At 43.3% G+C, this 144,179-nt stretch overlaps 2 protein-coding genes across 2 annotated transcripts; one reads left to right on the plus strand and one right to left on the minus strand.

Annotated features, from left to right (window-relative positions):
- Positions 1–4,481: 4,481 nt before the first annotated feature.
- ST6GAL2 (ST6 beta-galactoside alpha-2,6-sialyltransferase 2) lies at positions 4,482–93,778 on the plus strand (the record flags this gene model as incomplete). Its single annotated transcript, XM_080655975.1, has 6 exons — positions 4,482–4,560; positions 55,592–56,544; positions 63,693–63,790; positions 67,405–67,506; positions 69,808–69,982; positions 93,522–93,778. Exons 2-6 carry the CDS (start codon positions 55,641–55,643, stop codon positions 93,776–93,778), a joined length of 1,536 nt encoding a protein of 511 aa, XP_080512101.1. The 5' UTR covers positions 4,482–4,560; positions 55,592–55,640.
- A 30,796-nt stretch (positions 93,779–124,574) lies between these two features.
- On the minus strand, positions 124,575–127,261 carry LOC308240918 (CWF19-like protein 2; the record flags this gene model as incomplete). The annotated part of the gene is given in 5 exon segments (XM_080654398.1): positions 124,575–125,738; positions 125,741–126,498; positions 126,500–126,861; positions 126,863–126,961; positions 126,965–127,261. Coding segments are annotated over 5 exon segments (2,670 nt in total). The 3' UTR covers positions 124,575–124,584.
- Positions 127,262–144,179: the final 16,918 nt, after the last annotated feature.

The raw sequence follows: 144,179 nt of genomic DNA on the forward strand, positions 1-144,179 counted from the left end.
ATGATCATTCTGTTCTGATTAAAGAAAACACATTCTAACCTCACTGAGAGTTGTACGCCATGGGGCATGGGAGCTAACATCAGACTGCAGTCCATCCTCCTGTCCTGAGAACTGCCTATCATTATGGAAAGATTTACAACCTCGTGGCTGAAACCATCTAGTCCCAAAGGCACCTGCTTTTTACAACCCCCAATCCCTATTACCAGTAATCTGGTCCAGGGGTGCCAGCCCTCTGAGATCCCCCTCCAGCGCGAGACTTATAACTTGCAATGATTATCCTGTGCCTACTTTCCCATACCTGCAATTCCTTCTTTCCCAGGTAATCTTTGTCCTTCTACCCAATATAAGCAGCTGGCTTATGGGGAGAGGCAGAGCAGATTTTAGTGGATGACTGCTGCTCTCCCATACTGCTGGCATTATTGGAATAAACACTCATATATAACTCAACCCCATCTCTGCTTAATTGACTGAAGTAGTGACAAGCAGCCTGGACCCCTGGGTTGTCTGGTTACATACATAACAGACAGAGCCGATCGCCTCTCAGTATTCTCTCTTCCGTATCTGATGCTGAAATGGCATCTTTCTTAAATCTGATGCTAAGCAGATTTTTTTTTCTCTCCATCTGAAAATATTGAAGGAAAAAAGGGAGGTGGGGAGGCCTCAATTAGGATTCTGGCCTCTACACACATCCAAATATCTAAGGTTGTTGCTTTTCTATAGTAGTCTGTTTCCTTATTAACATTTCTAAAAACGAAATCTATGGGCTGACTAGGAAACACACATTTTTTCCTGCTCTTAGCATTGAATAATGGGTTCCAAATAAGGGTGTATCAAAATTTACTTTTTACACTGACCTCATACAACTGTGTTTCACAGATTAATTAGGAAGAACACATCTATAAGTGATTTTCCTCCATGAGGTGCTAATTTCATTTACAGAATGACAGTGTCTTCTGGTTCAGGTAAACAGAACCAGAAGACATTATGCGTAGAGAAAATGGTACTAAGTATACCTGTTGGTCTCGGTTTTCCCACCTGTAAAATAAACTATGGATTTATTGTGAGAGTTGAAAGGTATAATAAAGAGGAGATAAATATTTTCTATGAACAGTAGTTAAGTGAAAACAAATACCTCAGGTTCAACATGGTGCAGTTAGAAAATGTTTCTCCTCATTCCCTCCCTACCCCAATACTTCTCAGCTAGAAGACTCACTGAGCTTCTGGAATTGACTGCATACCAACGATAAATTCCTGAAATTGGAAAAAATGTTCCCTGTGAGACAGCCTATTGCTCAATGGTGGACATGAGAAAGGACAGGGGAGGAACCCAGTTTTAAAAACAGAAAAGGAAATTCAGGTTAGTATGAACAAATGGATGACTGCAACCACATTTTGATGCTTTCTATTAGTGGGAATACATTTATTCTGCTTGTTTTGTTTAAGGAAAGTGCCATGAGGTTTTCACAAATCCATAGACTAATAAAAAAATTAAATAACATGCTGCTATTTGGAGTGCCTCAAGCAGTTCAACTAAAGATGTCAAATATTTTATTTAGCATTGCACTTTGCCAGAAACAATCATCAGATGATAGCTTTATGCATATCAACCAGTTCTCTGATTTCTTTAGGAAGCAATAGATTAAGTTAATTCAGCCCCACTTTATTTGCTACCCCAATCATAAATAATAAACTAAATTCACTTAAAATTTTACAGCAATAATTTGCATACTTGCCTTCAGGTGGTAATTTTTTTACAAGCATAAAGTTAATTGTTATTTTGCCACTCATTTAATTTCTCATTAAAATTTCTTTAAGGTTGCCAAAACCGGTTTGGCTCAGTGGATAGAGCGTCGGCCTGCGGACTGAAAGGTCCCAGGTTCGATTCCGGTCAAGGGCATGTAACTTGGTTGCGGGCACATCCCCAGTAGGAGGTGTGCAGGAGGCAGCTGATCGATGTTTCTCTCTCATCGATGTTTCTGACTATCTATCCCTCCTCCTTCCTCTCTGTAAAAAAATCAATAAAATATAACAAAACAAAAAAAATTTCTTTAAGGTTGTCAAGACATCAACTTGTGCAACATCTATGCAAAAGGAACAGAAAGTGTATAAAATACAAATGTACTATAAGAAATATGTAAAAATTATTTTTGTTTCACAATTAAAATGTTTTAATAATAGCTACTGTTATTTATTAATTACTACAGTGTATTAAGTATCACATTCCAGGCACTAGGGGAGAGGCTTTTAACAGGTGCCCTCTACTTCTTAAGACAAACCGTAGCTATAGGTACTATTATATGCTCAGAGCCCCTCAGCTAATAAGGGGATGAATTTTTCTGCATGACTTTGTGGATGAAAAGGGGGCCTCATAATCCTGAGAAGCTCAGGGGAGGCCTGCATGGCAAGCCTTACAAATTCAGAGACTAAAGTAACCAGAGGATGGTCTGAAATGAAAACTTCCTATCTAAAAGCCAGTCATGGTGGGTAGTCATGTCCTAGCCATACCTACTTTGACAAAGGTCAATCTTTGTCAGTAGACTGAACCTGTTTATTGTCTTTTTGCATCTATGATAACATACCTTTGGAATGTCAGAGAACTCCCCTTATTCCAGACCCCTCAGGTCACCATTTCCCACCAGAGCACAGACCACAGAACCCCTCACTGCTATCTTGTTCCCCACATACCATCTCTATGTGCTATAAATGTTAACTATCCTGTACTCACCAATGTAAAAGTATGTGTCTATCATTTTACTTTTTACCCAATCTCAGAGATTTCCTTCTTTGCTTTCTCCCGCCTCCCTAATCTACCACCAATGGATTTCTTGTAAACCCCTTACATCTTCTCCTTTGATTCTGATGTATAAAATAAGGTGCCCGATTGCCATTCTCTGAGTATTTTCTCAATCCCTTGAGATTTTGCTTTTAGGCAATTGTCAGTTTGGCTCAAATAAACTCATAAAATTATCTCCAGGTTTTGACATTTCTTTCTTCCTGGACAACTTCCTTTTCCCACCTCCACTATCCCTGGGACTCTTATCATGTCACTTTGTTAAAAACTTACTTTTAGCTACTGAACATATTTTACATTTCTGAAATACATCTGTTATTTTTTTAAATCCGTATGACACATTGTCCCTTCCTGCAGTTCTCTGGAATTCTAGGTATCAGAAGTGTTTAACAGAATTAGGGAAACATTGAGGAAGTGTTTCTGGCCCACATGTAATTAATTGAGTGTAGTGAATTTTACTGGGTCAGATTTAGTTGAACCCTTCTGATGTTGGTCTAGCAATTAAATCTACATGAGACAGATTAACAAGGGAAAGAATCCATTTAATTACATGCATAACATGGGAACCTCTCATATATAAGAGTCAGAGACCCCAGACAGAAAGGGAAAATGAGGTATATACAGCAGGCATTCTGAGCCAAGGATGCAGTAAAGCACTTGGGGGCTTCAGAGAGGAGGAAGGTTGTCTGCAGGGTGATAAGAAGAACAGATGCTCAGAAATCAGAAGTTTGCCCTCCCCTGTGGATAGGCCATAAAAAGGTTTTATGGTGATAACTCTTATCATGGGCAAGGCCCCTAATTTCAATTCTTTAAGGGAGAGGAAATTTTTTCTCATGATCCCAAAGGGTCTGCATTGCCTTCAGCTCAAAGTAAGTCACATACCAAAGTGGGCCGTCTTGGAGAGGTCTGTTCTGAATCCTTTCACATGAACCCAGGTTTCCAGCACATACTAGGCACCCAAATACCTAATGAATTTGGTACCCAGTTAATTGTTTTCTTCTAAAAAGCCTCGATTAGTTTAATGAACTTAAATACGAATTTTAAAATAGTAGATCTAGTGAAGGGTTTGCATCTCCAAAATGTTAGCCCCGGGGAGGGGTGAGGGAGGGTCAGAATGAAGGTAACTTCTTGTTCCTCTGAGATGGGCACTAATTAACTCAACCTTGCTCCTCCTGGGCGCTCCCCCATACCTGAATAGCTCTCTGTGTCCCTAAGAGGACTACTGGGTAAGGAACAAGGTCCCACCGCCACCTTAGCACACGTGGGGAATCGCATTAAACTTAAAAGGAGCGTGTTTACCAGCAAACAAAGGGCGGTGGGTCTCGGGTCCCAGGCCCAGCTGGGGCCGCCTGGGAAGAGCAAGAGCTGAGAGCCGCAGTGACAAATGGACATTCCACACTCTAGCAGATATACACCCTTCTGTGGCTCCTTGGGGCTGCATCCGCCAGATCCAGCTACCTGGCCCACAGCAGTTCTCCACCACCCCGAGAACTTTTCTGTCCCACTGGAGCCAGGGGTGGGCAAGTGGGGGCCTCTAAGGAATTTTTTTCCACTGAACTCAGCGGGAGGCCCTTCCCAAGTGGAAGGTGAAGGCTCTTAAGTCCCTCGGAGACGCTCACAGGGAGAGGGCCAGCGAGCAGTGCAAAGCCTGCGGAGCAAGAACAAAGGGAAGCAGCGGCCCTGGGAGGATGCTGTGCTCCGCTGTGCCCCACTCGGCCGGCTCCCGGACGCTGTCTCGTGCGCAGGTAGCCCGGCTTTGGGCGCTGCGGGTGAGTGTGTTGAGCAAGGTACACAAAGCCTCTCTTCCGCGGGGCCAGGCGCCCGGACTCGCCTCCACGCCACCCAAGGTCCGTCACATTCCTGCATCCCTGCCGCCTTCTGGGACCTGAGTGCACGCTGGATGCCAGGCGCGGTGCCAGGCGGAGCCCGTACAGGTAACCTTTGGGGAAACCAGGGCTGACGGAGGCGGCGGCTGGCTGGGGAGAGGCATGCCTTTTTAGGCAGCCGCGCAGCCCGCGCAGCCCCCCGCAGCCCAAGTCTGCCATCGCTCTCTGCCAGAGGAGAGCTCGGCGAGTCGCCAGGGAGTGCCCCGCCGTGCACTCCGCCAGCTCTGACCAGCTGCAGGCCAGCCTGGCAGGGGGCGCGGATAGCGGGGAGAGTGCAACTTCCCTGCGCCTGGCGCCCGCCTGCTAGGTGAGTCCAGGCCCGTGGGGGGGGGGGGGGCGGGGGGGAGGATGATGCAGGCGGTAGCAGAGCTAGAGGGGGCCGCGGTAGGCGGAGGCGGAGGCGGCGCGCTGACCTCAGGGGCGGGGCGCGGCGCTGATTGTGCGCGGGGGGTCCGGAGCTTCTGCCTAGCCCCGCCGTTGGGGCCGCCATCCTTTTCTCCGCCCGAGCTGCCGCACGCAGCCGGGAACAATGAGGCGAAAGGCGCGGAGCCGACCGCAGCCTCGCGCGGGCCCCGAGGCCGTGCCACCCGCCTCGCCGCAGCTGTCGCCCGGCGCCGAGCCGCTCTGGCCCCAGGGAGGTGATCCTGCAGGCCCCCTGAGACGCGAGCGCGGGTCGCTCTGGGCTCCGGAGGTAGCGCCAGGAGGCTGCTCGGCGCCGGAGGGAGCGGCCACTAGCAGGAGAATCTGAGCTGCGCGTTTGGGGTCTGCAGCCCCCAAGTTCCGTGGCGCGTGGCGGGCGTCTCCGGGCCGGGTCCCCGCTCCAGCAGGCGTCGGCGTGAGTGTGGGAGCGCGTGGCGCGCGCGCCCGAGCAGCTGCCGGAGAATAGAATGTGACACGCACGTCCCCGACTGCAGCACCGCGCGCCGGGGAGCGCGTAGCACCTCGGTGCCCGGAGAAGGTTGGTGAGGGAGAGCGTGGGGGTCGCTCTATGGGCCCACGTCTTCCTCGGTGTCGCCACAGCCAGTGCGCAGCTCAGTGCGGAGTTAGTCTGGGCGTCGAGGAACCTGACTTGTGTTTGGGGGGGAGGGAGGGCGCTGAGGGTAATTTTGGGGGAGAAACAGGGAATTCTTGAGAGGGTGAGCGAAATGGAGGGCTTGCGCTTTGGGAAGGGGCAGTTGTGCCCCTGTGGCTCAGTCATGGTGATCTTTTATTTTATTTCGGCTCTGGAAAGGAATCTAGGTTTTTAATTGTCTTACTAGACCCTACCCCCTTGAGAAACTGCCCTTCTTAAAGCTTAAAGCGCGTTCTACTGATTCTAGTTTTCTGTTAGCTGTAAGTGTTTAGGGACAGAAGGGACCTTGCAGATCCTAAATACCGGGTGCTCATTTTTTTGTATGCACGGAGAACTCCTGCTATTGAGTTGTCTTACTTTTGCTCCGTACTGTAGAGAGAGGGTGGTTGATGCTTTCTTTGGGTATGAAATGGACCTCCACCGCGTTCCGATTTGACAGTGCGTGGGAACCGAGTGAAGTTAGAGTCGCGGCTCCAGCAAGCTGTGCTTGGAGAAGCCGTGCTTTCCAGGAATCCGGGGACACTTGTGATCGCCTCCCAGGTGTCTCCACGAACCCTGCGTGTTTGGTCAACTGGAGTTCCAAAGCTGTTTTGCAATCCGAGAAGCACTGTGGGAGAGAAGCCCGTGCCTGGCTGGACTTTGTGAGTTTGTTTTCCTGGTCTTGCTGAAAATTGGGCGAGTGCAAACTGTATTTGGTCGAAATCTTTGTTTTCCGTGCGGTTGACGTTCTAACCTGGAAAGGAGCACGCGGGACCTCAGCTCGTGGACTCTGCTGGCCAGGGCAGCGTTGCTGGACTCACATGTTTGCTGTTTTAAGTACTTTCTGCAGGTTTAAAAAGCCTTGTGCGAGTTACTTGATACTTACAATTTTTTGAAAAATTGGCCAACTTATTTTGCCGTTTTGAAATAAAATTTGACTAATGAAGAATTTCAATAAATTAAAATGCTATGTGTCATCCTGTTGTGAACTTAGGGTTAACACATCTTTTAAAGGAAAAAGAATATGGAACCTGGAACCTCTTTTTAACCATCCTCCTTTCCCTATTTTCTACAACCCACAACAAAAATGTTTACACTTGAAGGTTTGCATTTCCTACTAATGCATTAGAAAAACTGTTGATTATAGTGTATGGATTTTGTAACCAAAATGGAGGAAAGCCTAAAATAATAGGTGCCTTGAATTTTACAGTTCAGTAAAAAAAAAAAAAAAAGAGGCACTTAAGCATGTTGAATTCTTGATTCAGCTTTTATTGTGATTGATAAGATTGTAGCATTTTACCTTTGCTTGGTGCAGGAGAAGCTTCCAGTCCTAGTGGAGCTCTGCGCCCAGGGAGGAGGTGGAGACAGGAGCAGAGTGCAGACCAGCAGTGGTGAGTTTATTATGTAGGCACATGGTCCAGGAAGACATGATAAAGAAGTGAGTATATTTAGAGTGGAGGATTCTAGGCCAACATAATTTAATATTTGAAAATATGTGAATAGACTTATTATGCAGAGAAGAGCAATAAACTCTGCTTGGTTTCTGATGAGGATGCAGGGGTCCTCAAACTTTTTAAACAGGGGGCCAGTTCACTGTCCCTCAGACCGTTGGAGGGCCAGACTATAGTTTAAAAAAAAAAACTATGTACAAATTCCTATGCGCACTGCGGGCCCGGGACCAGTCGGCTGATAAGCAGGACAGGCAGCGGCACCCTGCGGGCCGGATAAATGTCCTTGGCGGGGCCGCATGTGGCCCGAGGGCTGTAGTTTGAGGACCCCTGATTAAGAGTGAAAGGGTTTCCTCTGAGGTGAAGACTTAAACTGGGTCTAGGGAAGGATTTTTGGCCAGCCAGAGAGATTAGTTAAGTCAGGAAGTGGTTGCTGAGACATTCCTGTAGATACTTGCTTCTGGAGTTTTTGTGTTGTGTTTTCCGCCCCCCTCTCCCAGTTTCTCCTCTTTCTAAGATGATTTAAGTGTGTGCATCTCTGATCAACTGTATATAGTAACTGAAATTTTATACTCTTGGTCTAGAATTTATCCAAGCATTTCTCAAGTGCTAAGTCTTCTCTAAAACAACAAACTCATTCCTAGGTTTCTGCATCTTCTGCTTAGGTAAACAACTGATGGGTTTCTTTCCAAAACTTGCAGACATGTGTCCTTTGAGATGTTTTCAATTAATTTGTAAATTTGATGTCTCAGTCTTGATATTTTTCAATAAAAATATCTTACACATGATATAGTCTCTTTTGTTTAGAGTACTAGTATGCATCTTCTCTTTAAATATGTTTGTTTTCCCCTCCTGGATCTTCTGTTATATGATCTTAATTTTAGTTGTACTTTGATTTGTGTAACATCTAAGCAAAAGCTAATGTCCTCATGGTAGGTGTATGTTAAGTTTTGAGCGTTTAAGCCCTGAAAGCTGCTCCTTAAAAAAGAACTGTGGGATGAAATTCACAACTGACATTAAGGGAAATAATTACACAGACTCAGGTACTAATTTTGGAACCCGGAAAGTGCAGCTGCACATCCACACAGAAATTTTTAATGTTATTCAGTTGATGCCAAGGCCAAAGACAGTTTGTGGTGTAGATGACCAGCTCCTGTTAGCAAGTAAACATCAGACTTTCAATTTAATATACCTGCCATTTTCTGAAAGCCCTCCTTCCTATTTTTTACAGATTTTTTTGTAAACATTATTAAGTATGCCCCTTACTAAATCCCATCCTGATCTGAAATTCCAAATGCTCCCCCCAAAAAACATTGATGGGGAGTAGCTGCAATTCAAAAATGCTTGGAACCCACCTAGACTGTGCGTAAATGGCAGCCATACCTTTAAAGGGTGTGAGGTGGGAACTGGGCAGTCAGAAGGCTTTGGCTCTTGGTAAAAGCTGGGTCCCAGCAGTAGCCACCTGCAGGTTCTGGGCTGTTGCACTACACCAAGTGCCACCTGCTTGCTATGGGGAAGGAAGTGCTGTGCAGGTGGGAATGACATCAGAGGAATGCTGCTCATTTTGGGGAGTTTTGTTTGCACAGAACTTTTCTCTGTACCCCCCACCCCTGGTTTCTGCTGCCCTCTATGGTCTGTTCTAAAGGATAATTTGGAATTCAAGGCAGACATTGGCTCTAACAAGCTAGGAGGGTGTGAAGGTTGGGTTTGAAGTTTTGCACTGAACATTCTCACAGAGCAAAGCATCCAGGAAAGCTCCTGGGGCCCTCCAACCTAAGTCCCAGGGAGTGTGGCCCTGCAGGGACCCACTCGGAAGTCTGGTCCTCACCAGAGCTCAGCTTTAGGGCTGTAACATGAAGACTCAGATTAAATCCACTCCAAGGTGTCTTCTGGTGCTGGGATTCCACGAAATTGATAATTATATATTCTGGCATATGCAAAGCTAATTCTTATGCTCAAAAGAGAACATTTAGTAAGCATGTTGGACAGCCCTTCAAACACCGTGTAGTACAGGGGAGAATAGTAATTCAAAGAACAACACAGTCACTGATTGGAACTTCCTATGTGCCACACCCTACCCTTTCCTCAGCATACTTATCAAAGTACATCTTAGCCACAGTCCTAGGACATATTATCATCCCCATTTTACAGGAGAGGAGACAGCCTCAGTGAGGTGAAGTGCCTTCCTCCAAAGTCTCCTGGTGAGAAAGTGGCAGAGCTGGGAATTGGACCTGGGTTCTTGTGTCTCCAAAGTCCATGCTGTTAGACTGAGATTGACTCTACAGAGGGAAATGACTCCTCCTGTCCTTTTGTCAGGGCCAGAGAATAGTTGGGACTGTGAGCTTTCACTTGTCCAAACCATGGCTGGATTTTGAAGCTTGCACAGGATGGAAGGGGCTGGCACGGGGCCGTGCAGACAGAAAGCTGGAAGCTGAAAGAGGCTTGAGCAGCAGCTTACAAATGGGTCCTGAAGTTTGGACTACCCAGGCAGTCAGTATTAGATGAAATTCAGGCTCATAGGAAGGGTTGTCAGAGCAAGTAAAATTTCCAAGGAAAAATTTAAGCTAAGACTTGAGAAAATTGTCCTCATGTTTGAGGTATTAGGTTGACGAAGAGAGCAAGTTCAGAAAGTAGTCTCTTGGGACATTTAGAAATACAATGGCTAAATCATTAGGGACTATGCTGAGAAGAAAAGCCCTGAATACCTTGATTATGAGTCTCTGTTTTCACAAGTTTATAATTCACATGTTACGTTCTACTCTAGGCTGCTTCTAGTGTTTGAGCCTGAGAGGAAAATGCTTTATTAAATTTAAAACAATTGGTTTCCATGCTCAAATTATACAAATTTTTCAAGTAAAAATGCTTCCATGTTGGTGATTGTTGTGGTTTTCAAAATTATTTAGCTTTGAATTAAATTTGGGAAAGATTAAATGTGTTAGATATCCAGTAGCTTTCAGTATCCTATATAATAAAAATGTAATATGCAAATGGTCGTTACGCCTTGAAGCCTAATGACTGACCTGGTAACGACTGGATCACAGATCAGCAGGAGGGTGGGGCAGCGAGCTACAAGCAGGTGGTGGAGAGCTACAAGAGGGGGCAGGGCAGAAAGCTATGAGGGGAGGGGTTGGGAGAGGGAGCAGGAGGAGCTACACGAGGATGGGGCAGGGGGTGGAGAGCTACTCGTGGGTGGCAGCAAGCTACTGGCAAGCTACTGGTGCACAGATTCGTGTACAGGGCTACTAGTTCAGAAATAAATTTGAAAAGTAGTTTCCTTGAAAATATAGTGATGATTTTTCGGAAACATAAGTCTGTTATTATATGCTGAAAACTTATATTTGTACCTCTGACCACAAATGGGTAGGAAAAAAGTACAGTTAATAATAGGATTTGGTTTCTAAAGATACAGTTAACCCAATTACAATATGAAAGTATAGATGCATGATTAAATGAATTAATTTGGTTCTACGATTAGAAGAGGGATCTTGCTGAGTAAATTATATTTTAAAATCAGAAACACTATATCCCATGAGAAATCCCAATATGAAAAAGAGAACTGTCTTTAAAAAGAGCATGTGCATTCTCTCTCTTTGTCTCTCTCTCACTCTTTCTTTTACACACACACACACACACACACACACAAAAAAAAAAAAATACAGGAGGAATATGCACTAATATGTTTTTACTTAGGAGTAAGAACTTGAATTAGGATACTTAATTGTTGGGATTCCCTTGTAACAAAATCAGGACCTGAACCCTGGCCTCTGACTGAGAGAACCTTGTGTTTCCTATATCATCTCTGAGATCATTATATGCTCCATTTTCTAGGTGGCTTATGAGAAGATATCAAAGATGTTTCAAGTTTATACTTTACTCTTAATTTAATATAAGTGGGATAGATACGGGAAAACACATTTATGTATGTGTGTATGTATTTGTTAATATTCTTTAAAAATGTTTTTATTGATTTTAGAGAGAAAGGAAGGGAGAAGGACAGATAGAAACATCAGTGAGAGAGAAACATTGATTGGCTGCCTCTTGCATGCCCCCTAATAGGAATGGAGCCCGCCATCTGGGCATGTGCCCAGACCAGTAATCAAACCCCTGAACTCTTGGTTCATGGGTAGACACTCAACCACTGAGCCACATCAGCAGGGCTATTAATGTTCTTTATAACAGCAGCATCCTCAGGGTACCTTTGGTGGTTTGCAGAATGACTGAGTGCTATATATTAGTTAGCCATTCATTGGAATGGAAAGAGCTCAAGTCTTCCTAGGTGTTTCAGGTCAACCTAAAGTTGACCAAATAGTGTAGGTATCTCCAGTATCTCTGCTGGAGAACAGGTTACTATTTGAAGTTGCCCTGAATTATAGTCCTCAGATCACTTTAGTCTTTAGATAAAAGAATTAAGACAATAAGCTCCAGAGTTTTATTTTTAAAAAGCACTATACCCACTAATTCCCAAGGAATTTATTAATTTATGACTAAATGGGAAGCTGACAAACGCAACATGGTTTACTTTATTTATGTGTGTGTATTTGTACATAATGTGTGCATAGGTATATAATTTCTATTTTACAAAGTGTGGTTTCCCTCTTTGAGTCACAGTATAGTTAAAAACTATTCCTCGGGCCTATGTTCAAAATTAGTAGCCAGAAGACTTGAACTAGTTAAGTGATTGGACTGACTCAGTACTTGGTGCTTTATAATACTATTCAGAGATGCCATTAAATAGATTATATCATTACTTGAGGTAGGAGAGTTTCAGAAATTGTCTAGATAGGAGTAGAAAAATGTCTATAACGTGCCGCTTGCCAAGCAGAAAGTTGGCCAGGAAAGTTGACAGTCCTGTAGAAGGGGATCAGAACATGCTACCCCAATATATGCCACTCTGGCATGAGGATGATTTGGGCTGAAGGCAATTAAGAAGCAGAAAAAGCTCTCTGCCCATTCCCTGTCTGCCTAAAAGTGGAGCTTAAATCTCTGTTTGTGAAGGTGTTTTCCTTCCCCTCTTTTGTACCAGGAGGAGAATAATCACAGGAGATGTCAGCACCTCATTGTGGCTGCATAACCAACTTCACTAAAATAATGCTCATCTCCCATTAGTTTTCCCCATATATTCACCTTCCCACAGCTTACAACCCCTGAAAGTCCACGAGGGGCCTGGCAATGCCTGTCTGGAAGGATTTCATCCTTGCAGGGACCACTGCATGGGTCAAATTCTTACCTTCTTCAAATGAGACATTGTTGTGGTGGTGTCTTGTCCCTGCTTCAGTATTAGGAGTCCATGTGTGTGAGTGGCGGTGGGGGGGAGGGAATATTGCTTGCTTCACTCTACACCTTCCACCACTTAGTTAAAACATATCATACTGTATTGTAGTCATACCCCAGTAATACACCCCATATCACTGTTTGACATATATGCAGAAATAGCAGAATGAATCTTTTTGGTTTGTGTGGTTGGTTTTTTTTTTTTTTCAATATTTTCATGACTGGTAAGCATAGTATTAGCTGTAAAACTAGAAGTGGGCAAAAGAGAAGCTTTAGATTGTATTAAATAATGTGCCTCTTAAGGGATAGTCAGAAGAATCCTAGACCCAGGAGCCTTTGCTCTTCTTAAATGGCCTAGTTATAACCCAGTTATAAAACGGAATTCTGTGCATATGACCAAAGCGTGATGTGCATGTTTTACTGGCAAAACTAAACTCACCTTACCCTAGATCTCCTCCCCCAGGCCCCTGCCTCCCAGGTTCCCAAATTTAACCTATTTTAAACTTATCACACCATACTGAAGATGAGAGGTGAGTTTTGAGTGTAGAAATGTATAAACTGATCCTGCATAGTGGCCAGCAAATTTGGTTCTGGAATTACCAGTCTAAATAGGAGTAGATTGCACAGCAGTCCCCCTAAATGCCCTGTGCAATCCTTGTAGCAGGCAGCAGAGGGCGCTGTCCGCCAGGTGCCTACTCTACCCAGAACTATCAGCTTGGTCGGAGGGCCATTCTTTTTTTTTTTTTTTTTTACTGCTTAAGGTATTACATATGTGTTCTTATCCCTCCATTGCCCCCCCCACCCCGTTTTTGCCCTCACCTCCCCTAGTGTCTGTATCCATTGGTAATACTATACATGCATACAAGTCCTTTGGTTGATCTCTCTCCCTTCCCCCACCCTCCCTGCCTTCCCTCTGAGGTTTGATGGCCTGATAGATGCTTCTCTGTCTCTGAATTTGTTTTTGTTCATCAGCTTATGTTGTTCATTATATTCCACAAAGAGTGAGATCATGTGATATTTATCTTTTTCTGACTGACTTATTTCGCTTAGTATAATGCTCTCCAGGTCCATCCATGCTGTTGCAAATGGTAGGAGTTCCTTCCTTTTTAGAGCAGCATAGTATTTCATTGTGTAGATATACCACAGTTTTCTAATCCACTCATCTGCTGATGGGCGCTTAGGCTGTTTCCAAATCTTAGCTATTGTAAGGCAGCAAAATCTCAGACATACACTGAAGCAGTATTTTCACTGATACAGCTCCTAGGGCAATGGAAACTGATGAGAAACTAAACAAATGGGACTACATCAAAATAAAAAGCTTCTGCACAGCAAAAGAAACCCTCAACAAAACAATAAGAAAGCCCACTGCATGGGAGAACATATTTGCCAATGTTACCTCCGACAAGGGTTTAATCTCCAAAATTTACAGGAAACTCATACAACTTAACAAAAGAAAGATAAGCAATACAATAAAAAAAATGGGCAACAGATAAATACTTTTTTGAAAGAGGACATACAGAAGGCCAAGAGACATATGAAAACATGCTCAAAGTCACTAATCATCTGAGAGATGCAAATCAGAATGACAATGAGGTACCATCTCCCACCTGTCAGAATGGTACCATCAACAAATCAACAAACGACAAGTGCTGGTGAGGATGCGGAGAAAAAGGAACCCAAATGCACTGCTGGTGGGAATGCAGACTGGTGCAGCCACTGTGGAGAACAGTATAGAGTTTCCTCAAAAAACTAAAATTGGAGCTCCCATTTGACCCACTGATCCCACTTCCAGGAATATATCCCAAGAAACTAGAAACACCAGTCAAACACCTCTATGTTCATAGCAGCACAATTTACAATAGGAGGGCAATTCTTTACAATTCATTCCTGGCTGGACTGCAGTGTATACTTAGGTTGATTAATTTGCCTACCTGTTCTTTCCCTGGAAGTAAAAATTCAAGTCATGTGTGTGGAGGGAGTTGGGCATAGAACAGGATTACAGGAAAGAGGTCATGTGTGTGTTTTTTTCCTTTATTATTGTTCTTTATATTGTGAATTAAAAACAAGGACTGATGATGCAATTTTGTATTTAAACATTCCCCTGGTTTATCCTGTGTAGTTTGTAAGTTCATCTTTTTTCAGAGATGACATAAAAAGTCCCTTGGAAGTTGATTCACCTATGTATACCAAGATTGCATTTTCTTCACTCAGTGCCAATAGTTTGTAGGGTGGAGGAAAGCAGCAACTGAGTCCTGGGCTCCATTGCTTCTCTTGGAAGAATGATAGGAGATAGATGTTCAAGTTTACCAAAGAAACTCCCGCCTCAGCATTTGTTGAACTCCAAGTGCTTGGAGGAGGGACATCATTGAACTGAACAGGTCTGGAGCCTATTTTTGTTTTCTTTTTTTTTTAACATACAGTTTTTTAAACACACAGTTGACTTCAGAGAGGAAGGGAGAAGGAGAGAGAGATAGAAAAATCAATGACGAGAGAGAATGATTGATTGGCTGCCTTCCACATGCCCTTCCACTGGAGATCGAGCCCACAACCTGGCATGTGCCATGCCCAGGAATCGAACACAGGACCCCTCAGTCCGCAGACCGATGCTTTATCCACTGAGCCAAACCAGTTAGGTTTTTTAATTCACAGGACTATATTTATGTTATGTGACATTATTCCTTTTAGCTACATGGATGTTCACATATCAGATTTCATCAACCTCAAATACAAAAGATAGAGGTGGAACAATGCCCCCAACCCACCTTCTGAGATCTTAGGAGGATGGGGAGAAGCACACTGCGCTGTCCCCAGCCTGCAAATCAAGTAGGCCATAGGGCGATTTGCTAAATGAGCAGGGTTGGTACGGGAGTCAAGGAGAACTGCCTGTTTGTTGCCCTTTCCCTGCCAGTCCTCCAACCAGACGTGAGTGATGTCCAGGGGAGTTTGAGAGGAGAAAAGAGTTGCGCAGAAGCATTCCATTCTCACCCTCCCTCTTCAGCTGCCAGTGTGTTTTTCCACCAGTGAGTTCATGACTCTTATTTTCTTATTTGTTCTCTCTAAACATGTCTGTGTCAGCCTTGGGCTTGGTGTGTCCATGTATACAACGAGGAAGTAGTGTCACTCTCTCCAAGCTCAGTTTTACTCTGGTTTTTGGGCAACTACTTTAGGTATCTTGTTCTCTTCAGCTCTATTTCCAAACCAGAGGATTGCTATATAGGAAAGTTAATTGTTAGATCCTTCTTTAATGATAACTGTGCACGGATCATAAGTGTAACATATGATGAATTTTTATAAACTGAATATACCTGTATAACCAGCTAGATAAAGAAACAACTATTACCAGTATCTCAGAAGCCTTTTAGGTCGCTGTTCCTCCAGAGGTAACTGCTATCCTGATTTCTAACAGAATAGATCAGTTTTGTGTCATCTGCTTACATTCAAGTTTAAACAAAATAAGAGTTCAGGCAGAGTTAGCCAGGGATGAAATATAAATTCTGCTATTAAAGTATAAAAGTTTGACATTTATTCATCATTGGAACTTTCATGCAGTGTGAAGTATATGAAAACTAAACAGAAGAGCTTAGTTTTGCCAATTGTTGGATGCTATAGCTCTTCCTTTCAGTTCACTATAACCACAGGATCAAAAATAAATTTTAAAGCTGCTACGTTATGCTTTAAATCTTGAAGACATATTTTAATATATTCCAGTTTATTAAAAAAATAAACCTGAACATACAGCATTTATATGAAAAAATACACTTTAAAATGAAATTTTCTTTACTAATAGAATGTATTTTCATTTGGCAACTTCTAGTCTCTGCACTGTATATTTAGAATACTTTAATATTGCAAGTGGATACTATGAGATAGTGGAAAATAGTTCTGTGAGATAGTGGACAATAGTTCTATGAGATATTTTGCATAATATAGTTGGACTCTCTTAGGAGATATTTTTAAGGAACTAGCTGGTAGAAAATTCAGCAGGACACGGAAGATTAAGGTCATGTATATTCTTTAGAGTTTGCGTCCTCATGGAGAAATCCTACATTGCAATTTGTCAATAATCCTATAAATAAAAGGGTAATATGTAAATTGACCCTAAAGGCAGAATGATCAGAACGACCTCTGGACCAGTCACTATGAGGCGCATTGACCACCTCTCGGTTCCTTTCCCCAGCCAGCAGGCACCGATCGCCTGATGACGAACGGTGGGGGACAGAGGGTGAGCAGAGCCAGGCCAAGGCCCCCGCCCCGCCAGTCGCCCCACACACACAGGGCAACCCACGGCAGGGGCGGGGCTGGTGAGCGGGCAGTAACAGCCAACCTCTCAGTCCCTTCCCCCAGCCATCAGGCACTGATCACCCTATGGCTAAAGGGGAACCAGGAGTGGGTGGCGGCGGGTTTCGGGCCGGCTGTGGGCAGCCAGGGAGGATGGCCCTGATAGCAGGCCAGGCCTAGAGACCGTACCCACGCATGAAATTCGTTCACCGGGCCTCTAGTGAATAAATAAAAATCTAAAACCTCAGTCTAGGTTAATAGTATCCTGGTACTTGGAGTGCACTGACCAACTCTGAGAGAGATTTCCATTATACCAGAAACTAAAGTTCAAAGACATATAAAGAAAAGTTAGGATGATATTTAAAATTTACTAGAAAGGAAGAGAATACTAAATGAAAATGTAATTTAAAAAGTAAAAAGGATAACAAACAGATTGCTTTATAAAGATGCAATGTACTGCCCTGACTGGGTGGCTCAGTCGGTTAGACCAGTGGTCGGCAAACTCATTAGTCAACAGAGCCAAATATCAACAGTACAACAATTGAAATTTCTTTTGAGAGCCACATTTTTTAAACTTAATCTAACGTCACTTCTTCAAAATAGACTTGCCCAGGCCGTGGTATTTTGTGGAAGACCCACACTCAAGGGGCCAAAGAGCCGCATGTGGCTCGCGAGCCGCAGTTTGCCGACCACTGGGTTAGAGCATCAGCCCATGCACTGAAGGGTCTCTGGTTCTATTCCTGGTCAAGGCACATACCCAGGCTTTGGGTTTGATGCCCAGTCAGGGCATTTACAGAAGGCAACTGATTGATGTTTCTCTCTCACATCAATGTTTCTCTCTCTCTCTCTCTCTCTCTCTCTCTCTCTCTCTCTCTCTCTCTCTCTTTCTCTCTCTCTCTTCTCTCTCTCTCTCTCTCCTCTCTCTTTCTCTTCCTCCCTCTCCTTCTCCTTCTCCCTCTCCCTCTCCCTTTCTCTCTCGAATCAATTAAAAACATATCCTCGGGGAAGCTTAAAAAAACAATCTGATGTACTCAGATTATTTGTATAAATTCAGGATTTTACTAAAGCCAAAGAAATTGGCTGAAACCCAAAGCCAGATGGTGGTGGAACTGGTTGGTGTGGAGCTGCGTGCTTGCAGCCACAGTTCAAGTTCACTCACAGCATGATTCAGTTTTGTGATTCAGTTTCTGTGTCCTGACAAGGAAACTGTGTCTCTTACCTGCTCCTGAGACGTGGCTGTTCGCACATGCCCTTGCCAGTGTAAATGGCTTGAAAATATGTGTATGCTTCCTGTGCCCATCCGGAGTCTCTTCCCTGATGGAGATGATGAGATTCACAGGTCCTGCAGGACAATGAGTTTCCTGGGCTTCAGCTGCTAGTGTTGATCATATTCTTTACAGAAAAGATGGAGGGAAGCCCTGCATTGTTAGAAACCGGAGGGACATTTTACACCTAAAATTCATTTTATAGATGTCTCTACCTACTCTTATCTATCTCCTGCACCTCCACCCATCCTCCATATTGGCAGATAGTCATCTTCCCAAGCCCTAAGCTTGGTCATCTGACATCTTATCTCCTTGGATGCTCCAGTCTCTCTCCAGCAAACACGGGACACAGTCTGGAAGTCTTAGAGAAACATGGGCCTCTGCACTGGGCACCAGCTTATTGTCTCCACTTTCCTTTCTCTTTTCTACCATATTAGGCTGAATCTAAGGAAGAACCTGGTTCTTTTCCCCTCTGTCAGTCTTCAGCTGCCTAGCACACCTCCAGGTCCTGTGCCCCCTAGACACTTGATGAGAGTTGAATGAATGAAGCTAAGAGTACTATGAGACCAAATGGCTACCCCACTCCCCAACACTCTCTCTACAAATAAAGGGAGAGAACAGATTTTTTCCTGTCTTTTTTGTCAAGGTGAGTCTCCATGTATATAGCTCCCCAGTTCTAGCGATCATTTGTAAACAGGACTTTCTAAAGACCAGGTGGACCATTCTGTACCTACATCATCTTTAGAATTGTAGTGAATCACTTTGGAGGTCCTCGGGTATCCTCATGGGTTTTTTATAACGTTGATGGGATTCTGTAGGAACTTAGCTTTTCTCTATATCAATTCACCTGTGGTAAAATAGGTTGCACAGTTTAACTCTGACTCCCTAACGGCCAGGACAGTAAGTCCTCACTTGATGTTGTCCATACTTTCGGTGACTTTAAGTGCTTAAAGTCATAGAACCTATCAAGTCAAAGTTAAATGATTCAGCCTTATAATTCTTATGCCATTTGTGAATCTCACAGGAAAAACCTGTAATTCACATTTATTGTCATAATTATTACAAATGTGGTTGGGCATCTTTGTTTATGTCTGAAAACATTCAGAACTGAGGGACATGTGTAAAGTAGGTGCAGTCCAGGGAGAGTTTATAAAAGCACTTTGGGATTCATAAATGAATCAAATTCCAACAATTGGAGCTGCATCTGTGATCCACACCTGATATGATAATAAGGACCCTCTGCAGGGGATGGCTTAGTAGTGCTTTGCTGTGCTCCACTGCTTTCTGCCTGCCCACGAATCATCTATGAATAGATATTAAAATTTGGAAAGGTGCTTCTAGACCTGGGAGAGTATAAAATATCAGCTCTCCATGAAGAATGGTAAGTGCAGTGCCTCCACCCTGAGTTCAGTCCAACAGGTGCAGGTAGGGCAGCTCACACACACCTTAGTTGAAGGCCTAGGGGGGAGGCGCTGTGTCATGCCTTCAACGTGGGTGTCTGCTGTGTGGCCGTGACTTCCTGCCAGTGTCCCCAGCAGGAGACAGCTGCCAGGGCTGAGGTGCACCTCCCAAGGACAAATGGTCAGCTTGTATTTGGGATCATCAGAGTTATGTGGAACTTCGAGTATTTTCAAAGTATCTTCCCGGATTTACATCCTCTTGAGTGCTAAGTGCTGTGCTTCCCTCGCTGTGATAACAGAGTTTGCTTTTAAATTTTGTGGACTCAATTAAAGGTTGAGTTAGAGATGGGGGCATGCCTGAAATGAGTCCGTTAATTAAAGGGTCTGTTTTCATTGCTCTGAACCAATAGTAGAATAAAATTATAAAAATGTCACCAGTGGTTGAAGTTATGGACCTTTAGTGATGCTCAGTGGTAAATAGAACATTGCAGGAATTGAACGAAAGCACACGGAGTTCAAATATATAGAGCATTTGAAGAAACAATTTTATTGCTGTTTCCATAAGCATAAGATCCCAGGGACAGCCTGGTAGTAAAGAGACAACCTAAGTGTAAATTTCTTCTCCCCCATGGAAATAATTTTAAGTCACTTTCATGTTCAGGTTGAGTGGATTTTAATGACTTAGTGTGTGTTGGCTGTTCCCAGTTGTGCTGCCAACAGTGGCACTCCAGCAGTTCTCCTGTGTGTGGGTAATCTCTACATCAGCACCGACTCTCATCTGTCCCTGGGTTCACACACCAGGCAGAGCAAGCTCTCTAAGTCAGAAAACTCAGTCTACTGTGCCAAGTAAGGTCCCAGGGCATCAGGATTGTTGGTACTTAAGGTAATATATTGCATTTTGAAAATTATTTCCTTTTTCTTAATGACTTAAGATCTCTGCATGCCTCAAGCCCTTCAAATGTCCTTATGAGTCCTGCTATGCCAGCTTAATCAGTCATGCATTGCCAGTGGGTTTCTCTGTACTTTTTAGTTATGTTGTTGTCCTGGACAAGGTTTTTGGTAACTGGATGTGGTTAGAAAATTCGTTTACTGTGCTTTGGAATTCTGGTGCCAGCCAGGGAGGCATGACCTGCAATAAAACCAACCCACCAACTTATGCTGTACTTTTCAGGAAAACTTATAATTATTGGATATTGGAACTGATTTCAAATGGATGCCAAGCTTTTGAGAGGGGGCAAACTTGGCCTGGACCTGCAGGAATGGGGTTGGTGTTCTGCTTGCTTATTTGTTTGCTTTTATTTCCTTTGACTGCTTTAGACTCCTTGAAGGTTTACTCTCAGGCAGTGACCCTCTAAATAAACAATTCAGTGACTTACTAGAAACTGGTAATAAATAAGGATCTAACAAGAAATCTTGTGTTACCTTGTTTGCATATCATGAATGTCTGAAGTAATTGGACACTTTTGGTGAATTACTATTAAACATTCAGTTTACACACCCAAATAATTGTCTTTATTCTTCTTTTGTAGAGAAAAGTCTGTTCTTGATGCACTGGGAAGGGAAGACTAGCACCCCTCAGGGTGTATGCATAATACCTCCAACTCTCCCCTCCAAAGCAGGTGGGGAGGGTCCACTATGTGGTGAGCAGAAGAGTTCCTCATCCTAACAGTGGCCGAGTACAGTAGCCCCGGGTGACAACCTGTACAGAGCTGGCTCTCCCTTTGAACTCGGGGGGAACTGTCATTTTTACACCACCACCCTCTCACTGGCTATTTTGTCACCCCAGGTCCCTGTATTGGTTGGCCAGGTAACAATGGGACATGGCTCAACACAGGGATCTGCCTGAGTAAAATCTTCACAAATGAATAAATAAAGGAAAATCTGTCTCCCAGGCTCCAAGGTCAGGTGCCTTCTGGCTGTGCCCCTCGGATATCCGCATTGCTGAGTGTGGCATGCACCTCAGTGTCAGTCACGTTAATGAGAAGAGCTTAAAACCAAGCAAATTCACTTTTACACCACCACCCCCGGGTTCTGGAAGGGCCTGATGCACTACTTAGAGACCCCACTTTTGCCCAGAGAGCCGAGGACCAGGAGTGAGATCTTCCCATCTTCATTTGGAGGGAGAGTTGAAGGCATGATGCAGAGCCCTGGAGGGTGGGAGTCTGCCAGACGCTCCCTCCCTGTCCTAGGAAAGAGGATAGGGGCCCTCTTCCCCTGATCTCCCCAGGCTTCCTAGGACAGGTACAGTTCCCCTGAGTTCAAAGGGCAGTTGTTGTTTGGGGGCTTCTGGGGAGAAAGATAAAATGATGTTTTCTGTTTGCTGGAGGAAATTAATAGCGGAGTCCAAGTTTGGATTTTCCTGGACTATCTGAGTGCAGGAGTAAAGCTCTGTCCAGAGGGAAGCTGCCAAGGCCCAGATGCCAGTGCCCCTGCTCACTGGCTGCACCTGGGGAAAGGCGCCCTTCCAGGTGGCTTAAACTGGGACCTCCTCAGTGCTGCGTGTATCTCCTGGGGTACCTGTCTTGTACTGTGAATATTCTGGTTACCATCACTAAGTCCTCTCCAATCACTCTTCCCAAATTCTCAGCCATAATTTACATGGAAGCAGAAATTTATAGAAGAAAGGAACATTCTGATATGAGAAATTTTCTTCTTAAAAATGGAAGGAAGTTGGCTTATTATAATTGTCACTTAAGCCCCCAAACTCTACATTGATGCTAGATTGATGGCAATTTTTTCTAGTATTGGATTCTCTCCTCGCTTTGCTCCAGCTTCCACTCTCCCATCTCTTCCTGTGACACAGGTAGGTGTGTGACGCTTAACAGCAAGCGCTGTTGAAGCACTGCTCGAGGCTTTCGGGACAGTTATCTCTGCTTTGGGACTGTACACAGATAGTTCACTATGGCAGATTTTAAAAAGTTATGGCCTATGAGAAGTTTGTTCTCAGTGTAACTGAGGTCGGAATTGGGCATTTAATCTGAAATCCATGTGGTGTGGAGTTGCACAGTAGATGAACACTCTGTACACTGTAGAGACAGCCCGAGAAGAGACATGGGCCTGGAGCTTGCGGACAAGTCTTGGATTCCACGCCCTCCACTGTGGATTATTCTCCCCCCGACCACCACCTACTTTTTTTTTTTTAATTAAGACTTTTAAAGCAGTTTTAGGTCCACAGCAAAATTGAGCAAAATGTACAGAGGTTTCCCATATACCCTCTGCCCCCACACATGCACAGCCTCCCCCACTAACAACATCCCTACCTGTTTACCTTAGGGTTCACATGGTGTTGCATAGTCTCTGGGTGCAGACAAATGTATAATGACTGTGTCCATCATTGTAGTGTCAGACAGAGTATTTTCATTGCCCTAAACATCATCTGTGCTCACCTATTCATCCTTCCTCCAAACCTCCCACAACCGCTGATCTTTTACCGTCTGTCTCCATAGTTTTGCCTTTTCGGAATGTCATAGAGTTGGAATCACGCAGTGTGTAACATTTTTGGATTGGCTTATTTTACTTAGTGATATGCGTTTAAGGTTCCTCCATGTCTTTTCATGGCTTGATAGCTCATTTCTGTTAAGCACTGAATAATATTCCATTCTCTTGATTTAATCTCGTGATGTACCCAAGTTTATTTCTGCACCCATCTACTGAAGGACTTTTGACAGTAATGAATAAAGCTGCTATAAATATCTGTGTGAAGGCTTTCGTGTGGACATGAGTTTTCCTCTCCTTTGGATGAATATTAAGGAGTATAACTGCTGGATTATAGTATGTTTAGCTTTGTAAGAAACCGACATAACTGTTTTCCGAAGTGGCTGCAGGATTGCATTCCCACCAGCAGAGGCCGCCATTGGTGCTGTCCCTGTTCTGAATTTCCAGCCATTCTAATAGGTGTGTGGTGATGCCTCATTGGTTGTTTTCATTTGCAGTTTCCTAATGTGGAGCTCCCTTCTATGTGCTCATTTGCCACCAATATATCACCTTGATGAGGTGTCTATTAAGGTCTTTGGCCATTTTTCAATAAGGTTGTTTTCTTCTTGTTGAGTTTTAAGAGTTCTTTGTACATTTTTTATAACAGTCCTTTACCAGATGTTTCTTTTGAAGATATTTTCTTCCACTCTGTAGCTTGTCTTCTCATTCTCCTGACAGTGTCTTTCAGAGAGCAGAAGTTTTTGTTTTAATGAAGTCCAGCTCATCAGTTATTTCTTTCATGGCTCATGCCTTGGTGTTCTATCTAGAAGGCTTCAAATACCCAAATCCAGGTTTTTTCCTATGTTATCTTTGTTAAACATAAATTTTAACTTCCAGGGCTGAGAGTGTTTTTAAAAGAAAGGGTTTATTAGAACATTGCTAGCAAGAACATGCTGCCAGGGGCTGGCAGCATATTTAGATGGAAAGACGAGTGTGTTTCTATCCAGGGGTGCAAAGATGCGTGATACATCAAGTAGGGGAGAAAACGCTGTAAGTTGTTTAGAAAGAAGTTATATTACCTACAGGTGAAGGGGTAGGAGAAGGGGAAGCGGGGCTAGTCTGGGATAGGTGCAGTCTGCAAGGAAGAGCGTGTGCTCCTGTGGATTGGGGGTGGGCAACAGTCTGGACAGTCCTTGTGCAAGCAAGAAGCTGAGGCTCCTGCAGTGGTGCCTGGTCATGCTCTTTAGATAACCATGGAAATAGCACCTGGAAGTTAATACAAAGTTCCAAAAGAGCACAGGAATGTGAGGTCTCTGGTCAGCTGGCCCATAGCTATTAGCAGGTAGCTGCTCCGTCTCTTCCTCTCACTCTCCAGCAGGTGCCATTTAATTTAGAATATCTCAAAGGTTTTTCTCGTCATCTTCTAGGAGTTCTATAGTTTTGCATTTTACATTTAGGACTGTGATTCTTTTCTACTTTTTTTCCTAAAAAGTTAACCCTATTCTAAGGTTTCAGCTTCCTCCTCTGTAAAATTAGAGTAAGTGATTTGGTTGTTTTCTGACAGACAATATTTTACATGCTAACCAGCACATCTGCACTGGGCTTGAGGGTGGCCTTTGTAGCTGTTATTATTAGAACACAATACAACAGTCAAAGGAAATGGAGTTGCTGCATGTCTAGCAATTTTTTTTTTTTTTTTTTGGCCCTTCCTTGGAATAGTCTTCGTAATGTTTGTTTGTTTGCTATCACCAATCTTCTTCTGTAATACCTTATTATTTGAAGTGACTGATGGTTGATGTAACTTACCCAGACAGTGGTTCGGGGGTCCTGAGGATGCAGAGGGGTTATGGGATAAAATGTCCTGATTTTGAGTCCTCTTTCAGACTCAAGCACATACAATTTTGTTCTGCTTCTAGTCCACCTCTGGTGGTCAACAGAACAAGCCCTCTTTGAAAGGGAGTGCCTGCTTATCTTCCACGCCTCATGTTATCTATCCCTCCTCCTTCCTGCCAGCTCTTCCTTTCACAGGTCACATCTGCCTCTGGGTATAGAGGTAGTTAAGTATTGGAGAAAGAAGCTGAAAAACTTTCAATTCACATAAAACTCGCCATGGATTTGTTTTTATTAAGGATCTTAAAAATGGCTAAGCCGTGGTTGTCTCTAAAATTGTAGGCTTTGCTGAGATGCTGTAGGGTAACAGAGTTATATGTTCCTGACACAGTGAATACGTGCCCAGTGAATGGAGAAAATACAGCTTAAATGATTAAGAGAAAACAAAACAAAACAAAAAGCCAAAGGGAATAAACAATCAATTAATTGTCAGGTGCAGATTGATAACAACAGAACAATGACAAGGTTGTTCTGAAACTGCATGAACCCCCAGCAATGGCTCTTTGTGCTCGGCCTGGGCTCCAGGCTGACTCTGCCACAACAAGCTGTGTGACACCCAGCACTGGCTGGGGGACCCCGGGCAGAGTTACAGTGCAGGCCCCTTGTTCTGAAAGCAAGAATAAAAATACCCTTAATGGTACTAAACAAAACACGTTTCCTTCCCTCTCTTTTCTCTCTTGACTTGTGATGATGTTTTCAATGTTGTCCTAAGAAAAGAAAATATAAGATTTGAATAATCATAGCCATGGTTGTCTCTAAAATTGTAGGCTTTGTTGAGATACATTTCACCCCTCATCTTTATATTGTGCAATGCTGGTTTAAATGCAGAAATAAGAGCATTAAACTCCTGTGAGGACTCCCTGAAATCACTGGATATGGACTTTGTAACTGGCCACGCCTGTGTGTTCTGTCCCTCCAGAACAGTGGAGCCAGGCCTTGAGCTAACCCCTCTGAGGCTACCTCACTCCATGCACATGCGCATTCCACAAGCACTCAGTCGTCATCTTCTGATAAGGAAGGAGAAACTCTCCTTCAATGTCATCATTTCAGTACCTTTGGATGGCTAAACAGGGAAATAAAAAAGGACACCTTGAGAATTCTTGGTTAAGTGTGTTTCTGAGAACACTATTGCCTTTTTTTCCTTCAGAAGTAACTTCTGGTTCTAACATAAAGCACAGCCCCTGGGGGCTGTCCGATCTCCCCCCGAGCTGCAGAGGAACGTGTTCCTAGGGTTCTCACTGGGATGCCTGCTGACCCCCAGGCCTGTGAGCTCGCTGGGACTCTGCTCACAGAATGTCACCAATACTGTGGCTTAGTGAGGATGGGGCATCAAGGAGTGGTGGCCATCTTACTGCACATGTTACACGCATCTGCTCTGTTCACCCACATGCTTCATTGTTCCATCTTCCCATAGGACTTCACTTACAGCACAAAGTCAGAGTGACAAGAGAACATCAAACCATATGGCCCTTCTGATTCGGGCACTGTGAACCACTTAAGTCACATGCCCATGAAGCTGGTTCTAGTGATGTTTAATGGGTTCTTACCTTGAGGAGCCTTTGCTTCCTTGTCATTACATTGAGGCAACACTATCACCAGACTCACAGGTTGTTCTTACGTTTAAATGAATCCCTGTTTATAGTCCACATAGCACCACACAGTCCTTACTAAAACACCATTCCTACACTTCTACTATTGAGCAAGTCCTCAGACAGGATGCCTCCATTGTCTCAAAGACAACCTAATGCAGGTGCAAGCCAGAGCCATTAGATACCTATTCTAGAATTGAGCAGGGTGAAAAACAAGTTGTGTCACAATATATCTTATTATCTCTTTGAAATGATTCTGTGCCTGTACAAATGAGTAAGCAGATAAAATAGGATGTCTTAATGGCTTTGAAGAGCAAAGTGGTTTCATAAAAATGTAAGACATCCATTCACTTTCACAGCTCTCTCCTTACAGCCAGCTTACTGTCCTCTGTGCTTCCGTTTCCTCCTGTGAAAGCAGGAGTGTCAGATGTCTCACATGGGAACTGGAAATTGTCACATCATAGTACAGTGTCTTGTAGCTAGAATGTGCCTAAGATAAAAACAAAGACATAAAAATATATGTAATAAGGACAGGATGGAGAGAAGGGCTACAATAAATCAGTTTCATCATTGCCATTCATGTTGGCTAGGTGTTGGCAGTGTACTGAGCTCTACAGACCTTTCTCTCTGGGGTAGGCAGTTAGACAGACATGAGCAGAGCAATGACGATGGGCCAGGAACAGAAGGTCACCAGGGCGAACAGCCCTGGGTGCTCAGCAGAGGACAGTCAATTGTAGGGTGGGACATCGCCTAGCATATCACTGGTCATGCAGTTTAGACCCCCTGACCTTTCCTCCCTAGAGATAACATCTAGGCCTCAGTTGCGTTTCAGCTCCAGGCCCAGAAAAGCAGCAAAACTGGACAAGTGACCCCACAGCTGACCTCAGGACCAGCTGCATTGAATAATGACCCCTGCCCTGGCACCGACCAATCAATCAGTGGAGACCCTGACTCTGAAAGAGCACACCTGGAAAGTTGCTGAATATTCTATTGAGATCTTCCCCTGGAACCTCACCTAAAATCTCCACCCTTAAAACCCTTCGGATGGAGGACCCAGCATGATCTCCCTCCCAGGAGCACTCCCATACCTTTCCCCTGCCCCTCTCCCTCCCCTCAGGCACATCACCTTTACCTTCCTCACTTCTAAGATCCAAGGGCCCTTCTTTTGCCTCTATAACTTATTTCCTGAGCCCATTTCTTCTATAAATTACTTCTTCTACCTCTGTGATTTTCTAAATAAATGTTCTCTTATAGTTTGGGTCTTGGCTCTGAATTGATTCTTAGCCAGAAGTCAAGTACCGAGGTTGCTGAACCCAGGTCCGGTCTCACCCCTAGTACCCTTATGCCACCGCCATCTCCAAGGCCAAGGCTGCTGTCCAGCAGGACCAATCCACACGTGCACTATACAGACATGTGCTGTTTTGTTTTCATATTTTACCTTGTAGAAAGTCTCAGCATCTACTTTCTCATCTGTTCCAAGGGCCCTGGAAGTAAATCCCCTGCCCAGGCTGAGAAACCTTAGGCCCTGGGAGTATTCCCTCTTGTAGGCAACATTTTTTGCTGTGGGGTGAGGTGCAGTGTGTGCTGGAGCTGGCTTGTAAGTTTCCAGGACTTTTGTGAGAAAATTATTAAATTATATTAAAAATAAAGGTAGTAAATTCTCGAAACTCATCACTTTGTAATTATTTCATCACACTTTCCTGTGCCTGCTGCCCCAGGTTGCCTCCACATACTGTCAGTGTGGTGGTGGGCTTTTGTGCATCTCTTCCCATCTGTGTTCTGTGGTAGTTAGAATGGGCCAAGGTGGAACTGTTTACACTGTGGAAATGGGCAGAGGCTAAAAACCAGGACTCCTTCCCCACACCCCTTTCCCGGAAGCCAGTTGTAAAACATTTATCAGCACAGGACTGAGCAGGAATGAAATTTCATGCAGAAGATCTTTTTGGAAGATTTGTTACAAGCTGTGGCTATTGTAGACCATTAGAGAACCCATTAGAATGTATAAAAAAGGAAAACGAAGGGAATGAACATTTCTTAACATCTGTGGCTGGCAATACATTAATTGACTTTCATATAGCAGTCAATTAAAACCCTCTTAAAGGCTGGAAGAGCTGTGTGATATTACCTCCATCTTGCGTTTGAAACTGATCTGTGGTTTAATAACTTGCCCACTTTGCCACAGCTAATAAATGAAGAAACTTATGTTTCTTAAGTATTTGAAGGTAGTTGTTTGTGATTTGATTCCTTATTATTGTTTTCCCTATGAATACATTTTGCAAAGGAAATAGTGTTAAATGATATGGTAAGATTTTTTTAGGTATAAGTAATTCTATATTTTTTTTCATTCATTTTTTGTACATCAAGCACTTAAAGTCAAATACGTGCCAACCAATGGTCATTCAAAGTTTCTACCTGAGGAAGAAGTAGGTTTGTATGCAGTGCTGGGGCAGCCTGGGAAATGACCAGGAATGTCAGAGAAGGATATGTAAGCTGGCTTTTAAAAAGGAACATCTCCTTTCAGTTGTGGTGAGAAAGCAGAGGCTCATCGATGTGTGCCTGGTGCTGTGTGCTGTCTCGGAGCTTATGCTGTGGTGGAGGTGACAAGACTTCAGAGATTATGGTCAAACAGGTGTCTGCGGGTGGTTGGTGCTAGGGCTGACCAGCAGAGCCTGAGCGGCGGATAAATAGATTACTCTGGCACATGTTTCTGTGAAAGAAGGCTAGGGAACTGTTTGGCTTTAGAAACCAAAACAGCCTCGATTGCCTGCCTCGATAGGCTTTTATTGTAACAACAGCTTGAACTAAAATTAACCTCTAGATACAATCAGCAGGGTAAGTATCCTTGAGAAAGCACATGCTTCTACAAGGTCGGGTTTGAAGACTAAACATAGAGATTCCAGTAAAACACCAGGGGATCGGATTGTTTGGAAAAGTCAAGGCAGGGGCTGCCGCCTTCAGCAAGGTCACCCTAAGAGGTCCCAGACCTTTCAGAGAATCCTTCTTACCAAGACCTTCCAACCAAGTCCCGTGCTTCCCCACAGTCTGGGAATTCGTGCCACGCTCCCACCTGACACACATGGTCTCCCTGGCTTCCCCGGCTCAGCAGCAGCCTTCCAAGCCACGCAGTCGCAGGGAAGCTTCTGCCATCAGGCTCCTGGGCCTGCCCTCTGGTTCTGCTCAGAAAGCCTGGGATAGACCCAGGAAATTTCATTTCATTATGACATCTCTAAAGACTGGGAGGCAGCACTGGGGCCACACTGGAAATGTCCTTGTTCTGTAGTTTCTGTGCTATCTTCACCAACGAAAATAAAGGACACTGTATAATAATAGTAGCTATTCCTAGCTTTATTCCATTTTATACCCAGTCTCTATCCATCCCCTCAATCTCCCTGTGATATGTTCAGAGCAGTTGATTATATATTTTACACTTGAGAGAACTGAGGATGGCAGAGTTTAATTACCAGGACCCAGCACTAGTACATGATGGACCCAAACTTTTTGCCTGTGTATTTTCTGTGCGTGCACGGTGCCCATAGGGAGAACTGCCCCATGTCCAGGATGCCACCTCATGGTGATCTGTTCTGGGACCAACTCAGAAACATTGTGCCTTAAAAAGAGGACCACCAATGCCCCCCAAATTATTTTCACCTTCTTTGGAATGACTACACACTTTACAATATAGTAATTTTATTTTTAAGGCTTCCCACTCTCAATTTCTGCAGAGTTCTGTTCAGCTACAGAACTTTAAAATACTTTAGAAGTCAAACCCACGATCCGATCTATTTAGTATCATTAGCTTACAAGGAGGGCATTGCCAGGAGACTGGATTTCTATAGGCTTTCAGTATCCAGTCTCTTTCTGTCACTTAATGAAGAGAACAAGACAGAACAAGAGAGGGAGTCCAGACAGGAAACCTGTCTTCTCCTTCTGTGTCCGTCTCTGACTACTTCATAACCACAGGTAACACACGTTCTTTCCCCAGACTGTGGGCTCCTCATTAGTCTATTCCAGCTTTTGTTAGGGTTCCTGAGTCTCCAGGATGGAGGGAGGAAATATCACCACTGATTTCATGTTCTTTGGCTTTTCTGAGACAAATAAAATAGCACAATTCCATTGTGAGCATTGAAGGCATGGTTCCAGCACTGTATTCATTTGTTTGGGGTTGGGAAAAGAGAAATGTATTTTACCCATCAAGTTAGTTAGATAAAATAGTTCCATTTTTTTGTTTTGTTTTGTTTTGTTTTCTCTAGAGTTGATTCCCTTTTCCCAACTGCCAAGCATCTAGAAATGTGTTTTTCTTACATAACCTGCCTCTGGGTCAAAAAGTAACACACAATAAAATTACATTTGTCTCGGCACATGCTTCTCAGTTGTTTTCCCTTAGAACTGATATCTTAGTTCATTGTAGAATTGGGACTAAAAGTTTTACTAAAACGAGAAGGGCAACCGGTATCAGAAATGCTCTTTAGCCCACAATGCAGTGTAAACACGCAGCAGCCATTCATGGCTCAACTTGGACTCGGTTCTGAGAGCAGGACATCTTTCAGAATGTATTATTTTCTGTTGACTTCAAAGTAATAACTCTACGCTGCTCTGAAATGAATTCCAGATACGGATTTTTTAATCAAACTCCTCTGACATTTTAAATAATTTTAAACTGATGAATTTAGTGTTTCTAAGATAAAGATCATAAATATTTTCTTTTTCCAAAGTGCAGTCTGGAGAGCGTGTGTTTGCACTGTCGTTAATGTTGTGCTCAGTCAGTGTAGTATAGCTGCTGCAAACATTTATGGAGCAAAGGAAAGAAAATTTTTATTTAAATTTTCCAAGAGCAGAAATAAAATGAGCAAATGCATACTGGATTGAGAGGCAAAATAAAGATGAGTGCTGTTTTATTACTGTGGTGCAGTACTGTTAGAATCCTATATAATAAAAGGCTAATATGCAAATTGTCCCTACGGGCGGGAGTTCAACCGCCCAGGGGTTAGACATGCATTGACCACCAGGGGGGCAGCATGGGACATGGCAGGCATCAGCAACGCGGCACTGGCAGTAGGTGGCAGTGGACGCACTGCCAGCCCTGATGGGCCCCAATGAGAGCAGACCACGGCGGGATGGTGGAGCAGGTGAGTAGGCGGCACCAGGCCAAGGCAGGTGGAAAGAGAGTCCCTGGCCTGTGGCGGTGGCAGGTAGCCAGGGGAAGGGAGTCCCAGGCCAGCAACCAGCAGCCGCTAGGGACCTTACCCATGCACAAATTTCGTGCACTGGGCCTCTAGTCTCATTTAAACTGCATGTAATACATGGTGTAATCACTAATAATTTTATGTCAGAGTATGTACCTTATAAGAGATGTTTGTTGAGTGAATAAATGTTGGATCAGATCAGTGATTTTTTTTCTGCTACAGAACTTTCGTTTACTCAGCAGGGAAATTAGATACAGATACTCTAATTGTAATACTATTTACATGAGTAAGAAATACAAATAAATGAATATCAATTTCATTTAATAATAAAGTATTATTGGCTGACACAGGTACCATGAAGACAACTTTAGCAGGTATTTCCACTAAATGTTAGAATCATGGAAGAAGACTGTTGTATTGTCCCTTCAATTCCAACCATCTAGCACAGTGCTGTATCTTATTTGCATGTGTGCGTGTGTGTGTGTGTGTGTGTGTTTGTATATTTCCATCAAGGGTAGGTGAGTGTCAGAGCCAGCAGCAAGAGCACTACAGAGCTCTGCTGGTCTGACTGGCTCTGTGTCTGGGCAGAGCTTGGCAGAGAGTCTGGGGAGATGGAGAAGGAAATGAAGAAGTTGTAGGTGTATATAAGAATGAGTCTTTATTGCAGAAGCCAGTGGCCATATAGCCATCAGACAAGAACAGTCCTCACAGCAAAGTCCACACAGGCAGGACACCGGCTGGAGAACATATATCTTCCCCATAAAACAGCATCAGTCTCTGTACCCACAGCTATTATCTGAGCTGCCGCACACTGCCTCCTACTAGACTCATCGCCTCAAATCATAGTGGTATCTGAGCTCTCTGGCTCTGCAGCTTCTCCTGTCTCCTGCTCAGCTGCTCTCTCTAGCAGACTTCTTCACACATTCCATCCTGGCTGCTCTCTCTCCGTACTCCAGCAGACTTCTTCACACTCCCGCCTCAGCCTACTCCAGCTGACTAGCTGATCAGTAACCTACTTTTACACTATTTAGACAAAGAAGGCTTTGTGCCAACAGTGACATCGATCATATTTGCTACAGAAGGGCACAGTGTACCGTGTCCTTGCACCCGTTCATGGTATCTTGGCCTGGTTAGGATTTCCAGGCTCAGAGTCCTTGAACATTTCATTTAGGCACATGCCCAGAGCAGCCTTTGGTCATTCTGGTGTATTGATAACAAGACCTCTGTGCTCCCACCAGCCTTGACTATCTGGGGACCTGGCATGGTTCCCACAGTGAGCATCTTTTTTATTTTTACATATTTTTATTGATTTCAGAGAGGAGGGAGAGAGAGAGAGACAGAGACAGAGAGAGAGAGAGAGGAACATCAATGATAAGAGAGAATCATTGATCAGCTGCCTCCTGCACACCCCACACTGGGATCGAGCAGGCAACCCAGGCATGTGCCACGACCCAGAATCAAACTGTGACCTCCTGGTTCATAGGTCGACACCCAACCATGAGTCATGCCAGTTGGGCTTAGGTGAGCATCTTATATGTCATGACTTGTTTACAAATTATACAGAAGAGCTTTTGCAGGCCAGACAGAAATGAGAGCATAAGGAAAAGGGACTGGGGTCAGTTGCACTGGGGAGGTAACCAGAGTAGCTGTTTAGCAGATGTGAATCAGAACTCATCAGAATGATTCATGGTACCATCTCAGAAACACAATTTTCAGACTGCTCTTCCATCTCTTAGGATGTGCCATTTTCCTATGTCATCCTGGTTAGTTTCAAGCTCAACTTCTGAGGATTTACACATGACTATGGTCTCACCTTTAATTTCGGTCCCTGACTCTTCAAGAGTTGGGCCGGCCCTCTGAGGAGCCAGACCTGGTCTCCAGCATAGGCATCCTCAGTGTGTTAGCTGGAAACGTTTGGTTCTGTGGAAGCCCTGAAAAAGTTTGTGCAATCATATACCTAAAGTTGGGTGAATGTATACATATTATGTTATTTTTACTTTTACTTTTCTCTCTTCTTTCTCGTTCTAAAACTAAGCGTCTGGAAGTCATACTGTTACTGGACACTTCTGCGCCAGGGGCTGGCCCTGCCCACGACAGTCCAGCGTGTTTCACATGTCACATCGGGCAACCTCCAGGTTCTTGACTTGCCCAGGAAAGATGTCAAGGACCAGTCAGGATGAGAATAAAACAAGTTTTATTCAGGTGGAGAAAAGGAAAGAGGCCAGGGTGCAGGCACCACTGTGAAAGGAGCCAAAAGTGTGTCTGAGTGGACCTGGCCGACTCCAGAGTGAGTCTGCATCGGAGGTCAGTTAGTCCTTGGGATTTGATGTGTTTCCAAGGAGGAGAGGGTTGTTGTCTCCAAGCTTTAGGGAGTCAAATTCTGACTCCACCTTCTGGTTGGGAGGAGCTTTGTTCCTGACAGTCTGTCTGGAAGTGTCATGGTGTTTGTCCCCTCAGCTCCCCTTCCATTGCGGTGTCAGTTTTCATTGTGATGATGGTAGAATGAGTTTGGGGTCAGTCTCAGTCAGTTTTTCTCCATCTTGGAGTGATCTGGTTCTGGCCAGTCCTTGTTGGTGTTGACTTCTGAGACCACTGCCCTAAGTTGTTTTCTCTTTGATCCTGTCCGGAGGTGGTGGCTCTGGGGACTCTGGTTTGAGGATGGCAGCTCCTGCTTCCTTGTTCCATTGTTGGGATTTTCCCTAACTTCTTCCTGTCCTGCCTCAGTTCTAAGTTCCCACATATTAGTGGTATGTGGTTGAGTTTTAGCTGAAACAATTTGGTGGGGGTGGGAAGACGGGTCACTGCCCCTGATGGAGAGATTGAGACCTTGGTATGCTATTTATGTCACTAGATGAGTTGAGCACATCAAAGTTATTATGGTGCTTCTCACAAGTTCTCGTGAGTGTTTTTCAGAGACCAGCTTTTCCTACCACTGTGTGTTTGGAGAGTCAGCAGCAAGAAGTTAGATTCTTTATAAAGAACATCTGTTATGCACCCATTCACTTACGGAGTTCCAGCCCACCTCAGCTTCCTCTCTGCCTGACCTGATAGCTCTTGTTCCTCCCTTGAAAAGCTCCAGGCCCCACGTGCCTAACTCCTCACCATCCACTTGATCTCAGCTTCCACTGAACCTTTACTGCCTCCACTGAACCTTCCCAGGGTCCCCAATCTAAATTATGCCCTGAAGTATTTTGCTTACAGCCCACATTTCTTTCCTTCCTACTTCCTCCTGTGAGAGGCTGAGCACTTACAGGTTCCTGCACCAGCACTGAGGAAAGACAGGTCTCCCTCCAGAGTTCCACCCTTTGGAGAAGAAAGGCAGTAACAAATGAACTTATCTGGTGGTAATCGGTATCCAAGTGAGAACAGAGAGGGGTAGAGAAGAGAGAGTGAAAGCCTTTCTGAATAGAGTGGAGACTTCAATAAAGCATGAAGAAGCCAGGCCAGTTTCTAGAAGAGGGTTGCTCCAAACCCAGGCTGCTTCTGCAAACAGCCTGCCTGGCTGGGGTGGGAGCTGAGTGTGTTCCAGAAGCAGTGGGGGCTGGAAGGAGGGGGGCGAGGGAGGGGCATGGTGGGAAATGAGGCCAGAGACATAGGTGGAGACACTTCATGTATTGCCTTGGGGAGAGCAAGACCAAATGTCTTATATGAGGGAACCGGCCACATTAAATCCCTATTTAAAAGTTACCCACTGCTTCCTGGAGCATTCCAGGCAGGAGGGAAGCAGGGAAAAACCCTGCTGAGGTTACCACACTGGCGCATGTGAGAGAGGCTAGGACTACTCCACTACTACGGGGCAGTGGATAAGGCAACCAGCTGTCAGAGTTTAGATATATTTTAGTGTCAGGACTGTCAAAGTCAAGGTCGGGCTGGTAGTTGGGATTGGATATGGGTTTAAGTGTAAAGAAGAATTAAGAACCGCAACACAGTTTCTGAGCTGAGCAGCTGGTGAATGGTCATGTTATTTACTGGATAGGGAAGACTAAAGAGGAAAAGAGAATAACAAGTGTTTTATGTGGATATGTGAAGTTAAAGATTCCTAGAAAACCTGGAAGTGGAGACATCTCACAGACGGGGGATGTATGGATCTGCAATTCAGGGCAGCAGCCAAGGCTGTGGATATACAGTAAATGTGGGAGGCATCAAAGGATGGAAACAGCACAGTTACAGCCAGACATTTATGTAGCAGGTATATATTTTCAGTCCCCATCCACAAGTGTTCAAGAAATGACACTTTATCTAAAACAACTTCAGCTATATTTTGAGACCCCATTCTGTTACCAGAGAATTGTGTGGATAGGCTTTCTCTGTTGCTAGTTAGAGTGGGGTTCTTGGGGCACCGCTGGAATAAGGATTTCTGGAAGTACCCACAGGTGATAAGAAAGCTTTATTTACGTGGAATTGCAGCCATGGGTTTCAAAAGTTCCATTTCCCTTAACAGTTCTGGAAAAGGCGTAGCTGGGGATACAGCAGAGCTAAAAGCAAAGCCAGTGTCCAGAGTTTCTGTCCATGGTGCAGTTGAGTCCAGCACAGCATCAGGCTAATAACAGCCCATTGGTTCATTGTGTGTGGGGTCCACCTGGCTCTGAGCCATGTGGGAGAGTGCAGAGCTGAGAGCCCCGTAAGCCAGGAGTCAGGTGCAGGTGCGAGCAGCAAGAGAGAAGGGACGGACCTCCCTTTGTTCAGGAGCTTATAAATCTCAGATTTCATGCCCTTGCAGTGGCCATGCCTATTCTGGCCAATGACCTGCTCCCAGGTGTGACTGACAAGTAACCACCTTTCCTATGTCATTCAGACCTTACTGGGTATGTATCCTTTCTTTGTCCAGTCCCTTCCCCGGATCTGCAGAGAACAGACCTGAAGAGTGTTAAACTGCAGCTTTCTGGAACAAATGGCATGCCTATATTATTTGGCTGTCCCTTTGCTTTTTTCTTGTTAATTAGTAACTCAGTTAATTACAATGGTATCAGTTCCACTAAGGGAAAATTTAACTGCCACATCAGCCAATATTTATAAGTTGATTAAATTAAATGAGTTGACAAACTTTTGGGTTCTTTGTTTCCCCTCTAACTCCTGGGGCTTAAATATCTTCATGGCATCAGGGAATTGTCAGCACCCACTTATACACGTATTGTACTGCTGCTGTCTGGGTGTTGGATTACCTGCCTGGTCTCTTCCCTTGTAGTACATTACATATGTGCTACCCCCAATGCCCATGCCTGCAAATTTTATTTTGGGGCTGAGGATTCTCACTCTTTTGGAGGCCACATTGGGGGTTTTTCTCTGGGCACAGAAAACTATCTTATGGTCATAGCTGTGCTACCATTTCCAGCTGGGTGGAGAATCCTGCAGCACTTTCAGGTCCTGAGGTTTGAAGTACAGTAGGGCAAGATCCCTTCTAAATGTAGCCCCTTGACTTACCTAGGGTTCTATTGTCCTCTTCCTCCTGGTGTTACCCAGTGGGTATGGGGTTTGCAGGATGCTACAGTCCTCTTCAAAGGTCCTTTCCATGATCTAATTCTTCTGTTTCAGTTTCCACTCTCTTTTCAAGAGCCAAAAGTTAGTTTTTATCTCCCCTTAGTCAAGATAAGACTGGTTTAGCAAGTATTATTCCCAATTTTTGTCCTCCCCTTCACCACCCCTTGAATACAGCTTTTGAACTTAAAAGCCAATAATTGACATCCTGTCTTCTGGTTCCTTGTGACAATTATCTTTAAGGCATGATAGGTCTTATGTTTATCCCTGTGAGTGACAGGATGTCATGGGGTAAATGAATGTGGTAAAAAACATCAACTAAGCACAATATGCTGCAAGATTTGAATACTAATTTCTTCTATCTTCCTCACATTACTGTAAGCTCAATAGGGGGAGAAGTTATATTGGATTTGCTCAGCACTATGAGCTGCTGAGAACTGTGAGCTTTTAAAAAAATAACCAATTAACTTCCCAAGCTTTTCGGGCTTGCACTGGGCCCACCTTCTAACCAGTCCATTCCATTTTTCTTCTTCTTTTTTTAATGGATTTAATTTATTTCCCAAGAAATGGAATTAAATGGAAATAGATTCAGTCTAAGGATGACAGCACCTAATGTCAATATTCTGCCTTTACAGGATAATCACTACTGAATGGGAAATTGTCATGTTTGAAATTACTGATGAAGAAAAAAAGGTTGGTAGAAGACCACACTTGAGACTCTTTAATTCTATATCCTTCTCAAAGCTTTTGGATGTGTTCATTTCAAAATAACAAATCAACTAGAAGCTGTGCTCATAAGATGTCTTTTATCTTTAGACCTGGGAGTGCTCTACAAACACTTATTAATCCTTCCAAAAGCTGCTGCCAGCCATGTAGTAGTATCTTCCTTCCCACTGAGAAGGAAGTGATGGTGTCAGGAAATGTTTCTTTTCCCCAGCGTCTCACCTTTGTGTGAGGTGCAGTCATCATTTCAAGTATACAGTTCCCAAACCAGAATAAAGGCGGTGGCCTGTACATTTAAACAAAATGAATACAGATGGGAGTCAGAATTCCTTAGCATAATTACAACTGAGTGAGAACCTTAAGGGTTTGTACTTTCAAATAGCACAAACCACTCTAGGTGAGAAATGCCATCTTTTCTAAGGCGTATACAATTTTTCATTGAATAAACTTAGTTCATAGCCTGTTTTCTTCTAATGATACATGCCCTGCCTCCATTGTATGCTCTTGCCTCCTTTATCAAATATTAATTGTGCATAATGGCTTGGGTTGATTTCTGGGTTCTCTGTTCTGTTCCATAGATCTATATACCTGTTCTTGTGCCAGTACCAGTGGCTTGGTAGTATAACTTGATATCTGGTATTGTGATCCCTCCAACTTTGTTCTTCTTTCTTAAGATTGCTACAGCTATTTGGGGTCTTTTTTGGTTCCATATAAATTTTTGGAGTGTTTGTTTTAGATCTGTGAAATATGCTGTTGATATTTTAATAGGGATTGCATTGAATCTGTAGGTTGCTTTGGGTATATAGACATTTTAATGATGATAATTCTACCAATCTATCAACACAGTATATTCCTATACTTGTTTATATCATCTTCTGTCTCTTTTTTCAACTTTCTATAGTTTTCTGAGTACAGGTTTTTTTTTTACCTTATTGGTTAAATTTATTCCAATGTTGCAATGGTAAATGGGGTTGTTTTTCAGTTTCTCTTTCTGAGAGTTCATTATTGGTGTATAAAAATGCAATTGATTTCTGGGTGTTAATTTTGCATCCTGGTTCATTGCCAAATTCATTTATTAAATCTAGTAGTGTTTTGGTGGAGTCTTTAGGGTTTTCTATGTACAATATCATGTCATCTGCAAATAATGTCAGTTTTACTTCCTCCTTTCCAATTTGGAAGCTTTCATTTTTTTCTTCTTGTCTGAACTCCATGGCTAGGACTTCCAATACTATCCTATAATAAAAACCTAATATGCTAAGTGTCTGGCTGTCTGGTCATCCATTCAACCAATCAAATCGTAATATGCTAATGATATGCTAAGGCCGCTCAGCTGCTAGCTATGACGTTCTGACCTGTAGGTTAGCTTGCTGCCGGGGACCGGCTGATTAGGACTGAGTGAGATGGGCCGGACATGCCCTGAAGCCCTCCCTCATCCCTCCCCGGCCCCAATTGTGCACCGGTGGGGTCCCTTGGCCTGGCCTGCACCCTCTTGAAATCCAGGACCCCTCAAGGGATGTCGGAGAGCCAGTTTCCACCCGATCCCACAGGCCAGGCCGAGGGACCCCACTGGTGCACGAATTCGTGCACCAGGCCTCTAGTGTTGAATAAGAGTGTGAAAGTGGGCATCCCTGTCTTGTTCCTGTTCTTAGGAGGAATGCTTTTAGTTTTTGCCCATTAAGTATGATGTTGGCTGTAGTTTGTCATATATGGCCTTTATTATGTTGAGGTATGATCCCTCTACTCCCACTTTGCTGAGAGTTTTTGTAAAAAATGGGTGTTGGAGTTTGTCGAATGCTTTTTCTGCATTAATTGGTATGATCATGTGATTTTTGCCTTTCAGTGTGTTTATGTGATGTATCACATGTATTGATTTGTGAATATTGTACTAGCATTGCATTCCTGGAATAAATCTCACTTAGTCATGGTGTATGATCTTTTTAATATGTTGCTGGATCCAATTTGCTAATATTTTGTTGAGGACTTTAACATCAATGTTCATCCAGGATATTGACTTGTAATTCTCTTTCTTTGTAGTGTTTTTATCTTATTTTGGAATTAGAATAATACTGGCCTTGTGGAAACATCTTGGAAGTGTTCCTTCCTCTTGAATTGTTTGGAATGGTTTGAGGAGGATAGGTGTTAGTTCTTTGAATATTCGGTAAAATTCCCCTGTGAAGCCATCCAGGCCAGGGCTTTTATTTGCTGGGGGTGAGGGGGTTGTTTGTTTTGTTTTGTGTGTGTGTGTTTTTTTTAATTACTGCTTCAATTTAATCAGTTATTATTGGCCTATTCAGGTTTTCTGATTCTTCCTGGTTCAGTTTTGGAAGGTTGTATTTTTCTAGGAATTTTCCATCTCATCCTGGGTGTCCAGCTTGTTGACATATAGTTGTTCATAGTATTTGCTTACAATCCTTTGTATTTCTGTGGTGTCTGTTGTTATTTTAGCTCTTTCATTTCTGATTTTATTTATTGGGGGTTCTCTCTCTTTGTTTCTTGATGAGTCTGAATAAGAGTGTGAAAATGGACATTCCATGTTTATCTCTTCAAAGAACCAGCTCTTGGTTTCATTTATTTTTTTTGGTATTGTTTTTTAGGCTCTGTGTCACTTATATCTACTCTGATTTTTATTTTTTCCTTCCTTCTAGTTACTCTTGGATTTCCTTTTGTTTCTAATTCTTTAAGTTGTAGGGTTACATAGTGTATTAGCAATTTTTCTTGTTTCTTAATTTAGGCCTGTAGAGCAATGCACTTCCCTCTCAGGACTGCTTTTACTGTGTCCCATAGATTTTGAGCTGTTGTGTGTTCATTTCCATTTGTTCCAAGGAAGTTTTTGATTTCTCACTTTGATCTCAGAGTAGCCCATTCATTGTTTAATAACATGCTTTTTAGCCTCATATGTTTGAATGTTTTGGGGTGTTTTTATTGTAGTTGATTTCTAGTTTAATGCCATTGTGATCCGAGAAGACACTTGATATGATTTCAGTTTTCTTGAATTTGTAGAGACTTAGTTTGTGTCCTAATGTGTGGTCTATCTTTGAGAATGTCCCATGTGCACTTGAGAAGAATGTATATCCTACAGCTTTGGGATGGAACGTTCTGTAAATGTCAGTTAAATACATCTGTACTATTTAAGTTCTCTGTTTCCTTATTTATTTTTGGTTTGGAGGATCTATCAGTGATGTCAGTGAAGTGTGAAAGTCCTCTACTAAGACTGTATTGCTATTAATCTCTCCTTTATAGTTCTCCAAGAGCTTCTTTTTGTATATTTAGTTGCTCCTATATTGGGTGCATATATGTTTACCATGGATATATCCTCTTGTATTGATCCCTTTAATATTATGTAGTAACCATCTTTGTCTCTTGTTATGGCCTTTGCTTTGAAGTCTATTTTGTCAGATATAAGTATTGCTGCCCCTACATTTTTTTCATTTCCATTTGCATGGAAAATATTTTTTATCCTTTCATTTTCAGTTTGTGTCAATATTTTGTTCTGATGTGGGTCTCTTGTAGACAGCATATGTATGGATCAAGTTTTCTTATGCATTCAGCTACCCTATGTCTTTTGATTGGAGCATTTAAGCCTTTTACATTTTGGGTTATTATTGATAGGTACTTATTTTTTGCCATTTTTATTCTTTATCCCTGTGCTCCTCTCTCTCTTTCTTCTTCTTATAGTAGTCACTTCAGCATTTTTTGCAGTGCTGCTTGGGTGTTAATAAATGCCTTTAGCCTTTTTTTGCCTGTGACACTCCTAATTTCACCTTCAATTTTAAAATGATATCCTTTCTCAATAAAGTATTCTTGGATTCAGTCCCTTGATTTTCATTACTTTGTATACTTCATGCCACTCCCTTCTGGCCTGAAGTGTTTTTATTGAGAAATCAGCTGACAGTCTAATGGGAGCTCCCTTGTAGGTACCTTTCTATCTCTCTTTTGCAGCCTTTAAGATTCTTTCTTTTTCTTTAATGTGTGCCATTTTAATTATGATTGCCTTGATGAAGATGTTTTTGTGTTCATCTTGATTGGGACTCTGTGTTTCCTGGATTTGTGTGACTTTTTTATTCACCAGGTCCGAGAACTTTCCTGTCATTTCTTCAAACAGGTTCTCTATTCCTTGCTCCATATCTTCTCCTTCTAGAACCCCTATTATGCAGATGTTGTTACATTTCATGTTGTCCCCAACCTCCCTTAAACTCTCTCCCTGCTTTTTAATTTTTTTTCCAAATGCTACACCAAATGGGTATTTTCTTTCTAGCTTGTCTTCTAATTTGCTGATTCTGTCCTCAGCTTCTAGTCTACTATTGAATCCTTCCAGGGTATATTTTTAAATATTCTTATTGATTCCAGTGAAGAACAGAGAGGGAGAGAGAGAGATAGAAGTATCAATAGGGATTGAGCCAGCAACCCAGGCACTCAACCACTGAAACACACAGGCCCAGCTCCTTTATTTCAGCTATGTCACTCTTCATTTCCACTTGATTCTTATTCATTGTTTAAACATCTTTTTTCATGTTGGAGTAATTCTCATTATCTTACCTAATAATAGAGAAACATGTAAATTGACCATACCTCTGCTACACCCACAGCCAATGAGAGTGAGTATGCAAATTAACCCAACAAAGATAGCGGTTAATTTGCATACATACCTGGGTCCTGGGAACCTCCTCGGCACCCAGGTCACTCCCAGCCAGCCATTGGAGGGGCGGGGGGCCCCTTCCCAAGCCTAAAGCCTGGGGCAGAGGCTTTAGGCTTGGTAAGGGGCTGAGCCCGCAATCAGAGGGGTGGGGGGACCCCCTGCCAAAGGGGCTGAGCCTGCGATCGGAGGGGCAGGGGCCGAGCCTGGGATCAGAGGGAAGGGGAAAATAATCAATGGAAACATATTCTCAGGTGAGGATAAAAAGAAAAATAAAGAAAGAAATGTCATATCCTATGAAAGACACATCTTGAAAATATCTAAAGGAAGTTGTCATTTTTTCACGGTGAAGGGATTGGAGTTCATGTTGATGAAAATACCTTGGCGGCTGTGGTGACTGGCAGTGGCTGCAGCAGCGGGGTGATGGGGCTGGCGCCTTCCCCTGATCAGCCTGGTCACCTCCCCCAAAGGGAGGCCAGACTGCAGCTTAGGTCCACTCCCCCATGGGGAGCAGGCCTAAGCCATCAGTAGGACATCCCCTGAGGGCTCTCAGTATGTGAGAGGGGGCAGGCTGGGCTGAGGGACCCCTCCCCAGTGCACGAATTTTGTGCACCGGGCCCCTAGTGTTCATTATAATTCTCATTAAGTTGTTTGTAGTTCTTACTAAGTTGTTTGAGCACCTTATAACTATTTCTTTGCATTCTTTATCTGACAAACTGCTTGCCTTCATTTCATTTAGTTCCTTTTCTGGTGATTCCTCCTTTCTTTTCATTTGGGGGTTGTTTCTTTGTCTCCCTATTTTAGCACTCCAGTAGTCCAGGGTGCTGGGTGAGGCAGGTGCAGTTGCAGGTCAGGTCTGTGCATCCAGAGGTGACTGGTCACATTGGGTCTAAGTGGTGAGTCCAATCTTCTGTTGGAATTAGGTTTGGCATTCCTGGTCACTGTGGCAGGTGGGTATGTTGGGGACCACCAGCTCACATCTGCTGGGCAGGGTCAGGGGGTGGGGCCATTTGTCCAGGGGCAGTGAGTCAGGCACAATGGATCATGGTAACAGGTCCATGCATCTGGGTGCATGGCAGGATCAGGTGCACCATGTCAATGTGTTGGAGCCAGTCATCCAGGGACACTAGATCAGGCATGCTGGGTTGGCATGCTATGTCCAGGTGGGCCATGTGTCAAGGTGGCGGGGCAGGCCAGGCACTCCACAGGTAGAGGGGCCAAGACAAGCCAGGCACTGCTCAGCTGGTGCAGGGGACAGGCTGGGCTGGGTGCTGCTCTGCTATGGCACATGGTGGGTGGGCCAGGTACCCTGCTTGCCAATATGACAGGGCAGGCCCCACCTACTGCTTGTCAAGGCAGCCAGCCAGTACTCTGAGGCCCACAGTTCAGGCGCACCAAGCTGCTATGACTGGTCTGTGTGTCCAGGGGCTTCAGGTCCCAATAGTGGGGCCGTGAGTGTCCACCTGCCCATGGTCTGTCTGTCTGTGGCTTAGGGGCATTGGAGCAGGGCTGCTCCACATAGCCTCCTACCAAGGAGGACCCTGTGGCTCCATCAGAATGGCTAGCTCTCTACTCTCAAGTAGAGAGAAGTGCTTGACCCAGCAACACACAGTGACCTGCTGCTTTTTTACCAGGAGCACCCAACTGCCCGCCTTGAGCTCCTGCTCCCACAAACAGATGCCTTCCCACACTCACACCCATGCACACTCTCCCTTACACACAGTCACCCACTCACACCCTCACCCTCACTCTGACCTGTCTGCACCATGCTCCATTCCATTCTTTCTCCAGGCTAAGCAGGCTTCTGCTCCCTAGATTATTGTGCCTGATAATGTCTAATACCCTTTGCTCCCTTCTTTTATTAATATCTAGCTACCTATAGAATTGATGACAAAATAAAGTAATGGGTAAGTATGTAATGCAAGATCACTACTGTGTCACATGTAAAAATGCACACATATACAAAACATATTATACTTTTGTTCATATGGGAATTGTGACTGGGTGACTGGCCCTAACTAGGGTGTGTTGGCAATTAGGCACTGTTATAAGGATGAGCTAATTCTTGGAGTTAGAAACTAGAAATTGTTTCATAATATGGCAAATTTTTACAGGCTTTGAGAAATGAACACTAGAGAAGCATATTTGAGAAAAAACCTCTGAACTATGTCTAGGTTATTCTAACATCTACAGTAGGCCTTTTTCTTGAATCTCACCCGACTTGCTCAAACTTTTCCACAGGGGGAGGTCTGAGGATGGAGAACATTCAGTTTTGAAAGCTCAAAGGTGAGGACGAAAATGGGGGCCACTCACTAACCTGACAAGCTGGGGACAGGCCTGTGTGGCATCCTTACAAACTCAGACACGAAGGTAACCACATAGGATGATCTCAAATTAAAACTTCCTTACTAAAAGCAGTTTGTGGCAGGTAGTCATGACCTAGGGCAGTTTTTTGCCCTAACAGAGTTCAGTCTTCACCTGTCTGTTGTCTTTTTGCATCTAAGATAACATACTGGATAACATACCTTTGGAATATCAAAGTAATTCCCTCCCCCCCACCCCACCCCCTAAAAACCCTCAAAGCACAACCTCAGAGCACAGACCACAAATCCCCTCGTTGTTAGTATTATCATGTTAATTGTTGACTGTTAACTATCATATCCCCACAAATGTAAAAGAAGCATGTGTCTATTAATTTACTTTTTTATCCAACCCTAGATTTTCCCATTTTGCTTTCTCCCGCCTCCTAATCTACCAGCAGTGGATTTCATGTAACCCTCCTTTGATTGTAATGTATGAAATAAACTACAAACTGCCATTCTCCGGAGCATTTTCTCAATCTATTGAGAGTTTGCTTTCTGGCAGTTGTCATCAGTTTGGCCCAAGTAAACTCATAAAAATTCTCTACAGGTTTGGACATTTCTTATGTTGGTAAAGGGCAAATTGAAAGCTCCACAGTGAGAAATTTCTTTGAAGTCTCATGTTTCATATTAAATCGTTGAGTTGATTTTATATTTGACTTCATAATATGTGTTTATATGTGTTTTAATATAAAAATTAATGTATTTCTCCCATCCCAAGCCTTCTGTTGCAAAATAATACCCCAAAAAGACATGGCTGGCTTACCCTCGTCTATGTCAAATGTAAAAAGCATGTTGTTGGGTCATTTAACAAATTTGCATTTTCTCTTAGTAAGATTTTAATATTTCCATCCAAAAACCAACCTCAGGAGTGTTAAGGCTGCATTACTAATGCTGCTAAACAGCCTTGCAAAGCAAACTGCTACCATCTTCACTTGCCCAGAAACATGTTGACCTGGGCATGACTTTCCCTGGCACCTCTCCATCTGCCAAGGTGATGTTTTAGTATATACTGGGATCATCTTTTCACTTACACTTGATATTTCATGAAACAATCAGCTAAGATTACTTTGACATAATAATTCAATCTAACTAATGTTAATCCCTCATATCATGAAAACAATGAATTTTTAAACAATCTAAATTTAAAATGTTCTCACTAACACATTTTTGCTTGTGTCTTTACAACAATCTGGGAGATAAGGAGAGCATACATTCTCATTGTCCTCATTTTGACTGCCTACAAATATGCCAGGTACTATCCTGGCTCCAACACATAATAAAATGGTGGGACTTTTAGATGACCTCTCTGTGACTCATGTTTCTCAACATGAACGGGGATTCCAAATAGTTCCCAGACCATAGGACCTGGGGTGCACTGAAGCAACTGCCCAGCACTTTGGTTGGCACGATAATGTCAGACAGATGGGGGCTGACATAATATGTGTATTACTGATAAAGTCATGTGCAGCCTGGTTGTGAGAACAAACTGGATCATCAGTGATGAGAGGGAATCATTGATTGGCTGCCTCTTGCACGCCCCCTACTGGGGATCCAGCCCACAACCTAGGCATGTGCCCTTGACTGGAATCGAACCCAGGACCCTTTAGTCCACAGGCTGAGGCTCTATCCACTGAGCCAAACCGGCCAGGATTCTTTTTATTTTTTTTAAGATGCTCCTCTTGCCACCTAAAACACTTTCTTTTCTTTTCTTTTCCTTTTTTTAGTATATAATTTTTTAATTTTGCAGTTACAGTTGGCAAAACACTTTCTTTCTGACAGAGAAACCAGCGCCCCACCAGACTGTCTCCGGAACAGGAAAGTGGGTCTCCCAGCACCCTCTCTGCTCTGTGCTTTCATCAGAAGCCTATTGTCAGGACTTAAGAAAGGTTTTGGAATTTTTATCTGTACTGTACTTCTTGTCCATTCTTTTGTTACTCAAAATTTAAATTTAAATTTCCCCAAGATCTTAATTCAGTTCCTTAAGGGCAAAGAGTCATATAATATATATATTCAGCTTTACATTAGGCTTACTAATATTTGTTGGATTAATGTAGCATAATTATAATAAGCTGACTAACACAATGAAGCCATTAGAAGATACTTGTCAGGCACTGAATCCATGATGGAGACACCAGAGAGAGGTCTTCACTCAGGCAGGGTTTACAGGGAACATTTAGTCTCACTAGCTTGAGTAAGTTAGTGCTCATCTACACCAGGGCTCATTTAAAGAGAGGGGTGCCTACTGGGAAACTGTCCACTGTAAACACATGCAGTGAAATCCACACTTGTTATACCACTTCTTTACTTTCACAGAATTTCAGAGGCTGGACTGAGAAATCACATCGATTGAGCTCTCGCTTTGGGCCAGTCGCCATGCTGGTCAAATCACACAATACCTGATTCATTCCTCTATGAAGCAGCAACGATCTAGGCAGTGTTATGACTCACACTGGATGAAGAAACTGAGGCTTAAATGATTTATCCAAAATCACACAGCTGACAAGGACCTGAACAGGCTGTCTGATCCCAGGGCTTCCTGGTCAACCATCCATTGCCTTTACTCCTCTTAATGAGTAGCCATCTGTCTCAGTCTATAACCCCCAAGTGTAGGCCAGGAATGGTGACTCAAACTTGCTACCTGACTGGTGCCTTTCCATCCTCACCATCATATGCCCACCATGTGGGCCCACACTGATGCCGGTGCCCCCTTAGGCTGTGACAGAGAGATGTGCTTTTCCTAAGAAAGGGTGGCTTCTCCTGATACAGAGGTCTCCCTGTTAGAGCCACCTACACTTTGACCAAAAAGCCCACTTATGTTTGAGGAATCAGAGTAAAACTTTCAAATCTCAATGGCAGGTATGCAAGCTTCCATCTGTTTTATTATTAAGCATCAGTACCAAAACTAATTTACAGCTTCAATCATGAGCCTGGGCACATTATTGGTATAAAGTGTAAATATTTGAATGCTAATTCTCGTAAAACAAACAGGCCACTGTGTCCAAAGCAGACAGATACTGTTTCCGGAAGCCAGCAGACCCTAGCTAGAAGGCAGCTGTGTTGTCTCTGTAGAGCCAGTAATAGGCGTCTGGAATCATTCCCGCCTCCCCCTGCCCTAACAGCACCTGCCATCTCATTGCAGAAAGTTCTGAAAGCCAGAAGCCACCCAGAGGGGCTCACATATGTGAGTCTGACTTTTAAATTATTTTCCATCTGCCCTGCCACTGAGGAGAAATCCTGTACAGCTGAAATTATTTGCCCAGAAATTAATGCCATCATCTTCATAAAAGTATCTCACCCTTGTTCAGCTTGAGCCCATTCACTCCCAGTCACCAGTCTGTGACTGTCCCCCTTCATACCCTTGTGTCTTTCGATGTTCAGCTCTGATTCCCTTCCCTTTGAAGCACTCCAGGATTACTTAAATCCATTTCATTGCTCTGTACATTCACCCGTCCTGGGACAGGGCAACAAAGCAGTCTTCCTACCTACATAACAAACTCCTTGCGGTCATGGGCCTTCACACCTGTAGCCTCTCTGGAAAGGTCAGTGAATTGGCAGCTCATTCTGCCTGGCAAAATCCCCTTGGTTGTTGTGCCAAGGCTAAGCTCCCTCGGGCACTGCTGAGCATGACAGGTGTGGATTCTGGATTCTGAGGTGTAATTGGGAAGATTATCTTCTCCAGCAAACAAAAATATGGATATTAGGGAAAATGGGATGTTAGGGAATCGCTTGGTCTAATCAATTTAGAAAGCTAGCCTGAAATTCGGCATCGTAACTTTGTGGCAGGGAAAAAAAAAATCTCATAAAATTTTTAGGCATGGTACAACCCTCCTAGCTTTGTGATATAGTGGGAAAGATGGGGATATTGTAACAACAAGAAGGAGACCACTTAGAGCTTCAGTTTCTTTATGAAGAAGTTTGTTTTAAAGATTAAACTGATTGTGAGTAAGTAAACTGAGAGTAAATATGAGGTGCAAGGTAAGGGCCTGTTACATAGTATGCATCTGGTACACAGCAGGGTCTGACAGGACTGCCTTCACCACAATGGATGCTGACCTAACCATGCAACTGCTGGCTCCATGTGTTTGAAGCCACCCAGACACTCATGACCTGGGCAGCACGGCAAGCGTTGCACCCCCTTCCTCCTGACCCAGCCAAGAGCCCGTCCAGGCAGTTCCATTTGTTTTACTTTAATTTCAGTCATTCATTTCATTTACTTCAGAAATATTAATTAGGAATCTTACGTGAAACAGCCTACCTTGTGCTTTTTAGGAATACAAAATTGATTATATGTGGTCCAGCCTTTGAGTAGCTCATACTCTTCCCCACTGAGATGACTCAAACATCCAAATTTTAAACTAACCATAAGTGCTGGCACACATTTTTTAAACTCTGCCTTAGCCAAGCAAGCTCATGAGATTGCTACATCCATTCTGGAGTCCAGTAGCTCCCAGTCAAGGGAGAGTTGGCCTGAGCCTGGAGGAGCTGGCCTCAGGGCTCACAGCACTGGCCATGCCACTGCACTTCCAACAATGAACTGGCCGTTCTGACCCCTCCCCAGCCCTGCAGGAGAAAGGGGTTGCCCTCTCTTCAAGCTCTGCAGGACTTAGGCTGACATTTTTCTTTCTGGCTTCTGGACATTAACTTGATCATGGGCTGCAATCAGAGAGGGACTGAATTAGGGAGTGGACCTTAAGTGGCATGCATTTGGCAGCCTGGAGGCTTTCTTTTATAAAAAAGACGAAGAAAGAAAGAAAAGAAAGGGGTCATTTGCCAAAGGAGCCCATGAGGCTTTGAAGAGAGAAATTCAGTGGTAGCGGTGCCTTCCTCTCATAAAGACTGGGCAAAGTCTTCTTGGATATGTGGCAGTAGCTAATTTTAGAAAATGATTCTTGAAAGAGAATGATTCCTGAGGCTGTTACGATACATGAGTGTCTCACTGTTCACACTAAATCTTTTTTATTATTTCAACTAGAGGCCTGGTGCACGAAATTCATGCATGGGGGGGTTGTCCCTCAGCCCAGCCTGCACCCTCTCCAATCTGGGACCCCTCGAGGGATGTCGTGACTGCCCATTTAAATGGGCAGTCGGACATCCCTCTCACAATCCAGGACTGCTGGCTCCCAACCACTCGCCTGCCTGCCTGTCTGATTGCTCCTAACTGCTTCTTCCTGCCAGCCTGATCACCCCCTAACCACTCCCTTGCCAGCCTGGTCACCCCAACTGCCCTCCCCTGCTGGCCCAGTCACCCCTAACTGCCCTCCCTTGCCAACCTGGTCGCCCCTGCTGGCCTGGTTGCTCCCAACTGCCCTCCCCTGCAGGCCTGGTCCCCCCAACTGCCCTCCCCTGCAGCCCTGATCACCCACAACTGCCCTCCCCTGCCAACCATCTTGTGGTGGCCATCTTGTGTCCACATGGGGCCAGCCATCTTTGACCACATGGCCATCTTGTGTGTTGGAGTGATGGTCATTTTGCATATTACCTCTTTATTATATAGAATGTTAAAGTAAATACTTAGATTTAAGATCAGTTGAGACAACTTTTACACAAAATAGAACACAAGTGTTTGTCACACCACAGAAAGCCTAGCCAGCAGGCACTGCAGCAGACAAGTCAATCAAAAAGTGTGAAAAATACTCTTCATTCAGGCAAACCGGTGATCAAAGCTTGTCACCCTCAGGGCTTATGAGGGACATCATTCAAGTGTCAAAGCATCATTCAAGTGGTCTTCGCTTTACCCTGAACAAAATCAGAAGGAAGTTGTATTCACCGTCAGCTGCATTGTAATGTTCATCTGAGGTAGTTCCTACACTTTATAATTTCATCTGACAACCTGTAATTGTGCCTTTGGAAAATGTGTGGTTTTTTTCTGAACTATTTGAAGGAGAATTTAGACATTATTTTGTACTGTTTCAAATATCCATGTGAAAATGTGACTTATTTCCTTGTTTGATAATTAGTATCTAAGATATGAGCACCAAAATTCCTGAGCAGGTAGAACCATCAGAATAATTTCTAGCAGTGGGTCATTTTTTTTTATTTTGCCTGTAGTCATTGCCCCAGTGTTGCCAGGCAGTTTCCCAGAGGCTTGGCTACAGAGGCAGCAGAAAGTGCAAGGACGGTGGGGATGGAGAAGTGCAGTTCAAATAGCAGAGAACATCACTTGGAATTTAAACCTGAGCACAGCCAGGGAGTACTGTTAGAATCACCATGGAAAAGAAGAGAAAGCCACACCTTACAAACTATGCATACAGTCTTGCCAGTTCTCTTCCAAGGGAAAACTGGTAGGAACTCAGCAGCCAGTCATGGAGAGACCTTCCCCCACAAAGCTTAGGTGGGCCTACAATCAGAGGGCATCTTTTCATTGGCTCCTGGGGACAGATCATTTCCTTGATGTGCCACTTATATGTCCCCGATGCTATTTATATCACACCAGCTAATGATGGGACATAGCAATAAGTATTATAGAACCACTTCGTTTACGCTATGTCCTTAAAATATTTCAGATGTACTATACTAGAGAAAAATGTGTATTTTTTTCTACTGCTTACCAAACATTTCTTCCTCTTAGGTTTTGTGGTTACTTTATGGAAAGAGGGATCAAGGCTGTGACATTGGTTGTGTCCTCCAACCGTCTCTAACCTGGATTTTTACAACTATGTTGATGAAGGACCCAGAATGCATACAATGATTTTTGTAACATTTTGCTAGCAGGTGATTTACTGTTGCCATGGGAATTCATCATTTTGGAGAATGTCCCCTTCACTGGCCGCAGCAGGTCTGCAGTGACAGCAGTTGCAGGGCAGCTTTTGGATCTACTAAAAGTTGAAGCCTAATCATGAGTTGAGGCAGGATCCCACCCCTTTCTATTATTACTGTGGATGAGAAGCTATAAGTCTGACCTAATGAAAATTCTTATTCTTTTCATTGTGATACTTACTCCTATATGGTGCTCAGAGAGCTTCACAAATCCCACCCTTCCTACTTCCCAGCCTGGAAGATGAAGAGGACAAAACCTTTCCCAGGGTCCTGGCCCCACTATCCAGCTAGGCTTTCCCTTTACTTTCTTTGTGTCTACAGACTTCCTCTCATTCTTCTCTGTGTGCGCTCCCCCCACCCCCGTTTCATGTCTGTCACCGCCCCATAAAAAACAGACGTCACATGTCTTGGGTTGGGAACTGGCCATTTCTCTATAATCAAGTCTATATGTCTGATACTCTGAATCTGAACATGAAATTTAGCAGGTTCACCTTCTGAGCCCATTTCCATAGCTTCCTGACTCTGCAGAACTGGGCAGCTAAGGGTCGCCTGGCATACAGGACACAGGTCCTCACTCCAATCCCCAAAGCCTTAGGTTTCCAGTTCCTCTCCAACCTATCAAGGTTTCCTGTTTGTTTTTTCATCTACTGAATTCTGTGTACATAACTCACCGTTTTGACTTAGTGCTTTAAGTCTCTCAAGCAAATGTTGTTTAAGAAACCTCCATTTCCCTTTCTTTAGTAATCCATCAGAATAAGCCCCCAGAGCTGTTGCAGGACAACCAGGAAAGGATGATTTCTACCAGAAGCAGAAAGACTGCCTTTTAAATCAGCTACTAGAGCTTTATGGTATTTTAATCTTTTGTCTGGTCTTTGTCCTGGGTTCTTGGCATGGAGTTTCTAATCTAAAACCACTGAATTTTCCTCAATAATAGGGGTGTCTTTGTTATGCTAATGAGGTTATTCTTTGTGGGCTCCTAGATAGCTTCAGGATGGGAGCTGGTCATCAGAAAGACCTGTGATTAAAAGGCAGGGGACTTTGGGCCAGCCTGACCTCTGGGAAGAAGAGGGGACTGGAAATTTAATTCAGTCACATAGTCAGTGATTCAACCAGTCATGCCTACATAATGGAACCCCAATAAAATTTCTGGATGCCAAGGCTCAGTGGAAGTCTGTGGTTGGTGAACATATAGATGGCCCAAGAGGATACCGTTGCCTGACCCCATGGGAAATGGATATGGAATCCCTCTCCATTTGGTAACACATGCACACCTTGAACTACATATATCCCTTACCCCCCAAAAACCCCTGTAATCATTAGTATAGTATAACTTTCAGTTCTGTTAGTCATTCTAGTAAATGATTAAACCTGAGGGGTATTGTGGGGATCTCCAGGATGAGAAGTGCAGGTGGCCTGGGGATATAAATTAAGGCTGATGTCTGAAGTCTTGTGGGATTGTGCTAACACTCGTGGTTAGTGTAAACTTGTGTTGCAGTGTATTCAGTTGGGGTGGAAGCAGAATAACTCTTATAAGAATGTTTTTCTGGTTTCTAATAGAACTGTGGAAATATTGGCAACAGTTTTATATCTTCAGGTTGTGCATTACAGTTTGAAGCATAATCTGCTGAATGGACAGGTTTAGAAAGATCATTTTGCAGATTCTACTCAAAGTGTGAGTAGTTTGTGCACATCCACAAACTGTTCTCAGTTCCTGATTGAGATATGTACAGAACTGATTGTAAGCATTTAGAAACTTTTACAGCACTTTGATATTGCCAAGACATTCAGGAATCTATACTAATAAAAGGGTAATATGCTAATTAGACCGGGAGACCTTCCGGACAAAGCCATGGTGGCGGGGTCAAGGCAGAGGCTGTTAGGGGCGATCAGGCCAGGAGGGGAGGGCAGTTGGGGGTGATCAGGCTGGCGGGGGGGGGGGGCAGTTGGGGCGAGCAGGCCAGCAGTGGGGGGCAATTGGGGGCGAGCAGGCCAGCAGGGGGGGCAGTTGGGGACAAGCAGGCCAGCAGGGGGGGTAGTTGAGGGCGAGCAGGAGGGGAGGGTAGTTGGGGGTGAGCAGGCTGGCAGGTGTAGTTAGGGGCAATTAGGCAGGTAGGCAGGTGAGCTGTTAGGAGCCAGTGGTCCCAGATTGCGAGAGGGATGTCCTACTGCCAGTTTAGGCCCAATACCTGTGGGATAATCCAGCAGTCGGACATCCCCCGAGGGGTCCCAGATTGGAGAGGGTGCAGGCCGGGATGAGGGACACACACACACCCCTGCACAAATTTTGTGCACTGGGCCACTAGTGGAAATATAAAAATATTAGACTGTGACAATTTGTGAAAAAGAGATCCAAAGGCTCATTTAGAAAATACTGCTCCAGTTGGTATGATCAGATGGAATCAGAAATTAGTGTTAAAAGTGTGTGAGTTGCTTATCTTGTCCCCCAGTTTGAAAAGAGGAGCCAACGGTCTTCGAGTTTAGTTACTAGGTGCTTCTCATAAATTGTGGAAGGTCACAGCAAAGATAAGGCTTTTTTCTGTCCTTACACTTCCCTCTTATTCCTTCAGAGACTCATGGTGAGGGTGAAGTAGGTGGGCATTATTTGGGGCACTACTGAAATCCACAGACACCTTGACATAACATCCCCCTGCAGCAATAGACACTACAGTCTTGCTTATTCAGGACCGTAGGTATATTTCTGGTATGTTCCAGGCAGTCTCCCAGGCCTGGGAGAGACATTGAAGAATCAGATATGGTTGCCACCCCCTAGAAATACACAACAATGCTGCTGTACTGATGGGGAACATAAAAATACATTTTTGGGAGGGGCTAGCAATCTGACTCTGTACCTAGTTAGTCAGTATCCTTAAATGCACATTCTTGCTAGCCGATAATTAACTCACTGCCCCTTCCTTAATTGTCTGGTCTTGCAAGACCTATTTACCTAAATATTCCCATTTTACAAAGGCCATAAACCATGAACAATACACAACCCCCGGGGGAGGTTATCAGTGTTGGCACAAGGCCAGGCCTTTTAGGAGTGGTCTCACGGCCCCCATCCTGACACATGGGGCTTTTTGCAAAGCCCGCGAAAGGTCTGGAAGCCTGATTCATATTTGGGGGACAAAGAAACCAAAGGTTATGAAGGGAAAGCTTATTCCATATTCACGGGCTCAGGATTTGGGAACAGGCTCCCTTGCGTCACTGTACTAGTACATGTAAAACGTCTGAAAATAAATGGGTTTATCTTGAATCTCCAAGTACTCCTGTGTATTTTTCTGTCACCTGGTAAATTCTGTAACAGTACAATATGTGAACTTTGAGCTTTTGGCTGATAAGTAGGTGAGAGATGGCAAACTCTGCTCAACTCCTGCTTTGTTTTTCTAAATTATAATTCTACTAGTGGCCCAGCCTGGACCCTCTCCAATCGGGGACCCCTTGAGGGATGTCCGACCACCGGTTTAGGCCCAATCCCACAATCTGGGACTGCTGGCTCCTAACTGCTCACCTGCCTGCCTGCCTGCCTGATCGCCCCTAACTACCTCTGCCTGCCTGCCTGATCACCCCTAACCGCCCTGCCCTGCCGGCCTGATCTCGCCCCCAACTTCCTTCCCCTGCCAGCCTGGTTGCCCCCAACTGCCCTCCCCTGCCGACCTGATCATCCCTAACTGCCTCTGCCTGCCTGATCACCCCCAACTTCCTGCCCCTGCCGCGACCCACCTCCTCCACCGGGCCCCACCTCCTCTGTGCGTGCAGCCATCTTGTGATATTAGGGCATGATGCATGAGGGCGTGACGACCACCTAGGCTATTATTAGTATAGATAAATCCAGTTTCAGGGAAAGGTTGTTGGGATGGCTCCTATTAAGCAGCTGTCAAGGTGGGAAGAGTGAGTGACCTGAGGAGGGTTTCCCAGTATACTAGTACACCCACTCCACCTCCTTCCTTCCAGGACAGCCAACTGAGTTGGTGGGACCCCTTTGCAGAAGTCAGGGGTTGAGGGACATATGACAACTGAATGTAGCCATAGCTCCCCTCGCTCCACCCTCCCTCCCCCATAATCCTGGTTTCTGATGCCCACTCAACCCTCTCCTACAGGAACTCTGCAAACATAGATGGTCCCCAGTGATGTCTGAGCAGATGTCCACATTAGCTAAATGTAGACCTGTTTTTCAGGTTCATTCCACCGCTTTGGGACACCAGCTGCTGAACCCAGAGACCTGCCATGAAACCACACTTGAAGCAATGGAGACAACGAATGCTTTGTGGGATATTTACTTGGGGGCTCCTCTTCCTGGTGATTTTCATTTACTTCACCAACAGCAACCCTGCTGAGCCTGCGCCCAGCTCCCTTGCCTTCCTGGAGACTAGGAGGCTCTTGCCCATGCAGGGGAAGCAGAGGGTCATCATGGGTGCCATGCAGGAGCCCTCCTGGCCTGAAAGCGTGAACACAAACAAGGGACTGCAGGATGGACACCCCACGGGGCCTCACGACCTGCAGAAATGGGCCAAGGTGCAAGATGGGGTTGAAAATGAAGAGTTCTTTTTATCCCAGATTGGGAGAAAATCCCAAAGTACCTTCTACCCAGAAGACGACGACTACTTTTTTGCTGCCGGTCAACCAGGGTCTCACAGCCACACTCAGGGGACACTGGAGTCCCTTGCCCCCAGGCACGCTGGCCAGTGGAAGGGGTGGTTGCCAGGGAGGAAAAAGCACCAGCCCCAGGGGAGCAGCCCCGTTCTGGAGGAGGGTGAGGAAGGAGACAGGCTGTACTCCTCCATGTCCAGGGCCTTCCTGCACCGGCTTTGGAAGGGCACCGTCTCCTCCAAGATGCTCAACCCGCGCCTGCAGAAGGCCATGAAGGACTACCTGGCGTCCAACAAGCACGGAGTGCGCTTCCGCGGGAGGCGCGCGGCAGGGCGGAGCCGGGCGGCCCTGCTGTGCGAGCTGCGGCGCCAGGTGCGCCTCCGCACGCTGGATGGCACGGAGCCGCCCTTCTCGGGGCTGGGCTGGCGGGCGTTGGTGCCCCCTGTGCCACTTGGCCAGCTGCACCCCAAGGGCCTGCGCTCCTGCGCTGTGGTCATGTCTGCCGGCGCCATCCTCAACTCCTCCTTGGGGGAGGAGATAGGTGGGTGTCATGGGGTGCAGGGTGGGGAGGTGGAGGACTCTGGGCCCTGTCCTGGGCCCTGTCCTGGGCCCGGTGCGTGATTAGGGGCTGGCGCTTTCTCCACCTTCCTCTGGTTTCCTCCGGCAGGGCAGCCTGGGCCTAGCACTGGATGTTTTGGACATTAGCTGGAGACTGCTTTTCTCTAGCTGGGATGAGTGAACCCAGCAGAGATATCCTTTGGGCCGTTTTAGAGCAGAGGTGTGCTCCCCAGAGTTGGGTCCAGGGGAAGTGGAAGGCCGGAGCGTCCCTGCCTTTTGCAGGGAGACCCTCCAGCTTCCTTAGAAACTATGCTCCCTGTTGTTAGTCTCCCAGCCTGGCCCACAGAAGCTGATGAACCCATAGTGTGGTAGAGCTATGAGGAACAAAGGGGTAAAAAAGGAGAACAATCCCCGCGGGGTTAAGTGAGTCAGCTCCACAGAGATGTCTCTTGAGGACGATTATGGTTAGTCTGGGACTAAACCGCTGTTGTGGGCTTTGCGGAGGGACTGCTGCCGAGAACAGGATTCCTGCCCAACAAGAGTCCTGACCGTTTGGCACAAATCTGACTTTTGGGTCACGGCCAGTGCACCTAAGCAGGACCCTTCTCCATGTTGGTAAATAATAGGACCACACCCGCCTCCTATCTTCCCTTATGAACTATCTTTAAATCCATGCCAGGAGCCTGGGGGAACGCTGCTTCATAGTTCCTGGTTAGGGATGGGATATACAGAGAGAAAGGGGCTTATTTTAAGGACTTGCTTTTGTGATTGTGGGGACTGGCAATTCTGAAGTTTGAAGGGTAGGAGGGTAGGAAATTCAGGTAAGAGCTGAAATTGAGCCTGAGATCCAGAGGACGGGTTGGTGGAAACTCAGGCTGGGCTTCTCTAATGCAGTCCAGATGCAGAATTCCCCCTTCAGGAAATGTCAGCCTTTGCTGTAAGGACTTAGACTTACCTCTCTGCCCTGGCCAATTCTATTGCTGCACCAGTGAGCAAGCAACTTGGCCCTGTAGGCCCATTAACTCACTTAACAACCTGTGTGCTTAGCCCTACTGTGTGCCAGAGAACAAATGTGAATCACACAGCCTCAGCCTGAGGTGTGAATGTGAAGCAACCCGAGTTTAATACATGCTCACAATACACAGTGTTACCGGTAACTAATCTGGAAGTGACATTCAGGGGCAGCTGTTGTTTCCTGGGCCCATTCGTTGTTCTGTGTCCTTTAGGAGTGGTTGATGTCCTGACCATCTTAAAATGGGGTGGTGCCATCGTAATCAAGCTCCACAACCCAGACCTCATCTGAATGTGAAATTTTTTAAAAGTTAAAATAAGCAAGACACAAGTCTAGACTTGAGGTCTGGGGTCCCAGAGTCCCTGTGCTGACATTATTGCAGGCCCATACTAACACTGACCATGTGTCACATAAACGTGCAGCCTGCAATTGATTAGGAAAAGCAGTGGTTAGAGGTCCCTGGAGTGCAGTAACACCACAGTTCCTTCTCATTTCCAGGGCCATTATTAATAATGTACGAAGGAATTTAAGTATTATGCTGTAAAGCAGGCCATAACTAGCTTCTGGTTTGGTTTTGCTGTGTTTTAAACACCTCTGCACCGCCGCTGCACATTTGGAGTGTTCTCGCATGTCAGGGAGAATTCCCCTGCTCCTTATTGTGGCATAAATGCCTCTGACCAGGGTCTCATAAACTCTATGCAGAATTTGGAATAGAGTGTGAAAAACACTGGGCATTACATGTTTTGGGGGAACATGAAATGTCATATCTTGGTTCATTTCTAGTATCCAAATGTAATTTATATTGTCTGCATTCACATGAAACTTCATGATTAGAGTTGTCTAATACATACTCAGAATCTTAACTGAAAAACACAAGTTTTTACAATTCTTTATTGTTTTGTCTAGGTTCTTTAGAATCCAGTTTTGTACCTACTATCTTAAGAATATGTTATCATAGTATAATACAAGTTGTAAAAACAAAATGTCCTTCATTTTTATAAGCTGGTATCTCTTACCATCAGTACTGGTGGTGCCTTCTCCTTTCTGCTCACCAGGAATGTGGGAATGTGCATATGCTTATCAACACAGAGTTGTTAATGGCTCTCTTAATAAAAACGAAGTCACTAGCAGATTCCTCCAGGCAATTTGGAATATTGGGGCATGCTGTACTATTTAGCTAAATTCATCTTGACCTCTAAAAATCTCTCACGGATTGGCTAAGTGAAGATCAAAAGACTTGCCAACATAATTTTATGAAAAACTGAGAGCAGACCTATAAAAGTACCTGGGGCTAGCTCCATGGCAGCACTGCCAGGAGGCCCCTTCAGGCAGAACTGTGTCTGAAGGCTTAGCAGTCACACGCCCAGCCCCAGAGGAAGACTCAGTGAGCCTCTGGTTTCCTCGCCTGCTGGCTTCCTCTAGCTCCCTCTGCTGGTCCTATTGACAGTGCAGTCCTTTTTCTACGTTCTGTTACACTGAGTCATGCCCTGTAATTGTTTTTAAGAACATTGTAGCAGTTGTCAAAATCTCCTTGTTGAATATGTTATTGAAAAGCAAACTGAACTGTTTTGGAAATGTGGAACATTCTTTCCTAGAGAATCATTGAGATCTTTTTTCACCCATACATATAAATAATAATTTGGTAGCGAGATCATCTGCCAGCAGTCCTGTGGAAACTCACTACAGAGGAGAAATGTCTGCTCTGAACTAACATTGGTGGCCTCGATCTGGGCAATCAGGATCTGGGAAGCCTGTGGGAAATGGGGGAGGGCCTGTATAGGGAGTGGAGCCCCTGTTTTGTTACCTTAAAAAAGCAAGAAAGATAATAGAGTTATTTAGCAAGCATTGAGTATTTATTGATCCCCATCTCTCTGAGGCCTGATAACATAAGTGCCATTGCAGGAGTCTCGGGAGAGGTGAGGTGGAGTCCGAGAGAGATGAAGTCCCTAAGGACTGCAGGCTTTTGCTTGCTTAATGATGCAGATTTCGTGTACTGGGTGTGTGGGAAAAAGGAGGAGGAGAATGAGGACCCAGTGCCCAGGGCAGGACAGTAACGGAGGGTTCCTGCACCTCCTGGCTGGCTGCTCCTCAAAAGGCTTTAATGTTCCTTCAGTGAGTGCACTTAGCCTGTTCTCAAGGTCAACGTGAAATGGCTCTACCCCGGAAAAGCCTTCTCCAGAATGATGCTTTACTCCCCTTGTGCTTGCTGTGTGATCTCTTTCCTCTCTTCTAAATGTGAACAGACAGCATAGTTTTTAAAGCACATTTATCAAGGTGATGCACACACAGCCAGACGTTTACAAAACACGGCTGGCTGCCTGATGGGTGTACTCTCAGCTCATCCTCCCCATTCTGCTCACTGACAGCTTTAAGGAGGGTCATCCCAGCAGCGCCAGCTCTCCCTCCAGTCCTCCTCCACAAAACGGGCCTTTTAGCTCTTGACTCACACCACTGCTAAAGGAGGTCAGCTACATTGCATTGCTGTGCCCTGTGCCTATGAAGTCATTTGAAGTCTTAAAACACACCTCAGTGGAACTCTGGCATTTAAAAGCTGTGACGTTTTCAAGAGTGATGCAATGAATTTGGAATTGCCTGATTAACTTGAAATGCAGCCACTGCTTAGGTGCCTTGGCTTGTTGACCTCAGCCTCAGACAGCTGCCTGGGGGTAGTGTGGTCCAGTGGGAGACCTGTGCAGTAGGAGTGCTGGCGCTGCCTCGCCCTGGGGTCCTGACCACCTCTCAGTGCCCAGAGCTTGCCTCCCTGCTTGCAGCCTGCACTCATGCTCCACCCTGCCAGGCCAAGTTTACACAGTGGGGTCTGCTTACACTTGGGGAGTCTAAGACTCTCTCAGGGATCCACGAAATGAAAACTATTTGTATAATAATACTCATAATAATGTTGACATTCACATTGATGTTGCAAAAGCATTGGTGAATAAAATGCTTCTTAATACAAATCAAGGCATCAGGCCCAATTCTGCTGGGCACGGCATTTTCGCTGCCAAACTCAGCAGTAAAAGCAAAAAGGGCCAGGTTCACTTACAGATGTCCTTGATGAAACAGTAAAAATTGTTGACTTTATTAAATCTCAGTCTCTGAGTACCTATGATTTTGGGGCCCAGGGGGAAATAACGTGAAAAGCACCGTGTGTGCTGGCACATGGGGAAGAGCGTCTGTGTGGCTTGTGAGCAGAATGAGCCGTTTTATCACTGAAAACACATTTTACCTTGAACAAATGGCTAACTGACTTTATTCAGTCTTAGACATTAGCAGAAACTCAAAAACTGATTAAGTGAGCCTGTCACTTTAGGAAAATAACTGACAGTGATTGTTGCCAGTGAAAATTCAGGCTTTCAAGCATGAGCTTGATTTACTTTTTAACAATATTTTGAAGACCTGGGTAACTTACTGAACTGATAGTCCCAGGTGATCATTTCACAGTGTTACAGAATTATGCACAGGTGAATCATCCATTTTAAGAGCAAGATAAGCTGATGGGTTTTAATGTAACAGCATGAAAAGTTCATTGATACTGTGTCACATTCCTCATTGCGGCCACCTTTTATAAACCAGCACTTACCAAGTTTTGATGAAGTATCAGAGAAGACTATTCCCAGTAATCTGCAAACACTTCAGATGTTTCGTCCATTTCCAGTGATACACCTGAGTCCTTATGTACTTTCACTAAAGCAATGCATTGCAGCAGACTGTGTGCACCAGCAGCGAGGAGAAGCCAGCTGTCTTCTGAAAAGTCACTCATTAATGAGATTTGCAAACATTTAGAACAGTACCAGTCTTCTCACTATTTTTTTATTTTGAAAATGTATTTTTCATAAAAATGTTATTTTAAATTAAATTAATAAACATTTAAAGTTTTTCTTTTTTACTTTCTAATATTGATGTAGTTCAAACCTTTGGGTTGTCATACATTTTCAAGAATGTAAAGGGGTCCTGAGACCAAAGATAAGCCTCTAGAGCAGTGGTTCTCAACCTTTCTAATGCCGCGACCCTTTAATACAGTTCCTCATGTAGTGGTGACCCTCAACCATAACATTATTTTCGTTGCTACTTCATAACTGTAATTTTGCTACTGTTAATGAATCGTAATGTAAATATCTGTGTTTTCCGGTGGTCTTAGGCGACCCTGCTAGTGGTTCTCAACCTGTGGGTCGTGACCCACAGGCTGAGAACCGCTGCTGTAGAGCCTAAGACCATCGGAAAACACAGATATTTACATTACGATTCATTAACAGTAGCAAAATGGTCTTAGGCGACCCTGCTAGTGGTTCTCAACCTGTGGGTCGTGACCCACAGGCTGAGAACCGCTGCTGTAGAGCCTAAGACCATCGGAAAACACAGATATTTACATTACGATTCATTAACAGTAGCAAAATTACAGTTATGAAGTAGCAACGAAAATAATTTATGGTTGGGGGTCACCACAACATGAGGAATGGTATTAAAGGGTCGCGGCATTAGAAAGGTTGAGAACCACTGCTCTAGAGAGTGGCAAACTTCTTATTCTTAGGAGCCAGGTTACTAGTAAATGTCCGGGCTTGGTGAGCCACAGGGTCTCCCAGCTCTGCTCTGCTGTTACAGACAATAGATACTCAAGTGAGTATGTCTGTGTCACAGCACAGCTTTGTTTACTAAAACTGGTAGCAGGTCATAGCTTGCTGACTTGAAAAATTTCCCCTAAAAGAACATTGCAGGACTTTTTGATGACTTAACCAGGTACCCTTTATGCATTGTTTGTATTCCAAAAGAGTGTTGATTTGGTGCTCACAACTGGAATCTGAAATCTTCTGAATCCAATGCTTGTCAAGAGAGGCACCTTTGTAACATGGTTTTAATGGTGGCACACATGCCAAGTTTCTACTACTTAGGGGGTAGGAGGATCTATCCCAAGGAGACTCCGCAGGAGGGGATAGACTCAAGTGGAGAATGGGAGCTGCTTTAGGGACTTGAGTGGAGTATGGTCACTATAAAGGTGGCATGTATCCACAAGACTCTTTGGCAGATCAGAAATGCATAATGTCACCTCACTCCCTCACAAATAGGCAGTGTCATTGCTCCAAGTTGAACCTGAAATGTGCATAGAATTTTTGAAGCTACAGATAGCCTGTGGAGATTCCCTTATTGCTGATTAAGTCTGATTTCAGGCTGGTTTCTGAAAAATTAATTACTTGGCACAGGAAATTTCAAGACGTGTATATGGACTGCTCTGTGGAAAGGGAACAAACATATCTCCCATTTCCAACCCTTAGTCAGGTGAGCCTACTTTCCTTGACCTCTAGCTCTTGTCTCCCTTGTCAGTCTCTATGATTATGGGAGCTGACTTTTGGGACCTAAGAGAACTTGGGGGAGTCTGACTTTTGAGTCAAATGAAGGGAGACACGGCTCTCTGTTGTGGGTGAAGCTCCATGGACCATGGTGTGCCTGATGGACTATAAGTAGCATTGGTAGCTGGTGCCTCCCTTCCTCCAGGGCGAGGCAGTAAAGTAGGCCATTGCTGGAAAAGGAAGAATGTACTAAGATTGCTCTCATGTGGCTCTTCTTGGCATTGTTAGCAGTAGGTAAAGATGCACAGAAACTATAGCTGGTTTTCTTTTTTAAGCACAAACCAGCACCCAAAAGTGGTCAAGCTACAGTGAAGGCTGTGGCTCTGACCGTGAGAGACACACTTGATCTTGGTGCAGGCAGTGACGTTGGAGGCACCAGGAGCAGCCTCCACTCTGCATCAGTGAGAAGCCACGGTGAGCAGCCTGTTTGTAGCATCCTGTTCCCGTAGATTCCATCTTCAAAAAGTTTTGGAGTCGTTAGGAGAATGGCTGCAAAAAGCATGTCCCCTTGTAAAGATGTGGACACGTAAGCATCTCTGAATAACTTAGATGACACAGGACCTGCTGTAATTGCACGGATTGTGCCTCCATACTGATCTGCCCCTGGGCAGCATCTCATTATAAAGAAACAGTACGCTGAAAATGTGTCCATGGGTCTCTTCATTGTTGGTGTCTGATTAGCTTCCGGTTTAAAAGATTCACTTTTAAGATATTTTACTAGATTATGTTTATTCTACAGATAGAAAAAAAGTGAGAGTGTCATTTATGTGCCCCTAGATTCTCATGATGCAGTCTTGAGATTTAACGCTGCTCCCACCCGTGGCTATGAGAGAGATGTTGGGAATAAAACCACTGTGCGCATCATTAATTCCCAGGTAAGATGGATGGAATGCTTGCATGGATGTGTGCTCTATAGGTATATAGTTTAACCGGATGAGTGAAATTACCCAGAAAATCATGATTTTCCTTATTTCTATGGGTCTTATAATTATAAAGAAGTAATGAGGAAAAAATGTAGAGAAATGGGAATTTGTGTGTGACATAAATAGGAAAAAAATGAGTAAATAAGCTCAAAAGAAAAAAAGTATACACACACACACACACACACACACACACACATCCATAGACTTATCATGTTGCATCTTATGGATTTCAAAGGATGTCAAACTTACAAGAAGTAGTGGCCAAGAGAAGGCAGGGGATGGAGGAGAGAAAAGCAAAGGTACAAAATTCAAGGTTAGTAGCGTAGCTTGAAACTTTGTTATTTGAAATTTTTAAAAATGAAAATGGATTGTTGAAATGAAAATATCTCTTTCATTTGTATTCTTTTTTTAATTTAATAAATCTTTATTGTTCAGATTATTACAATTGTTCCTCTTTTTTCCCCTCATAGCTCCCCTCCACCCGGTTCCCACCCCACCCTTTGCCCTTACCTCCCCCACACTGTCCTCATCCATAGGTGTACGCTTTTTGTCCAGTCTCTTCCCGCACCTCCCACACTCCTTTTCCCCCGAGAATTGTCAGTCCACTCCCTTTCTATGCCCCTGATTCTATTATATTCACCAGTTTATTCTCTTCATCAGATTTTTTTATTCACTTGAATTTTAGATTCACTTGTTGATACACATGTATTTGTTGTTCATAATTTTTATTTTTACCTTTTTCTTCTTCTTCCTCTTCTTAAAGAATACCTTTCAGCATTTCATATAATACTGGTTTGGTGTTGATGAAATCCTTTAGCTTTTTCTTATCTGTGAAGCTCTTTATCTGCCCTTCAATTCTGAATGATAGCTTTGCTGGGTAGAGTAACCTTGGTTGTAGGTTCTTGCTATTCATCACTTTGAATATTTCTTGTCACTCCCTTCTGGCCTGCATAGTTTCTGTTAAGAAATCAGCTGACAATCATATGGGTGCTCCCTTGTAGGTAACTAACTGTTTTTCTCTTGCTGCTTTTAATATTCTCTCTTTGTCTTTTGCTCTTGGCATTTTAATTATGATGTGTCTTGGTGTGGTCCTCTTTGGATTCCTTTGGTTTGGGGTTCTGTGCACTTCCTGGACTTGTAAGCCTATTTCTTTCACCAGGTGGGGGAAGTTTTCGGTCATTATTTCTTCAAATAGGTTTTCAGTATCTTGCTCTCTCTCTTCTTCTGGAGCCCCCATAATTCAGATGTTGGTACAGTTGAGGTTGTTCCAGAGGCTCCTTACACTATCTTCAAATTTTTGGATTCTTTTTTCTTTTTGCTTTTCTGGCTGAGTGTTTTTTGCTTCTTTGTATTTCAACTTTGACTTGATTCTTGCGGTCCTCTAGTCTGCTGTTAGGTCTCTGTGTAATATTTTTTTTATTTCAGTCAGTGTATGTTTAATTTCTAGTTGGTCCTTTTCATATCCTAGAGGGTCTCGCTAAATTTATCAGCCTTTTCTAGAAAATTCTTGAAAAACCTTATAACCGTGGTTTTGAACTCTATATCCAGTCATTTGTTTTCCTCCATTTCTTTCATTTGTGATCTCTTTCTTTGTCTCCACATTTTCGCTGCTTCCCTAGGTTGGTAGAGTAGCTTTGTGTGGTAGGTGTCCTCTAGGGCCCAGTGGCTCAGCCTCCCCAGTTACCTGAGGTGGACACTCTTGGTGCACCCCTTTGTGGACTGTGTGCTCAGCCTCATTGTAATTAAGTCTTGATTGTTGTTGGTATCACTGGGAGGAATTGACCTCCAGGCCATTTGGCTGTGAGGATCAGCTGTGTCTACGCTGGGAAAACTTATGTGCTGGAGACACTCTTGTGAGACTAGACTTGCAAAATTGCAAAAGCCTCTGTGCTCAGCTTGGATGGGGCGGAGTTTCAGGGCGGAGCAGACAGCCTTGGTTTCCCTTCAAACCTGCCCTATGAGGCCCCTGGGTCTCAGTGTCCCTCGGTAATCGCTGCAAGCACCTCTGAGAGAAAGCCGCCCTCGAGTTTCACCCGCTGCCAGACAGTCCAGTTTCTTCCTGAATGAGTCGGGGTTCCCAGAAACTTGCCCGGAACTGGAGTTCAGCGCATTCGGGAGCTTCTGTCTCCCTCCCGCTTTAGAAAGCCAGTCATGCACTCAGCCTCCCGTGCATTCAGCGGTCAGTCCTCTCTGCGCGCGTGCACCTCCAGACCTCTGCCTTCCGCACCTCCCCTGAGTCTCAGTGTGCTTTCTCTTTTCCTGACAGTCCAGATTCCCCCCGAATGAGTCTGGTTTCTCAGCATCTTGCCCGGGACTGGAGTTCAGTGCAGTCGGGAGCTTCCTTCTCCCTCCCACTTTAGAAAGCCAGCCGTGCACTTAGCCCCTGTGCACACAGCCACCTGTCCTCTCTGTGTGCAAGTCTCCGTACTTCAGCCTTTGGCCGCTCCTCTGAGTCTCAATGTGCTTTCCTCTTTCCTTCTAGTTGTAGAATTTCCACTCAGCCAGCTTTCCTGTGGTTCTGGATGGTGTCCGTTTTGTCTTTTAGTTGTAGTTTTGATATTTGTGTGAGGCAGCAGTTTAGGTGTTTACCTATGCCGCCATCTTGGTTTCTCCCTCTTTGTATTCTTAGTAAGAATGTTTTCCAAATTTGTAGCAAAATTATTCTCAGAACAAACCACAACAATTTCTAGAGTTTCAAACTATATAGAAAGATATGAGGTGATGAATGATTTCTGATGAGTTGCTTGCAGAACAAAAGATGAGATTTCTGCCTAGTACCCTGAGCCAGGCAGCCACAGCAAGGTAAGAAACAATTGCCACATTTCCTTCATTTATAGATGCCATTGATTATAAGATTCACCATTCATGTAATAACAGCTTTTCAGAGGGGAAGAGCTAACCCTCACCAATTAAAATACATGTCACTGTAGGATACCTTTTAACTACAGAAACATTAAAATGTGAAGAAAAAAAAGTACATCTTAGAAACTGAAAAATTGCACCTTAAATATGAAATCAGCACATTATTTTTTTCTCAAAACTGTAATTTAAAAAAAAAAATGATTGACAGGTGAGATTGAAGAACTCATCCAGACTAGACAGGGCCCCAGAGGAAACGATCACCCAGGCTGACTCAGGTTGACTGGCTCGCTGTGTCCCCGTTGTCCTAGGCTGGCACGCTGAGGCACCTGCAGAATTCAGTTCATCCACATCTGCAGCTCCCTCCCAAGTTACCTGTGAAGACAATTGAAGAAGGTTGTGGGGCCTAGGTTATGTCTTTCAGGAGCCGATTTGATTCCACTAGATATGAGTACAGTGCTGGATGAAAATATAAGAACTGGGGGATTTTAAAACAAACAAAAAACAAAACCTCATTTCCCCAAACATTTTTTTAGGTGCTTTAGCATGCGATGCCAGCCTCTCTGCCTCCCCCAGAGGAAAACAAAGCCTGAGGGACTTTTGAAAAATGGATCAGAGCAAGGAAACATTTTTCTTCATCTCTTTTTAAAATATGATTTTGAAGAACCAAACACTTGCTTTGAAATTATTTTTCTATGTATTTGCAGATTCTGACCAACCCCAACCATCACTTCATTGACAGTTCATTATATAAAGATGTCATTTTGGTGGCCTGGGACCCTGCTCCTTATTCTGCAAATCTTGACCTGGTAAGTCTTCGTTTGTCGCCCCTACCCTGACTCTCGAGGTCAGAAGGTGCCTTTGACTGATTACTCATGGGAGCAAGTCAAGGATTGATCTTTGATAGACATAATGAAACAGATCATGGGTGCTGCTTAAATACATGTGTGCCCATGCCATCTTGATACCCACTTCCCATAACATGCTTGGTGAGCATTGTCCATCTAAAAAGGGCTTTTGCTATGGAGGATTTTTTTTTTTCAGTATCCAATGTCCAAATGTTCAGAAATTCCTAGTTATACTGGAGGTTGGGCTGATTAAATCAGAATGTTCCCATTATGATAGGGTTACATTACCTTACAAGAAGTTACAGACCTTTTGAAATAAATTGGAAAGAAACATCTAAACTTGTGTATCACCAGTTTGTTATTTAAATGAACCTGTTACTGGCTTTCCTTGAGTGGGTCACTCTGGATTCAGCATCTCAACCTGTTTAATCTTGTGATGCATAAACAAGATCATTGCTAGCCATCAAAATGTAGGCAAGTTATATGCACGACTTTCTGGCAAGTCGCTGACTGACTAAACAAGCAGCCAGTTACTTCTGGTAAAGCCTGGGATGAAGAGCTAGTGTCGCTGGAATGGATGTTAATTTCACCATGACAGATGCTGTCCGCTGTGCCAATGGGTGTCTTTCGATTTGTTTTTGCTGTGACTCGAGAATGCAGTCTTGTGGGGGGACTGATCTTGGCTCTTCTGTCCCCACCCCCACCCTGAAGTATCTTTCTAAGAGAGCTGCCCAGGGTTGATGGGTCCCTCTGAAAGGAGTGTTCTGTCACTGGTCCTCATGAGGCTGGACCTTTACCTAGCCTGATTACTAACCACTTTAACCAGGATTGAAATCAGAACCACCTGGAGAGGATTTTTCAAATATGTCTGTCAGAGCCCCATTTCCAGAAATGTAATGCACAGCATTGATGGGTGTTTTCTGAGAAAGCCTTTTGGGCTCTCATTTGTGCCCTCCATTGAGAATCAAGCATCAGCTTCCTTCCCAGCCTGAGGTTCTCTGGCTTGGAGTTCGGATAGCTCTCCTGCTGTTTGTGGACAGACCAAGAGCTTCTAGTTGTGGAACCTTGCTTGTTGCTCTGTTGGAAGCATCCAAGCGCAAGGCACAGGGCTATGCAACCCCATGGGTGTGAGCGCCATGATGCTGAAGTCTGAGTGACAGGCTGCTGTCCAAGGGCCTGTCCTTCCATTCGCTGTGTCAGCATCTAAGGAGGGGAAGAAGCAAGTCCCACATTCCCTGGCTTTCTTCCCACTGCCTCACTTAAGATGATCTGGCCCAGCCATCCTCAGCATCTTCAAAGCAACAGAACACATTCAACCATGGACTGATCCTCGGGATCTTACTCTAGACCAGGTGTCTGTCTGAAGGGAGCTTAGCCTGAGGCCAGCCTCCCCCTCACACACCTTCTCCAAATCCCATTCATGGTGGCAACTGACACACTTCTGCAAACATTTTTTTTAAATCAACCTATAGTTTATTTTTTCATAAAATATTTTATATACAATCAATGTAAGCATACATTTTGATGAGTATTAGCAATAGTCATGTACCTACCACCACAATTAAGAAATCGGATATTTTCATCACTCCAGAGTCCCTTGTGCCACACCCATGGGTCATCCTAGCCCTAGCCCTAGGCATTAACTGATTTGCTTTCTGTCACTTTAGATCAGGGGTCCTCAAACTACGGCCCGCGGGCCACATGCGGCCCGCCGAGGACATTTATCTGGCTCGCAGCGTGCCGCTGCCTGTCCTGCTTAGCAGCCGACTCGTCCTGGGCGAGCAGTGCACATAGGAATTTGTTCATAGTGGTTTTTTTTAAACTATAGTCCGGCCCTCCAGCGGTCTGAAGGACAGTCAACTGGCCCCCTGTTTAAAAAGTTTGAGGACCCCTGCTAGATTCTATTCGGAAAACATTAGTTTTTAGCCCAGAGGTCAGCAAACCTCAGCCACGGGACAAATATGGCCCTGGTTTTAAATAAAGTTTTGTTGGGAACAAAGCCAAGCCATTCATTTGGCATCTTGTGTGGCTGCTTTCCCAGCACAAAGGCAGAGCTGAGTGATTGCCACAGAGACCATAAACCCACAAGCCCTTTGCAGAAGTCTGCTGAGCGCTGCATGCAGCATCCATCTAGCGGGACCCCTGATCTCTGTCCATATTCCCTCCTCCCGCTGAGTCCCTCCATCCCTCCCTCCAGTGTTGCCCTGTATCCTTTGCACAGTGTGGCCCTCAGGACTGGATTGTGTTGATTTTTTCTCTTAGTGGTACAAGAAGCCAGATTACAACCTGTTCACACCATATGTTCAGCATCGTCAGAGGAACCCAGATCAGCCCTTCTACATTCTTCACCCTAAATTTGTATGGCAGCTTTGGGACATCATTCAGGAGAACACCAAGGAGAAGATTCAGCCCAACCCACCATCTTCTGGCTTCATTGGTAGGTGCATTGGTAAAACTGGAAAGAGTGGTGTGCAGGCAGGTTAGGCCTGAGAGGCAATAAATACACACTCATGTTATACAATAAGAGCAAGTAAAGGTGGTTTTAGAGGGGAAATAGACCAGCTGAAGAAAAGAGAAACATTCTTCTCCAGTTTTTATTGCCACATAGCCCACTACCCAAAATTCCAAGAACTACTTTATTGTCTTGCACGATTTTATGGGTCAGTATGGGCTTGTCTGGGGTTGCTGGGTTGTGTTCAGCTGCTTCATGGGATGGCTTTGCTCCATGTCTCACCCCATGGAAGGAGTTCAGGCTCAGCTGGGACTGTTGGCCTGAGGCCACACATGGCCTCTTACATGGTGGTCTCAGAGTAGCTGCACTTCCTAAATGGGCTCTAGGCAAGTGGTCCAAAACATAGGCAATAGAACTGTCAGTGTCTTATGGCTGAGGCCTGGAGATGTGCATAGCATCACTGTGCTATGTTCTGGGGGTCAGAGCAGTTGAGGTCCTGTCAGCTTCAAGGGAGGACACACAGAGCCCACCTTGGCCATCCCTGATCCACCACCCACTGCCACGCACAGTGCTGGCAGGAGGACTGGCTAGGAATGAATGTGTGACCACAGGACAGTGCCAGGTGGCCCAGGCTCTGGTGAGACTAATTTTAGGACCTTAGACAGCTCTTACCACCAGAGTCCACTAGCTCTAACCCAATACTAGATTTGGTGTAACAAGATTATCACATATTTTTAGCCAGGCTTTGATCCTCAAAGTTGTGGTCTTTCCCCATTTGTTTACCTACGTTTCAGTATATTGCCCTATTATTTCTTTGATTTCACTGAGCTGAGTAACATTAAAGAATTTCTTAGATCTCCTTGGCACTGTGAAGGCAGTAATAGAACCAAAGATATTAGTTTCGTGCACAGGGAACTGTAACGTTCTCCCCCTGATTTCAGTGTCTTTAGAACTGTGCACCTTGGCGTGCGCTGTGCAGTGGGTCCCTGTGTATGCACAATATCTGAACTGAAACTTACAAGTGTTGGAATGGGTTTTTAGTATTGTAATAATGTGAATATTTTATGTAGAATTCAAGACAAAATTTATACTGTGACCGCATATTACTCTTCAATTTTTAAAGCCAAGCCTTTGACACTCCTTATTTCCAAATCAGTCTTAAAATCCTAATCTCTTTATCTTTTGTGCAGTTCCATTAGATCTGTTGATTTAGGAAAAAGGGTATAATTAATTTGTCTGCAAAGGGTGATGGAATAATGCATAGACAGCATAATAGGGTGTGACAGGAGTTTAATATCTTTTTCTTTCTGTTGCTTTCTCATGAATTCATTTGGCTAATATTTGATTAGAGTAAAAGTTTTAGGGCACATTGGTGGGCTGTCAGATACACTTATTGTGATATAGTTTGAGATATTCAAGTTAGCTAGTCACAGCTGGAGAAAACATTTTCCCCCGGTGTTTTTGTTGAAAGAAATCATGCCTTGTATATATGGCCAGCCTCCTGTCATAGCTGTTGACTGAGAATTTGGAGTTTCCCAGGCTGATACTTGCCTTTCGGCTTCTTTTACATGAAAAAGGGGATTGCAGTTTGAAGAGAAAGTATCATTGGGTTGGACAACTGTGACTTCTTCTCTGACATTTACTAACTTTCTAATTATGGGCAAGTTGCTTAATCCTGTGCCTCTCCATATGCACATGTGTGAAATGCAAATAATAATAAAACCTTTGAAAAGATGAGTTAGTGGGCCGATTTGCAGATGCTATTTTCTAGCTGTGATCTGTCGTGTATTGCAGCTGTTCGCCACAAATGGCTATATACATTTAAATCAATTGGGGTTGATAAGAGGAAAACTTCACTTCCTCAGTGTTACCAGCCCCATTTCAGGTTTCGGTAGCCACGTGCTCCTGGTGGCCACTGGCTTGGGCAGTTCAGACAGAGAACTTTCCATGGTCACAGGCAGTTCTGCAGGGCACACTGTTAAGTTTGGCCAGAATGAAAAAGAGCAAGTCGATAAGGCATCATTGTTCCCTCTGGGCAGGCTGGATTTGTGGGGATATAAGTGTATACTAGTAGAAGGTGTGGCTTGACGTCATTGACTCCGTCTGCCACTTTTGTCCCTTGCCATATCTAAGTGTGAGCACCTCGCTAAAGGTGGGCAGGAGATACCACCTGGGCAAGCCATGCCCAGCAGAGCTGTCACCCTCTGCGTCTCCTGCTGATGTTACAACCTTTGTACTCTTCCTGGATCTTGCTAGAAATATGCTCAGAGCAGAGACTGTTCTATAATTTATCTAACTTTTTAATATACCAGTAAAACGATGTCACCTGCATCTGAATCTATCTGCCAGAGAATTTTTAAAGATCAATGAGTATTTTCTTCGCTTATCAAAAAGTGTCCTTCAAACGTGCCTTCATGTTCCAAGGTCGTGTTGAAAAGCTGTTGACTTATTGTCTCGTCACCTCATCATTTCCAAACATTCCAACCTGTAATGTCAGTTACTGAACAAAAGAACCCATGGTGGAGCCCGTCCATGAGGTGAGAATGTCTCCATGTGCATGCATTTCCAGGTTCTGCCCAGGTGCACGGTCAGCAGGACACGCTCCTTCAGAGAAGAGCAGCACACAGCCCCTGGACTGGCTGCTTTCCTGATGAGCATAGGGGTTCCACCTGCAAGTGAAGCAGGATGAATCCTTTTCTTTATTGATGAGCTGCTCATCCAGCTGGGGAAAAGCTGTCTCACATTTAATGTCTTCCATCTCTAAATCCACTGCACACATTTTCCCTAAATGTGTTTATGAATCAGCATGTGTGAAAGAGAGGAACTGTAAAAGTTGACTGTTTTGCCCTGGCTGGTATGGCTCAGTTGGTTGAGCATCATACTGTGCACCAAAGGATCACTGGTTTGATTCCCAGTCAGGGCACATGCCCGTGTTGTGGGCTAGATCCCCAGTAGGGGGCATTCAGGAGGCAGCTGACCAATGTTTCTCTCTCTCTCTCTCTCTCTCTCTCTCTCTCTCTCTCTCTCTCTCTCTTTCTCCCCCCCCCCCATTCCTCTCTCACAAAAATCAAGTAAAAAACATTCAAAATATTATTAATAATAGTAATAAAAGTTGGCTGTTTTGAACACAAAAGGCATTTATCTTATGGGAATTTAATCAATGGCTATTAGATTCCCAGAGAAACACACCTGGCCCCTTAAATGTAATGTTATTGGTACTAGTTAGAGGCCTGTTTCTGGGCTGAACTCATTTGTACATCAGGGGTGGGGAACCTTTTCTTTGCTGAGGGCCATTTGGATATTTATAACGTCATTCATGGGCCATACAGAATTATCAACTTAAAAACTAGCATGCTACATTTGGTCAAACATTTAATTAACTCACCCCTACTGCCTTGGCAGGGCCAGACCAAATGATTTCTTGTACGGGCTGGATGTTCCCTACCCCTGGTGTAGGAGGAAGGCAGGGCAGGTGGAAGGGAAAAGTCATCCACAAGTGGATGTTAATTGAGCACCTCCTGTGTGCCAAGTGCAGGCTGACCACAAGGCTGTGAGATCAAGGAAGCCACACAGAGGTCCTACCCCTGGAACTTACTGGTACAGTGTAGCAGGTGGCAGACATCACATAGGTACATGCACACAGATAAATGTACAAACTTGTAATTGCAGTGAAGAAAAAGAGCAGGAGGTATGGGGGTCTGGGAAATTTGCCCATATTTTGGTTCCTGCTTTAGCCCAGCACACAGTAGGTACAAAAAATAATTAGCCAGAGAAGGAATGAATGTTAGCTCAGTGGTACTGAAAGTATAGCATACATCAGAATCACCCAGAGGGCTTGTGTATCAGTTACCTAATGCTGTGAAGCAATTACCGCAAATCTCCGGTACTGCAAAGAACAATAAGCAGGTGTTATCTCACACAGTTTCTGTGGTTAGTAATCCAGGAGCACATTAGCTGGGTGACTTGGCTTGTATCTCAGGAGGTTGCAGTCAAGCTATTTAGACTTGGGCCAGCCAGTCTGCTTCCAAGGCGGCTCACTTACTTGTACAATGGCTGTTGCCAGAGGCCTCAGTTTCCCACCATAGGACCTGTCCACAGGGCCGCTTGAGTGCTCGAGGGTCCTCACAGCCTGGTCCTGGTTTCTCTAGAGCCAGGGCTCTGAGAGAGTAAGCAGGGGTGGAGGAAGCCACAGTACTTTTTAGGGGGTCATAAATGATCACATTGGCTACTTTCGGTCCACTATATACAAGTCAGCCTCATGGTTTGTGACACGGAGCTACAAAAGATGAGACTCATTTTATGCCCAGAGAACTTAGTGTAAAAAGGCATATGTCACAGCTGACTATAAATACCCTTCCTAAAAGTGGATTTTTGTTAGTTTGGTTGGTTGGTTAGTTGTATCATCTTGGGAACCAGATTCTTAGATATACTAATTAGTGGGGTATAAGCAAGGTCCCAACTCTTCATGGATTTCCGGAAACCAGCCTCTCAGCAATATTTGGGCAGATGGGTGTCTTTTATTCAAACAAACTCCTTCTACACCTTCTTTAGCAACCCCTTGCTCAGCACTAGCAGCCTTGCTGATGTCACATAAATCTTGTAGGCTTACCTTGTCAGAGAGAAACTGGGGTATGGAGTGTGCTGGGAAAGGGAAGCAATTACTATTTTTTTTGTTAGTCAAAATATTTAATTGTTGGAACAAAAATAAGTGCTAAAGTAAAAATTCTCTGGAAAGAGTAATATATAACAAAAACAATATCTAGTTTTATAACTTTATATTATGCTAGACTAGAGGCCTGGTGTATGACATTTGTGCACTGCGGATGTGGGGGGGGTACCTCAGCCCGGCCTGCGCCCTCTAGCAGTCCGGGACCCCTGCGGGGGATGTCCACCTGCCGTGGAGGCGGGAGAGGCTCCCTCCACTGCCACTGTATTTTGCCAGCCATGAGCCCGGCTTCTGGCTGAGCTGTGCACTGACCACCAGGGGGTAGCTCCTGCATTGAGTGTCTGCCCCCTGGTGGTCAGTATGCATCATAGCGGCCAGTCGTTCCACTGTTGGGTCAATTTGCATATTAGGGTTTTATTATGTAGGATTATATAATGGTGAGTTGAAGGAAGTAAAATTGTACTGAATTTTTTATTTTACATTAAGATGAGTTAGTTTTTTATTAAACTATTAGAATTATAAAGGCAAAGTGAAAAAATTAGCAATTCAAGAATCTGAAAATAGACATAGGTTTTAAGTAGTATAACTAATAAAAAATTAAAAGGGACTTTAATTACTACAAACCACATTACTTTCCAAGAGTCCATGCACTGTTTTCCAGAGTTGACCATATGCTACTTTTTAAAAAATTTATCTTTATTGTTGAAAGTATTACAGGTGTCCCCTTCGTGTTTTTTCCCATTAATCCCCCTCCACCCTGCAGCCGCCTCTCTGAGGCCTTCACCACACTATTGTCTGAGTCCATGGGCTATGCATATATACATATAAGTTCCCCGGTTAATCACTACTCCTCCCCCTAGCCTTCTCTCTGAAATTCACCAGTCTGATCCATGGTTGTAAGTCTGTGGATGTACTAGTATTTTGTTAATCATTTTATTATTCATTAGATTCCACATATGAGTGAAATCATGTGATACTTATCTTTCTCTGGCTTATTTCGCTTATAATACTCTCCAGGTCCATCCATGCTGTTGCAAATAGTAAGAGTTCCTTCTTTTTTATAGCCACATAGTATTCCATTGTGTAAATGTACCACAGCTTTTTATGCATTCATCTGCTAATGGGCACTTGGGCTATTTCCAAGTCTTAGTTATCTTACCTAATAATAGACAAACATGTAAATTGACCGTACCTCCGCTACACCACCAGCCAATCAGGAGTGATATGTAAATTAACCCAACAAAGATGGCAGTTAATTTGCATACACAGGCACCGAGTGATGGGGGCGGGACACCTGTGTCGTCGCCATGGCGATGATGCAGGCATTCTGCCCCACCCCCAGTCTCTCAGGGCCTCTGGGCAGTATGGGAAGGTGGGGCCGGAGCAGAAAGAGGCGGCTCCCGGAGTGGAAAGAGGCTGCTTCGGGGCCTGAGCGGAAAGGGGCTGGGCCGAAGTGGAAAGGCGGTGCTGGCAGCCAGGGAAAGGAAAGCCCATTCTAGCACAAATCTTAGTGCATCGGGCTTCTAGTCTATATATATAAAACCCTAATATGCAAATAGACCAAACAGCAGAACAACTGAACAACTGGTCGCTATGACATGCACTGACCACCAGGTGACATTCTTGGAACATGGTGGGCATCGGCAGCAGGTGGCAGAGCACAGAACATGGTGGGCAACAGCCATGGCGGGATGGCGGAGCAAGTGAGCAGGGGTTCCAGACCAAGGCGAGGCACTGGTCGCTGTCATTGGGGCGAGCCTCTGGTGGTTACTGAAAATTCTTTGCTTCCGTGCACCATGGTCCCACGAGGTGCTTGCACCTGCTGCTGGAGCTGGCCCCACTTCCACCCACTGCCAGCACTGGAGCCACTGCTCGTACCCGCTGCCGGTGCCCAGCGCCAGCCCCAATTGCTTGGCACTGTCAGTGGGTGTGAGTGGCAGCTGCCGGCCCCGATCACCCCTCAGGGCTCCTCCACATCCCCCTACTCCTAAGGGGCAATCGGTGCTGGCAGCCGCCTCTCGTACCCACTGCTGGCTGGCCCCGCTCATACCAGCTGCCAACGCCTAGCACTGGTCCCAATCGCACAGTGCCATCAGTGGGTGTGAGTGGTGGCTGCTGGCCCTGATCACCCCTGAGGGCTTCTCCACCTCCCCCTACTCCTGAGGGGCAATCGGGGCAGCAGCCACCACTCACACCCACTGATGGCGCAGGCCATACTCACACCCACTGCTGGCGCCAATCGCTCCATGCCATCAGCGCATGGGAGTGGTGGCGGGGGGCTGCCGGCAGACAAGGGACCGGGCGCCACGATGGGAGAGGCTGTGGTGGGGGTGTGGAGGATGGGCTGAGGTCCGCCCCTGTGCCCACCACAGCCTCGTGGTCCACAGTTCCTTTCAAGATGCACAAATTTGTGCCCTGGGCCCCTAGTTGTAAATAATTCTGCTTTGAACATAGGGGTGCATACATTCTTTCTGATTGCTGTTTTGGGGTTTTTAGAATATATTCCTAGAAGTGGGATCACTGGGTCAAATGGCAGTTCCATTTTTAATTTTTTTAGGAAAATCCATACTGTTTTCCACAGTCTACATTCCTATCAACAGTGTACCAAGGTTCCCTTTTCTCCACAGTCATCACCAACACTTGTTTGTTGATCTGTTGATGAAAGCCATTTTGATAGGTATGAGGTGATACCTCAATTGTCATTTTAACATGCATCTCTCGGATGATTAGTGACTGAGCATTTTTTCATGTTTCTTGACCTTCTGTATGTCCACTTTGGAGAAGTGTCTATTTAGGTCCTCTGCCCATTTTTTAGTTGGATTGTTTGTCTTCCTTTTGTTAAGTTGGATCAATTCCTTATATATTTTGGAAGTAATCCCTTATTGGATGTATCATTGGCAAATATGTTCTCTTGTGCATTGGGCTCTCTTTTCATTTGTTGATGATTTCATTTGCTGAGCAGAAGTTTTTTATTTTAGTAGTCCCATTTATTAATTCTCTCCTTAATTTCCTTTGCCCTAAGAGATGTATCAGTAATTATATTGCTACTATGAGAAATGTCTGAAATTTTGCTGCCTATGTTTTCTTCTAGGATTTTTATGGTTACATTTAAGTCTTGTATCTATTGTGAGTTTATTCTTCTGTATGGTGTACATTGTGGTCTGGTTTCATTTTTTTGCATGTATCTGTCCAATTTTCCCAACACCATTTATGGAAGAAATGGTCTTGACTTCATTGTATGATCTTGCCTCCTTTATCAAATATTAATTGAGCATAATGACTTGGGTCGATTTCTGGGTTCTTTGTTCTGTTCCATTGATCTATATGCCTCTTCTTGTGTCAGAACCAGGTTGTTTTGAGTACAGTGGCTTGGTAGTATAACTTGATATCTGGTATTGTGATTCCTCCAACTTGATTATTCTTTCTCAAGATTGTTGCTGCTATTTGGGGTCTTTTTTGGTTCCATATAAATTTTTGGAGTGTTTGTTCTAGGTCTGTGAAATATGCTGTTGGTATTTTAATAGGGATTGCATTTAATCTATAGATTGCTTTGGGTAGTATGGACATTTAAATGATGTTGATTCTATCCATCCATGATCACAGTATATTCTTCCATTTGTTTATACTTTCTCTGCAATTCTTTCAATGTCCTGTAGTTTTTTCAGTACAGGTTTTTTACCTCCTTGGATAAGTTTATTCCTAAGTATCTTAATTTTTTTGTTGCAGTGGTACATGGGATTATTTTTTTAGTTTCTCTCTCTGAGAGTTCATTACTGGTATATAAAAATGCCATCAGTTTCTGGGTGTTAATTTTGTATCCTTGTGCCTTGCCCAATTCATTTATTAAATCTAATAGTGTTTTGGTGGAGTCTTTAAGATTTTCTATCTACAATATCAGGTCATCCTATCTAATAAAAGAATAATATGCAAATTGACCATCACTCCAACACACAAGATGGCTGTCCCCATGTGGTCAAAGATGACTGCCCCCATGTGGACACAAGATGCCACCACAAGATGGCCAGCAGGGGAGGGCAGTTGGGAGGGACCAGGCCTGCAAGGGAGGGCAGTTGGGGGCGATCAAGCCTGCAGAGGAGGGCAGTTAGGGGTGACCGGGCCTGCAGGAAAGGGCAGTTGGGGGGGACCCAGGCCTGCAGGGAAGAGCAGTTGGGGGGAACCAGGCCTGCAGGGGAGGGCAGTTAGGGGCAAACAGGCTGGCAGGGGAGCAGTTAGGCATCAATCAGGCTGGTAGGGGAGTGGTTAGGGGGTGATCAGGCTGGCAGGCAGAAGTGGTTAGGGACAATCAGGAAGGCAAGCAGGCGAGCAGTTGGGAGCCAGCAGTCCTGGATTGTGAGAGGGATGTCCCACTGCCCGTTTAGGCCCGATCCTGGTAGGATCAGGCCTAAACGGGCAGTCGGACATCCCTCAAGGGGTCCCAGATTGGAGAGGGAGCAGGTTGGGCTGAGGGACATCCCCCACCCCCCATGCACGAATTTTGTGCACCGGGCCTCTAGTCTGTGAATAATGACCATTTCATTACCTTTTATTTTTTCTTCTTGTCTGATCGCTATGGCTAGGATTTCCAGTATTCTAGGATTTGAGTAAGAGTGGTGAAAGCGGACATCCCTGTCTTGTTCCTATTAGGGAAGATGGTTTTAGGTTTTGCCCATTGAATATGATGCTGGCTGTATGTTTGTAATATATGGCCTTTATTATGTTGAGGTATGATTCCTCTTTCCCACATTGCTGAGAGTTTTTACCAAATAGAGTGTTGGATTTTGTTGAGTGCTTTTTCTGCATAAATTAATATGATCATGTGATTTTTGTCTTTCAATTTGTTTATGTGATGTATCACATTTATTGACTTGCAAATATTGTAGCAGCCTTGCATTTCTGGAATAAATCTCACTTGGTCATGGTATATTATCTTTTTAATATGTTGCTGGATCCGATTTGTTAATATTTTGTTGAGGATTTTAGCATCTATGTTCATCAGGGATATTGGCCTATAATTCTCTTTCTTTGTAGTGTCTTTCTCATGTTTTGGAATTAGGATAATGCTGGCCTCGTGGAAAGATCTTGGAAGTGCTCCTTCCTCTTTGATTTTTTGGAATAGTTTGAGGAGGATAGGTGTTAGTTCTTTGAATATTTGGTAAAACTCCCTGTGAAGCCATCCAGACCAGGGCTTTTGTTTACTGGAAGTTTTTTATTATTATTATTAGTACTGTTGCAATTTCATCAGTAGTTATTGGCCTATGGAGGTTTTCTGATAACTCGTGATTGAGTTTTGGAAGATTGTATTTTTCTAGAAATATGTCCATTTCATCCAGTTTGTCAAGCTTGTTGGAATATACTTTTTCATAGTATTTTTTTTTTTTTTTTTTTTTGCGATTCTTTGTATTTCTGTGGTGTCAGTTCTTACTTTACCTCTTTCATTTCTGATTTTCTTTATTTGGGTCCTCTCTCTTTGTTTCTTGAAGAGTCTGTCTAAAGGTTCATCTTGTTTATCTTTTCAAAAGAACCAGCTTTTGGTTTTATTGATCTTTTGTATGTTTTTTAGTCTTGGTGTTATTTATTTCCACTCTGATCTTTATTATTTCCTTCCTTCTACTTATTCTTGGCTTTTATTGCTGTTCTCTTTGTAATTCTTCTAGTTGTAGGGTTAGATGGTTTATTAAGAGTTTTTCTTGTTTTGAGGTAGGCCTGTAATGCTATGAACTTCCCTCTCAGGACTGCTTTCACTGTGTCCCACAGATATTAGGTTGTTGTGTGTTCATTTTCATTTGTTCCCAGGAAGTTTTTAATTTCTTCTTGATCTCTTTGGTGATCCATTCATTGTTTGTTTAATAACATGCTATTGAACCTCCATGTGTTTGAATGTTGTTGAGTGTGTTTATTGTAGTTGATTATGAATTTCATGCCATTGTGACCCAAGAAGATGCTTGATAAGATTTCAATCTTCTTGAACTTGTAGAGACTTAGTTTGTGTCCTAACATGTAGTCTCTCTTTGAAAATGTTCTATGTGCACTTGAGAAGAATGTATATTCTGTAGCTTTGGGGTGAAATGTTCTGAAAAATGTCATTTAATTCCATGTAATCTACTGTGTCATTTAGGATAGCTGTTTCCTTATTGATTTTTTTTTTCTAGAAGATCTATCCAGTTATGTCAGTAGGGTGTTAAAGTCCTCTGCTGTGATTGTATTGCTGTCCATCTTTCCCTTATAATCCTCCAGAAGCTGTTTTATATATTTAGATGCTCCTATATTAAGTGCATATATGTTTATCAGAGTTATATCCTCTTGTTGTATTGATTCATTTAGTATTATGAAGTGGCTTTCATTATCTCTTGTAATGGAATTCACTTTGAAGTCTGTATTATTAGATCTGAGTATTACCACCCCAGCTATTTTTTCATTTCCATTTGCATGGAAATTTTATTTTCCTCTCTTCACTTTCAGCCTGTGTAAATCTTTTGTTCTGAGGTGGGTCCCTTATAGATAGCATGCATATATATATATATATATATATATATATATATATATATATATATATATCATGTTTTCTTATCCATTCAGCTATCCTATGTCTGTTGATTGCAGCATTTAAGGTCGTTATTGATAGGTACTTATCTGTTGCCATTCTATTCTTTATGCCTGTGTTCTCCTCTTCCTCTCTACTTCTTCTTACAATACTCAGTTCAGCATTTCTGCAGTGCTGGTTTGGTGATAATAAATTCTCTTAGCCTTTTTTATAAATTCTCTCAAAGCCCTTTATTTCACCTTTGATTTTGAATGATAGCTTACTGGATAGAGTAGTCTTGGGTTCAGTCCCTTGGCCTGAAGTGTTTCTATTGAGAAATCAGCTGACAGTCTAATGGGAGCACTCTTGTAGGTAACTTTCTATCCTTCTCTTACAGCCTTTAAGATCCTTTCTTTGTCTTTAATGTTTGCCATCTTATTTATTATGTGCCTAGATGTGGATATTTTCGGGTTCATAGTGATTGGGACTCTGTTTTTTCTGAACTTGAGTGACTTTTTCCTTCACCAGGTTAGGGAAATTTTGTGCCATTATTTTTTCAAGCAGGTTCTTTATTCCTTTTTCAGATTCTTTTCTTCTGGCACTCCTATGATGCAAATTTTATGTTTCATGTTTTCCTAAACATCCCTTAGACTCTCCTCCTGCTTTTTAATTTTTTTCCATTTGGTGCTCTGATTGGGTGTTTTTTTCTGCCTTGTCACCTTCTTCTAGTTTACTGTTGAAACCTTCCAGGGTATTCTTTATTTCCACTATGTCATTCCTCATTCTTATCTATTTCGTATTTATTGTTTCCACCTCTCTTTTCATGTTGGTGTAGCTCTCATTAAGTCCTTTATAAGTCTCATTAAGTTGCTTGTACTTTCTTTGAGTTTTTTGAGCACCCTTATTACCATTACTGTGAATTCTTTATCTGACAAAGGCGTTTCCTCCTTTTCTTTCATTTTGGGGTTCTTTGTTGCCACATTTTTGCTCTTCCTTTGTTTTAATTTCTTTGTATTAAGATAAAACTGCTATGCCTCCCAGACTTTGTGGGGTGGTCTTATGTAGTAGGTGTTCTATGGGACCCAGTTGTACAGTCTCATATCTCCTGAGCTGGGTGCTCTAGAATGGCCCCTTGCTTGAGTTATGTGGGTTCTCCTGTTGTACCTGGGGTTTGAATATATTATCCTGTTGGTGGATGGAGTCTCCTCTCAGGCTCACTGAGTATGTGATTCATCCCTGACCACATTGTGCTTGCTGTTGTGGAGGTGCTAACCTAGCAGAACAAAATACAACACAACAAACATGAAACAAAAATAAAATAAAATAAAAACATACACCAGACCCCTATAGCACCAATAAAAGCAACCACCAGAAAAGAGAGAATTAGGAAAGAGATATGAGAGCAAGAATGATAGAAAAGAAAGAAAGAATGAAAAAAATATATGAGGAGAAAATAAAACAAACCCCAAAAATAGCACAAATAAAAAACAAAACAAAAAAGGCAGGGGAAGAAATATGTAGTTGCAGAGATGAAATAAAGGAAATAAAAAAATTAGGGTAATATGGGAAGGAAGATGGTTTAATACAAAGGAGGAAGAAAAGAGAGGAAAAGAAAAGAAAAAAGTTTGAAAAGGAAAATATAGGAAAAAGCAGATAGACCTAAAATAAGAAAAGGAAAAAAAGATGAGAGAGCAGGAGAAAAAGAAAAGAGAGAAAGAAAAGAAAAAAATTGAGTAGTGAAAAAAAGAAAAAAAATGTTGAGTAGGAAAAGGGAAGAGGAAAATTAGATATCTGAACAAAACAACAGAGACTAGAATAATAACAAATCAATAAAGCAGATAGGTGAAGAAGATAAATTTAAAAAGGAAAGAGAATAATAAAAAGGAAAAGAGAAGAAGAAAAGGGGGCGGGGAATGAAGTGAAGTGGCATTTTTTTCATCAGAGTTTAGTGCCCCATGGGAGCTCCCTTTGGATCCTACTCTTCTGATGGCTGTGGCTGACTGTTCTGTCTGCCAATTCTGAGCTTCCTGTGAGGTACTTAGGTGCTTACCACTGTCATTAGCTGTCTTCCTTTGGCTTTCATCAAATTGCTTGAAGCTCCACAGTTTGTGTCTGTCTCCAAAGAACTTGGCAGCAAGCAGGCGGGGCCAATCTGCCCTCTAAAATAGGTTTGTTAGCAGCATGGGGCTCAGGGCTGGGTCAGCAAACTTCTCCTAGTTCCCCAGGCTCCACCTCTGTCCACCTTTGCCTGCTAGCCAGCTGTCAATCTTAATTTCAAATGTCTGTTTCTGAAAGGGCTTTAGGTGGGGCAAGTGCTATTCAATTTTCAGGGAATGTTGTGGGTGTGTTTCCCTGTCCCAGATTTATTCTGCAAGTGGCCCAAAATACTACTTTGCCCTTGGCTGGGCAGTGATCCTTATACTCAGTCCAGTGGGATCGGCTGGAAACCTGGAGTTATCAGCTCTCCCGTGCGGGACTGCCCCATTCAGGTTCCTGGGATAGTGGGGCTGATGGCCCCTCTTCCAGTCCAGTCACTGAAGCTCCCCGAAACTGTTCAAACCTGTAGGCTTGGCCTCTGCTTTTGTTTTCTCTGAAAACGTCAAAATGCAAGGTGTGGTAGGCAGGGCTCCTGAGGCTGGGACAGGCTGTATTACCCAGCGTGGGGTTTTTTCCTTTTCCTGCCCTGTGGCTACTGAGAGTGGCTAACTCCTCTCAGGAAACGTGTTTGTTTCAGTTTGGGGGTGTACAACCAAAGGCTGGACACCTGCCTGCTGCTTTTCCACCTGTCCCCACAATGCTTCCCACCCCAGCTTCTCCTCAGGCACCTCAAGTCCTCACCTCCCTCCCTGCATGGAAGCTTAGGGTGAGTAGCTACAAATAAAAACTCCTGTGCTCTGGGTTTAAAAACAAAAACAAACAAAAAAACTGCAGCTTTTTTTCCCACCGGCTCTGATCTACCGGCTCCAGGCTCCATAGCGACACGCAGCCCTGCCAGCTGGATGTTATGTTGGCTGCTGTTCTCGGCTCTGGTGCTCTGGGTTGTGAAGCCCAGCCTTGGTTCCAGGCCTCTATCTTCTGAGGGAACAGACCCTCCGTAGCCAGCAGCTCCCTCCTCACTCTTGGCTTCCCAACCTGCCACTTCTGGAAGCTGTGCCAGCTCCTCTCATCACCTCAACCTTCTTACCAGTCTCTGGGTGTTTTGTCCTTCCTTGATATGTCTCCTCCTCAGCTGGACCTCAGTTGGTAATTCCAGGTGTATGTTCCCCACTTTAATTTTATTTCAAGTCTGGCCCTGGGAGGAGGTGCAAGAAAGGTCTGCCTATTCGGCCGCCATTTTTTCCAGATCTAGCATTTACTGAAGGGAAGATGAGTCTGGAAGAAATTTCTGTTCAGTGCATCATTCTGAGTGTTTCCTAGTGAGAGTGGCCTGGGATACTTCTGCATCAGCAGTATCCAAAATCTCAACGCAGTTGCAGGGCTGTGCTTTTCCTGGGTTCTGTGGAACCTATGCATTAGCGGTTCTTATGGAGAAGTTTTCTTTGGGCAAGATGTCCTGGTAAAATCAAATTTAGGCACAAATACTTTTCAACTACATAAATTCTTCTGTTTTATCTGCAAATGCAAAAACTGTGTTTCTACTCACAGAGGAAAAAATTCGTGCGGGGGGGGGGGGGTGTCCCTCAGCCCAGCCTGCACCCTCTCCAATCTGGAACCCCTCAAGGGATGTCCGACTGCCCGTATAGACCCGATCCCGGTGGGATCGGGCCTAAACAGGCAGTTGGACATCCCTCTTACAATCCAGGACTGCTGGCTCCCAACTGCTTGCCTGCCTGCCTTCCTGATTGCCCCTAACTGCTTCTGCCTGCCAGCCTGATCACCCCCTAACCACTCCCCTGCCAGCCTGATCGATGCCTAACTGCTCCCCAGCCAGCCCGATTGCTCCTAACTGCCCTCCCCTACTGGCCTGGTCACCCCTAACTGCCCTTCCCTGCCAGTCTGATTGCCCCTAACTGCCCTCCCCTGCAGGCCTGGTCTCCCCCAACTGCCCTCCTCTGCTGGCCCGGTCACCCCTAACTGCCCTCCCTGCTGGCCTGATCACCCACAATGGCCCTCCCCTGCAGGCCTGATCCCCCCCCAACCTCCCTTCCCTGCAGGCCTGGTCCCCCCAACTGCCCTCCCCTGCAGACCTGGGTCCCCCCCAACTGCCCTCCCCTGCACGCCTGGTCCCCCACAACTGCTCTTCCCTGCAGGTCTGCTCCCCTCAACTGCCCTCCCCTGAAGTCCTGGTCCCCCCCAACTGCCCTCGCCTGCTGATCTGGTCACCCCCAACTGCCCTCCTCTGCTGGCCTGGTCACCCCTAACTGCCCACAACTGCCCTCCCCTGCAGGCCATCTTGTGGCAGCCATCTTGTGTCCACATGGGGGCAGCCATTTTTGACCACATGGGGGTGGCCTTCTTGTGTCTTGGAGTGACAGTCAATTTGCATATTACTCTTTTATTAGATAGGATAGTATATGTTTCTTCAATTATTTTTTATTATAAGATGTTTAAATTTCCAAACCACCTTTTAATTACAAATATTTTCTGAAAATCTAACTTAAGAAAAACACACTTTTGTTCCATAAATAATCTTAAGTGTACTTCTCACACTTTTCTATTTTATAATGAACTAGAGGCCCGGTGCACGATATCGTGCATTGGTGGGGTCCCTAGGGATGGCCTGCAGGGATTGGGCCCCAGCTCACACCCCCAGCCTTGCAGCCCCACAGCCCCACCTGGCACCCCGTCTTAGCCTGGTGCCGCCCGCTCACCTGCTCCAGCATACTACCTGCAGGGCAATCAGTCAGGGCTGGGCCCCCTACCCGGCTCCCTCTGCGCCTGGGAGCCAAGCAGCAGCCCCACCCCCCCACCGCCTCTGCTGGTCGCCGTCTGTGGAGTGATCAGGCCCCTGCTTGCACTCACCTTGGCCTGGCACCGCCAACTCACCTGCTCCACCATCCCGCCACGGTGGGTGGCACTTTCATCGTGGTCCATTGGGGCCGGCAGCACCTCCACTGCTACCCGCTGCCAGCACCGCGTCGCCGACACCCACCATGTTCCGCACCGCCCCCTGGTGGTCAGCACACATCATAGCGAGTGGTCAAATTCCCAGTAGAACTCCTGGTCGAACTCCCAGTTGAATGACCACCCGAGTGGACAATTTGCATATTAGGCTTTTATTATATAGGATTTATGGAGAAACCACAAAACAGCTGTTAGATTTCCATTAGACTGCATATTCAATACACTCAGCCTTTCACCCTCATCACTCATTGAAAAATATAAGTGTTCTATTGGTCAGTCTAAGAAATTCCTAATTTACCTGACATAAAAATTGCATTCAGTAGTTAATGGAAGTGATATAAACCAGTATTTTTCTTGTCACTGCCAATATGTTCTGTTTATACATAGCTTATTTTGCCACATGTTGAAAGAATATGTTCATCAAGTAGAAAACTATATTATTTTTAATGATGTTGGATGTTACTTTAAATATTACCGGGTGAAAAGCAAGAAAATTTTAGTGTAATTACAGTACAGCTAAAGGCTAAACAATTAAACTATACTAGACTCTGAAAGCACATCAGATACATCAATACCTGCATAGTAGAGTTTTAGAGAAGGAGCCTCATTCATTCCAAATTTGTGATAATCAGAGCATGAGTTGAAGTTTGCTTTTTATCCACACTCTAAGCAAATGAATCCACATTGCTTGTTATGCTTTGTTATGTAATGTGACATTTTATTAAGACCAGTGTAAGTGCTTTTTAATTGGCTTGATAATTATGTTGCATTATACAGTATTTTTAAAATGCAATTTGGCACATGAATGCCTCTTGAATCATAATTGCCTGGAAAAATTACGCTGTTTTTTTTTTTCTTTAAATGAATCCCTAGTATGGACTTATTTGTAAAATCTGGCCAAAGAAACTTAACATTAATTGAATTATGTTTAATTATTTTAAAAAGCTGGCCATGTGCCCATTTGATTGGCTTGTTAAAACACATGAAAAAAAGTTTTAAATATTGATCTACCTATCAAAAACTATAGTTCCATATCAAAAGCAGTAAAATTTTATTAGTGATGAAACAGCTTCTATTTAGTAATCTATAAGTAAAATTATTTAACATAAAAGTTCCTTAAGCGATTATTTTTTAAAATTCTTTACTGAATAGCATAGTATTAGATGATTTATATTCTTGCTTTTTGGATAATCCTGAACCGTCATAAGAGAGGAAATGAAAGAAATAGTAGTAACATTTGTATCATCTGCAGATTTTAATTCCCTGTGTCGATACTGCATGGGGAAATGATTACGAATTCACACTTTGAATTTATATGTGTATAGTATCTGTGCATGGAAGGCCTGCCTCCTGCTCCATAAAGGCCTTGTACAAGGTTGGAATCTGGGGACTTGGATTTGGGGAGGGTTCTCACTGTCATAACTGGTAAGATAAGAATGGTTCACTCTGTCTAGTAGACTGTTTGTGCAAGCAGTCTGGCTCACCTGCGTCCCTCCTTCGAGTCTGGAGTTGTGGTTTGCGCCAGATAGAGCCTGCCTACGTGCTAGCTCCCGGTGTTAACCTTCCTTGAGTACTGGTTCTCTAAGAAGCTTTCCTGGTTGGCAACATTTCACATGTGTTGCTGGGATAATGAGCAATCCTGTGTGACCACTCAGACAGTGTTCTGGAAGCCTCCCCCCGGACCCCCTGTGGATTTTCCTTGTCTCCCCCTGTGGATTTTCCTTGCTGATTTTGCCTTGTATCCTTGCTTATATAGTCCTCACAGCCAGTCATAAAGCCCAGGGGTTGGGAGGGGACTCCCGACCTGGAATCTTATTGGTGGTGGCTGTCATGTCTGGACGATGGGGCTCAGCATCGCAGCACCTCAGCAGAGAGGCTGGTGTGGTGCCCAACACTTTCCTCAGCACAATGTTTAAGACACTTTCCTCAAGTCACCCTTAGAGTTTTAGATTATGGGCTTAGCCCAGCCGCGAGCTGGATCCTGCCCGTTCAGCTATTCTATCCGGCCCGCGGAGCCGAAAGAGCGGAGGGTTCTCTTGCTCTCCCCTCCGCTCCTTCACCAGCAGCAGTGTTAACATGGCAACGTCGGGAAACACAGCCGCAGCTCATTCTTCTGAGTGGGTGGCTTTATATCCACCTGTTCAGTAGAAGGAACAACCTCTCAATCTTCCAGAGGCTCCTTGTAATGCCCGCGGACGCGTCCCCCGACATCACCCTGGGAATGCGTAGACACGTTATCGTGGTGATGTAGGGAGACACGCCCCTGGAGAGCTCAGTATCAGAGCATTAGCTAAAAAGGAGACCAACAACACTGTTCCCACTGAAGTTGATGTTTTAAAGACCAAAAACCTTTCAACCCAGTCTACATTGCCATCTACATCTACGTCCCGGGCATAATTTGGAAGTTGCACTAAAGAAAATGTTTAATTTACTGTTTACACATTTTGTTCTTTTCTATTTGTTTTAGTTTTAAATTATTTTATTATATTTAAGTTTAATTTGAAAGGCTTTTGTACCTTTCCTTTGTTAGGTAATTTTATTTTGCCTTTGCCATCTTCAATATAAGGTATGTTATTGTGCTATGATTCCTCCACTTTTTGAAGTTTCAAATTATAATAATTAGTGTTTACATTCTTCTTGTTAAAATGTTTGAAATGAATAAAACTATTGAAATTAAAAAAAAAAGACCGTACCCTTTTATGTAATGATGTTTACTTTGAATTTATATTAGTTCACACAAACACTCCATCCATGCTTTTGTTCCGGCCCTCCGGTCCAGTTTAAGAACCCATTGTGGCCCTCGAGTCAAAAAGTTTGCCCACCCCTGGCTTAACCCCTATTTTTAGTTTAAAGGTTACTTCTTTAGGTTAATTTGCTAATTTCTTTTTTTCCTTAAAGAAATGTTTTCTAAATCCTCACTGGTTAGCACTGTGACCCATTTAATAAATGTTGAATTTAATTGAAGAGATCTCCCAGTAGTACCTGGGCTCTGGTCTTTCTAGTCCTGTCCTTACCCTTCTCCCCTCCCCCACAGTATTTACTCCCCACATCCCCTGTACCCTGATACACATACTCTGAACTTGTCAGAAGAAATGCCATCTTCAGGGTTTTGTGTATTACTAAGTCCTATTAACAACTCTTAGGAACACCGATGTGTAGATTTACCCACATTTAATAATGATTTTCAGTACTTATTATATGCCGAAATCTGCATCTAAACTCAAATTTACATGTAATAACAGCCTTAATAAATTAAAATGTATTCACATGCTAAATGAATTGACCAGGCAGCCTGAAAAATAATTTCAAATAAAAATATTCTCTACCTTTGCTACCATAAATTTTGTCCATCTTATACATGTACCCAATGAGTATAATTTAATTTTCCTATTGAAGGTGCTGCCATTCTAATTTCACTATTAATGGCTGCCATTTAAACACTTAGAGCAGATTCTGCTACTACATAAATTTTAGGGTGCATGGCAAAAGCTCATAGTCACAGGAAGCCACTCATACATATGGGTACAGCATGACATGGGGAACACTGTTGCTAAGTCTGTGTCAGGTAGGAGTTACACAGATGCTGAGCTGAGAAGCCACATGTTCTGAACCTCCATTGATTGCCCTTCATTTGGGACTGTCATGAACTAATTGGCAAGTTCTGTATTTCTGAAGCCCTAGAAGTTATTTTAAAATGTAAAATATTGCCCTAGCTGGTTTGGCCCAGTGGATAGAGTATCGGCCTGCTGACTGAAGGGTCCCAGGTTTGATTCTGGTCAAGGGCACATGCCCAGGTTGTGAGCTCGATCCCCACTATAGGGTGTGCAGGAGGCAGCTGATCAATGATTCTCTCTCATCACTGATGTTTTTATTTCTCTCTCCCTCTCCCTTCCTCTCTGAGATCAATAAAAAAATTAAAATAAAATAAAAAAGATTTATGAAAATGCTAAAATGTACCTATTTACTTATAGTGAAACCATTACATTTTGTCTAGTTTTATGACAAAGTCTATCCTATATAATAAAAGTGTAGTATGCAAATTGTCCCCTCTACCGGGAGTTGTCCCGGAGTTCAACCATGGGGCAGAGCTGGCCAGGGGAAGGGAGGGAGGCCCCTGCTGGCAGCCAGCAGCCACTAGGGACCTTGCCAGTGCACGAATTGTGTGCACTGGACCTCTAGGTATTGTATATTTAGCAAATACGTGATTTAAAATGTAGTTAACTCACAACAAGATTAAAAATCTTTTCTGAAAAACTTTTTAAAATAGATTTTATTGATTTTTTACAGAGAGGAAGGGAGAGGGATAGAGAGTTAGAAACATCGATGAGAGAGAAACATCTATCAGCTGCCTCCTGCACACCCCCTACCGGGGATGTGCCCGCACCAAGGTACATGCCCTTGACCGGAATCGAACCTGGGACCCTTCAGTCTGCAGGCCGGCGCTCCATCCACTGAGCCAAACCGGCCAGGGCTGAAAAACTTTTTTAAAAAATCAGATTCAAGCACCTAGTAGCCCTTTGAAACCAAGACAATAGACAGTAAGGATGTATAGGGAACCTACCCCAAGATCTCCTGGGTGTGTCCGCTGCCCAGCAGGTAGAATGTCTGGCTACTGTGAGATAGCTTGGGGACTCCCTGACAGCAGAGTTTTTCAGAGAATGTATGTCTTAGACCAGCATGGGTGGTGGGCCAGCACTGGACCAGGAATGCTTGTGATTGGTCTACAACCAGATTACTGTGGAAATGGAAAGTGTTTAAATATTTTTATAGAAATTTGACACCAAATGTCATCCAAATACGTGTCTCTAATAATTCATTGTTACTGTGTTTTCAAAGGTATTGCTCTGTGATCAACTGGGACTTTCTAAATGGGCTTTCACCACAGATAGTTTAGGAGTGCTTGTTAAGAATTCAGTTTCCTGAGCTTCAGCATAAGCCATTGGAACCCAAATCTCTGGGAATGGGGACAAGTCCAGGAGTCTGCATTTTAACAAGCTGTCCAGGCCATTCACTTCAGTCTGAAGTGTGAGAACTGCTTTAGGAAGAGGAACAACAAACTGACTGACACGAGAACCAGAATTGGAAAGAGCAGATAGGATATAGTTGCTTGCAGTCCCCATGGATGAGTGCCATTGCCATTGCCTCTCAGAACCTCCTGGGGAACAGACTCCCTGCGAGCCTCTTCACTGCCACCTACAGGCAAGTTGTAATATTGCATTCGTGGATAATGTGTAGGACTGACCACAGGCGAGAGCCAGGGCGGGGAGGGCAGCCAGTGCGGGGAGGCCATGTCCAAGAACTTGTTCCCTAGCTCTGATTAGCAAATGCCGAAGCTCTTCTCTCTCCACAGACACAGGTCCTGTGCCCTCATCGAGAGAAAGCATACACATTACACAGGTTCTTTTTTGTTGCAGGTTGAAAGTAACTGGGAATAAAGGAGAATTTAATTTTCCCTGGGCACATGGCATTCTCATTTACCATGTCAGTTCCTTATAGATGATTTTGTGAGGAATAGAAAAATCTTCGTAGAGCAATAACTGCTTCTCAGAGGTGGGACTTCATCGCCTGCGCAGCGTGGGCTCAGAATAGTGCCCACTCCCCTCCGCGACTTCAGGAAGAAGGTGCTGTCCTTGCCTTGGTGGGTCCTTCTGGGCCCCACGTGAGTGCCTGTCACTTTCTGCCAACCCTAGGAAGGGGCCACAGTGGGGCAGCAGGAAGAGGAGGAGGAAACCGCTAGAACTGAGAGGAACTGGGGATTTTAAACTTGCCCTTGAGAACAACTACTTCATCGAATTTGAAGGGACTCACCTTCTCTTTGTTAGGAATGTGCTTTACTCTCAGCCACAACACAGGACCGTGGCTCTCGGCTCACATCTTCAGTCTTCCAAGCAGGTACCTTTGTCCTTCCAGCAGCAGCACCCCTTCTTCTGTTTCCCTCCCACCCACCCCCCCACCCCCTGTGCAGGCTGCCCTTTTAGGTTCGGGCCTCCCCTCTCTGGGCAAGCTTTCTGCATCACCTGGGCAAAACCGGCCCCTCCTCTCTTCTCTCCTGGTGTCTCCTAGGCAGGACTTTCTCTGGTTGTGGGGATTTTCATGGGGCAAACAGGGCTGATTAATTAGAAATATGGTTATCCTCTACAAACAAATATGGCCTCTAACTGTGTGACTTTGCTTTTTCCATGGCAGGGATATCTTTGTAATGAAAGGAGTGTGCACTTTTTTTTAATGTTTAAAGGGTGTTAACGAGGTGGCTCTAGGAAAAGAAAGCCTGTTGGCCTAGACCACAAACTTTGTTTGCTCAGTGATGTTTGGGGTTACAGTTCTCTATTTGAACAGTAAAACAAAGAAAGTAAAGCAACTCCAATACTGACAGTTTCAGTGAAAAAAAATAATTTTTAGTATGAATTTTAAACTCTCTGTTTAAAACTCCATTTCTTCTCATTCAAACAGCTATTTTATATTAATTTATAATCAAGCAGTTATTTTATAATCAGTTTTATGTAACATGTTTCTTTGGAACATAGCAGTTCTATTGCAAATCAGGTGGGACCTGAGGGTAGAATCTGATACCTGGTGGTCTAACTTGGGGGATATAGATCTGTCACTCACTAGATTGCGGTCTCTAAATTTAGTAACTTTGTGTTTTATTTTCGATCCCACAGTACTCAACTGAACAAGTATATATATACTAGTATTACATCTTTTTTTTTTAATCCTCACCCAAGGATATGTATTTTTTAATTTTAGAGAGAGAGGAAAACATTGATGTGAGGGACAAGCATCAATCAGTTGCCTCCATACGTTCCCTGACTGGGAATCGAACCCACAACTTTTTGATGTAGGGGATGACTCTCCAACCACTTGAGACGCTGGCCAGGGCTGCTAGTATAACATCTTTATATATAAATGATTATATATATTAATGATTTCAGAGAGGAAGGGAGAGGGAGAGAGAGATAGAAACATCAATGAGAGAGAATCATTGATCGGTTGCCTCCCCACACTGAGAATCGAGTCCCCAACCCAGGCATGTGCCCTGACCAGGAATCAAACTGTGATCTCCTGGTTCATGGGTCAGTGTTCAACCACTGAGCCACAAGAGCCAGGCTAGTATTATATCTTCATATGCCCCACACCCATGAACCAGTATGCCCACTCACTGGAAGTGGGAAGCCTGGAGAGCAAGGTTTTCTGGTCACCGTCATTCCCCACCACCCTGCCAATAGGAACTTCCCACATGGAGGTCATCGGGTTCCATTTTCTTTCCATCTCAGGAATCCTCCTCATGATGTCCTTGTGCAGTGAGGTGCACGTGTACGAATACCTCCCGTCCGTCAGGCAGACAGAGCTGTGCCACTACCACGAGCTGTACTACGACGCAGCGTGCACACTCGGGGCCTACCACCCTCTGCTCTACGAGAAGCTGCTGGTGCAGCGCCTGAACACTGGTGCCCAAGGGGACCTGCACCGCAAGGGCAAAGTGGTTCTACCAGGGCTGCGGGCTGTGCACTGCCCCGCCCCCAACTCTTGAAAAGGGACTCTGGGGAACCAATGTGCAATAAGTACTACGTTGTGCTCTAAGTCACAAAAGAATACTTGAACATATATTTTAGGCAATGTGGTCTTGAATCTTTAAACTGCAATTTAGTAATGGCCTCGAGAATTCTTCTCTTTCTAAGCCCTTGAGTATTTATTGCTGCTTTGAATATAGTAATGGAATTGAAAGGGGAAAAAAGATCAAGAAAGATGGACAAAAAAGAATAGCTGGAAGAAAATAAAATGAATAGCAACACTGCTAAGCTTTTTCCACACTGTGGGCACAGCTTATCAGGGCTGGTGTCAGTGACAGGGCTGATGCCAGCAACACGTCTAACACTAAAAAAAGGTTTAGACCTGGAAGCACGGACATTGAGGCACAGTGTTTACAGCATTGAACGTCACTTGTGCAGGCATTCATCAGAAAAGATTCTAGAGTTTATGATGAATATCTGACTTGCCACTCAGCTGTGTTTATTTTAACATCAGGAATCTAGGATTCCTGCGAGGTGCCTGTGTTTCCAAACCGTTGCATTCGCCATCTGTGCTTCCCATGGCCACAAGTGATTTGCTCTGTGTCAAGACACATTTCTGAAACCATAGAGCATCCATGTCAAGCAGGCCAAGAACAGTCCAGCCTAGAATCGCACACAGAGGAGACATGTGGTTTTCCTGCATGATTTTCTTATCAACTGGGAGCATCCCCCAGATGGAAGGAGCAGCACTGGTGAGTAGCACAGAGTAACAAGGCTGCAGGGTAGCCCTGCATGGGACATTTCCCCGCCCCAGCGCTCCGCCTTGGACCTTCTCACCAGCCAGCCCTCCCCATGGCCTTCCTAGTCACACATAGGACAATGAGGACACACCTATGGGAGAGGGCTCCTTCCAACCCAGAAGGAGGGGTTTTGGAGCAGTAACCCCCTGCTTCTGGGGTGCACATCTTTGTATTTTATGAGGATTTCTTGCAGGTTAGTATCAGCTGTTGGAAACCTGCTACTAATTCTTCCTACAGATGGAGGGATGGATGTTTAGGAATCCCATCCTCATTTTCACAGATGTGTTTTATGTCAGCAACATAACAAAGCCATATAGTTAAATAAGATGGTGTGAAAGCGTGGCTCTTTAGCAACAAGGAAAACATGTATTTGCTTCAGGTGAAAGACAGCTGCAGGGGAAATGGTCACCCAAGGCATTAGCTATATTCAGTTTTTATTTTACTTAATCTAAACTTTGGTCACTCATACATTGAAAAAAAGATTTTGATATGAACATAGTGAAACAGAAACATTTGAAATACTTCAATTAAACATGGCATTATTTCAATATGCAACCAAAACATGTTTCACTAATCTGTTTGACACTTCTTTGCAATGACCGCAGCAGCTTAATTAAGTACCTTCCCCCTAGAGCAGTGGTTCTCAACCTTTCTAATGCCGCGACCCTTTAATACAGTTCCTCATGTTGTGGTGACCCCCCAACCATAAAATTATTTTCTCGACCCACAGGTTGAGAACCGCTAGCAGGGTCACCTAAGACCATCGGAAAACACAGATATTTACATTACGATTCATAACAGTAGCAAAATTATAGTTATGAGGTAGCAACGAAAATAATTTTATGGTTGGGGGTCACCACAACATGAGGAACTGTACTAAAGGGTTGCGGCATTAGAAAGGATGAGAATCACTGCCCTAGAGAGTGTGTGAATGGCAGGAGGGTTTATGGAAAGTTTTTTTGTTCCAGATTGCTTTTTCCTAAGCCCTCTCAGGACTGCTTTCTTGAGCAAGAGTGATTTACAGAAACTGACAAGTATTTGGCTCATCTCAGCAGAAATCCAAATGGATAGCAGACTCCTATAGACATCTTTACTGTAATAGTGAAGTAACTGAAAGTTTAATGTGGCAGTGTCCATGAAAGTCCCTGTGAGAGCTTTGTTTCTGTATGTATGAGAAGGGATGGGTAATTTTGTCCTGCACATTAGCTTATGTCTGAGCAGACCTGGTCAAGTGCTTTTCTCCCTTATTTCCTGAAAGAGCTCAGTCTCGTCCCGTGTCTAGTGGGTCATGGGTTCAGTGATGCTGGATGCTGGTAAGGTAGCACTGGTGCGGCGAGCAGTCCTCTTGCAGTCCTGGCCCCAGCCCCCAGCTCTGCCCTCACATGCAGGGAATGGAGGTTCCCCAGTGGTCCTTGTGAGCCCTTACCACATCCCGTCACCAGGACAACTCCTGGATGACTGGAAAGATTGGTTAGAGCAGTGGTCGGCAAACTCATTAGTCAACAGAGCCAAATATCAACAGTACAACGACTGAAATTTCTTTTGAGAGCCAAATTTTTTAAACTTCTTCTAATGCCACTTCTTCAAAATAGACTCGCCCAGGCCGTGGTATTTTGTGGAAGAGCCACACTCAAGGGGCCAAAGAGCCGCATGTTGCTCACGAGCCGCTGTTTGCCAACCACTGGGTTAGAGGAAAATGTATTGGGTCAATGTAAATACTCAAGGTCCAAAGCCCCAGAAAACACTTCCAAGATTCTTAAATTGCATTATGTTGTAATGCATATACTTTTAAAAAGTGCTTTCTATGTCACTGAAATTATAAGAAAGACTGGAGAATATAGAGGAAGTTTAATTAAAATCTTGAAATTTATTATGGTCTTGACTCTTGGGACTCAGGATTTGTTAAAATTCCAAAAATGTGGTACACATACTAATATAGCATGGGCTGGGCGTTCTCCAATTTAGAAGTTTAAATTGTTTAGCCTCTCAAAATATTAGGCAGTTGGAGTTAGCATGATGACTGCTTCGAGGATTAGCCAAATGGGTCTTAAGTGCAATATTTGGCCAGACGTTGATTAAGTCCTTATGGGCTACATATGAACTGCAGTAAAGCACACAGGCCTTTGGTGGCATAGTTGATAATAAACAGTGCCACACTGCGTTTTTTCCAGGCCCTGCTCCTTCTAAGCCCTCCATCCTCTGTGAAGGGACGCTGATCAAGTTCTCATAGTGCAACCCGAGGCCACCGGTCCCTTGTTTCACTCTCAGGATGAGCAAGGTCACATTGCTATATATTTCATGATCTTTTCACTTGATCTTTTTTTGGTTTTGTTGTAATCACAAAGAAACAACTGTTGGCAAAGGATGACATCTCACCTTCATCTAGATTCTCCCTGACTGCTTTCACCAGTCCCTCCAGGTGTGAGGGTAAAGTGTAGCAGGTGGAGCGTTCTCACTGTCGACATGGAAGGCAGTGCTGGCCCTGTGAATCTAACCCTCCCCTCAGTCTGTACAGGGCTGCTTTTCTCAAGAAATAACCCTTTTCGGTGGCAGCACTTCCATCACTGAATTAACCAGGTCCCATTGGGCACCTTAGGTGGGGTCAATCTCACATGTGCCATGGTATGTGACAGGAGAATTTTGTATGTAGGTGGGGTCAGCCTCATACGCATCATGGTATGTGATGGGAGAATTTTGCTGTAGATGGGGTCAGCTTCACATGCATCATGGTATGTGATGTCTGCACAGATGACTGGATTCAGGTCTCCGGAGACACATGGCACAGTGCATGTTTGGGCTGGTGGCCAGAGTCACCTGGCTCATTTCTGCTTAGCTATGGAAAGAAATGGGAGAGGAGGTGGGAGGATTATGGAGAAATACATGACTGAATATATAGGCCAATAGTCTCTGCATATACTCTACCACACTATCTATGTGACTTCTCACATTCTGATAGTTTAGAACTCTACCCAGTGGTTGCACAGCTGGTAAAGGCAGCTACATTTAGAAATGAATTGCTTGCATAAAATGTGCCTGAGTTCAAATTTGTTTTTGTACTCTGGATATTTCCATTGTGAAAAATATTCTGCATGTTTTTCTGTCACTAGGACTTTACACAATTGGGAAATGAAAGGTTTTTCTGTCAATTCAAGGATAAAATGTAAGTTCTGGTTCTTGTTTTATTGAATGGGTGAAGCTTTTTAGTAAGAAAATATAACCCAGCATATTCCTCTACAAGTTTGGGCCAGTGGAATTTAAAGAATTAGTTCTCACTCTTGTTATAAAAATGTGCATATGGATATAGTTATATAATTGTATATACACATATCTACACACATGGTTGGATTTATATTGTCTTTTTTCATCAAACTTTATTTCTAAAATCTTTGTAATACATTCTATTTTAATTATGCAAACACTAGTTTTTTTTGTTGTTGTTGGGGTGTTTTTTTTTTGTTTTTGTTTTTGTTTTTTTGCTAATCCTCACCCAAGGATATTTTTCCATTGTTTTTTTTTTTTGGGGGGGGGGGGTTGTGGGGTTTTTTTTTTGTTTGTTTTTTTAAGAGAGTGGAAGGGATGGGGAAAGACAGAGAGAGAGAAACATCTATGTGAGAGAGACACATCGATTGGTTGCCTCCCACACATGCCCCAACCGAGGCCAGGGATTAAACCTGCAACCAAGGTATTTGCCCTTGACTGGAATCAAACCCTTGACCCTTCAGTTCGTGGGCAAATGCTCTAACCACTGAGCAACTGGCTAGGGCACAATCACCAAGTTTTTAAGAGAAGGAAGCAAATGTTATTTGTCCTTCTGTTAAAAAAAATTAGTCTTCCATACACTCATACTTTACACATCCTGGCTACAGTAAAAAGTATAGTGGACATATTTAAACACCACTGAACCATGACCTGAAGACTGCCTAATGTCACTCTGAAATTTGATGAGAAGTTGACAGCTCATGGCTGTTACAAGATTCAGGGAAGAAACATTTATTGGTTCTACGGAAAAGAATCTTCTCATTAGGTAGATTTCAAGCAAATTAACTGTACTGGTAGCATTAAGACATAACATTTATAATATCACACATTCTGTTTATCCTAGATTAAAAAAAATACTTAGAAAACTTTTCTGGTGGAAACCAGTGAACTTTTTTAACAGCATTGGGACTTTTTTTTGTATGACAATTTTTAAATGAAATGTGTGCTCTTCAAACTAAGGCTTGAGGTTTCCAGGGGTTACATTTTAAAGGTGTTTGTACACATTTTAAGGTTTTGATATTTTCTATTTTGGTTTTGTATATTTTTATGTATACACAGTGTACAGACTTTTTCTTGTAAATAAAACATTTTTTCAATTGTCTAGGAATTTCTGTTTTCATTTGTAGAAGTTGCACATGCAGATGAGTGAGTGGCAAATAATGAGTCATCCTAAAAAAAAGGCAGGAAGCTGAAATCTGATTAGAAGTTGTGGAAGAAGCAACAACATCTTGCCTCCAACTATGAGCATCACACTGGGCTTCATCCAGGGCCTAACACCACAGCGCAGGGGAGCAGTTGCAGCAAAGCCAAGCAGAAAAGGCAAGGACAGACTATCATATCCTGATGTTGACTTTGCCCAGCATTGTGATTAATTTGTTGCCTTGGGGGACTTTCCCAGTTCCACAGGGCTTTACGTCAAAATTTAAATAAGTTATTAGAGGGGAGCCTATAGGCAGCTAATTCACCTCCATCCACTGCAATGTCAGATTAGCCTTGCTCTTTTCATACTTGCCATGTGAGTGGAAAATCAGTTAATTAGGCTCCTAAAAAGAAATTCCTGGGCATTTGTGCTTTTTGGTTAGAATATGAAGGAATCCTTGAAGGGGAGCGTGGGTGTTTGATGTGAGGACTGATGAGAGCAGCTGGCAATTCAGAGAATCACAGAGGACTGCCCCACCTTCTTGTTATCACCATCTTTCTTTCCCTGGAAGATGACTGCTTGCTTTTACATAATTAAAACCCAGGCTTCAATAAAATATATTAAATATTTAGGGAAGGACCTGAGGTGGAACTCTCAAAGGAAGCTGCTCCTCACTCGGAGAGCAGACAGCAGCTGGGAGGACTCTGCTTTCAAACAGAAGTACCTGAGGCAGCACTCAGACATGAAGGAGGAGCAAGGGGAAGGAGATGGAGGTGAAAAGGATACAGAAAAGGAGGCTGCAATAAGAAAGAGTAAGAAATGAGTGCCATTTGCATGTCAAATTCATTAATTCAGAAACCAAACTGCCTCATACTAAAGTCTCATCTGTTGACCCAGCTCTTTACACTGAAGTCTGTGCTCAAAACCCTGGTATGCAGACCTGGCGGGGACCTCAGGTATAAGATGCACCCTTCTTTTTGCGTCATTACTGAGAAAACTGCTGTAATTGAACTGTAATGTGAGTCTTACACCGCACTAACCCTCCGCTGGCTCCTCTTGGCCTGTTGCAGGGGCAGCAAATCAGGGCCCATAGCCTGTTTTGGTACATAAAAGTGTGACTGTCAAGCAGCCATACTCGTTTGTTTCCATGTTGTCTATGACTACCACATAAAAGGTACAGTCCAGCTGTGGTGACAGAGACCTTAGAGCACACCAAGCTTAAAATACTTATTATCTGGCCCTTCGCAGAAAAGGTGTGCCAACGCTGAGTACCATTTAGGCAAGCCTTAAGGTAGTGTGTGCATAGACCTCACAAAACCTCTGTCCAGGTGGAGAGCTATCTTAGCTCCAGGGAAGTTGGGTCAGAGAAGTTAGTTAATCATCAGCCTGCAGTTGGTCACACATCTGGGAAATTACAGGGCCAAGCTTGCAGTTCTCAACTGCCTTCAGCGCTCACTCTTGGAACCAGTAAACTAGGCTTTTGAAAACAGCCCCTCCCTGAGGTACTACTCCAATACTCAAAAATCCCATACTCCAGCTCAATTTTGGAGGATAATCATACTTTTATATTTTTAAGTTCTGAAATTTATGGAAATTAAAAGAGGACTCAGGCTTTTCAAGTTTTCTACATTCCAAGAACATTGAAATATATCTGAACTACATGTGTCAGTTAAGTACAATTTTTATTTTGTTACTGGAAGCCAGTCACTGTTTGCCACAGCCCGATGTAGAGTACTGCTGAGATGGCTTAGAGAAAGCAGGCATAGCTCCTTGAATATTCATCAGCTCTCTCCCAGATGCTGTCCTCACTAAACGGTATCATGCTGGAGGAAAAATACAGTGCTGAAGTTGAAAAATGCAGCACAAGCTGAGAAACTGATCACAAAAGTCAAGGTAAAAGAAAAATCAACACCTTTCGAAAATACATCTCCTTATCATTGCTGACTTCCAATATTCACAAGATTGAATTTAGAATAGCAGCATGCCCCATGGCTATATTGAAAACAATGCTGACACAAGATTGGAGAGCTTTCTCCCAACTGCTCTTATTCTCATTTAGGAAACCTGTTTGAGAGAGCCCAGGGGGCCCTGGACACACTAGAGCAGCCGTGGGCAAACTACGGCCCGCAGGCGGATCCGGCCCATTCGGCTGTTCTATCCGGCCGCAGAGCCGAAAGAGCGGAGGGTTCTCTTGCTCTTCCCTCTGCTCCTTCACCAGCAGCAGTGTTAACATGGCAACTTCTGGAAACATGGCCGCAGCTCCTTCTTCTGAGTGGGTGGATTTATATCCGCCCATTCAGTAGAAGGAACAACCTCTCAATCTTCCAGAGGCTCCTTGTAATGCCCGCGGACGCATCTCCCGACATCACCCTGGGAATGCGTAGACAAGTTATGATGCGTGGTGATGTAGGGAGATACACCCCTGGAGAGCACAGTATCAGCCTTTCTGAGGTAAGATTAAGAGCTCTACTCAAACACAATTTTTTCCTGTTCCCACATTCTGTACATCACAATGACTTGTTAATAAAACAACGAAGACTTTCAGCTTTTAGGGCTTGTATCCACTGCAGTTTTTTTTCCCACTGCGGACGCGCACAGCAGGGAAAAAGACACACAGAGGACATGTCACACTAGCCATGCTGCGGCTGCATTCTTTTGCTGATACGGATGCGGTATCAGTAACACTACCGTGGCCACTAACCGCATGTGTTAGCGGCAAAACAAATGCATTTTGCGCTGCGCTTGCTTCTCCCCCTTGCGCCTGTAAAAATGCGTGCTACAAAAAAAAAAATGCGTGCTACAGGGCATTTGTGTTAACATGCACCACTGCACATTAGCATCAACGCTGGTGTTAAAATGTTTGAAATGAATAAAACTATTGAAATAAAAAAAAAAAGACCGTACCCTTTTATGTAATGATGTTTACTTTGAATTTATATTAGTTCACACAAACACTCCATCCATGCTTTTGTTCTGGCCCTCCGGTCCAGTTTAAGAACCCATTGTGGCCCTCGAGTCAAAAAGTTTGCCCACCCCTGCACTAAGAGAAAGACCTGCAGAGGCCCTGGCGGCAGTGGGGCCCCAGCAGGGGAAGAGCCAGCAACAGTTGCTGCTGCTGCCCCCTGTAGGGCTCAGAGAGTGAGTCTCAGAGCTGGTGTCTAGAGGACTCTCAAATGCACTACAGAGCAAGCATGTGTAAGAAATGTGACTCCATTTTTTTTCCATAATTAAACTTAATTTTTATCTCGAATTTCTTTCCAACACAAGGTAAAATCTATCCTAGTTCATCGAATCTAAGACATCAGGTATAAGATGCACCCTTCTTTTTGCATCATTACAGAGAAAACTGCTGTAATTGAACTGTAATGTGAGTCTTACACCTCACTTAGGGGCACACTATCAAACACACTGCCACGAGCCACACGTGGGTATCGAACACTTGGAATGTGGCTCCTCAGAATTGAGATGTGAAGTGTAAAAGTACTCCCTGGATTTCTAGGAACTATTATGAAAAGATGAATGTAAAATATCTGCATCATTTTGTTATATTGATGACAAGTTGAAATAATATTTTAGATATATTGGTTTAAATAAAAATATATTATTAAAATTAATTCCAACTATTCCTTTTTACATTTTTAACATGCTTACTAGAAGATTTAAAATGTTTTCTTTGCTCATATATTTCCAGTAAACAATAGTGACATAAAAATATAATGCTTCTTTAAAAAGCTTTTAGATTTATTTAGACACAAAATTTTATTACATGTCACCCTTGTATACAGGGTATTCTTAAAACATTCATATTCAGTGAATCTTCTGAATCACTTTTTTTGTGAGTCATTAATTTCTGTGTTTTCCCATCCAAAATTGCCCTTGCACCCCCAGAAGCAATAAAGATACAGCACTTTTTAAACAGTGCTGTACCGCTGTCTCCAGGATTTTCTCCTAAGCTGCGGGCACATTGTGCAATTTCTATGTCCAAGTAGACAGTAATAAATCCCTAGGACTGCTAACTGGCAGATAGTGAATGCAACATGCATTTCAACTTCGGAGGTCATAAAATGTGAAGAAAAAATAGATCTTGTTGTAATGAAAAATGATATTTCTAATCTAGCTTGGGTTTAAACCCATTCTTCCTCCAGAGGTGTGTTTAAATTCTGAACTGCAGAGAAACCCTTCTGACATGAGAGAGTAAGGCCTTCCAGAGGCCACTCCTCCATGAAAGCAGCAAGAACACTGGCAGAAATTATTGAAATCAATTTTTTTCAGACATTAGCACATTAACTAAAGGCTTGCAACAATCCAAGGAGTGTTTGTTTTAATAAATGGTTAACTCTCAGGAAGATCAGTGAGCCCCGGGCATTTTAACTTGCTCTTCTCATCTTTATCCCCAGTAAGGCTTGGACAACAGCCGCACACATATGGCAGCTGGAAGCCCAGAGTGCTGGCAGCCACTGAGGGGTCCAAATGGCAAGTGAGCTTCCTGAGACCCTCAGAGAACTATCATTATTGACCTTTCTTGAGCTCACTGAAAGCTCCATTACTGGAGCCTGTAGTTATTTCACCTGTTTCAGAGGCATTTGGGGCTAACAGCCCTACCCTTAGGGTGTTTGTTGAAAATAACCAACAACAATTGTTTAACCCTGCATCTGTTTGAGATAACCATATCAGTTGGAGCTAACAAGAGACTGACCAAAACCTTTATAAGCAAAAACTGGGGATGAGATGTCTGTAGCAGGCTTTAAAAGCTCTGATAATTCCTGTGAATCCCGAAGGCCATGCAGGGATGTGTGCATGCCCAGAAAATTCCTGAGAAGGCCCGACTCTCACATCGGGCCAGCCTGAGTTGGATATTGAAGACATGCTTCATTCATCACACACCTGGACCCTACACAAAAGCCAGCTGACTGGCTGGTCAAGGCATTTAAGGAAATCCCTCTTCAGTCATCAGCTGGACACCAAGCTAATGGAGCAGAAACTTTGAGGGCCACATATGATGAGTAACACAGAATTTACTAAACACACAAATAGCAAAAATAAGTCCCCATGGAAAAGGGGGGAGAATCTGACTTCCAGAATCACCATATTGTTTAAAATGTTCTGTTTTCAATAAAAATTATGAGACATAAAGTGAAACTGTAGTGCAAATACAAGAGAAAATATCCATGAGGAAGACAGGTTTTGGACTTACTAGACAAAATCTTTGTCAGCTATTATAAATATGTTCAGAAAACTAAAGATAACCATGTCTAGCTAGGCCAGTGGTTGAGTGTCTACCTATGAACCAGGAGCTCATGGTTCAATTCTTGGTCAGGGCACATGCCCGAGTTGCGGGCTTGATCCCCAGTGGGGGGCGTGTAGGAGGCAGCCAGTCAATGATTTTCTCTCATCATTGATGTTTCTATCTCTCTCTCCCTTTCTCTTCCTCTCTGAAATAAATAAAAATATATTTTAAAATGATAATAAAGATAACCATATCTAAATAATAAAAATGTGAGAGTAATTTTTCACAAATTAGAGAATAGCAATAAAAATATAGATATTATAAAAAGATATAAAAATTTTGGAGTATAATACCTGAAGCGAAAAAATTGCTAAAAGGGCTTAAAAGCAGATTTTTACAGGCAGAATAAATAATTAGTGAATTTGATAATATATACACTTGACTTCATCAAATTAAAAACTTTTGTGCTTCAATGGATGCCAAGAAAGTGAAAAGACAAACCACAAAAAAGATTTGAATAGCTATTTCTACAAAGATATACAAATGGAATTATGCCCATGAAAAATGCTCAACATCGTTAGTCACTAGGGAAATGCATATCAAAACCACAGTGTGATACCACTTCACACCTATCAGAATGGCTAGCATCAAAAAACAGACAAGTGCTAGTGAGAATGTAGCGGAATTGGAATCCTCATCCATGCTAGTGGGAATGTAAAATGGTGTATCTGCTTAGGAAAAGTTTGGCAATTCTCCGATTAAACCTACAGTGACCCAAAGACTTCAGTAATTCCCTCCTATGTATACACCTGTGGTAGGTTGAAGAATTGCCTCTAAAGATATCTGTATCTTATTAATATCTGGAACTTGTGACTATGTTCTGTTAAATGGCAAAAAGTATCAACATTGCAGATGAAATTAATATTACTAATCAGCTGACCTTAAAATAGGAAGATTATCCTGGAAGATGAGGATGGGCATAATGCAATCACAGGGGGATTAAAAGACTTAGAGGAAGGTATGAACAAGGGGAACCAGAGAGAGGCTGTGTGCAAAGCTCTGTCCAAAGTTTCTGTCTTTGATGGTGAAAGAAGAGAGCCGAGAGCCAAAGAACCTGGGCAGCCTCTAAAGCTGGACAGGCTCAGGAGTGGAGTGTCCAGTGAGGAATAAAGCTCTGCACACCTTGATTTTAGTCCAGTGAGATCCATTTCAGACTTCTAAACTACAGAACTGTAAGGCAATACATCTTTAAGTCACTAGTTACAGTAATCTGTTGTAGCAGCCATAGAAAAATAATGCAACACCCCAAATAAGTATAAACATATATCTACACAAAAAATTTGTACATGAATGACCAACACAACCTTATTCACAATAGCCAAAGAGTAGAAATAATTCAAATGTCCATACTGATAAATTAATGAAGATAATGTTGTAGATCCACACAATGGAAATTTTTTGCCAAAAAAAAAGAATGACGTAATATATGCTACAACATGGATGAACCTTAAAAACAATGTGTTAAGTAAAAGAAGTCAGTCACAGAAGAATAAATATTGTATGTTTTCATGTATATGAAATATCCAGAATTAGGCAAGTCCATAGAGACAGAAAGAAGATTAGTGGTCCTAGAGGCTGGGGCGAGGAGAAATAGACTGACCACATAGGTATGGGATTCCTTCTTGGGTGATGGAGATGTTCTGGAATTAGACAGTGGCAATGGTTGCACAGCCTGTGAATATTCAAAGTGTACTGAATTGTACACTTAAAGGATGAATTGTGTGGTATGTGAATCACAGCTCAACAAAGTATAAATAAATATACTCAATTTTATTTCTAAAAATTATACTCAAATGTATTGATACTAACAAATGCAACCAAAGTTTTATTAAAATCTTTAGCTATGAGAGGAGTGGCTGCTTATGGTGTGTGAGGCCCCAGGATGAAGTCTCTGGTCCTCAGCCATCGCCCATTCAGGCTGAAATGTCCTCGTTGCTAATTAGTGTCCAACTTAAGGCCAGTCCAGCAGATCCACGGCTTCCTCGCTTCCTGCAGTCTTGAGGCTTTGAGTGTGGTTCTCCCACAAACTGCTTCCTCATCCCCAGCTGTGTTGCTGGGGCACTGGGATCCAGGCTCCTGGCTGGGTGCTTAGAGTCACGGTTGCTGTCTGTGCCCCTGGTGGTGGGCACTGCTGACACCCACTGCCCCCTGCAGTTCCCCAGGACAAGCAAGTCGTGCATTCTCCCTGGAGGTCTTCAAACCCACCTGGGAGTTCTCTCACCACCCTGACCTTGGACTTAGCCTGAAGTGGTTCTGGGCTTGTGGTTCTGGGCCCACCAGCATCTAACTCTTGATTCCTCTCCAGCTTTCTTTCACCCCCATCTTGGAGAAGCTTTAGCCAATCTGGACACAGATAAGAACTATGATAACATAGTCACATAGTCTTCCAAATATTTGTCTTAAAACTGAACTGTGGGCAATGAAAGCCCACCTTTGTATTTTATAGTTATACTAGAGGCCCGGTGCACAAAATGTGTGCACTTTAGGGGTCCCTCAGCCCAGCCTGCCCCCTCTCACAGTCCAGAGCCCTCAGGGGATGTCTGACTGATGGTTTAGGCCCTGGGGAGTGGACCTAAGCCATCAGTCGGATATCCTTAGCGCTGCTGCAGAAGCAGGAGAGGCTCCCACCATCACCACTGCACTCACCAGCCGTGAGCCTGGCTTCTAGCTGAGCAGCACTCCCCCTGTGGGAGCACACTGACCACCAGGGGGCATCTCCTGCATTGAGCATCTGCCCCCTGGTAGTCAGTGTGCATCATAGCGACCGGTCATTCTGCTGTTCAATCAATTCGCATATTAGCCTTTTATTATATAGAAGGATTCTTTCTCTAAGGAGTGATGGTAACTTGTCTGAACTCCCTAAACTGAGGACAGAGCCAAGGGCATTAGGGATAATGGGGGGAGAACCTTAAACTACAATTTCATGGCATCCTCACCACACAAATTTACAAGTTGGCCAAGTTGTGAGCAAGATGCAAATCAGAAACTCATGGTTTGGGCACTTGCTCTTAATCTACATTGTGCTTTAACTTAATGATTCTTCCACACCTGAAGGTTTTGTGAAACTTTAAAATAATGAATGATATGCTAATACCATTTCATATTCTAAAAAAATTTTCTTTCTGCCTCTCATATGCATTCAATGTAAAATTATAACTGTATGCATACCTCAAGAACAGTAAAACAAATTGCTGGGCTAAGAACAAGAATTTATCCCTTAGGTTTGCAATTTACCTTCCTATGCTACTTTTGTCATTTGCTGCATCATTAGCAGACAAGCAATACCCAGTGCTAAAGGTTTAAAAGAAAAATGGAGATGACACATTTTACACTGAGGGAAGTCTATCAATAAACAGTTTCCCTTGCAAATTAGGGAATGATTGTGATATTAGTAAAACAGGTTGTTGCTGAAACCACTCACAAATATCAGATTAGCTCCACAAGGTTTAGCTGACGTCCTTCCACGTTGAGAAGTGTCAGGGCTCTGCCCACTTGAGGCCCTTCTGCTCTCTGTGGGTTTCAGAACCTCTCACACAGCTCTCTGGTGCCCACAGGTTGAGAGGACAGGGCTTGCAGGATTACATGGGGCATTTTAGGGACCATTTCTCAAGATGGTGTCTGTTACTTCTGCCCACAGTCCCAGCATCTGAAGCCATCATGTGCCCTTGCCAAATCGCAGGGGCCTGGAAGCCTGGCCTCACTGTGTGCCAGCAGGAGAAGAGAGACATCACAATCTCTCTTCCTCGACAGCAATTCATTTAAATTGGGCAACCAGCTTTTTGAAGATCATAATTTTAGGAATGTAGTTTATGAAACACTGACTATACCCAAAGGGCTAAGCAGAACAGACAGAAAAGAAACTATGAAGACTAGATGGATTTAAGGAGCCAAGTGAAACAGCCAGCAAAGAAGAAGTTCTGGGTCAAAAGGAGGGCTCAGGGAAATACGCTAGGGAGAGATCCTGTGCCCTGACATTGGGAGCTCAGCAAGCGTGCACTAACCACGTGTAGGTCAATGAGTGACTGACAAGCTGAGCAGCACCAGAGGCATGAGGTCCTAGGGGCAGTACGCCTGGTACCTTCCACAAGGAGAAAGGCACAGAGCACTTTCAAAGAAAAATGTTCTCCTGGACCCCACTGCTAACTCAAAATCTCCTTAATATTATAACACTGTGATGTGCTCCAATATACTACCAGCTAAAAGCTCTGCATGGTTACAGCTTTCACACAACTATACAACAAAAATGTTTTTTAATTCAACACAAATAAGCAACAATTGAATTAAATTCCCATTAATAACAATGTGACAGATAATATTGGTGTTCTTTTTTAAGCTGAATCACATGAAAAGGGCACAGACTACCATGGGGCAGAGTCCCTTAAAATTCTGTTATTGATTTTTATTTTTTAAATAACTTTTAAATTTTCCAATTAAAGTTCACATTCAATATTAGTTTCAGGTATATGATTGGACATTTATTTAACTTACAAAGTGATCAACTCAATAGGTCGAATATCCACCTGGCACCATATACATAGTAACTGTAATATTATTGACTATACTCCCTATGTTGTACTTTACATCCCCATGACTATTTTTGTAACTGCCAATTTGTACTTTTTATTTGTTTGTTTATTTGGTTGGTTGGTTAATCTTTACCTGAGCATATTTTCCATTGATTTTTTTAGAGAGAGTGGAAGGGAGAGGGAGATACAAAGAGAGATAAACATTGAAGTGAGAAACAATCGATTGTTTGCCTCTGCATGCACTCCCCAACCAGAGCCAGGATTGAGCCTGCAACCGAGGTACATGCCCTTGACCAGAATCGAAACCAGGACTGTTCAGCCCACGGTCTGATGCTCTATCCACTGAGCCAAACCAGCTAGGGCCCAATTTGTACTTCTTAAACCTTCACCTTTTCACCCATTTCCTCAACCCACTCCCATCTGGCAATCATCAGTTTGTTCTCTATATCTATGAGTCTGTTTTGTATGTTCATTCATTTTGCTTTTTGGATTCCACATGTAAGTATTTGTCTTTCTTGTCTGGCTTATTTTACATGTCAAAATACCTTCTAGGTCCTTCCATATTGTTGCAAATGGCAAAATTTTATCCTTTTTATGGATGAGTACTACTCCATTGTATGTATGTACCACATATTCTTTATCCATTCATCTATCAAAATGGCTAACATCAATAAATCAACAAACAACAAGTATTGGCCAGGATGTGAAGAAAAGGGAACCCTCATGCACTGCTGATGGGAATGTAAATTGGTGAACTGCTATGGAAAACAGTATGGAGGTTCCTCAAAAAATAAAACTTCCTTATGACCCAGCGATTCCACACCTGGAATATCCAAAGAAACCTGAAATACTAATTTGAAACAATATGTGTATCCATATATTTAGGACAGCATTATTTACAACTAGAGGCCCAGGGCACGAATTCATGCACCTTGAAAGGAACTGTGGGCTGCAAGGCTGCGGTGGGCACAGGGGCAGATCTCAGCCCATCCTCCGCACCCCCGCCTGGCCCCTCCCACCGCAGCCCCCAGTCTCCTGTCTGCCGGCAGCCCTGCTCCCACTGCCACCGCACCTGCTGACAGTGTGGAGCAATTGGGGCCGGTGCCAGCAGTGGATGCGAGCGGGGCCAGCACCGTCAGTGGGTGCGAGCAGCGGCTGCTGTCCCGATTGCCCCTCAGGAGAAGGGGCGGGTGGAGAAGCCCTCAGGAGTGATCGGGACTGGCAGCTGCTCCTCACACCCACTGACAGCGCCAAGAGATCAGGGCCAGTGCCAGGCACCAGCAGTGGGTGCGAGCAGCAGCTCCAGCACCGGCAGCAGGTGCAAGCAGCGGGTCAGACCACAGCGCGCAGGAGCAAAGAATTTTTGGTAACCACCAGAGGTTTGCCCCGATGACAGCAACCGGTGCCCCACCTTGGTCTGGCACCCCCGCTCACCTGCCCCACTATCCCGCCACAGCTGACACCCACCAAGTTCCGCATGTGCCCCCTGGTGGTCAACGCACGTCATAGTGACCGGTTGTTCAGTTGTTCCACCATTCGGTCTATTTGCATATTAGCCTTTTATTATATAGGATAGCCAAGACATGGAAGCAACCTAAGTGTCTATCAATAGACATCTGGATAAAGAAGATACATACAATGAATTATTACTCAGCCATAAAAAAATACTGAAAACTTACCACTTGGGATAATATGGATTGACAGTGTTATGCTAAGTGAAAGAAGTCTGACAAATGAAGACTATTACCATACTATTTAACTTATACATGGAATCTAATAAATACATGAACAAACAACAGAAACAGACTTAGAGATGCAGAGAACAAACTGATGGTTGCCAGATGGGAGGGCAGTTGGGGACTGGGTAAAAATGGTGAAGGGATTAAGTATAAATTTATAGTTACAAGATAGTCTGGGGAATGTAAAGTCCAACATAGCAATTGTAGTCAATAATCCTATATAATAAAAGGCTAATATGCAAATCAACTGAACAGCAGAACGACTGGTCGCTATGATGTGCACTGACCACCAGGGGGCAGATGCTCAATGCAGGGCTTCCCCCTGGTGGTCAGTGCACTCCCACAGGGGGAGCACCGCTCAGCCAGAAGCTGGGCTCATGCTGGCAAGTGCAGCGGAGGCTCCGCCCTCTGCAGCAGCACTAAGGATGTCCGATTGACAGTGTAGGCCTAAGTCGACATCCCCTAAGGGCTCCTGGACTGCGAGAAGGCACAGGCCAGGCTGAGGGACCCCCACCCCTCCCACCAAGTGCACAAATTTTGTGCACTGAGCCTCTAGTGTTGTAATAACTACATATGGTGCTGAGTGGGTTCTAGACTTATTGGAGAATCACTTCATAAATTATATAAATGTCTAACCACTATGATAATTTACCTGAAACTAATAGAAAGTAATATTGAATGTCAACTGTAAATAAATAAATAAATAAATGTACATTCAGCCTAAAAATAAACAAGAGGGTGGAAAATGGGTCCACCTCTTGATTGGATGAGTGGCAAAGTGCCACTTGCAAAGGGATATGCATTTGGAATGGGAAAAACTTGTGGTTATTAAAAACTTACTAGACTTGATTATAAGCCCTCAATTATTCTACAACTCCTTGTCCAAATCCCTGTTTTTATTGTCCCATAAATTTGTCCAAATTTGAATCCAAAGTTATCCTTCCATGAGAAAAACTAGGAGGTATTCTTGCACAGGAGTGTCTACATGGGCTGACTATCACAAACTACAACATTGAAGAGAAGCCGTGCACTCCATTTCCCTAAATTCTTTCCCCATGTGTTTCTGAATAGACTGTCATTCAGAGAGCATAAGGAGTGATAGCAAAGCTGAAAGAGAATGAAGGGCATTGGTTTCTGAAGGAAATTGGAGGCAATTGGAACATATCTGTGATTCATCACAGCTTCCCAGTAAGTTCTTGAGATCTACCTGCTTCAGTGGGTCATTTTTACCCAGTCTCCAATTGCCCTCCCATCTGGCAACCATCAGTTTGTTCTCTGCATCTATAAGTCTGTTTCTGTTTGTCCTATCAGTGGAGATAGGTGGCAGGCGCTTCCCAGAAGTGCCTGAGAATGAAGTGGCTTCTTGGGGATCTCTTAAAACCACACTTGGGTGTGTCAGGCTGAGGTCTGGTGGCCACAGCTTCCCCGAACTTCACTCACATGGTTCTTCCAACAGTTTGTATAAGCCATTATTTCCCTACATTAAAACCTCTAACTGAACCCTATAATATACATATATGCTTCTGTTTTCCTGACTGAAATCTGGTGGATAGTTTTTGGTGCCAAAGATTGTTTCTCAGATCTGAACAGGTTTGAAGGTAATCACAGTCCAAGGCATATTGTGGCCAAGTCTTTAGTTTTCAATTGTTGCCTGGAATCGAGTGCTAAGTATAGCCAGCTTTGGAGGGAGGGAGTGACAGCTTCCTAGAATGTTATGATGGAAGTGGAAAGTTCAAGGACAAATGAATTTAATAACTGTTTCTCACTACACTGCAGATTTTGGTGAAAGGAGAGCACAAACTTAGTCCTTTAAATTCTCATCTCTAGGCATGCATAGGCAAAGAGAGCTTCTATGAGTGTCCTACAGAAATCCCTTATTTCTCATAGCCAAACAACCAAAATTTAGGAAAATAAACTCAAGGTTGAATACTTAAGGTGGCTGAATTTCAATACAGATTGAAATCACAGCCTTGCCATGTCTTTTATGTAAAATTAGGGTGTGGATCAGAAAAGAAAGAGTCTCTGAGTTTGGAATGGGATCCTTAGGGAAGAGTCCTATGATTCTGAAGAATCCCATATCCCAGCAAGCCTTCCATGCCAGAACTAGTAGCCCTTCCTCCTAGCCTGAGTAGTGGAGCCTGCACCCTCCCCCCCTGAAAACCATGTAATAACCTCACCTGAGGTAGTTACCTTTCATGGACACTCAGCACCCCCCACCAATGCTTTCACACCCCATGATTAGAGTCTATAACACTTATTGATCTACTTTACACCACAGCAGGATAAAAACCAAATCTAATCTCAAAGGAGGTGTCATGTGTGTGTGTGTGTGTGTGTGTGTGTGTGTGTGTGTGTGTGTATATATATATATGGCTAATATGCTAAGTGTCCCTCTGACAGTCCGACCAGTCGCTATGACGTGCACTGACCACCAGTGGGCAGACGCTCAACACAGGAGCTGCTGTGACACACACTGGCCATTTACAAAGAAACGGCACCACGGACCTGTCGCCGACAAAGCACCACTCACTTCCCCCAAGTGGGACACAGGCCCTGCCACCACTCTGGAGCGACAGCCCACCAAATTGCAGCCAATGCTGCTGAGACCCCAATGGCACAAAATGTGGCCCACAGCCCAGCCTGGAAATGATGGCCGTGGATACCAGGTAATGATGTCACACAGCAACGCCTTGGCTTCCTCTCTCTAGCTACTAGCCTCCTTGGCGTTTCTTCAGCCCAGGAACACGACTTGCTTTATAGCCAGGTGCAAATATTTTACACTTTAACCAAATGTCTGTGAAGTGTTTTCATGTGCCTCATCTCATTTGATCCTTGCAGAAGTCCTAGAGTAGGTAGATAGGAGACTCGGTAGAATCCTATTTTTTTTTTTTTCATTAGCCAAAAATAGAGATTTAGAAAGTTTAAAAACTTGACCTGACTGAAAAAAAGTAAGAAATGGTGGAACTTGAAAATGACTTCAGGTTTTCTCACTGCACAGAATATAGTCAAACACTGCTACAGTTAAATATTTCACCATTTGTTCTCCCTGTGTAGTCTACAATAATTATCTGCTTCATGTTGATATTTACTGCTGTGTTGCTGACAATTACCTGAAAGAGAAGTTGAGGTGCTTCACTGGGCTGGAAAAAGTTTGGCTAAATCAGAAAGCAGGTCTAATTAAGCAAGTTTGCCTATATATATAAAGCTCTCACTGGCACCAATCGCGCATGTGTATTTCCATCTGTTATTGTCGCTTGTGAATTTGGTTGACACTTCTATTATAGAAAAAGGGCAAATAGCGATATTAAAATATTTTTTCTAATTAATTTCCTTTCAATGTGCACGAATGCATGCACCAGGCCTCTAGTGTATTAAAATAATTGCAAACTTTTGCTGGTTTATATTGAGTGAAACCTGAGAAATATGTGTGTGAATAGATTATTGTGCAAAATATTTGACTATGCTATTTTGAACTGTTTCTTGGGTTATCCTTGGCTTATAAATGTGAATGGGTCCCTAGTGAAAGAAAGCTCTGCAGCACATCCAAGCTGCTGGTCCAGATGCCTGGCACAGGGGCCATACACAGCAGATCCAATGGGGTCGGTAGCAGGCTCCTGATAGAAGAACACATTTGCATGGTCCCTTAGGATCTTGGAATGAGACCATGATTTCTTCTTTTGATAACTCTTCTCCTTTAAAAAAAAATAGCATCTGGCTTGGGACTGGGTCCTGGTAGCTCCTATGTGACCCAAGATGCACATTAAGAGCTGGGTGGTCTCTAAGTTACTGAACCACAAATCTGGACACATACAGCTGCTGCCCTTCATCAAGTGTAACTGTTATGTAGGAAATTGGACTCCAGCAAGTAATAAAGGCACAAGTAAGTTGCTTGAACAAGCAGCTCAAACTCTGGTGTACCTTCTCCTGCATTGACCCCTTTCTTCCAACTCACACGGACAGCCCAATAGGCCCAGCAACTAGTTAACTGAGAACCAGAAGATGTGGGTCACATTTTCAGATGGTTCCACAAGTTATGCTGGCACACTCAAAAGTGGACAACTACAGCACTACAGCCTACTTGGGAGTGACCTCAAGGTCAGATCCTCCCAGGGTTGTTCACTGTGCCTATAAGAAGAGATGCCTGTGGTATGGAACTACCTTGATGGAGAGGTCATGACTGGTGGCTTCACAGGATGTTCATGGACTTGGAACAAACAAGAATGAAAAATCAATGACAAGTGGGTGGGGTGGGGGGTGGAGAAACACTTGAATTGAGCTTTCTGAAGTCACATGATGTGAAGGTATTGGTCTCTTGGAAATTCTCCCCAAAAAGCAACTATCATAGATAGCCCTTCTGTGGATGTCAGTCACTATCTCTGCCACCTTTCTGAAACCTGCTCAATAAGATTCTGAGCCAATAGCCACACTAGCAGGTTTGGTGGTCATGTGTGGGCCCCAAAACACGGGCTTCTACATCAAGGTTCACCTGGCAGTCACCTCTGCTGAGTGCTGACCCATGTCAGCAGCAGAGGACAACACTGACCTCTGTGATTTAGCATCATTCTCCTTGGTGGCCATTGGACCACATGTTTTAATGCACTGGAAACCCCATCATGCAATAGGAAGAAATTCTTCAAAGGGATCTTCACTTACACCGAATGTGGGTTTGCATTCCATGCCTGCAATATTTCTGCCAGTGCCTCTCCCCATGAACTTTTAAAGGCCTCATCCACTGTCATACCATTTCACAGGGCAAGGCTTCTGACCAGTAACTCATTTGATAGTCCAGGAAGAATTCACTGCTTTTACCACATGCCCTGTCATCACAAATTATAGCATCAGCGAGGTAACAGCAATGTGGCATAGGCTCTGACAGCAACCCGTATACATTGTCATCTTCTCCACAGGTAGAGTACCTAGATAGAGGAACTTTCCATACGAGCAAAGTATTGGCTCCCCATTTCCAGCTCATTGATCATGGTCTCTGGTCACGTGACTCAGGCCAATGGGACATGAATACATGTGCACATACCCAAGATAGGTATTTTTCCTAACCTTATTTCTTCGGTGATTAAGGCCATTCTGCTTTTAAAGGAGAGGTCAAACTTTAAATTCTTGTTACTGGAAAGGTTTTCTTACATCCAAAAGAAGCCTGTGTAACTTACCAATGTTCCTGCTCTGGGTTAGGGGCTTGGCAGTGGTCCTGACACATGACTGAACAATGACTATACATCTTCAAGTCTGGTGACCACAACCAGTGCCTTGTTCATGCTCCCTCCTTCCCAAATACCTTATAGGAGCCCCCAAGTGTGTAACCTGCTATGACTAGTTCTAAAACATTGATTGTACTAAATTAAGTGCTTATCAAAAATGACAGAGGTGCTCAGGAGCTGTGCCTGTAGGATCAAGCCTTGACATTTGCATTCATCTCTTGCTGGGCTGGGGCAATGGGAGGAACTCCAAGAAGGTCAGAGAATTCCATGCGCTGCGTCAGCTCTTGGAGGAGTGAACAGGACAGTGGCAATGCCAGCTGACCAAGGCTCCTCCAAAAGCCAGCCTGTGGCATTTAAAGAATTATTGAAGCAAATGTCAGTTTATCATTTCTTTCCCAAGGGAGTGGGCTGATAGTTTCCTAAGTCCCCAGCTTCTTTGTGGGAAGTACAACAGTGTAGAAGGACATCTGAACACACATAAGGAGCCTTTGCAGGAAAATCCTCCTCTTCCCAGTCCTCACCCCACAAAGGAAAAACTAAAACAAAACCTCCCAGCTCTAGAGAGATTAAACTTTCCTCCTTTGATGTCCTGAAGCCTACCCAAAGGCAGCAAGAACAAGCTCCTCTTTCCTGTTGTGACAGACACTATTAGATGCTCCCCAAAATCCAGGTTCAGCCCTGGCTGGTTTATCTCAGTGGATAGAGCAACGGCCTGCAGACTAAAGGGCCAGCAGGTTGATTCCTGATCAAGGACACATACATACCTTGGTTGCAGGCTGGATCCTCAGCCCCAACAACCAATCACACATTGATGTTTCTCTCTCTAAAAAAAAAAAAAAATCAATGGAAAAAATATACTCGGGTGAGTAATTTAAAAAAAAAAAATCCAGGTTCATCTCTTCTCTAGGAAAAAAATTTTTTTTTTTTACCCTGAGAATAAAACCTGTGTCTAGTCTTTATTTGCCAGGTGTAGCACGAGAGGGAAAGGAAGGGCCCACGCCCTGCTGTGGAGAGGTTACATGAGCACTCAGGGCTGTGGGAAGTCAGAGCCAACACACACGTGCACATGTTTGAGGCCAGCTGATGGGACAGTAACATACACCCAGACTGAGTGGGGGGCAGAATTCTGCAACAGGGCGGGATGTGCTCCTGGGGCTAAAAGGTAGTCACACTCAGATTTCAGTTGAATGAGTGGAAGGTTATTGGGCATAAGTAATTTTCCTGGGACCTTGGCACAGAGCACACAGCTGGACTTCATTTCCCAGTCTCCCTTGCAGTAGTATGTGGTCCCAGGACTGAGTCTAGTCAATGGGATGTGAGCAGTAGTGGTGCCCACCACATCCCAGCCTGCCCATTACAAACCTTCACAAGGACTGCTCTACCTTCTTCCCCAGGCCGTAGCCAGAGGGAGAAGGCCTGTGATCTTGGGAGGCCACATGGTGAACATGGCAGAGCTTCCTGCAGCCTGAACTCCACAGCGATCCTGTTAGGACAAGACAAATCATTTGGTAAAATTGTTGCTGTGTGCTGCTTGCTTCTTGCTGTATATAGGGACGCATTGCAAGAAAGAGATACATTTAGGAAAGTTTGGTCACTTTGTAAAATAAAGGGAGTAGAGAATGTGCATAAATTTAGGTCCTCACAGGGTTAAAAACAGCTGACAACATCTAGACTCCAAATTTTTAGGGGAAAAAAAAAGATTGTAAATGCATTTGAACAATATTGATTCATTAATTTTTCTCAATTAAATAAAGTAGCATCCCTGTAGCAAGTATCAGATCAAGAAGGTGGCCTTCCCCCTAAGAAATTGTTTCAAATAGTTTCAGGGTAGCTGCCCTTACATTAAAGGAGGCATGGAGTCCAGGAAGAAAAAATTGCAAGCTTGACAATTATACCTAGAAAATGTTCTTTGGCTTCTGCCCCATGGAATATGTGGAATATAGATCAGAGCAAATGCTACCAAGGTTTGGGACAAGAAAACAAAACACTAGACACAAATATAATGTTGGCCTGCCATTTTGCCAAGCAGAAAGTTGGCCAGGAAAGTTGACAGTCCTGTAGAAGGGGATCAGAACATGCTACCCCAATATATGCCACTCTGGCATGAGGATGATTTGGGCTGAAGGCAATTAAGAAGCAGAAAAAGCTCTCTGCCCATTCCCTGTCTGCCTAAAAGTGGAGCTTAAATCTCTGTTTGTGAAGGTGTTTCCCTTCCCCTCTTTTGTACCAGGAGGAGAATAATCACAGGAGATGTTAGCACCTCATTGTGGCTGCATAACCAACTTCACTAAAATAATGCTCATCTCCCATTAGTTTTCCCCATATATTCACCTTCCCACAGCTTACAACCCCTGAAAGTCCACGAGGGGCCTGGCAATGCCTGTCTGGAAGGATTTCATCCTTGCAGGGACCACTGCATGGGTCAAATTCTTACCTTCTTCAAATGAGACATTGTTGTGGTGGTGTCTTGTCCCTGCTTCAGTATTAGGAGTCCATGTGTGTGAATGGCGGTGGGGGGGAAGGGGGGATTGGGAGAGGTAGAAGAGGATAACTGTCTTTAAGTTTGTCAACCAGGTAGAACCACATTTGCACATGGTGGAGTAGGCTGCACATAACCAGGAGAATTTGGACTTTAAGCTTCACACAGCAGCTGGAGAGTCTTCAATCGTCCGTATTGAGGAGGAAGGATAATGATAGAAATGGATATTTGTGGGATAGAAAGATGGACTGGACAAACGCTAGCTTCGCACCAAGCTTATTCTGTCTCAGCTAGACGGCCCATTTCCTTTACAACTAGGTGGCACAGCGAGACTGGTTCCAGCCAGGGCAATGTGACCAGAAGTGGTGGGTCCCACGTCCTGGCCTGGTCTATAAGCACTTCTCACATGTGATGCTCCAGTCTTTCCTCTTCCCTGACTAGAGAGAGAGAATGATGGCAAATTTGAAGGTTGGAGATGGCAGATTCTCACTCAGCCTGGGTCCTTGAATGGCCAGCTGCATGGAGCCAAGGTCTCAGGGATCTGACCTGCTCAGAACCGGAACAGAGCAAGGAACACGAGCAAGAAGTAAACTTGGGTTGTTTTAGCCATCATGTATTTGAAAGTTGATTTTTTTTATTTCAACTAACATTACTATAAATAATATACTAAGTGTCTTCTTATGGTTTTCCTGACTCGCTGGTCCACTAATTCAGGTTAAATGTAGGAGTCTGCAGTCAATTGCAATTTTGCTGATACCTGAAAGGCCTCCATCCACCTCCAAAGAGCCTCCTTGTGTTCTGGTGCCTAAAATCCCTCTCTTGGAGACCCTTTCTTCAGTTTAATATCTCTTCAACGTTGGGAAAAGTATTTAAAGTACCTGAGTTTCAAAGCCCTCAGTGGTATGTGGGGGAGTCACAGACTACCTCAATAGCCACGTGAGGGACGAATGACGTAACATCCAGCCCATATTTGGCACAGTGCCTGACACATGTAGGTGTTTAGTAGATGCCCACATTAATGTTGCTGTTAGTATTATTACCTTAAAGAGACCACGTTCATGTGAAAATCCCCTTAGTCTGAATTCTGAAGGGTAAAGACCTTCAAAGGGTAAAGTGAGGGTGTTATCCTCTATGTATGAGCTGAGTGACAATCTAGTGGAGGAACTGGGAGGGGAGGTTTGGGTAAAGGATAGGGACTCCCTGCAAAGCCTGGGGGCAGCACCAGTGAGGGTACCTGTGTCAGGATGGCATTGCTGACCACACCAGGTGTGAGGCAGTGGTAACTCCTGACAGCTTATTTTCACAGAAAGAAAACACCTGGCAACTGAGAAACCCAGGAAACTGGGTTTGAAATAAACGGAATCCTAAAGACAGAGGATGGGAAGCCTGTTTGAAAGTAAAAACTAAGCTGAGGGAACCTAGAGAATCAGGAACTAGTCTCTTGGGACAAGGCGAAAGTGAGTTCAATCATGGCTGTGGGGGGACAGACTAAGTTTTTCAGAATGAAGTTCTCAGACCGCCAATTGCCTCAAGCAGGTCCTTAGGCCGCCTTCCTAGGCCTCCAGAATCACAGTCTCTGGAGTGCAGTGCAGGGATCAGTATAGTTCAAAAGTCTCCTTATGATCTGTGTTACTAACATTTGTGAGCTACTTGTCTGTCCAATAGTAGATGCTGGCTTTTTTTTTTCTTTATGCTTGTAAAGAACACTTGAAAAGATCCTTGCACCCAGAGAATTATCTCCCAGCTTCTAAAACTACATGTCAGAAAGATTTTATTTGCATATAAATTCTTCTGCCCTGATTTCATTTCCCTAAGATCTATTTTCAAACAGTTATCTCTTTTCTTTTATGTAATCCCAATCTGTAAGTAATCTTGAAGTTAGCATTCTGATGTTTTTATTCACCTACTAGAGGCCTGGTGCACAAATTCGTGCACGGGTGGGGTCCCTCAGGGTGGCCTGCGGGGATCAGGCCCCAGCTCTCACCTGCCTTGGCCTGGCGCCACACACTCACCTGCTCCACCATCCCACCATGGTCCTGCTCTCATCAGGGCCCATCGGGGCTGGCAGCACCTCCACTGCCGCCCGTTGCCAGCGCTGCATCACCAATGCCTGCCAAGGTCCGTGCCACCCCCTGATGGTCAGCGCACATCATAGTGAGCGGTCAAACAACTGCCTGAGGGGACAATTTGCATATTAGGCTTCTATTATATTATATTGACTTTGTATCTTCAGTGCCCAGCCACAATCAGTACTTATTGGAGTGTGCTGTTGTAAAGTAAGATGCCAACTAGAATCTTAGCTTCATTTATTGGTAAAATTCTATTCACAGCATTCATCAGAAGCCCAATAGGAAATTTTCAGCAGCTTTATTCTTTATGTGAAATAAGGAATGGTTCTTGGTCCTTTCCACATATTTCATTAATCATAGTGACTCAGTAGTATCCTATGTAATAAAAGACAAGTGACCATTAAGGTGTAATGACCGGAACAACCAATGACCAGACCACCAGCCAGTAGCTATGATGAGCACTGACCCAGACCTTGTCAGCTCCCTGACAGTGCCGAATCCCGTTCACCTGCACCCCTGACCCCGACAGGAGGGAAGAGGGAGCCAGATACCCGCACCCCGGACCCTGACAGCAGGGAGGCAGGAGCCCCATTCCTCTCAGAATCGGCTATGGTCAGCTTGCTGTCCACACACTGACAGCCCAGATTCATGTTCACCCACACCCTGGACCCTGACAGGAGGATGAAGGGAATATGTCTAAAGACTAACTATTGGCATAAAGTACCTCTGAAGCCAAAAGAAGCCAGTGTCAGTGACAGAATGTATCTGAAGACCAACTATTGGCACAAGTTACCTCAGAAGCCAAAAGAAGCCGGCGTCATCGACAGAATATGTCTAAAGAATAGTCATCAACAAGTACTACCAATACTGATAGGAACTGCCTTCACAGCGAAAATGGAATAAATGAGATGCAATTATCAAACATAGTTGTGGTGGAATGACTGTTAGATGTCAATTTTGCCTATCACTAAATTCTTCTGATGAAAAACTATCTGATGGAAAATTTACTCTATGTTGTAGCAAAGGTTAAGTTTGTCCAAATGATGTACATTTTCAAGAATACCCAGCATATTTTTATTTTTTATTTATTTTTTAAAATATATTTTATTGATTTTTTATGGAGAGGAAGGGAGAGGGAGAGAAAGTTAGAAACATTGATGAGAGAGAAACATCAATCAGCTGCCTCCTGCACACCTCCTACTGGGGATGTTGCCCGCAACCAAGGTACATGCCCTTGGCTGGAATCGAACCTGGGACCCTTCAGTCCGCAGGCTGATGCTCTATCCACTGAGCCAAACAAGTTAGGGCTTGAGCAACTTTTTGTGTGCTTATTTGCCATCTATATATTTCTCCATGTCCTCAGCCGTTTTTTAATCAGACTGTTGATGTTTTCAATGTTGATATTTGAAAGTTCTTTATGTAGTTTAGATTTTAATCCTTTGTCATACATGTGATTTGCAAATATTACCTTGTCTTTTTATCATCTTGACAGGGTCTTTCACAGAGCAAAAGTTTCAAATTTTTATTTACTTGACTTTGCCATATATTTCTTTTATGGATCACATGTCATGTTATAAGTTAAAAATGAAAGTAGGTGTAATCATCATGCTACTGAAAAATCTTTAGTAAATGGGGTCTTTGTAATGGTACTAGATTTATTATCAAAAGATTGCGACCCAACATAATCAAAGCTGAAGTATTAACAGGATCTGCAGAAGAAGAGGTTGTTCTGATTCCAAGAATTGATTTGTCCCCATCTGACACTGGCCTCCCATTTAAATTAATTTGAAGACAGTTTCCCATGATGCCAGCATTTGCAATGACAATTAATAAATCACAAGGACAAACTCTAGACAGGGTAGGAATATTCCTACCTGAACCCGTTTTCAGACATGGTCAGTTATATGTTGCTTTCTCTCGAGTTCAAAGAGCATGTGACATTAAAGATGCAAGTACTTCATCACAAGGGAAATTAGTCAAGCACTCTGAAAGTGTTTTTACTCTTAATGTGGTACATAGGGAGATATTAGAATAAGTTTAATCAACTTATCAGTCATTGTTTGTATCAGTGTTGTTTTTATATCATGTTTTTGTTGTTTTTGTATCATGTTTTTGTTGTTTTTATATCATATATTTGTTGTTGTTATATCATGTTGTTATTGTTTATTAATAAATTTATATATTATTTTCATATACATTTTACTACTTTTCTTTAATCTCTGATACTTCTATTATAGAGAAAGGGTGAATAGTGATATTAAAATATTTCTTCTGACTAATTCCCTTTCAATGTGCATGAATTTGTGCACTGGGCCACTAGTATAATTATAAGGCCAACCTTTGCATTCATAAAAATATTAACTGCATACATGTGTGTCCATTAAGAAATGCCACAATGTATAAAAATAGGTGTAAACTATTAAAATTGCAGAGGCATATGGACAGTTGTTAATCAAATGCATCCCAATTAAGGCTATTGATCTTGAATTCATTTTGGACCATTTTACTCTTACTATACTTTTTTTTAAAAATATTGAATAGAATACTGATTTTCATCACTCATAATGAAGAGGACATATCAGAAAAGAAAAGAAAAATCTTCCTATTGAACAAACCAAAACATTTTAAGTGGGTTCTTGTGTGATATGTTCATACAAAAAAAAAATGTATTGAGCATGTACTTTGTACCAGTTATTATTCTAACTGATGGAACATTCAGAGAAGAGGAACAGTTTTTATTCTTTAATGATCTTACAGGAGAGATATAAATATGTGTAATCAAATAGTTGTGGTTCAGTGAATACCATCCCTTGTTCTTTCACCACTATGAACCCCACACTAGTCAATACTGTGACCCAGAAAAAATGAGAGGACACAGTACATACAGCACTGTGAAAAGTGCTATTAACTACACAGATGTCAGGAGAAGAGGGAAGCTGGAGATAGAAAGCTCTGGTCCCTGTTCCCAGGGAGCGCCCTCTCTGGAGGACAAAGAAACTGCAGTACCTTAGGAGTTTTAAATCCATAGGAAAGCACAGTCCATGCAGGTTACAATGCAGACTGGGCAGAAGGGGACCTGCCTGCTCAGCCACCAGCTGTTTGGCTTTGCTTAAGCACAGTTGGTTTCCCCAGCTCTAGAATGAAAGGACCCCTGACCTCTAGAAGCTTGCAGTCTAGTTGAATAACAACGAGAAAAATGTCCAATTAGAGTATACTGAGTTTATTGCCTGAATCCTGACAGCCTAGTCTACTCTAGCTCCAACACTAACATCATATCAGCTGGTAAATTGCTTAAGCTCCCTCCATGTCTTTTTCTGTAAAGTCAGGCTTTTCTAATAAGACAGACCTTTCTTTTATTGTTTTAAATTTACTGTTGAAGTATTACAGATGTCCCTTATTCCCACCCCTCCTAACTGCCCCCTCCTCACAGCCCCCGTCCCTCCCCAGGCCTTCCCCATGCTATTGTCTGTGTCCATGGGCTATGCATATATGCACATAAGTTCTTTGGTTAATCTCTTCCCATTCCTTTCATCCACCTCACCTCTGAAATGTCAGTCTGTTCCATGCACCCATGCTTCTAGACTTATTTTCTTTGTCAGTTCATTTTGTTCATTAGATTCCACACATAAGTGAGATCATGTGATTCTTGTCTTTCTATGATTGACTTATTTCACTTAATATAATAATTTCCAGGTCCCTTCATGCTGTCTCAAAGGGTAAGAGCTCCGTCTTTTTTATAGCTGCATAGTATTCCATGGTGTAAATGTACCACACCTTTTTTTTTCCATTTAATTCTTTATTACATTTGGAATATTCTTTTTCCTTTAATAAAAAGAATAGCAGTGGTAGAAATGCTACTGGTAGAAAATTAAGATATTTTCTATAAAATGCTATGAAAAGAAATTTCAATTATTACTGAATATGCCAACTCTTAATTTAAAAAGTGCACAAGAAGTCTATCGATAGACTTAATCTTGACATTGACCCAAGTCCTTCTCAACCAATGGTTTGTTATGCTTCCTGGCTAATCCTTCAGAAAAGTATTTTCATATATTCACAGAATAGTTCAACACCAAGACGTACGCACAGAACAGGAACGTGAGCAGGTCACCCGACACAGCTGGCCTTACGCTGGGTTACTGCCAGGAGGTCCACAGGAGCAGGTGCGGAGGACACGACACGATCCAGTGATGCACTGTGGTGAGAGACCCAGAGCACAACTCCCCTAGGACCTGAGGGTCAGCTGTTTACTAGGTAAAATGGAAATAAAATGGAAAGGAATCTGAAGAGAAAATAAACCCTGGAAGGTATGATTCAACATTTTTTACTTTTGGTGAAGTCAAATGGTTTCCACCACTGAGCAAATTGCAGTGCTTTCTTCCTCTGATCCTCAAAGCTTTCTCGGACCCCTTTCCTCCAAAGTCGAGGCTCTATATCCAGCATCCCACCAATGATTTCCTTTCCAAAGTAATGAGGGAATTTGTGTTGATCTTCAATGACATGAGCAAATCCTCCTTGGAGACCAAAATCCACAGAGAAGTAAGGTAAGCCTTTAGGCACAGATTTTCTGATATCTTTGGAAGACAGATCAATCAATTTCTTGTTCATAGACCACTCCTCATCAGATTCCATTATGGCTTTCTTAAAATAGATGGGAGCCATATCACCCACTTCCTTTGGGAGAGGAATGCATTCATAAACCATATGATACCGTTTCTTCATGCTCATGTTAGTTTCTAAAAAGATGCAATCCAACCCTTTATCTTCAAACATCTTTACCAATGATTTTCTAAACATCTCAATTTCCTCCCAGATGTCTTCATCCAATAAGGTAGCGGCTCTGTGGTGCTGCAGAGGGACTATCAGGCAGTGACCCTCCGTAAGAGATCGAAAATTGGGTAAACATAAATAAACCTTAATACCTATTGCAACAATAAGGTGCTTGGGAAACTGAGAGCTGTCAAAACAATACAGACACCTTTCCATTTGTGCAGCAAGACTCCGGTGTTCGGCAATAGCTTTTTTCCCCTGGTTCTCTGCTTCTTCACCAAAATGCTCTTTTTCAGCTGCTTTGGAGACAAACATGTCATCCAGAGTATAATAGTCTCCATCTGTTTTTCCCATAAACTTAGATGCCATTCTCATAAAGAGTCTGTTCTGATTTTCTGCTGTTTCCATCTTCTCATTCTTGACTAAATCGTTTAGACTTAAATTATCATCATCATGAAAGTATCTGACCCTTTCTTTTTCCTCATGGGTTGAAGCCATCTGTCTCTTCCTTCCTCCTCCTTTAGATTCCAGAGGTTTATCTGGTGTGTTCACAGGCCAAACTCTTCCAGATTGATCTGTTCTGACAAGAATCACTTCTTGCTGGTCTTCATTCTCTATCCCAAATTTTTTTGATGATATAGTTTCTTTGAATTTATTTGCCTTTTCAAGTTGGGCTTTAAGTTGCTCAGCTAATTCCTATTTCCCATCATCTCTGCCTTGATAATCTTGGCTCCCAACTTGTTCTTCTCATCAACACTCAGGATGTGGATGGACTCATCCTCGAAGCGACTTCCAGAAAATGAAGACTTTGTGTCCTGTAGATGTTCTTTTCTCAGTGAGTCATCCCTCAAGCTTTCATCGTGTGATTTCTGGCTTGCATCTTCTGAGATATGTTGATCAACACTGTGACTGGTTTCCAATGGATTTCGATTTGAATGTTTCCTCTCTCCTTCTCTCTCATCAGATTGACTCCATGATGATAAACTTTCTTCGCTGTTCTTTGTCGGTTTTTGAAAACTAAAATGCACAGAACCCTGAGTGGCCAGTGCTGAGGGTGAACTGGATGATTCAACATTCCTGCCCATGTGATGAAATGACAGTTCATCATCAGAGGGCCTTATGAATTTAGGTCTCAAATTTCCAAGAGAAGAAAACTCTTGACTTTGCCTTGAACTGGAGTCTCTTCTATATGTTTCTGAAGACCCAGTTCTATTATTTTTTTCATCACCACAAAACCTATCTTTATTTTTTGTAATATCCGTTGAACTATGTCTATCCCTTGAACTTTTATTATATTTTGTCAAGTCTGATTTTCTACTTTCTTGACTACTTAGTGCTTTATCTGAATATGTTGGCTTCCTCCTGCGTTCTCGTCTACAGTCTTCTTTTGTGGATGCAGTTTTTTCAGCTTCTTCTAATTTCGACTGAAATATTTCCATTGACCCATATCTTTCAGCTAATGTCTTCAAAATTTCTATTCTGTTTCTCAGCTTGTTCCTTCATTCTTTGGTAAGACTTCCTTAGCCAGCTTAATCCACCATCTTCTATTACTGAAACTTTAGTAACTGATGCCGTAGTACAGTCTTCTGGTGGAAGACCTGTCCCACCATCTTTCCAGTATGGATTCAATTCTCTTTCCAGCAGCCTGGACTGTTCAAGTGCTAGGGTTTTTGCTTGCTTTATTTCCTTTTTTGTTTCTTTCTCAGCTTTGAGTGATGATGATGACACAGTTTTAACAGACATAAAATCAACAGTCATCCACTCATCCCTCTGAATACCTTGGTTGTCTTCTTTTTCTGACTTTTCACCTTTCAGTTTCCAAGGCCTTTTCCTTGCCAGAAGTCTGGGGAGGAACAGCCTTAACCCACTCATCTTCAGAGCTTGATGAACTATCAGATGACTCATTGTTCTTTTCATACTTCTATTCCTTGCTCTTTTTTTTCTTCTCTTTCTTTACTTTTTTTGAATGCTTGTCTTTTTTCTTCTTTTTCTTCACAGAGTGTTCCTGTGAGAAGTGTTCAATCCGATCATTCACATCAGGTAGCATCCATGTGTCCTCACCCCGAAGTCGTTTAAGTTCTTTACGCCTTTCTTCCTTCTCAAAATTGGCTTTAGCCTGGTGCAACACCTCGGCCCTGGCGATCCGGGTCTGCTCCTTACGCTCTTCGATACTCCTTGCACTTTCAAATCGACCCCCGGCAGCCGCCATAGTTGTTGACATCGTAAAGTTAGGAAGCTGTGGCAAAAGCTGTACCACACCTTTTTTATCCACTCATCTACTGATGGGCACTTGGGCTGTTTTCAGATCATATCTATTGTAAAGAACACTGCAATGAGTGTAGGGATGCATATATTCTTTCTTATTAGTGTTTCAGGATTCAATGGATATATTCCTAGAAGTGAGATGGCTGAATCAAAAGACAGTTCCATTTTGAGTTTTTTGAGGAAACTTTATACTGTTTTCCACAGTGGCTGCACCATTCTGCATTCTCACCAGCAGTGTATTAGGGTTCCCTCTTCTTTACATCCTCACCAGCACTTTCGTTTGTTGACTTATTGATGGTAGCCATTCTGTCAGGTGTGAGGAGATACCTCACTATAGTTTTAACTTGCATCTATCTGATGATTGGTAGCTTTGAGCAATTTTTTATGTCTATTGGCCTTCTGTATGTCCTCTTTAGAGAAGAGTCTGTTCAGGTCCTTTGCCCATTTTTTAATTTGTTTCCTGGTGTTAAGTTGATGAGTTCTTTGTATATTTTGGAAATTAATCCCTTATCAGATGTATTATTGGCATATATGTTCTGCCATACAATGGATTCCCTTTTCATTTTGTTGGCAATTTCTTTTTCTTTGCAGAAGCTTTTTAGTTTGATATAGTCCCATTTGTTTACTTTTTCCTTTGTTTCTCTTGCCCTAGAAGATGTATCGGTGAAAATGCTGCTACATGAGATGTCAGGTTTTAGTGTCTATGCTTTCTTCCGGGATTTTCATGGTTTTGTGACATTTAAGTCTTTTATCCATTCTGAGTTTATTTTTGTGTATGGTGTAAATTGGTGGTCTAGTTGCATTTGTTTGCATATTACTGCCCAATTACCTTAACACCATTTACTCCATTGTATGCTCTTGCCTCCTTTGTCAAATATTAATTGAGTGTAATTGCTTCAGTCAAGTTCTGGGTTCTCTGCTGTGTTCCATTGATCAATATGCCAGGTCCTATGTCAGTACCAGGCTGTTTTGAGTACAGTGGCTTGATATCTAGTATTGTGATTCCTCCAACTTGGTCTTCTTTCTCAAGATTGCTGTGGCTATTCAAGGTCTTTTGTGGTTCCATATAAATTTTTGGAGTGTTTGTTCTAGATCTGTGACATATGCTGTTGGTATTTAATAGGGATTACATTGAATCTATAGATTGCTTTGGGTAATATGGACATTTTAATGATGTTGATTCTATCAGTCCATGATCACAGTATATTCCTCCACTTATTTATATCTTCCTCTATCATTTTTTTTAATGTTCTCTAATTTTTGAGTGCAGATGTTTTATCTCCTTGGTTAAGTTTATTTGTAAGTATCTTAATTTTTTTGTTGCAATGGTAAATGGGATTGTTTTTTAGTTTCTCTCTCTGAGAGTTCACTATTTGGTGTATAAAAAATGCTATGGATTTTTAGGTGTTAATTTTGTATCATGCTACTTTGCCAAATCCATTTATTAAATCTAGTATTTTTTGATGGAGTCTTTTGGGTTTTCTATGCACAGTATCATGTCATCTGGGAGTCATGAGAGTTTTACTTCCTCCTTTCCAATTTGTATGCTTTTTATTTTTTCTTCTTCTCTGATCACTATGGCTAGAACTTCCAGTACTATGTTGAACAAGAGTGTTGAAAGAGGGCACCCTTGTCTTGTTCCTATTCTTAGGGAAAATGGTTTTAGTTTTTGCCCATTGAGTATGATGTTGGCTGTGGGTTTGTCATGTAAGGCTTTTATTATATTGAGGTGTGATCCCTCTATTTCCACAGTGCAAATAGTTTTTATCAAAAAAGGGTCTTGGGTTTTGTTAAAAGCTTTCTCTACATCAATTGATATGATCATGTGATTTTTGTCTTGCAATAATCAATTTATGTGCTGTATCACATTTATAGATTTGCGAATATTGTACCAGCCTTGCATCCCTGGAACAAATCCCTCTTGGTCATGATACATGATCTTTTTAATGTGTTGCTGGATCCGACATACTAAAATTTTGTTGAAGATTTTAGCATCTATGGTCATCATTGGCCTGCAGTTCTCTTTCTTTGTCATGTCATTATCTGGTTTTGGAATTAGGGTGATGCTGGCCTCATAGAAAGAGCTAGGAAGTGTCCCTTCCTCTTTAATTTTTTGGAATAGTTTGAGGATAGGTGTTAGTTCTTCTCTGAATATTTGGTAAAACTTCTCTGTGAAACCATCCAGACCAGGACTTTTGTTTGCCAGAATTTTTTTTTTATTACTGCTTCAATTTAATCAAGAGTTATCAGCCTATTCAGGTTTTCTGATTCTTCCTGATTGAGTTTTGGAAGCTTGTATTTTTCTAGGAATATGTACATTTTGTCCAGGTTCTCCTGTTTGTTGGAATAAAGTCATTCATGGTATTTTTTAACGATCCTTTGTACTTCTGTGGAGTCAGTTGTTACTTCACCTCTTTTATTTCTGATTTTGTTTATTTGGGTCCTCTCTCTTTGTTTCCTGGTGAGTCTGGCTAAAGGTTCATCAATCTTTTTTATCCTTTTGAAGAACTAGCTCTTGGTTTTATTGATCTTTCTTACTTTTTTTTTTTTTTTTTTTTTTTTTTTTTTTTTTTTTTTTTTAGTCTCCATGTCATTTATTTCTACTCTAATCTTTATTATTTCCTTCCTTCTACTTGTTCTAGGCTTTTCTTTCTAATTCTTTAAGTTATAGTGTTATATAACTTATTACCAGTTTTACTTGTTTTTTAAGATAGGCCTGTAGTGCTATGAACTTCCCTCTCAGGACTGCTTTCACATAGATTTTAGATTGTTGCATGTTCCTTTTCATTTGTTCCCAGGATATTTTTTATTTCTTCTTTGATCTCTTTGGTAACCCATTCATTGTTTAATAGCATGCTATCTAGCCTCCACGTATTTGATTGTTTGTGAGGGCAGTGTAGTGCATATGGCTGGCTATCAGTCCAGATATAGGGATTATGTATTTTTGTCTGCCAAGAGCATCTCCTCCTGCTGAAAAAGGCTTCTCCCCCCACCCCATTTAAGCAATCCTATCCTATATAATCTATCTATACTAATAAAAGGGTAATATGCTAATTAGACTAGGTCAACTGGCCATCTTCCGGATGTCCAACTTCATTCCAGACAAAGCCATGGTGGTGGGGACTGAGGCAGAGGCAGTTAGGGGCAATCAGGCAGGCAGGCAGAGGCAGTTAGGGATGATCAGGCAGGCAGGCAGAGAGGTTAGGGGCAATCAGGCAGGCAGGAAGAGTGGTTAGGGGCGATCAGGCAGGCAGGCAGGTGAGCGGTTAAGAGCCAGCAGTCCCAGAATGTAAGAGGGATGTCCAATTGGAGGGGGTGTGGGCTGGGCTGAGGGAAACCTCCCCCCCCCCCCCCAAAAAACACGAATTTCATGCATGGGGCCTCTGGTAAATCAATAAAGCAGATAGATAAGGAAGATCAATTTTAAAAAGCGGGGGGGAGAAAGGAAAGAGAAAAACTAAAAAGGAAAAAGGAGGAGAAAAACGGGAGGAAAAAGAGAAGAGAGGAAGAAAAAGGTGCAAAAAATAAAAAATTAAGTGAAGTGTTGTTTGCATCAAGCAAGTTTTAATGCCCTGTGGGAACTGGCTTAGAACCCTACTCTTCTGTTCCATCTGCCAATTCTGGGCTTTCTATTTGGTACTTAAATGCTATCTATGTCAGGGACTGTCTTTTGGCTTTTAGCACTCTTCTTGAAGTTCCAAGTGATTCCACTGGTCCATTGCTTGTGTCTGATTCCACAGGACTTGGTTGCAAGCAGGAGCAGCCAATCTGTCCTCTGTGCCTGTCCACTAGCTGTCAAACTTAACCACTCAAGAGTCTGTTTCTGACAGGGCTTTAGGTGGGGTTGATACTGTTTCGCTTTCAGGGAATATGTCCCAGACCTATCCTCCATGATTGCCCCAAAATATTACTCTGCCCTTGCCTGGACAGAGGTCCTTGTATGGAGACAAATGGGGTTCTCTGGGACCCTAGAGTTTTTATCAGTCTGGTTCTTAGAATAGTAGGCAGCAGCAACCCAACTGGTGGTGCATCCAAACTTGCTGTGGCGAAATAATGTAGTACTAAACCATGAATTAGTTAACAATGAGATCAAAGAAAAATGAAAATATACCTTGAGACAAATGAAAATGAAAACAGAACAACCAAAAATCTATGGGACACAGCAAATACATCCTAAGAGCAAATACACAGCCTAACTCAAGAAACAAGAAAAAAACTCAAATAAAAAATCAAATCTTACACATAAAAGAACTAGAAAAATAACAACAAACAAAGCCCAAAGGAGTATAAGGAAGGAAATAATAATGATCAGAGTGGAAAGAAAAAAAAATAGCATCTAAAAAAAAAAAAAAACAATAAAAATTATCAAGGAAATCAAGAGCTGGTTCTTTGAAAAGATAAACAACACTGATAAACCTTAAACCAGAATCAGTAAGAAAAAAAGAGAGAAGGGGAGGAGAAAATGGTGGCTGAATAGGCAGATCTATCAGGCACCTAGTCCCAGGGCCAGGCTGGAAATACAACTAAATTGGAGAACATTCCCACGGAATTTCCAACTGTGGTCCAGGTGAGGAGGTGACTTATAACAAGGAAGAATAGAAGGCACCTGGAGATCAGTAGGAAGGGTGAGATCACGAGAGGGGGGTTGCCCAGAAAGGAGGATGCTGAGCTATGGGGAGAACAGTTCCGGGAGCACACACACCCACCCACAGCGGCAGCAGCAACCCAACTGGTGGTGCCTCCAAACTTGCTGTGGCTAAACCTGCAGCACCCATGTCATCCAAGCAGCCACGAAAGGTAGCACGACTGCTCATGGCAGCAAAGTCTAGACCCGGCAGACCAGAGCCAGTGTGAGAGAGAGCCACAGTTTTGATTGCCATTTTACTTTATTTTATCTTATTTTATTTTGTTTATTTTTAAATTGAATCTGTAAACAGAGAGCACAGGAGTTTTCATTTGCAACTACACACCTGAGGCATTGGTGCAGGGAGGGAGACCTGAACTTGAGGTACCTGAGGACAGGTGGGGGTGGGAACTAGGGCAAGGAGACTTGGAAAATCAGTAGCCAGGAGTCATGCATTGGGTTGTTCATACCCTTCCAAACTGAAATGGCAATTTCCCCTGGGAGGAGCTACCTGGGGGGAAAAAACCTGCCTTAGGTGATACAGCCTGCCACACCCTGCATTTTGAGCTTTACTGAGGAAACAAAGACAGAGGCCAAGCTTGGAACTGAATAGTCTCAAGGAGCCCTTAGTGATCAGAATGGAGGAGGGGCCATGGGAGGTTGGCCAGCCGGCCCCATCCCCTGATCAGGCTGGTTTGCTGGCCGTAGTGGGCATCATAGTGATTGGTCATTCCAGTCATTATGGCATTCCGGTCACTGGCTTTTTATATATATTGATGATAAGTGGTCTATTCTGGGAAATATTCAATGTGCACAAAAATAATGTATATTCTGCTCTTTTGTGGTGAAATGCTCTGAAAATATCAATTAAATCCATCTGGTTTAGTGTGTGATTTAAGGTCACTGTGTCTTGTCAATTGCAGGGGAGGGGAATCTATTCAGTGATGTCAGTGGAGTGTTAACATCCCCTACTATGACTGTATTACTGTTGATCTCTCATTTTATGTCCATTAAATTTTGCTTTATATATTTAGGTACTCCTATGTTGGATGCTTAAATGTTTACCATCTTCTTGGATTTAGGCCTTTATCAATATGTAATTTCCTTCTTTGTGTCTTATTATAACCTTTGTTTTCAAGTCTATTTTGTTTGATATATTTATTTCTACTCCAGCTTTTCTTTTTCTTTTTCATTTGTATGACTATCTATTTCTGTCCCTTTACTTTCAGTTTGTGTGTGACTTTAGTTCTGAGGTAGGTATTTTGTAAACAGAATATATATGGATATTGTTCTCTTTTCCATTCAGCTACCCTATGTCTTTTGATTGGAACATTTAATCCATTTACATTTACATGATTATAAACAGTTACGAACTTTTGCCATTTTATTATTTTTTAAAAGATGTTTTTATTGAATTTTAAGAGAGGAAGAGAAAGGGAGAGAAACATTGATGTGATAGTGAAACATGGATTCATGCCTCCTGCATATCCCCTACCAGGGATTGAGACCATAACCCAGGCATGTATCCTGAATGGGAATTGAACTGGCAACCTTTTGATGCATGGGATGATGGCCAACCAACTGAACCACACTGGCCAAGGCACCTTTTTATTTTTTATAACAATATTTATCTTTTCCTTTTTTTTTTCTTCTGAAGAAGTCCATTTAACATTTCTTTTAATACTGGTTTGTTGGTAATAAACTTTTTTAAAGATTTTTCTTGTCTGAGAAGCTCTTTATTTCTTTTTCAATTTTTAATGATTGTCTTGTGGGTAGAGTAGTCTTGGTAGTAGACACTTGCTTTTCCTTTCTTTGAATATTTCATGACAATCCTTTCTGGCCTAAAATGTTTCTGTTGAGAAATCATCTGACAGTCAGTCTTATGGGAGTTCTCTTGTAGGTAACTGTCTTTATTTTGCTGTTTTTAAGATTTTCTCTATGTATTGGGTACATGTTGTTTGAGGCTCTCTGTGATTCCTGGACTTGTGGCCTTTTTTTTTTCCTCACCAGGTTGGGGAAGTATTTAGTCATTATTTCTTCAAATAGGTTCTCAATCCCTGCTCTCTTCTTCTGGTGTGTTTATGATGCAGATGTTGTTGATATGCTTTATGTTCTCCTAGAAATCCTTCAAATTATCCTCATTTAAAAAAATGCCTGCTATGATTGGGTGTTTCTTGATCCTCTGCTTTATCTAATCTGTTATTGGTTCCTTCTAGTGTATACTTCATTTCAAATATTGTATTCTTCATTTCTGACTCTTTTTTTTTTTTTTTTTAGTTTCTAGGTCTTTTTTTATGCTTTCTGTCTTTGTTGAAGTTCCTTGAGCATCCTTATAACCATTGTTTTGAACTCTGTATCTGTTATATTGCCTGCCTCCATTTCATTTAGTTCTTTTTCAGGGGGATTTCTTTTTATTTAGTTTCATTTGCAACATTTTTCTTTGTCTCACCATTTTGGCAGCCCCTATGTATCTTTTCTGTGTGCTGGATAGATCAGCTATGTCCCCCAGTTTTGGTGTGGTTGTCTTATGTAGTACATGTCTGATGTGGCTCAGTGGACAAGTTCCCTCTGATCACCTGAGCTAGGTACTCCAGGAATGTTCCTTGTACTGTTATGTGAGCCCTCCTATTGTAGTTGAGTCTTGATTGCTACTGGATAATCCATGGGTGGGGTAGACCCTCAGGCTGGCTGACTATGTGGATCAACCCAACCACAGTGTATGAGCTGCTGTGCAGAGGCTGACCCCATAAAGCAGAATTTGCCCCAGCAGGGCCTGGTGCCTGTGGAGATCTCCCTTTAGAGCTAATTGGGTCATGCTCTGATGTGGTCTGAAGTTAGCCACTGGAGGTATTAGTTCTGGGGCCTCTTGGGAAAGACTCTGGTGCAGATCAATGACTTGGACTACCTGCGAGCAACCCTGGGCTGCCTCTTTTGGGATCCAAAGCAATCCACATTTGTGGCTGCTTCTGCTGGCCTGGTTGTGCATAGGAGGAGCCAAGCTGCTCACCAATTCTGGCTTTCACCAGCACTAAGCCTGGTTATAGGTCCTCAAAAGGCCAAAGACACGCTAAGATCCTCCTCTGCCTGCCGGCCGCCTATTAAGCTCAGTCACTGAAAGAGCCTCTGGCAGTATGCAAGTTACATGATATACTTTCTCCATGAGTCACCAGAAAGGGCCAAGTGATCTTCACCATATTGTTACAGATTCAAACTCAGCACCAGTGCTCAATCCGAGACCACTTAGCAATAACCCCAGGGTACACCAAGGCCAGCCACCACCTGCTAGGTGCATGAAAACCTTTGTAGTGGGGTGGAGGTCTCAGGGAGTCATCACTAAGGTGAAGCCATCAGAGTTCATCAGGACCAAACAGACCCAGAATTGATCATATGAAGGGAGGGCTCTGCTCAGGAACAGTAGCACCTATCAGGTGTGCGTGGCAAAATGGCCCCTACCCCAAAGCCACACAACTCAGTGACTGACACTCTCTGAGTCCTTCTGGACCTCTACATCATGGGCTCAGGCAATTGACTCCTGCATAGGGCAGGAGCTCAGCAGGGCAGGGCACAAGGAAGTCAGGAGAGTGGGGCTATTGCACTTTTTCAAACTGATGCCATAAGGAGGGGAGTGCTCAACCCAGGAAAGACTGTATCTGTGTGCAGTTTGGGAAAGGGACTCAGCATAGAGACCCTTGCAACTATTTCTTTAGCTCTCTCCTTGTAGCCACACAACTCAGTACCTTCTTGCATGACTCCATTGGCCTCTCTCTGCTTTCCCTCTGCCTGAGCCCAGGGTGTGTAGCTGTGTATGAGATTTTGTGTGCTAGCCCTTTAAGAGTTTGCCTGGGTCTCTAGCAGACTTCTGATTTCCTGGTGGATAGAATCCCACTTATTTTCACAGCCAAATGTTGTGTGAGCTCCTCTTCTTGGCTCTGGTATTCTGGAGTGGGGAACCTGACATGGGGTTGAGGCCACATATTCTTCTGGGGGGCCTTTGCAGTTAAGATATCCCTCTGTTTCCTCAGCCACCGCATGTATCTCCCCCTTTTCTACCAGTCTCAATGTGGCTTCTTCTGTAAATCCTTGTTTATAAAATTTCTGCTCAGCTAGTTTTCAGTTGGTTATTCAGGTTGATTGTTCTATATTTTAGTTGTAATTCCTGTTTGGACCTGGGAGGAGGTGAGTGTAACTTTTACCTACTCTGCTGCCATCTCAGATCCCCTCTGGCTAATTGATTTTCAAGGGGAATAAATTAGTCTCTTCAACAAACAGAGCTGTACAACTGAATATTCACAAGCAAAAGAAAGAAATTAAAATGCTAACTCACATCACATACTGAAATTATCTCAAAATGGATCAATAGCCCAAATGTAAGAGCTAAAACCATAAAACTCTTAGAAGAAAACATACAAGTACAATTTCATCACCTTGAATTTGCCAATGGATTCTTATATATGACATCAAAAGCATAAGCAACAACAAAAAATATATAAATTAAACTTCATCAAAATTTAAAACAATTTTTGCATTAAAGGACATTATCAAGGAAGTATAAAAGACAGACTGCAGAATGAAACAAATATATTTAAACATACCTGATAACAGTCTGGTAGTCAGAATATGTAAAAAACACAACTCAGCAATAAAAAGACAAGCAGCATAATTATCATTTTGTAGAAAATGATAAAAGAATTTGAATAGATATATTTTCAAAGATCACAATGACCAACAAGCACATGAAAAGATGCTCAACATCATTAGTCATTAGGGAAATGCAAATCAAAACTACAATGAAATACTACTTCACATGTACTAGAATGGCTATAATAAGAGAGAGAGAGAGAGAGAGAGAGAGAGAGAGAGAGAGAGAGAGAGAGAGGAAGGAGAAAATAAAAATAACAAATGTTAGCAAGGACATAGATAAGAGCCCTTATACACTGATGATGAAGATGTAAAGTAGTGCGCTGCTGTGGAAACAGTTTGGCAAGTCTCAAAGAAATGTATCATAGAATTACCATATAGCCCAGCAATTGTACTCCTAGGTATATACCCAAATGAAATGAAAAAAGATATTTAAACAAAACAAACTAAATGAATGCAAATGTTTATAGCAGCACTATCACAATAGCCAAAAGGTGGAAATAACTCAAAATAGATCAATAAATAAATGGACAAACAAATGTGTTATCTATATAAATGAAATGTTATTAAACATAAGAAGAAATAAAGTACTGATATATGCTACAACATATAGAAACTTCAAAAATATTGTTAAGTAAAATAATCCAGATATAAATGTCACATATTATATTATTCCATTTTTGTAAAAGTATCCACAATGTCTAAATCCACAGGGATAAAAAGCACACTGATGGCTGTCTAGGCTTGTGGGGAATAGAGAATGGGAAGTAACTGTTTAATGGGGTTGTCCTTTGTGGTGATGAAAATGTATGGCAACTTGATATGCGATGGTTTCACAATATTGTGAGTGTACTGAATGCCACAGAATTGTGAATTTTAAGTGGTTAATTTTATGTGAATTTCACCTCAATTTTATAAAACTAAAAAAGAAAATAAGTTATAACTAATTTAAAAATATCCTACAATTGTTATTTGTCTCACTCACTTGAATTTTGGTAAAAATTTTTTACTTGAGAGTGAATTGATAGCTGAGGTTTTGGGTTGCCCAAGGGAGATGCCACATAGGAGCCTGTCATTTGTCTTGTATGTTAAGGACAAAATCCACATCCAGGGCTGAAGAACCTTAAAATGGCCTTCTAGATCCTGGCAAAACATGATAGTAGTCTTTTCTCTGGGTTAAGGATTAATGATCATTAATGTGAGATTTGCTTACATAATCAAAAAATTCTTCAATCCAAAAGCTTATAATAAAGTGGCAACATCATTAAAACCTCTGTCTCCATATGCACACAGGAAAAGACCAATGTGTTATTATATACTAGAGGCCCGGCGCATGAAATTTGTGCATGGGTACGGTCCCTAGGCCTGGCCTGCAAATCAGGGCCATCTTCCCTGGCTGCTGGCAGCTGGCCCTGCCACCCCCAGCCACTCACCCCCATTTCCCCACTTGCCATCGGGTGATCAGAGCCTGCCAGCCAGGGAAAGGGACCCAGAGGAGGTCAGTGCGCCTCATAGTGACTGGTCGAGTGGTCATTCTGGTCATTCTGCCGTTAGGGTCAATTTGCATATTAGCCTTTCATTATATAGGATTCTGAAAAAAATCTTATTTAATACTCAATCTTTAAGGTTTTGCCTCTTAAATGCTATATTTCTCCTCAAAAATACTTAACACCCATACACACAAAATGGAATGGTTATAAATTAGTCATTCTAGAACACTGATCCAGCATTTAGACCTGAATAAAGGTGATTTCCCCCATTGTTTGAATACATCTGAAATGCTCTGTCTTGTACATGGGCTTGAAGGGGTAATAAAAACAGAACACCTGCAAGTATTTGGTCATACTCTGTGAGCTGATGCTGGGGGCAGGGTGTCTCCATGTGGACCACATGATTTGCTGCCTCATTTTGCATAAACACTGCAAATATCTAAAGTGCAATCTCTTCTGAATAATGGCACCTTACAGGGAGACTGTAATGGATGTGAAGAATCCACAGGGGTCTTTCATGCACCATTTCACCAAATAATTTGCCAGTCTTGTCTTTTAAAGTGGGGTTTTAACACCTTTATATATCAACAACATAAAAGACAGAACCGTCTAATATCTATTCAAAAACAGCCAGCCAGTTCTTTCAATAAAAGCACAACAAGAAGCATGGATTCCATGAGTAAATATGATGATTCTACACGAGAATCTCCAGAATCATTATGATAATTAATTCACTAAATGACATAGAGAACCAGCTGGATTCCTTAGTTAAGAAAGAAATAAAAATTATTCACTTGATATAGTTTTGCTCATTTGCAGTACCATAGAAAGATTTTTTTTTCTTTCTCTATTTTTCTTCCAAATTTTAGAGTCCCAATTATGAGGTACAGTTTCAAAATAACAGATGATACAAGCCAAGCTTTTAGTACCAAGTCAGAGGAAAAAGATAATAGAAGAGAGAAAGGCCTTTACTAATAAAGTTGCAAAGGCTTCCAGCTATTCCACATAGACCACAGACCACTGGACTGGCTCCAGATCTTAGAGGAATTTAACAAAATGAGTGTAAAAAGGACAGTTTGATTGAGTAAAAAATGCTATTCCTAAAATAAAATTTTAAAACATTTTTTATGAAGAAAAATAACTTTAAAAGAGAATTTACAGGTAAGAGTAATATGTTCTCAAAAGCTGAAGTAAGCAGAACTACTTATTATTGCCTCAAATGAAAGTCAACTAACATTATTTTTATCCCTTTGATAGAATGAGAATATTTTTAGAAACACATTTCTTTTTTAAATATATATTTTTATTTTTCAATTACAGTTGACATACAACATTATATTAGTTTCAGATGTACAACATTTATAGTGATTAGACATTTACACTTATGTAATGATCTCCCTGATAATTCTAGTACCCATCTGACACTATACATAGTTATTACAATACTAGAGGTCCAGTGCAAGAGTAGGCCTTCCTTCTCCCGGCTGCTGGCACTGGCTTCCCTCTGGCACCCGGGACCCGGGCTTCCCTCACAGCCCCAGCTTCAACCAGAAGGTCATCCGGAAGGAAGTATGGAAAGATGTCCAGTCTAATTAGCATATTATGCTTTTATTAGTATAGATTATTGACTATATTCCCTATGCTATACTTTACATCCCCATGACCATTTTGTAACTACCAATTTGTACTGCTTAACCTCTTCCCCTTTTTCACCATTATTTACAATAGCCAAGATATGGAAACAACCCTAAATGCCCATAAATAAATGAATAGATAAAGAAGTGGTGCATATATACAATGGAATATGACTCAACCATTAAAAAAACACACAACAAATTCTTACCAATGGCAACAACATGGTTGGACCTATTGGGCATTATGCCAAGTGAAATATGTCAAACAGAGAAAGATAAATACCATATGATTCCACTTGTATGTGGAATCAAAGAAACCAAAGTAACAAAACTCTGTGAATTGGAGGTACAGTTGGGAAAAGAGCTGAGAATATAGAGGGGATGGTGACCTGGCAGTGGCACCTGGTACACCGGGGCAGGGCAGGTGTAGCAGCTCCAGAGCGCATGGATGGCAGGGCAGTGGCCAGTTGGAGGCCACGGTCTCTGAGCCAGCTTTGCTACATCGCAAGGCCCGGTGGAGGCCTCTTCCTATTCACCTGGTGGACTCCATAGTCTATGACAAAGATGGGGATCTAGCTCACAAGTTCTAAGAGGAGACAATCATCACCAAGAATGGGCAGAGGCAGCCAAGCTGAAGCGGGCACATAAGAACCAGATTCCTCAGTGGGTTGTGAAGCTGGAACCCCCTATACCCACATAGATTTTCCCAAGATCCTCTATGGGGTGGGAGCCTGGGAGTGGTAGGCCTAAGCACACCCTGCCTCAGTAAGAATCCCCAGGCTCAAGGTGTAGCTTCCATGGAGGAGCCAAGGCTGAAGCCACAACCCTGAGTGAAGTCCTCTGGCCAGAACCTCCCGCTGTGAGAGGGGCAGTCAGCATTGCTGGTTGGGTTCTGGTTTGTCTGGGGACAAGAGGCAGCTGGTGGCTGGTGAGGGCTAGTAGGAGTTACCAGCCCACCCTCCCCAGCAATCCCTACAAGGGGCATGAGGGCTGAGGGCATGTGCTAATGGGGAACGCTGGTTCGGGTACCCTTGCCTTGCCTGCTTTCCTCCAAGTTTGCCTGGGGCCCAGCCCTGCCAGAGGCTACAGCACTTTCCAATAAGTGCTTTCCTCCTGCCCTGGGCTGTGGGAGCTGTGCACAAGTGGAACTTCCTTCCCCTCACTTCCTTTACCTTTTCACAGGAGCATTTCAGTTCCTTCTCTGTTGGACAGAGCCTGGGGGCAAGCCAGCCTGGTTCTTCCTACCTACATGCCCATATATTCCCACCCCAGATGGATGGACAGCTTGCTGGCTGTCAATAGGAGTCAGTACTGGTGTCAGAAGCTTCTCCCTCTGATCCCTCCCCACTGCAACTAGTTGTCCCTTGTTGTCCTTCTGCCCCCACCCCCAGTTGAGAGGACCTAGAACAGGATCAGGGATGGCTATGGATGCCTGTGCCTATAGGGAATTACCTCAACCCACTTAATCTAATCCATCTAATCTAGCCTTGCCTTTGCACGTTCCCCTCCCCCCATTGGGAGGAGACCATCCACCACCCTGTGGTGAAGGACAGCACCCTAGGGCTGGTGCCAATAGCTCTGAGCATACCACCCCTTTCCCTACAGTATGCCCAGCCCTGTAGGACCAGTCAGGGGAAAGGACTGGAGTCCCTGGATAGGGACAGAAAGAAGAGAACAATCATGAAAGAAATACTTAAAATGTGAAAGTTTGTAAATAGTCTAGTCCATGATATTGCTGAGGCAATCTGATTTCTATATACAGCTGACTTTTTAAAAAATTCCTCTATCTCTCCCTCTCCCTTCTGCTCTGAAATCAATAAAAATATATTTTGAGCCCAGCCAGTGTGGCTTAGCAGTTGAGTGTCAACCTATGAATCAGGAGGCCACAGCTCAATTCCTGGTCAGAGCACATGCCAGGGTTGAGAGCTCAATCCCCAGTTGGGGGTGTGCAGGAGGCAGCTGATCAATGAGTCTCTCTCATCACTGATATTTCTATCTCTCTCTCCCTCTCCCTTTCTCTCTTAAATCAATAAAAATATTTTTCAAAATGTCGTTACTGTGCAAGTTCTGTGCATTAAGATTGTGGGGAATGGTATGGGAAGGATGCCCTAATATAGGAAGGCCGTTGTGCTATTTGTTCAATTGTAATGAAATTATTTGTAGTTCATGAAAAAAAATGAGGGGGTAGTAAGACAAAAAAGAGGTTTGTCCCCCCCGGGACCAAAGGGATAAGGAGAGACAGTAGTATCAGTGGATACCTTGGGACACCCACCAGAAGCCGGAACTGGAGCAAGCCAGCCTGGAGGGAACTGAGTCCACAGAGGTAGGGCTCCTCCAGAGCAGTGCAGGTTCACCAAGGGGACTCAGTCACTGCAGAGAGTGAAATGCCCTGGCCCCTCCCGCTGTGGGCCCTCCATTCTTAGGCACGTGCTTCTCATTGGCTGAACCTGCTAGAAACCTAGAAAGCAAGGAGACCTGGGAAATACATGTTGGAAGGGCCTTAATGCTTTGACCTAATGGGGCATGATTATGGAGTGAATTGGATGTTTGGGTAGTGCCAACGAATCCTGGTGTCTCTGTGTACCAGGGAGGCAATAGGACTCTAATCCAAAAGCTTTTCGCAGACTCAGTCATCCACACCCCTCTGAATAGTCCACCAGTGGCCCTACTCTTTGGGGGTACCATTATTTCTGGTAATAACTCCCCCTTTACTTCACCCTCAAGTCCAATACTAACATGTTTCTTTTTAGTTTAATGCTTTTGTTCTTTGGAAACTCACAGTCCTTTTCTGTCTGGGTTCTTAGTTCTATTTTCTTGGCTTTCAGATAAAGGATTCTCCTTATAATCACCTAGCCCTTGAATGAGAAGAACCCTTAAACCCCTGCATAGAAGCCTCTTGACTAGCACTGTCAATGTTCTGGGCATAAAACATGCCACTCAGGTCCCTTTCACTAGGGTCACCAATCAGAATCAGCCCTTTCTGATTTCTCACCTAGGACTTCCTTCTCCTCCCCTCCCTTCCCTTCTCCTTCTTTTTTCTCCATTTCCCTTTCATTTTGTTCTTTGAAATCACAGTTCTAAAAGAAGTAACTTCTCAACTCCACTCCTAAATACAAGCCCCAAAGTGGTACCTCCAAACCAGACTCAAGGGTGACCAGCAACCATTAAGTCCTACCTTTCCCTGCTCCCCCAACTGTTCCCGTACCGCCTGCCACTGCCCCACATGGCCAGTTCTAGGAGGGACACCAGCAGATAAATGTGTAACAGATGCCCATCCATTCTCCCTTTATACCTTTTACATACTTTAAGTTCTATACTTGCATTTTCTCCCAGAAACCTCAGCATTTGGAGGCTCCTTTATTATTTTTTAAATATATTTTTATTGATTTCAGAGAGGAAGGGAGAGGGAATGAAAGATAGAAACATCAATGATGAGAGAGAATCATTGATCGGCTGCCTCCTGCATGCCCCCTACTGGGGACCGAGCCTGCAACCTGGGCATGTACCCTGACCGGGAATCGAACAGTGACCTCCTGGTCGACGCTCAACCACTGAGCCATGCCAGCCAGGCTGGGGGCTCTTTTAATCAACTATTTTTATGTTTGAATGTTTGTCACAATGAGTCCTTAGCATTTTTATCTGAGCATTGATTTAGTTGGGAAGCCTGCAACTGCATTGGTTGTAAAATGTCACAAAGCAACACTGAACTTTTCACTTTACTGGTATTCCCCTTTAAATGATCAATAGAAATCTCTGAATATATTCTTAGATTTACTTTTAATTGCCAGTTTAAACTCACCATCTTCATAATTTCTTCATGATTTCGGGAAGCAGTGAGTTGATCTGATTAATATACTTTCTCCAATGTAATCTGAAACCACGGATGCCCAATAACCTCTCGGGGTCCTCTTACCTGGCGATGCCCTCCACTCCCATCAGCACTGGGTGATGCTTCACTGAAAGCCTGATGCCACCTGAAGGCCATTTTCCTCAGAGGTAACTTCTTTGGCCCAGGTCTTGGTTTTGTAAAATTAACTTTTTTTTATTCTTGGAATTCAGGATTTCCCAAAGAAAATCTTCCTACCTGGGCCTTGATAAGCCCTTCCCAAATGCAAGTCAGGTCTTCCAGACAGGTCCCTCAGGTACTTATCTCTGTGCTCATAAATTCAATGCCTTCACATTTTCCCTTCCATGTTTTGATATTTCTCTCTGTTTGATCATTTAAGTAATTAATCTAATTCCTAAGAATGACATTCTCCCCGGGATTGTATCAAATAACTTTTTTAAATCAAAAGTGAAATGTCAACTCAGCAAAGCTCTGTTTGGACCTAATTGGATCCCCTTCACTTCTCCTATTCCTTCTTGTTGTTAAAGTTGAGACTCTGGTCGCTCTGAAACTTCTGTGGAAGCCCCTGTTCTATGTGTTTTTGTTTGTGGGTTTTGTTTCGTTTTTCACTTTCTAAACTTTTTATTCTGAAACAATTTATA

This window comes from Plecotus auritus, assembly GCF_963455305.1.
Source record: "Plecotus auritus genome assembly, chromosome: 2".
NCBI classification, from domain to species: domain Eukaryota; kingdom Metazoa; phylum Chordata; class Mammalia; order Chiroptera; family Vespertilionidae; genus Plecotus; species Plecotus auritus.